Here is a 144179-nt window from a genome sequence, read left to right as displayed (position 1 = left end):
CAAAAACCCAAACTTCACATTAAAAGTAAGTTCAGTTTTGGCATCAATAGATGGAAAATTTATTGTGGTTTTTCATGATTAGATGTGTTGTACCAAAATCTTCACAGTGAACAAAGGGGTGGTGTGAACAGGCCCAGATTTTTCTGAAGCGTGTATTCTTGGATAACATCAACTCAACATATTAATGATCCCATTTGACATTTTGGTTATAATGAGATTGCCAATAAAACATGACAATTTGAGAAACAACAGATACTATTTTATTAATATTTTAAAGTTTATTGGCATTAACATTTTTTCTCATTGTTAGTGGACTTATAAGCTAGTATGAAAACCTGTTAGGCAGAATATTCTAAGGCCAGATGTTTCATATCTAGTAATCATACTGAATATGTATTCACAAAGTCATATACACTGCATATGTTTACCAAGTCCTGCACAAGGATGTCCAGATGAGTATTATTTATATGAGTGTAAAACTAGGAGCTATCACATGTCTATCAAAAATAAATGAATAGGTTTGAAACATAGTTCAGAGATCATGTTCATAGTTCAGAACATGCCTTGCATGTTCAAAGCCCTGAGTTCATTACTTGGCATTTTATGGTTCCCCAGTCATTGATGGCTATAGCCCTGGAGACCATCAAGCATCATTGGGGTGGTCCCAGTGGCTCCCAGCTCTGTACAGCTGGTCATACAGAATCCTTCCATTAAATTATTCAGCCTTGTAAGCCAAATATCACTGAGAATGACCCACAGTACCTGAAGCACAGTTTAGGGAGCCAAAAATAAAAATGAATAAGCTATAAAATATTCATATTATATAATGCTGTAGATGGAGTGGTCTAAGTTTGTTATTCTCTAATTGTAGGTCATTATCTTACTAATTTGGGCTATTTTCATTTGTCATAATATTTCTGTCTAGCTCCCTCACTTAAGTAACTTATATTAGTTAAACGATGGGTTGGACTGCATTGTAGAGACTCAAAATAACTGATCTACACTGCTTGGGTATTTGCATTTGGGTGCCAGTCCCAATGCATAAAAACTGGCATAGTTTATCTGTTCATCAAGAACCCAGCCTGCTGTTCTGTTATGCCTTCTTGAGGATGTTTCCTTTATCCACATCAAATGTATAAATAATATAGACAAAGAGGAGAGAGAGAAGGAAATGAGAGGTTTATTCCCTTTTAGTATCTAATTTTAAACTGTGAATATGATTGCTGTTCTTGTTTCTTATGCCAAAGTTTAGTTGTGTGACCAAGTTTGGTTACAAGTGAGAGCAAATCTTGATTCATTTAAAATGGCACTATTGCATGCATGAGAATATAACCATAAATCTTTCCATCACAAATCCAGGTTGCATTGAATCTCTCATTCAGATTGACTTCACAAGATGGATTGTGCTATTTGTATGAGGCACTGTGGTAGGTAGAGTTCAAGATAGACTCAGATAAGTGTACCGCAAATATAGGTTATGTTATATTGCAGCAGTAGATGACTATTTTATATAGTTGTAGGTAGATATGTGATACAGTCTTTCTAAAAACTGAAAATAAGGGGGGACCTGAAAATAAGAATTTGATTTTAGGACTGACCGAAGAGCAAAAGCTAGTAGGGATAGGAAGAAAATGTTAGCATGTGTCTAAGAGTATTAAAGAGTCTATTATTATGTGAAGCCTTTCAGCCTTTGAGGAAGCTGCCAGTGAAAGATGAAAGAAAATTGTATCAGAAACTGGAGAATAGGAGTTTTTTTTTTTTTTGGTCCTGTCATGGAGATAGCTTAGCAACACTATCAGCTGTTGCAGTAATGTAGACAGTAAAAAAAAAAAAAATGTAGCCAATGAACTGAGTGAATTAGCTAAGAGTATTTTAAACAGAAAGTCGAAGAGACTAGGTCTCCCAGACAGGGCTGAAAGGCAATAGAGCCAACTTTTAAAGCATAAGATGATGGGTTCTACCCAGGTAAGTTCCCTACATGCATCTTATTTTGAATGTCTGACCCCCGGAACAGTGTGTAATTCTCAGTGCATTTTAGCCAGGTAAGGGTAAGCACCAGAACCAGAGTGTGAACCCCTAACAAGCTTTGCAAATAAAAATGCAAGCCCTGTAGTTAGTAGTCAGTAGTCAAAAGAGTGATCAACAGCAAGCATGACAAACAGAGTGTACATAGAATAATAGCACATTATGATCCCTGGGCAACAACCAATTATGTGGTTGCAGGTGAAGTACCTCATCCAAGTACACAGTCACCTGTGTGTGACCACCAGTCATGACAACAGTGGCAAAGGAACAAATAGGAAGTTAAAGATGCTGCTTGTTGTAAAGTGTACAGGAAGAAGGTATCTTAATTGAACGATTAGTCAATAAATCAAACAAAAAGGGTCTCCTTTGTATTAGAAGTCCCCAAATTCTGTAAATAGTGAACTGTCCAAAATTAAAAACTGATTCCAAAAAGAGACTCAATTCAAGCCCTATCATGAAAATTTATCTAAGGGGGCAACTGCAAATGACAGTTCATTCCTTTGTTAGGACTTTGGAATAAAACTTTCAGAAGTTTAAGAGTGGGCCCGGAGAGAAAGCACAGTGGCGTTTGCCTTGCAAGCAGCGGATCCAGGACCAAAGGTGGTTGGTTCGAATCCCGGTGTCCCATATGGTCCCCCGTGCCTGCCAGGAGCTATTTCTAAGCAGACAGCCAGGAGTGACCCCTGAGCACCGCAGGGCGTGGCCCAAAAACCAAAAAAAAAAAAAAAAAAAGAAGAAGTTTAAGAGTGTAATCCTTCATATTAGAGGCCCAAACAAATAAACCAAATAAAGATCATCAACATCTATAGCATGTTAAAATCATGTTAAAATCTGATGAATTCCAGCTTTGAGCAAAGGGCAGAGAAGCCAAACACCCTTGATTGAAAAGTAACTCTGTTTGGTAATAACTAGGGAAAAAATCAGCAAAAGTCAAGAAAATAAGAAAATAGGAACAGACCACATTTGAGTCATAGCAAAGCCTTCTGATTTGATTTCTTATGAAATGGAAAACATTTGTTCTATTTTGTTAGTGGGATAACATGATTCATTGTGTCATTAACACATCTGAACAAGATCATTTTGACCAGTGTATTGCTGAAGTAAAGATGGAAGCTGGGAAATAGTTTGAGAGGTATTGCAATAACTGAACTGAGAAATGATGGTTTCCTAGGACAGCACAAGGGCGGAAGAGGTGGTGAGAAATGACCAGTTTCTAGAGATGTTTTTTAACATATAATGAATCAGATGTTAAAAGTAGGATAAAAAGAAGAAGATTGGGTATAAGTTATAGGGACAGAGAAAAGTCAAGAATGATGTGTTTAGCCTTGGTGATTAGAAGGATGGAATTGCCAGCAACAAGTTGGACCATTTCTGCTCTGACACTAAGGTGTAGTGACATGAGCTCACTTTGGACACATTAAGTTTTTAAAGTCTACTAGAGTGAGCAGAGTGATAACAGAGCTTCATTCAAGGCAGTTTACTCTTAGACATGACATGACACCAGATCACTGCTTGGTATAATTTCTATAAAAATAAAATAAGAGTTAGGGAGATAACTCATTAGGTTGTAGCATGAGTTTTACAAGAAGGTAGCCTGGGGCTGCTCTCCAGAACTGCATGGCACTGAGCACCACTGGAAGCCATGAGTAAACACCAAACACCATCAGGTGTGAGTTAAAAAAGAAAATTAAAACGAAAAATTAGTATTTAAAAACCAATTAGATGAGTTTAGGTGATAGATTACAAAGTAGCATACTTTATGGGACCAGTGGCACAGTGGTAGGGCATTTGTCTTGGATGGGCTAACCTAGGATAGACTCAATTCGATCCCTCGATGTCCCAAATGGTCCCCCAAATGGAGTGATTTCTGAGCTCATGGACAGGAGTAACCCCTGAGCGTCACTGGGTGTGGCCCAAACAAAACAAAACAAACAAGAATTAAAAAAAAGTAGTTGGGGCTGGAGAGATAGCATGGAGGTAAGGTATTTGCCTTGCATGCAGAAGGTCAGTTGTTCGAATCCCGGTTGTTCAAATCCCGGCATTCCATATTGGTCTCCCAAGCCTGCCAGGAGCGATTTCTGAGCATTGAGCCAGGAGTAACCCCTGAGCACTGCCAGGTGTGACCCAAAAACCAAAAACCAAAAAAAAAAGGAAAAAAAAAAAGCATGCTTTGCATATGAAAGGCTCTGTCACTGTGTGGTCCCCCAAACACTAGCAAGAGCCATCACTGAGCACAGAACTAAGAGTAGCCCCTGGGCCTCACTGGGTATAACCCACAGATAAAAATAAGTAAATGTGGGGGCTACAGCAATAGCACAGCAGGTAACATTTGCCTTGTACAGGGCAGAACTAGGTTTGATCTTTGGCATCCTATATGAAACACTGAACCTGCCAGGAGTGATTCTTGAGCACTCCTGAGTGTGCCAGGCGTGGCCCAAAAACCAGGGAAAAAAGGTAAGTGATTAAATAACACTGGTGAAAAAGATTCCTCCGTTTCTCTTGCCAGTTGTCAGAAAACACTCTATCTTAAATCTCCTTACAAACTCCTTCACTCTGCAAATAGCTTCTCAGAGAGTGTTTACAATCCTTTGCAGACCAAGGCAAGGAAAGAGTAAACAATATTTTTTTAACCAAAAAGAAAACAGTCCTTGTAAGCAAAAGAAAGTGTCAACAACTTCCAAGGTCTCTGTAGCAGTCTACAGCTTCCAAAGGGCCCACCCATATGTAGGTTTACAACTTGTTTCACCCTAAATAAAGTTGATTTCCAGGCTCTTTGTCAAAGAGACTCCCAGAGGCAATACTAGTTCTAGATAAGCTCTCCTGCCCGGTGGTGGTCCTTAAAAAAATTGCAGTTTTAAAGGGTTCTACTCTCTCACTTCACAAGGTTGAGGTTGAAAGCATCCCCAAAGACACATGTTTCACCCTCATCAGCTTGATTTGGTTTATTTCTTCCATCGACTCCCCTCCCCACCTCCAGACTTGGTTTCCCCAGGAGTTGGATTACAGCAAGTGGAGCCCCACATGCCCTACCCGCTGTGCTATCCCTCTGACCCCTATGCTGAGTATTCTTTAAAATCACACCACGTAGCTTTAGACTCACCAAAGTTTGGGTCCCATCCAAAGTTCACATTTAATTAGTTTGGGCAGAGGCAGCTTGAAATGCTTGCCAGCGCTTCTACAGCTGTCTCAGCCTGTGAAACAGCACAGTAAGTGATGAACATTACTGTGACTGGCACCATTTCAGCATCTTTAGGAGTAACTCTTTTGAGGGAATTGGGGGGAGGGACAGCATTGGGCCATACCCACTATGCTTAGGGTTTACTTTGGGCCCTGTAAGCAGGAATCATTCCTGTTGGGTTCAGGGGATCTTAAAAGTTGCTATGTCTATAACCTATAGGTCAGTTGCATTTAAAGCAAGCACCTTACTTGCTATTCTCCTGCCCTAGGAGTAGCTTTTATTTGCTTTTTGTCTAGAAAATTACTAAAGAGAAGTCACTAGGATCTAGTTAGATAACACAGAGATTAAAATGTTTGCCTTTCATGCAGTATCCTGTTTCAATAACCAGAACTGTTAGGTTCTAGAGTTAAGGTGACCACCAATTGGTATGGCAAAACACACCTCATACCTACTGGTCAGGGCCTTCTCCCAGAGGAGATGACCTTGCCCAAGGTCACAAGTCAGATTATATAGGGAGGGAATGTAGGGAGGTTCTAGTTTCTGATGATCTTTAAAATGATTGACTGTTGTTTAGGTACCTTCCTACTTGTCCTTTCCAGAAGGCTACCTGGTATGGCCAGGTAGTTCAGGTGGTGTTAATGGAAACTTGGGCTTGAGAAAGAGAAGCCTAACATGTGGTGCCTTACAAAATGGCATCCCTTCTTGGTCAGAACCCAAGAAAAGCCTAAAATGTGATCCTTACTAAATGGCATCTCTCCTTAGTTCAGAATTCAGGGCCCCACAGAGCCACTTGGTCCCTTGAGTTCTGCCAAGAATGACTCCTGAGCACTACTAAGTGTAGCTCTCTCCCATCTCCCAAAAGGACCCTAAGGGGCCGGAGAGATAGCATGGAGGTAAGGCGTTTGCCTTTCATGCAGGAGGTCATCGGTTCAAATCCCAGCGCCCCATATGGTCCCCTGTGCCTGCCAGGAGCAATTTCTGAGCCTGGAGCCAGAAATAACCCCTGAGCACTTCCAGGTGTGACCCAAAAACCACACACACACAAAAAAAGACCCTAAAATAGTTACAACTCAAAATAAAAAAATAATCACTAAATTTTAAAAGAATGACATCTTAGGAAAAAAAGAAGTCTTGAACATAAATGTCAATTTCGTGTAGTAGGTCATTTCTCAGAACATGAGGCTAAAAGACAAGGCTGTATGAAAAGAGCACAGCAATGGGGCCTTTCTGTAATTTATGATAGTCTCTCTAACACAGTGTAGTGGAGTAGACAGAAGAATTATCAGCTGGTGTGTGAGGGAGAGATAATAAAATATGCATAAAGAATGTACTAGAATATAAGCTATGGTTGTGAATTTAATACCTGAGCCTTTTCTGGAAGATATGGAAAGGTAATGATATAAAAATGGTTTATTTATGTAAGAAGTTTTAAATTTCCTAGATGGTCTATTCAGAACTCCTGCACACATGGCTGATGTGGTGAATGTTTGGTTCTATTTGACTCCCATGCAGCTGACCCTGAAAGAACACATCGATCATTTGAGAAAAAAACATAGTAGCCAGATGGGCCCATGGCACAGCCTTGATGAAAGAAAAGTATTTTGAAGAGAAAACTCACATCACCATAAGTCCTTTTCATTCTCAATAAACCATCAGAGTCAGAATGTAGAAGGAAGGAATGCAAGGTTAGAAAAGAACTGTTTGGGCCCGGAGAGATAGCACAGCGGTGTTTGCCTTGCAAGCAGCCGATCCAGGACCAAAGGTGGTTGGTTCGAATCCCGGTGTCCCATATGGTCCCCCGTGCCTGCCAGGAGCTATTTCTGAGCAGACAGCCAGTAGTGACACCTGAGCATCGACGGGTGTGGCCCAAAAACCAAAAAAAAAAAAAAGAAAAGAAAAGAACTGTTTGTCAGTATTGGACAAAGATTTGAAGGCTCAATTTAAGCTCAACATGCCAACAGAGTTTGTTTTAAAACTTCACATATTCGTGCAGAATCTGGTCATTGAAACAAATTTGACGGGGCCGGGAAGGTGGCGCTGGAGATAAGGTGTCTGCCTTGTAAGCGCTACCAAGGAACGGACCGCGGTTCTATCCCCTGGCGTCCCATATGGTCCCCCCAAGCCAGGGGCGATTTCTGAGCACATAGCCAGGAGTAACCCCTGAGCGTCAAATGGGTGTGGCCCAAAAACCAAAAAAAAAACAAAAACAAAAAAAAAAAAAAACAAAAAAAAAAAAAACAAATTTGACATGTTTTTTTATTTCCCAATTGTGTTTGTCAGTAATGCTGTCTTTTTTCTTTTTAGGTGAAAGTCTGTGGATGATCATATTGTTATTCCTGGTCAGGATGTATGTGACCCCCCAAAAAATGAAACTCTGGTTTATGAGATGTCAAGGGTGAGTTTCAAACCCACAAAGAAAATAATGAAGCAATCATATGTACTCTGTTATAAATGGTAATAGGTGAAGTAGTTCTGGGGAACCATGAATAGTCTTAATTTGAACCAGATATTTAATTCTGGCCAAGATGCTCAGCTATGCTCTAAACATATGACTGACAGAGGCATTTAAACAGAGGTATTGATAAACAAGTAAGCTACCCATATTTTCTTTTCTCAAAGCTGTATGATCTAGTTAATTACCCAACTTCTATGGACAGGAGTTTCCTTAAAATTTCCTACCTATTTTCTCTTATGTGATTTTTATGGCCAAATGTGATATCTCCATGCGGGAAATTATAATGTTTTTATAATTATTATTTAACAAGTTAACAATATAATTTGCATCTGCAAATAGTATTATAGCATGCATTAAAGAGATGATAATATTTTTACAGATCCTATAAGCATTTTCTACAGGGAGATTCAGAGGTTAAAAAGAAATCTTATATTTATCACATTATTTAGACTACCAAAACCCATGAAGAACTTCATTTTCTCAATTTAAAAGATTAAGCAAGTGGCTCCAAATTATCATAATTGACAAGTTTGCACACACCTGGTCCCAAAAGATCCCAGGATCATCAGTTCTCAAGAAATAAAAATTGGGGTCCCGGAGAGATAGCACAACGGTGTTTGCCTTGCAAGCAGCCATTCCAGGACCTAAGGTGGTTGGTTCGAATCCCGGTGTCCCATATGGTCCCCTGTGCCTGCCAGGAGCTATTTCTGAGCAGACAGCCAGGAGTAACCCCTGAGCACCGCTGGGTGTGGCCCAAAAAACAAAAAAAAAAAAAAAATTGATAAGAGGCCAAAACTCTCATCCAAGACAAATTCTTATTATTTAGAATGGATCTTGTGTTTGAGACCAGGTGATAACTTGGGGGTCAGTCATTCCCCCAGACTGATTCCCAGAAATAAGGAACAGATGATGTAAGTGGAGAGATGTGTGTGGGTGAAGTGAAATCTTTCTGTGTTATACAACCAATAACCTTTCTCTCTTGGCACAGTGCTGTCTGGTTGAGCTGGCAAACAGAGACATACACTGTAGACAGAAGCACAAGGTTGACCATCCCCAAGGACTAATTTTTGTGTGGCATTTTCTGTGCTTTGTATATCTTGTGTGGAATTTGAGGAAGTTACTGGTCAAGGATAGGAGATGGAGATGGTCCAGCTAGTTTGCAACAAATCAGCTTATGACTGTCCTTTGGCTGTGTTTAATACTTTCCTATATGAGTATAGGGTATGGAATAAGGTCTGAAGGACATGTCTTGCATGTATGAGGCTTCAGGTTCAATCTCCAGCACAGCACACTTACTCCAACCCTATTAGATTGTAGCCTGTTTGCTTCCAGCACTTGTGGCCTGAGCAGTAACACACCTCTAGGTCTGACACTGAACTTTCAAGCCTGTGTAGCCAGGCTAAGTATCACCAAGCAAGGCCTTCAGGTACTGCCTGATAAATCTGCTACACACACACACACACACACACACGCGCGCACACACACACACACAAAACACACATACATACACACACTCACATGCCACACGTAAAGTTTCTTTTGTTATTAATACATTGGAGTGTATGTTATAGGCACAAAACTCTATTGTTCCTAAGCACTGTATTTTCTAAAAATACAGCTTCTTTTTACATAACCACAATATGCTCATAAAAAATCAAGGAATTAACAGCAATGCTAAAAAAAACCCACTTATTTCACTTATCCAATAATAACCTTTTCTAATAAACTAACAAACAACACAACACACACATTCCCACAAACTTTTCCCCTTTTTCCCATTTTGTTTCATGATCCAGAAGAGCTGTCCTGTCTCTGATTGCCCTCAAACTGGAAATGTTCCCATTTTCTCCTGGTCTCTAATGCCCTTGACATTTTCTGCAGAGTACACACACCAGTAACTGCAGTTCTTTGCAAATGTTTTGTCTGATGTTTCCTTACGATTCAAGTAGTTATACATTTTTTTGCATTAATACCACAGCAAAGATACTGTTTTTTTTGTGCCTTATATTGGGAAACATTAGTGTTTCTTTTTGACACCATCATCAATACTAGCTACTATCACTTGTTTAAAATGGTGCCTGCTGGGTTTTTCCACTATATAGTTAATGAATAATTAATAAGCAGTATATGTGCAATTTGTGGATAGCTACTTTGAGGCTATGTAAATAGTCTAGTCCTCATCAAACTTTTATCCACTGATTTTAGCTTTTAGCATGATGTTCTATGCCTGCATCGTTTATTATTGCACAACAGTCATTTTTAACTCTTCTATCCCTTTGACCTATTATCAAGTGTTCTGCTTTGCAGAAGAGCTTTTCTCAGATCAGCTCTTCAAGGTTCTGCATTCCTATAATTAGGTGCAAGTTCATGGTTTCTACAGAGAGAGAATTGGGTGTGTTCTCTAGGCAGTTTTATATAGCAAGACACAGCTGTTTAGTAGGGAGCTTGAACATGGATCATTTTAGTCTGTTTTCATAAGTTGATCAGTGTTGGGTCCTGGGCACAGGTTCTTGAGGTCTCGAAATATGGAGCCATGTTGTGGGTTTGTACCATTCCTGAAATACTTGGTTTGTCCTGGGAGTGTGAGTTGAAGCAGCCAAGGGAGGATATCAACTGAGTGGGGTAGAGGGTATATAGCATTCTTTACCATAGCTGCTCACATTCCAAACCTCTCCTTCTAGCTGCACCTTGGTATTCTCCTACAGTCACACTTCAGTGACCTGCAGCAGCACCAACATTATCAGTACCCCTTAACTAACTGTGTTTGTCTGGGACTGGGGCTGGAGCTATAGAGCAGTGGTAGAACGTTTGACTTGCACACAGCTGACCCAGAACAGACAACGGTTCAATCTCCAGCATCCCATATGGTCCCCCAAGCCAGGAGCGATTTCTGAGCGCATAGCCAAGAGTAACCCCTGAGCATCAATGGGTGTGGCCCCAAAACAAAACAAAACAAACAAACAGAAAAACTGTGTTTTTCTAGCTCAGGGATCCTCAAACTACAATCCACAGGCCACATGCAGTCTGCCAAGGACATTTATCCAGCCTGCCAGGTGTTTTTGTCACTGCTACCTGACCTGCTTAACAGCCGACTCATCCTGGGCCCAGAGTGTGCATGTGTGGGATGTGCACCACATTCTCCGACTTCCTTCCTCTCTCTCTCTGTCTCTCGACTCCTCCTCTCAGTCTCGGGCAAAGGTCCTCAAACTATGGTCACTATTGTTAATAGTTTGTAGTTTTTTATTTAACTATAGTATGGCCCTTCAACTGTCTGAAGGACACTGAACTGGCCCCTTGTTTAAAAAAGTTTGAGGACCCCTGATCTAGCTTATTCACTCAAGCTCTTTCTCCTATCTCACAGGTCTTTCATATAGACACAAAGTCAGCCTGCTTTTTTCCTTAGAAGTATTCAACAGTCACTTGAATTCAAGTGCTCAAGGATTTTCTGTTTCTTAGGAGTCTATATTCAAGGTCCTCTTGCTGTTTGTCCTAAGTCAAGGACTCATTCCTGTCCTTGACTCCCAAAATGTGCAGTTATTCATGCAGAAGCTTAACTATGAGTACTATAGGAGAAAAGCCTGACATTTAATTTTTTCCAGCTTTATTTGAGGCACTGCAGTTTACAATAGTTAATAATAGAGTTTCATGCTTAAATATTCTAGTACCATACCCTCCAATAAAGTGTCTGCTTTCCTCCACCAACATCCAAAGGTCCCCATCTATCTATTGTAACTCCCACTCTTACTCCCTATTCCCTTACTCCCTTACTCTCTTATCCTACTCTCTACTCCCTTGGTACATCAGGTTTTGTTGCTTTGAGCCATTGTTTGTTTGTTTTTTTACCCTTATTATGTTGCTTTACAGTCCACATATGTGAGAGATAATTCTGTATCTGTCCCTCTCCTTCTGACTGACTTTACTTATCACAATACATTCTAGTTTTGACCACATAACTGCAAGGTGCAAGATTTCATCATTTTTTATGACTGAGTAGTATTGCATTGTGTTTATATAGCATAACTTCACTTTAGTTGGGGGAACACCTGGCAGTGCTCAGAGCTTACTCCTGGCTCTATGCTCAGGAATCAATCCTACTGTGCTCAAAGATCTATATGAGATGTTGGGATCAATCCTGTGCTGGTCGCATGCAAGACTAGTGACTTATTCACTACTTATCCCTACTACAGAGTGTTTATTCACTCATCTGTCTTGGTCTAAACACTTTTTATCAAAATCCTGATGGTTTTATCAAGAGCTAATATTTTCCCTATTTTTGATTTTTTTCTGAGTTCAAAGAATCAGCTGCTTTGGGTAAAAAAATAAGCAGTTTGTCAATCATGAGCTTTAGGACAGTGGTAGACATGCCAAAATGCCTAAACAGAATGCATAAAACTTCATATGCATTTCCTCTATTTTTGTCTTTAAACTACTAATGATCCCTATTTTATGTTAAATCTATAATTTAAATATTATATTATTGTTTTGTTTGGTTTTTGGACAGACCTTTTTGACACAAGTCAGAAATCATACCTAGCAGGTCAGAGAGTACTATATGTGGTCCTAGAAATCAAACCTGGGTCAGCCACATGCAAGGCAATCGCCCTACCCAATGATTATCACTCTAATACTCAGTAACTTAAATCTCTTACTTTAAAGTTATCACTTTTTAACCCCCCAGTTTAATGTTTCCCCCTTTCCATCCCCCTTTTTCTTACAATGGTGAGATTGTATGAAATTGATTGCAATGCTCACACACTTGGTTGCTGAGCTGTTGGAGATCATTTATTTGATTGTGGTACTTGTTCAGGTTTAGTTGTATTCACTCACACTTTGGTTGCAGGGCTCACTTTATCATTGGCTCTTAGATTTTGGGGATTGTAGAGTTTTCCAGAGGTCATACACCTGATTACAGTGTACAAATATGTAGTGGCTTAATGGGGCTGCACATTTATATTACAGTGTTCTCCTAGACTGAAGATCACACTCAATTTTGTTTCTCTTCGGATAGCAAAAGCAGAGTCACAGTACTGCCCTTGGATATGTGAGAGTAGTGCTAGGGATAGAACATGGAGGCTGTATGGGTATATTTTGCAAGGGTGGTAGTTTTTAATTGAGCTATCTCTGGGACCCCCAAAATTATTGCATTTTTAAACAAAGATCTTTCCCTTTCCTCTTTTGAATTTATTTATGTTAACAAGGAATTATATGTTGACTTAATTTAATGGGAATAAGTCAATGGAACTGTGATTTCTTTTTGTTTGTTTTGTTTTTGGACCACATGAAGTGGTATGCAGGGATTACTCCTGGTTCTGCACTTGGGGATTACTCCTGGAGATACATGGTGTACCATATATGTTTCTGAGGATAGAACACAGGCCAGCAGTGAGCAATCAAGTGCCTTACCAACTATCCTATTGCTCTGGGCCAAGACTGTGATTTTTTTTTTTTTTTTGGTTTTTGGTTTTTGGGTCACACCTGCAAGCGCTCAAGGGTTATTCCTGGCCCTATGCTCAGAAATCGCTCCTGGCAAGCTTGGGAACCATATGAGATGCCAGGATGTCTTTTTGCATGCAAGGCAAACACTCCACCTTTTTGCTAGCTCTCCGGCCCCAAGATTATGACTTTTGGGGGGGAGGGGCACACCCGTTTGATGCTCAGGGGTTACTCCTGGCTATGCGCTCAGAAATTGCTCCTGGCTTATGGAGACCATATGGGACGCTGGGGGACTGAACCACGGTCCGTCCTACGCTAGCGCTTGCAAGGCAGACACCTTACCTCTAACGCCACCTCTCCAGCCCCAAGACTATGACTTTTTGATTGTCATTTTTGTCCAATGGAAGCTCTGCATACCATTTTCTTTCTCTTTTTTTGGATGCTGCTCATCATTCTTTGAATGCTTTCTTGCTTTGTAGTAAAACAAGATGCTCAAAGCTGTGGAAACAAATGAAAAGAAAGCTTATCTTAAATGGAGCCTGAAGAGCCAAAGGGGAGCTTCCCCAAAATCACCCTAATATCAAACGCAGACAAAAACAACACAAAAAAGGAAAATTATAGACCCATATTCTTGATGAACACAGATGCAAAGATCCTAAACAAAATACTAGCAAACCGCTGCAACAATGCATCAAGAAGGTTATATACATATGACCAAACAGGATTCATTATAGGGATGAAAGGATGGTTTAACATAGGCAATTCAATCAACATACTATACCATATTAATAAAAGAAAAAATAATGTGATCATATCAGTAGATACTGAGAAAGCATTTGACAAGGTCCAGCATCGTTTATGATAAAGGAAAAACCTCAGTAAGTTGGAAATTGAGAAAGCAAGAAATACAAAGTGGAGCAAGTAAAGCCTCTTCAACAAGTGGTGCTAGAAAAACAGGTCAGCTACATACAAAAAAATGAACTCAGACATCTTAGTAACATCAAGCACAAAGATTCAAATAAAAATGGACTAAAGACCTTGATATTAGACCTGAAACCATAAGGTACTTAGAGGAAAACGTAGGCAAAGCACTCCATATTTATTGAAGCTAAAGGATTCATCAAGGATGAAACACCACTGGCCAAGCTAGTAGAAGCAAAGGTAAACAAATGGGACAACATTAAACTGAAAAAATTCTTGATATTCAACACGATACCTTGAAGGAAATAGTGTCTACTAGAATACAAAGACTACCCAAAGAATACTAGAAACTTGTCACCCAATACCCATCAGCTAATGGGTTACTATCTAAGACATACAAGAACTAATTGAAACATTACCAAAAAAAAATAATTTAATCTCATCCAAAAATGGGAAGAAAGGAGCAGACATTTCCTCAAAGAAAAAATACAGATGGCCAAAAGGCACATAAAAAATGTTCATCATCACTGATCACCAGGAAGATGCAATTCAAAACAACAATGGGTATTATCTCATACCACAGAGACTAGCACACATCACAGAAAACAAGAAGAACCAGTGCTGGCATGAATGTGGGGAGAAAGAGACTCTCATTCACTGCTAGTGGGAATGCACACTGGTCCAGCCTCGTAGGAAAACAATATAGACACTCCTCAAAAAAGCTAAATTGAACTTCCATATGATTCATCAATACCACTCCTAGATGTGAAAATATCCCACACGCCATATTTTCACCCTGGCAAGGGTGAAGTAGATCTGGAGCAATTGCCACCACAGAAAATAATCCAAACCAGGCTGAAAGTGAAACACGTGTAGTCTAGCAATCTTCTGTCTCATGTTAAAAGGGAATTGCCATGAGAATTGTAATTTTTATTGAGTACCAACATCACCCCAGGTGGGGGAGTAAGGACAAATTATTCAGACTATCCTGAGCCAGTCCTATCCACATTTTCTTGAGACATGTAAGAAAATCTTTATTTTGGGGTAAAACCAAGTTGTAAACAAACAGATACAAAGGAACCAGAGATGATTTTTGTTTTGGGTAAAACCAAGTTGTAAACAAAAAAATAAAAAGAAACCAGGCATGATCTTTCTTTTGGGTAAAACAAAGTTGTAAACAAACAGATACAAAGGAACCAGAGATGATTTTTGTTTTAGGTAAAACAAAGTTGTAAACAAACAGATAAAAAGAAACCAGGCATGATCTTTGTTTTGGGTGAAATAAAGTATAATCTAACATTCACGGATATAATACAGGAATACAAAAACACAATACAAAAATGCTCTCTGCACTCCTAAGTTCAGTACAGCACTATTTACAATAGTCTGAATCTGGAAACAACCCTGGTTCTCAACAGCAGATGAAAGGTTAAAGAAATGGTGCATCTATACAATGGAATACTATGCAGCCATTAGAAAACATGAAGTATGGGGCCGGGACAGTGGCGCATCAGTAGGGCACTTGCCCTGCATGAAGCTGATCTAGGACAGACTGCATTCAATCCCCCTGAGTCCCATGTGGTCCCCCAAGCCAGGAGCAATTTCTGAGCATTGCTGGGAGTGGCCCAAAAACCAAAAAGAAGAAACATGAAGTAATGAAATTTTCTTATACATGGATGGACATAGAGACTATTATGCTGAGTGAAATGAACCAGAGGGAATGGGATAAAACATAGAATTATCTCACTCATTTGTGGGATGTAAGAAAAACAAGAAATAGTAAGGTAATAATACTCAGAGACAATAGAGACAAAGGTAGGCAATCTAGCCCAAGGTAGAAAGCTTGCCACAAAGAATGGTTAAGTGAATAAAGTGAACATTGTGATTTATAGAGAATAGAGATGTGATTAGGACCATAATAGCTGGAACTGATTACTCTGGACAATAATTTGGTACTGAAAGTGAAGAAACTAACAGACAAGGAACTCCTCCATTAACAAGAGTGCAAACCACAGTGTGTGTCTGTGTGTGTCTGTGTGTGTGTGTGCGTGTGTGTGTGTGTGTGTGTGTGTGAGAGAGAGAGAGAGAAAGAGACAGAGACAGAGACAGACAGAGAGAGAGAGAGAGAGAGAGAGAGAGAGAGAGAGAGAGAGAGAGAGAGAGAGAGAGAGAGAGAAGCAGCAATTTTTCTGACCTAGAATAAGGCAGAAGTGGAAGTGAAAAAGAGACATTGTGGCAGGCACTGGTGAAGGATGGTGTACATTGTATAACTGAAACCCAACAATTAACAATTTCGTAACCACGGTGCTTAAAAAACGTTAAAAAAAAAAAGGTGGGGGGGACCTTCCATATTCTGTTTCTGACCATGGGTCACCCACTGCACAGAAGTTTCTTCCTTACACATCCACCTTGCCCAGTAATAGCACAAACGATGAAAAACACTGAAACTGAGTCCATTAGAAACATTTACGATCCAAATTCTCACTTTTCTCTAGGGTGCTTTCCCTTTACAAAATGAACCAATTTTCTCCTAGATATTGTAAAAAACAAAAACAAACAAACAAACAAAAAACAAAAAACACCACCAACAACAAACCAACAAACTGTCTTCTTTGTGTTGTTTGTTGTTTTGTTTTTAGGCCACAGCTGGAGGTGCTCAGATTTACTCCTGGCTGTGTGCTCAGAAGTTACTCCTGGCAGGCTCAGTGGACCATAAGGGATGGCAGAGATTGAACTCAGGTTGGCTGTGTGCAAGGCAAACGTCCTTCCCACTATGCTATTGTTCAGCCCATCTTTGTCTTTTTTAATTTGTTTATGCATCACCACAGCTTGCACCGTCTGTATTACAAATTCTCCTATTCCCCCAAGTATACTTAGTTTGGTATTAAACCAACTATTTGCTAAACTTTTGTGCTTTGTTTGTTTGTTTTGGGGGCCACATATGGTGACGCTCAGGGGTTGCTCCTGGCTATGTGCTCAGAAATCGCTCCTGGCTTGGGGGACCATATGGGACCCCAGGGATCAAACCGCCGTCTGTCCTGGGTCAGCTGCGTGCAAGGGTCAAAAGCCCTACAGCTGCGCCATTACTCCAACCCCTATTTGCTAAACTTTTTTTTTTGGGGGGGGGGCACACCCGGCGGTGCTCAGGGGTTACTCCTGGCTGTCTGCTCAGAAATAGCTCCTGGCAGGCACGGGGGACCATATGGGGATTCGAACCATCCAACTTTGGTTCTGGATCGGCTGCTTGCAAGGCAAACGCCGCTGTGCTATTCTCTGGGCCCTATTTGCTAAACTTTTAAGGCTCAAAAATCTTACCTTGTGTCTATACTGCTTTATCCATAGAATTACCATCCATTTGTCTATGGAAACAGGAGAGAAGTAACAGGTGAAAAATTTAAGAACGTTTGATATGCTAGTTTGAAGCTGGAGGGGCAATGTATAAAAAAACCCCAAAAAGCATTATGTAGGGGCCGGGCGGTGGCGCTAAAGGTAAGGTGCCTGCCTTGCCTGCGCTAGCCTTGGACAGACCGCGGTTCGATCCCCCGGTGTCCCATATGGTCCCCCAAGCCAGGAGCAACTTCTGAGCACATAGCCAGGAGTAACCCCTGAGCGTTACCGGGTGTGGCCCAAAAACCAAAAAAAAAAAAAAAAAGCATTATGTTAGTTGAATGGCACCAAATCAGAGAATAACATCAGGCCCAGGGAAAACCAAGCTCCTCAGTCCTGCCTCTACAAGGTACTACATTTTGGCAATTATTTAAATTAAGCAGATTATTTTCCAGAGGCTCCAGGTAAACACCTGATGGACAGGGTCTTATTGGACCTTGAGCATAAAATTTTCTACAGAATATCCTGTGCTTTTTAATCATAGACTTTTAACTAGCAAATGTGCATTGCCAATTAAGACACCTATTTAGCAAAACTCATCTATGATTAGTGATAATTTGTTACAACAGACATGACCCCACTGCAGATTGACATGATGAGTACCCACTGCCCTAGACATTCTGTACACAGTGAACCTCAATGACTGCAATGACCCCTCAATACTCAATTCATACTTTACCATCTACAGTGGGCCTCTGACATGCTTCTGCCCCTCAACTACAGGGGACATATAATTAATTATTGGCATCACAATAGAACCTAAATCTTTAAAAAGAGGGTTTAGGGCCAGAAAGTTAGTACAATACATTAGATACTTGTCTTGCAACCAACTTACACTGGTTCAATACCTAGCATGTTTTCGATCCCTTGAGTTCTGGCAGGAGTGATACCTGAGCACTGATCTATATGTAAATCTTAAGCATAGTTGAGCATGGTCCGTAAACTAAAAATACAAAACAAAACAAATACGCAATATAATAGGTATATAGGCTGGAGTGTATGCTTTGCATGCAAAATATCCTGGTTTGATTCTTGGCTCCACTTGTTTCACCAGCACTCAGAACAATCAATCCCTCAGCACAACTAGGAATAATTCCCAAGCATTATTGGGTGTGGTGCCAAACCGAAGGTAATAATAATAACATTATTATTGTAGGAAGGTATCACTTCCTACCCTAATGGTGTTATTGCTATCATCCTAAACTAGCACTTTACAGAAGGTCATTGGATTCTCCCTTCTATCAGTTGCTTTGAAATTGTTTTAGATAAAGTATCAGACTAGTTCAGATTATATTTCTATCATCTACCTAGTAAGTGCAGAAGAACCACCACCATAAACTTAAAAATAAAATTTTATTTTGCCTAAGATTCTCCTTCCAATATGATAGCCTCTCCCAGTTTTGAGATTTCATTGTTACATATAGCCCAAGTGTAGTAGGGGTCTCAAACTCAATTTACCTGCAGGCCGCAGGAGGCAAAGTTGGGGTGATCCTTGAGTGCAAAGTCAGTAGTAAGCCTTGAACATTAGGGGGTGTGACCCAAACAACTAAAACAAAACAAAACAAAACAAAAAAGATTCCTCTAGGGCAGGGCCACAAAATGTTGTATGGAGGGCATTTGCGGCCCACGGGCCGTGAGTTTGAGACCCCTGAAAAGGAAAAAACACTCACCACCACTTTGGTGAGTTTCTTTACTTCTCACACATAATCTTTCCCTTCTGGCACTGAGATCACCACAGGTATATGAATGTGGTTCTCACACACCCAATAATTTTTCTAATGCCAACTGGTGTCCTACACCTTAACTTCATTTGGATACTCTCTATCTGTAACAAGTTAAAGTCAAGGGATCAATTCTAAAGCACTACACTGCTTCCCACTTCAAATGCCAATAGCAAGACAACACAGGTTGTTACCTGTATTAAAGACCAACTGACTGTAAAATGTTGGGATACCATGGCATCCTCCACTGTTTTATTTTGCTAAATTGTTTTAATAGAATTCAGAAAAAAATACTTATACTTACTAGTTTATTATAAATGATACTATCAAGCACACAGATGAGCAGTCATCCTCAGAGGTATAGGGTGAGTTCTGGAAGAGATCTGACCTTTGACCTTTGGGATGAGCCATCCTTTCTGCACACAGATATATTTAGCAACCTGGACATTCCTGAAATCTTGTTCAAGAACATTTATAGAATATTCAAGAACATTCAATAACATTTGCTTCTGTATTTTATGTTTTAATCTTAATCTACAGCCTTTTGCCTTTCCTTAGAGAGTTCCTTTGAAATACATCTGAGTGGGGCCAGGAAGGTGGCGCTAGAGGTAAGGTGTCTGCCTTGCAAGCGCTAGCATAGGACAGACCATGGTTCGATCCCCCGGTGTCCCATATGGTCCCCCCAAGCCAGGGGCGATTTCTGAGCGCATAGCCAGGAGTAACCCCTGAGTGACAAATGGGTGTGGCCTAAAAATAAAAAGGAAATACATCTGAGTGTGTGCTAATTTGGTGCTAATTAAGATTGTCCCCTTTGAGAGGCTTCAGAGGGCCCATTGGCCCCACCCATATCTTCTCTCTTTTCTTTTGTAAACTTCACTAACAAAAGCCCCTCCTATCATTTGGAAATTTCTAGAGTTTTAGAAGCTTGGTGTCAGAGACTGGGACCAAGCAAATATATCTACTATTCTATTACAGTTTGGAACATATAGTTCACACATTACTCCTACTTTGGGACAAAGAGCAAAGAAAAGACTTAATTTGGGAAAATGTAAAACATAATCAATTTTAATTATAATAGGCAGGTAGTACATTGAACTTGCTTTGCTGTCTGGTTGAATAAGACTTCCTTTTACAACTATAGAGTTGGCTGAGAGACAGAGCAAAGTAATTATATATTCACCTCAGTTTTTCAATAAAGGCAGAAAGCACTTTCCATTTCAAATTTGTTTTGTTTTGTACCACATGTGGGTTAATTAGATAAAACCATAGCATGTGCCAGATTCAATCAGCCTGAAAATAATCAGAAAACTGGGTTTGGCATTGTTTATACTGTTTGGGCTCAGAGAGACAAAAGCACAAAATGTAAATTGGCTTCAGAAAATAACGTACAGGTATTGGTGCCAACCTTTCCTTCAAGGGATTATTTCTCATTGGCACGTGAGCAGTAGATGTTGCCTTCGGTGACCATTGGACAAATTCATATAATGTAGCCAGCTATTTTCCCTGATTTGACAGTGGATACTCAAATGAACAGCATTTATTTTACTGCCTTTGACGTAGACCCAAAACAGTTTGCCAGCTATTGGCAGTCAATGAAACTGAAAGTGAATGCTGAAGTTAAAAAAAAAAAAGTAACTCTTAGGTTTATTTTTTATGGACTTCTTTTAGATTCTTTTCTTGGTTTTTAAATCTCCTATGGGGTAAGAAATAAAGTCCTCCAACCCCATCTCTGTTTTATTTTGTTGTCTTAGGTAGTTTAGACAAACATCCTTAAAGGGAGGAAGGTGGAACATTTCACTCTTGCCCTACTTTAAATTCTAAACAGGGATAAGCATTTTAGCAAAAATCTAAAGTATTTTAGAATGAGAAATACTCTTTTAAAAAATCGTCTGAGGGGACCGGAGAGATTGCACAGTGGTGTTTGCCTTGCAAGCAGCCTATCGGGGACCGAAGGTGGTTGGTTCGAATCCCAGCGTCCCATGTGGTCCCCGTGCCTGCCAGGAGCTATTTCTGAGCAGGTAGCCTGAGCACCACCGAGTGTGGCCTCCCCCACACACACAAAAAAAAAGTCATCTGAGGAGCCAGAATGGTGGCACAAGCAATAAGGCGCCTGCCTTGCACACGCTAGCTTAGGAGGCACAATGGTTCAATCCCCTAGGCGTCCCATATGGTCCCCAAGCCAGGAGCCATTTCTGAGCACATAGCCAAGGGTAACTCCCAGTATGGCTGAAACCCCCCCCCGCAAAAAAGTCATCTGATTAAGATAAAATAAAAATTAGCATTCCCCCCACACCTTTTTGTGCTGTATAAATTATCCAGCATCTGTATACTGGGAATAGGATTATACTTTGCTCTACTATTTTTTTTTTTTTTGTTAGTATCAAATATTGGACTACGGTTCTCCAAATGCAAGCCATGTTCTCTAAAACAAAGTAATATTCTTGGTCTACTTTATATTTTGAAAACATTCTTTATTGGAGGAAAGTGGAGGGGGGCAAGATCAGACAGTGCTCAGGAGCTATTCCTGGCTTTGTGTTCAGAGGTCATTATGCTCATACTCAGGGGACAGAGTGACACTAGAAACTGGACTGGCACTGGCTATATGCCAACACTCACTATTTCACTCATTTTGAAATTTTATTGGTTTCCATATGCTGTTCTCATCTGCTCTCTGCTTCCTCTATCTCTTGGGTTTCTTTTTTTTTATTTGTTTGTTTATTTGTTTGTCCACTTCTTGACATTTTGGGGTTTCTACTAAAGAACATCTGCATATTCTCCTTGATCTTTATCCTTCCCACATGCACAATCTTCAGACTTTCTGATGTCTTTCCCTACTATCTAGCTCACTCCTTTGATCAGAGTAAAATTTTTTGTTGAAAGTACAAAACTGAACTAAAATCTGCTTAAAAATTAGAAAATATATTTTAACAGTTCAATGACATCCAGAAATTGTCTATCTCTATGATTAAATGAGACTGAAGTGATATGTGTCAAATGTTATGCACTACATGTAGTCTTATTGAGTTAAATCCTGACATGAATAAATAAAATTCTTTTAAAGCAGCAACAAAAAGAAAAAATTTAGATAGAAATTGCATATTATGTGACACAAAAATTACTTTGTTTGGGGAGTTTATTTTACTTGATGTATAAAGAGATAGCTTTGTTTCTCCTGTGAGGTTTCTTGGGTAATAAAATCAAGGAAGTTTTCAGGTTGACACAATGAATATGGTTTCTTTCAAATACTAACAGAAACACTGACGCATATCACAACTGGTAGCAAGCCATGCCAGTTTGATCACACCTATAAGATTAAAAATCCTGGGGCCAAAGCGGTGGTGCTAGAGGTAAAGCGTCTGCCTTGCAAGTACTAGCCTAGACCAACCGCAGCTCGATCCCCGGCGTCCAATATGGTCCCCAAGCCAAGAGCGATTTTTGAGCGCATAGCCAGGAGTAACCCCTGAGCATCAAATGGGTGTGGCCAAAAAATCCTTTGGGTTTTTTGTTTGTTTGGTTTGGTTTTGGGGTCACACACAGTGTCAGGCGCTCAGGGGTTACTCCTGGCTCTGTGTTCAGAAATTGCTTATGGCAGGCTCAGGAGACAATATGGGATTCTGGGGATCAAAACCTGGTCTGTCCCAGGTTAGCTGTGTGCAAGGCAAACACCCTACTGCTGTTCTATTGCTCCCACTCCAAAATAAGAATCCTTTGAGAATTATCTAGAGAAGCTCCAAGACAGCTGCAGGTAACCCATTTTACTCTTAGTTGCAATAGACAAAAGAATCGACAGTAAGTATATCAATTGCCTGATTTTGATAGGTATTTTAATCACTATGCCACAGATGTGATATATTAGAAAATGTCCATATTTAGCAGAAACTTACTGAAATATTCAGAGTTAAACAACTTGATACCTTGATTTGATTTAAAATACTTCAACAAAATAAAGGGAGATAGGATTGGCATTGTTTGTGCCTAGATTCAACATCTTGCTCCACAAAAAGGGGGAGAAATGGGAAAATAAATAAACAATTATGTCAGAATCTTTGGGAATTGTAAATTCAGGATTTTAGAGATGTGAATATTCACTATATTATTCTTTCTGCCTCTTAAATAACTTTTTTCATCACAGAATTAAAAGGAAATGAAAAAAAAGGAAATTTTTTCTTTACAACTAAAAGATTAAGAAGGGTGGATAGACTTCAATTGAAGCTTAAGCAATATAATTAAGGATCTAGTTTCTTTTTAATATTGTCATGACTTTTAATCTCATTTTGCTTTCAGAGCAAATTGTTTTTGCTTTATCCTAAGGCCATTTTTTTCTAATGGTGGTGATGCCATAATACCAAGTTTTAAGGACAGTTCCAGTTGATATATTGTCCTACTATAATTATTGATAGCATTATCTATCATTCACAAATGTGACCTGGTTTGGAATGGTAACTTAAATAGTCATGGGAACTCATGGTTGACAAGTAATTGCCTATGCCAGATAGGGCTTTATACTTCTCTCCATGTCTAGCTAAAGAAAAGGTTGCTGTTCTAGAAATATCCCAGATAACTTTCCTGTTCTACGTTGTCCCAGAAGGGTTAAGTGCCCATACATGAGATAGACATCAGGACCAGAATGATGGAATGCATTGAAAGGCTTAGCCTTAGACCAATCAAGGCCTATCCTGGAAGTAAGAAATGAGTCGATCTTTGTTTTTGTTGTTGTTGTTGAGTGGGGTCAAAGGGATTATATGTGGGGAGGAAATGAATAGATAATAAATGAGCAAAACTGACTATACCCATGTATTTTCATCTCCCTACCATTAACCTCATTTAGATGTCACTCTCCTACTTAACTATTGCATGGTGATGATCATAATCATGATGATCTTCATCAGTTTTGGTCTGCTACCTTTACAGCTTACTTAGTGAATGTTTCTCTAGTAAAACTGGACTGAAAGGATGTAAAACTTGGATTCTTGGCTGTTGATGATAACAATAAATGTTTCTCTTATATTTTCCTTTTTCCATAAGGAAGATACATGGAAGATAAAATACACATAGAAGGTAAAATAAAGACTCGGGGTACAAAAGATAGTACAACTGTTAGGGTGCATGCCTAGCATGCTCCTGATCTGATTTGATTCCCTATACTAACTTTATGGGCACCTGGGCATTTCTAGATGTAGCTCTGGAGGCCCTGTGCACCACCTAGGTAGTTTACTTATCCATGGAATTTCATACTTGCACTAAACTGAAGCCTTGTTTGACCAAGCATGATAGGTGAAGCCCTCAGTAATCCTGTGCACTACTTGGGAAAATTCCTCAAATATAGGTTAAAACTTCAATAGGAATGTTTTGTTTGTTTGGGGCAACACCTTGTGATTCACAGGGTCTATTCTTGACTGTGTGCTCGGGGATCATTCCTTGTGATGTTTGGGGTTCATATGTATGTGGTACAGAGGATCAAACTTTGTAGGCTTCTTGCAAAGCAAGTACCTTACCCCGTATACTGTCTATTTTGCCCTCAAAATCTTTTCTTTAGATTTCTAAACACATTGGGGTATTTCTCAGAGGACAATCCACATGGGAATTTATGACCACCCTATAATCTTCCTTTTCTAAAAATATACTGCATGGTTTTATTCCTAAACAAATTCTTCTTGTGAGCTTTCTGGTTAAGATGGTTGTTTAGAATGTGAGTCTGCCATCTTTGTTGGCTTATTGCTAATAGCAGTCTTTCTCTACCTGTCAACTTGTTTTTTGATCGACAGGCTCTGATGAGAGGCAGTGAAACAGAATCTCTGTGATTACACTAGCAAGTAGACCTGATCATGTCACTGCACTCAACATTTATTCATATATCGTATTTACCTATAAGATAACATTTAAATGCCTTTGCTTATTAAATAAAGCTGTTCAATATCTGGCCTTTTTCTGGTTTATCTGTCTACCCTCATCCATTTTCATTCTTTATACTATCAGCTTTAGCAAAACTGAATTACTTGTAATACTGTTTATACACAAAGCTTTCTTGTCTTTTATTCCACAAGCCTGCTGATTCTTATCAATCCAGAAAAATCTGTATTCTTCCCTCTATGGTCAGATTGAGTGTTAGCTTTTCTTACCGTCTTTTTTGGTCTTTTCAGATTCTTTCTCCTATGTGTACTACCTTAAAACCTCTTCTAATCTGAAAGGATAGGGGCTGGTGAGTTAATTGAAAAATCAATAAACTCTTGGACCACATGTTATAGGTCTTTGGTGCTTGGAATGTATATATTTTTCAAGACCAAACCTCTGTTCCCAAAGTTTTATCAGGGAGGGAACTTATGAATGAGCAAAGACAGAAAGAGGAGAAAGAGGAGGAGAGACAGACAGAGACAGATACAGAGAGACAGACCAAGAAAGAGAGAGAAGATGGAGAGAAGGGAAAGAGAGTGAAAAAGGAGGAGGAGAGCAATGCAGAGGGATAGAGGGAGGATGAAGATAAGGAAGAAAGAGAGGTGCAGGGAGAGGGAGGAACATTCTCTGATGCTGCAGCAGAGAATGTTTAGGGTTTTCCCAAACTGTTCAGTGGTGTTTTTACTAGGGTGTAGCAAAGGAAAGAGACTTGAATTCCTATGTCCTCTATAATCATGACATGGCATTTTGCTCTTCTTGGAGCTTCTTTCTGAGGGGATTCACCTATCTCTATGTGATACTTCAGTTTCTGAATCTTTGTGATGCCATCATGCTTTGGACTAATTCAGGACTGGTGACTTGGCAGCTTATTCCAGCCCCATCTTGGTGCTATTTCTTTCTGAAAAATATCATTGCCAGGGCCCCTCCCCATTTATCTGCCCCCAAACTATTTTGAATTTGTTTTAAATGAAGTGAGAACAAGGTAATATTAAACCAAACATGATTTTTAAAGTTCTCTTCCCACTACCACCCAAGAGCCAATTTTTTAAATTGATTATTTTTTATAAATCTTTACAAAAAACTTATTTAATTTTATTTTCAGAAAAGCAACTCTTTCCTCCCACATATACTTATCATTTATCACTATGTGTTAAGGAAAAATTTATGAAAATAAATGTTATAGGATTATAATAGCTCAGATAGGTGATCAGATATAGATGCCTGTTTAGCCTTTCTCCAACCCCACCTAGCTGATCCTCTTGGTCTGGAATTTCACCTTGAGACGTCAACAGCTTGCTGCCCTGGTATCCATTAGCCAACACCTCTCCTAAGAGGAACTCGACATATTTGGGCAAAAGAATGGACTTCTGCTCACCCCCTAAGGTTCTCGCCTTATTTGGAAGAAGACAAGCTCACCTGATTAGACATTGTGTTTGAACCTGGACTAGGGATTGGTGCATTTTACAAGCCCTATATCAGCCCTCCTCCTAAGGTTACTTAAACCTATAAAGACACTTCCCTAAATTGCCTGGGGCCTACTTTTTCAGTCCATATGACATAGCCATGTGCCCCAGCTAGGTGAAATCAATAAACCTGTTTGCTGTTGCATTCTCTGAAGATTCATGGTCTTTAATTGAGGGAGTGGGCTTTCTCGGACCCTAATATATGTAATGTCTAATCAAGTTTTATTATATCAAAGACAAAATAACCACTTGAACATTAAACTCAACCATTGGTGAGGGTGATGAACTAGGAGAAAAAAATGTCTATAAATATACACGTAAGAGAATGAAACTACATAAAGAAAATAGTAATACTTTATTATTTTCTTAGGATTTGGGGCAAAACCTGGCAATGCTCAGGGCTTTGTGCTCAGAGATCAGTTCTGGTGGCGAGTGTGAGCCAAAAATGGTACCAGAGATTGAACCTGGAGTGGCTATATACAAAACAAGCACCTTACCTGCTGCTCTGTCTCTCCAACCCCAGTAGCAATACTTTAAAACTTTTTTTTTTTTTTTTTTTTTTTTTTAGTTTTTGGCTCACACTCAGTGATGCTCAGGGTTTACTCCTGGCTATACGTTCAGAAATTGCTCCTGGCTTGGGGGACCATATGGAAAGCCAAGGATCGCACCAAAGTCCATCCTAGGTTGGAGTGTACAAGGCAGATGCCCTACTGCTTGCACCACCGTTCCAGTTCCACTTTAAAAAAATTTTTTTTGCATCATAGGAGAGGAGGGGGCAATATTTTTATAGCTCTCTTAGTTAGAAAATAAACATCAGATACATTTTCAAGTAAACAAAAATAAAAAAGAAGTTTACAATAATCTGTGTGCCTCCTGTAAATGGAGGAGAAACTCAGTGAGACTAAGGATCACCAACATGGTTTCATTCATCACCTTTTATATGTTTATCTAGAGACAAAGAACTTGGGAGTATCATGAGGTGGTGTAAAGCAAGGAAGGTCCTGATTAAAAGTTGACTTTTTTACTGATGGGAGCTGGGGAGATGAGGTCATCCCACACAATGAGGAAGAGGGCTTTGCTGGGGCATTTCCTTTATACCTGTAAATGTCTCAGGAAGGGAAGATTTGACATGCTTTCAAAGCCCTTCCTCTGAAATAGTCCTATGAAAATGATTATTTGGAAAGGGAAGATTTTGTTTCTCTACTATATCAAGCACCATTCTTCAAACTTTGTAAATATTGAATAATTCATATTCATGGGGAGACTATTATTTTTTCACTTTACTGATGAGGAAACAGGCATAACAAATATCTTTCCTATGAATATTTTTGTTGTTAATTTTAGAGACCAAATTGGTGGCATCTGGGTAGCTCTTGAGGGAAGAACATGTGGTGCCAGGGAACAAATTCAGGGCCTCACACATATAAGACATATATATACTCTACTGTTAAATTCATGGAAGGGGGAGGAGAGAAGTACCAGGTAATCTAGTTAAATGCAATTAGTCCTTTCAATTGGTCCTATAAAATACAACAACTAGGTGTTCGTGCACATTCAGCATTGCTCAAAGTTTATTCCTGCCTCTGTGCTTAGGGATCATTCCTGGTTGGGCTCCAGGGACTGAATTAGTGCTGGAAATTAAACTGGAGTTGGCTATGTTCAAGGCTAAAACCTAAATCTCTGTACTATCTCTCAATTTGTCATTTTAAACTTCATCTACTTGAGAAGTAGCCAGATAGAGAATTGGTCAAAGATAAAAAGGGGGACAAAGATCAGGCAACTGCTTCATTGACCCTTCTGCATAGGGGCAGATGACAGGAAAAGCAACATTTCTCACCCATGTGCATAGGACTGGAATAAAAGAAAAGTCAAAGGGGAAAAATAACCATGGGGCTATGGGCCTTGAAAGGCATCCATGGAGCCCCAGAAACAAATTGAAGCACAGGTGACATTAGACCAGGAACACAGCAGAGGAAAGGACTGTAGGGTTTCAGAGTAGAAGGACGAAACCACACAAATGGAATAAAGTTTTTAACACTTTAATCCATCTGCCAACAAGATTCCCCAGCCTGGCCAGCCAGGGGCCATCCCCTGAAGGAGATGAGCCCCGCCCAAGGTCATGATGAGGATTATATAGGGAAGGGATAAAGGGAGGTTCCAACTTTCTGATGATCCTTAAAACAATTGGCTCTTGTTTAGGGGTATCTTCCTACTACTCCCTTGTCCTTCCCTGATAGGCTACCTGGTACAGCCAGGTAGACTGAGGCGGGGTCTATGAAAATAGGCTCACAACATGTGGTCCTTACAAAATGGTGTTTCTCTCTGCTCAGAACCTAAAGAAGCCTACCATGTAGCTTTTACAAAATGGCGTCCCTTAGAATGTACGAGGGAAATAGAAAGCCTGTAGAGTACAGGCGGGGGTTGGGTGGGGAGGAGGGAGATTTGGGACATTGGTGATGGGAATGTTGCACTGGTGATCGGTGGTGTTCTTTACATGACTGAAACCCAAACACAATCATGTACGTAATAAAGTTGTTTAAACAAAACAAAACAAAACAAAACAAAACAAAACAAAACGGCGTCCCTCCTTATTCAGAATTCAGGTCCCAACAGGACCAGCAATATATATATAGGACAAAGTGAAACTACATTGGACATTAGGGGAACATAGAACTACCTACTTAAACTGTACAATAAAGAAACCTCAATATCATAAACATCTGTAGTTCTACGATTTTACAGATAATATCTCAAGGACCCACAAGTGGCTAAGTCCAATTTAGTGGTAACGATTTCATTTGAACCACTTTCCTAGTCCTGACCAAAAATCTTGTGAACAAGATATAGTTAAGCTTTTTTTAAACTGAGGATGTTTCAAAAATGTATTGCCAGTGTCTGCTTTCTTTTACAAGGTTTATTGAACATAATGTAATCTGTCTCTGAAGTGGCATAAGTAATAAAAATAGGCCAATGAAAATTTAATGTGGCTTCCCTTTTGGGATTCACAAAAAATTGTTCTGCTTTGTTTTCAAAAAAGCCAGACAGGTGAGTTTAACTGTCACCTATGGGGGAGATAAAGGACTTAACTGCTCTTTAAAGGATGCTCAGGCATTTTGTTTTTGCCTGTGAGGGTGACTTTAGCAAATAAGTGACTAGTTACTTTGTTTTTTAATAAATTTATTTAGGTAAAGGGAGGAGAGAGATAGACAGACAGACAGACAGACAGACAGACGGACAGAGGTAGAGATTGACAAAGGCAGTGACTAAGATCCATAAAGAAAAAGGGAAAGATATCACAAACTAGCAATGGAGTATGCCAATATGAACAGATTTTATGGAAGATTTTTCTTGAAACTCAATACTGAGTAAGACACAGTTGTCCAAGGGAGTAGTGGAGCAGGGATTGCTGTATAAATTCTCATCAAAAGTCACCAAAAAAAAAAGAAGTAATCCATGTTGAGAAGTGGGAAAACACTTTATTTCACCAGCACACCCAACTGAGCTCATGCTCCAAAGACTGGACCTAAACAAAGGTGAAAGTTCTTATTTTTTTCTTTTTTTTTGAGGGGGGGGGGGCACATCCGATGGATGCTCAGGGGTTACTCCTGGCTAAGCGCTCAGAAATTGCCCCTGGCTTGGGGGGGAACCATATGGGACGCCGGGGGATCAAACCGCGGTCCTTCCTTGGCTAGCACTTGCAAGACCTTACCTTTAGCGCCACCTCTCCGGCCCCAAAAGTTCTGTTTTATAGTATATCTGGTGCACAAAGGGGACATTTGCAGGAAGCTGGTGAGAAAGTACAGAAGCATCAATTCTTTGGTTTTTGTTTTGTTTTGTTTTGTTTTTGTTTTTTTGAGCCATACCCAGTGGCACTCAGGGGGTTACTCCTGGCTCTGTGGTTGGAAATTATTCCTGGCTCAGGAAACCATATGGAATGCTGGGGATCAAATCCGTGTCCATCCTGTGTTAGCTGTGTACAAGGCAAACACCCTACCATTGTACTACCACTCTTGCCCCACAGAAGCATAAATTCTTAAGCATTTTGTTATGCAGAACAGGATCTAGACCCCTTAAGGATCTGAGTACATTTGGCATACATTCTCAAATTACCAAAGTTACAATGCAAGTGTATGCCCATCTCAAGGACGTCCCAAATGTATTCCACAGTTATGTCCTGTTGCCTAGACTCAGCTGCCCTTTGGCAGCTCCTGCTTTCTGTTATTACTCAGCTAGAAGTTAGCTTTTGTAAATGTGGACATGGGTCTATTTTCCTCATCTAGGTGACATTTGTACGTTGCCAACATTGTGCTCAATAGGTTGTGTTCTTAGCAGAGGCCCAACCCTGCTGAACCTGCTTTCCCTCCCCTACTCTCCCCTGCTTGATTCTGGTTTCTCCTTTCTCCCCCTTTTCTGATCTCTGCTCTAGGAAGAAATTTTTCTTCCTAGTTCTTTACAGGGACAGCAGATATTTCCATATTTTTTTACTGTAATAGTCTATTTTATCTTTTTATATTGTATTAAATGTTTTTAATAATATCTTTTTAAGCACTATGATTACAAACATATTTGTAGTTGGGTTTCAGTCATAAAAAGTACTACATTTTTAACTCTGAGTCAGAATGTTGGACAAATATTGACTTCCAGGTAAGGAGAGATATGGTGATTGTTAAGAGTATACATCATTCAGGGACACAAGATCTGGGGAAATAAATAAGCACATATATTGGAATTGATATTTCTTTTGTCTTTGTCCAGTTTTATTTGCATTACTGTTCAATGTATGTGTATACATGAAGGTACTTTTTCTATGAATTTTTTTTTTGGCCACATCCGTTTGATGCTCCTGGCTAAGCGCTCAGAAATTGCCCCTGGCTTGGGGGGACCATATGGGACACCGGGGTATCGAGCCTTGGTCCCGATCTTTCCTTGGCTAGCACTTGCAAGGCAGACACCTTACCTCTAGCGCCACCTCGCTGGCCCCTAGTTTATTATTTTGATTTTTGGGCCACATATAGGAAATAGACAGGATTTAGTTACTCTCAGTTCTGTGCTCAGGCTTTGCTCCTGGCAGGGCTCAGGCAACCTTATAAGGTTCCAAGGCTCAAACCTGGGTCATCCAGCAAGTGCACATCTCTCTGGTCCTTTACCATATATTATTTACTTAAATTATGAGTTTTGCATCATGTGAGTGCCAAACCTGTGGACCAGACTTTATTAAGAAAAAGTTAAATAAAGTTTTATAAGTAATAAAGTGGAGAAAACCACTCTTTCATTTCATTGTTCCCTGAAGATTTTATTGGGGGTGGCTTTGATGAGGCTGTAGGCAGATGGGAGAAAGCTGACAGCTGATTGGTCCTGCTAAAGTGCTCCCATGTGAAAAGCTGTTTCTGGGCCTGTGATAAGTCCTAAACTTGTGATAAGTCCTAAAATTATCCCAGAGGGATAAATCTTACCATACTAATGCAGTTGAAGTTGCTCCATGGTCAACTCAGTAGGTGAACGCATAGTCTCTGAGAAGGATTTTCAGGTCCATAGCTGAAGTCAGGTTGATACAATCAAGAGCTCCTGGAAGGGTCCCAAGCTGACCATTAACTGATGTAGCACTTCCTTAAAATTCTTCACTGGCATCTGCAAGGTTGGGCTTAATCAGTTACTAAGAAGTCCAGATAGCTATAACTTGCTCATTCCTTTGTGTCTCTCTCTAGAGCACTGATAAAAGGCTCTAATTTACATTATCTCTCAGTGGGTGTCAGTGCTCTCTTCCTACTAGATTATAAATAACTCCAGGCCTTAAGCTCTTAGGCTTGCTAATAACATGAACTAAATGACTAAGTTAATAGACCCTCAAAACTTTTAAATTAAGACACCAAGAAAAAAAAATTCTCCTTGTAAGTCCTTGTAAGCAGCTTTTGCAATGGGTACAAAGGGCAAAAGAGCAGCCAAGTTGGTACAGTGGGTCATGAAAACAAGATCTGAGTTTCATTTGTTAGTTCATTTGGACTCCCCAAGGGGTACAAGCTAAGAATCAAAATTAAAACATGTGTCTTTATCTAAGTCAAAGAAAATCATCTGAGCAGAGTGACATTTACATGCCTTTCAACTTCCTTCTTGATGATTTCATTTTAAGGATGGAGAAGGTTAATCCACTTCTATTGCTTATGGGGCTGAAAAGTCTGTTAGATGTGAGTCTGGCATTTTCAGGCTTTATAATCGGGTTCACTTGGACAGGTCTCAGAGAGGAACGCCTTCAGACCTTAGGACTTAAAAACAAACAAACAAACAAAAACTGATTCTCCTAGCAATCTGCAGAAACAGGCCAAGTTCAGCCTTAGGGTTTAGGACAACCTTAGAGTTTAGGCCAAGTTCCAAGAGGTCCCATTGTTACCTTAGGGGCTTAAAAGTGAGATAAAAGCAAAATAACTTTCTTGAGCTGTCAGCAGAGAAACCCGGCCTCTGATAGACAACAAGTAGTGAGTGGTTCTTGTTGGCAGTCCCCGCCCTCCCCACCCCTGCGGCAGCAAACTGGGATACATTCGCGAAAGTCCCGGCCTGAACTATTTTGTCCAGGCGGCGCCCCGTAGGTCGCGGCGCGGCGCATCTGGTCTCTTTGGGCCACATTGCCATGGCTGCCAGTGGCGGCGTCGCTCCCACCTCCGCCGAGGGGCTGCGTTATGCGGAGTATGCGCCTCACTCGACCCGACGTTCCGACGCGGATATCGATCGTGGTCTGGTGAGTCCAGCCGGCGACTCCAGGCCCTCTTGGATCCCTTCCATGCCTGGGCTGGGCCTGGATGCCCCCGGATCCTGGCCGCCTGTGTCTCTACTCTGTTTCCACTCCGAATCCTGGGCGAGTCTTTCTGCGTTGCTCATTGGTTCCATGGAAAGGGGGCTCCCTGCTAGGCCAGACTGAAGGGTTCCTGACACTTCAAGGAGCTTACATTCTAATCTGGGGGAGACACAGACCATTGCAAAGTGCCACAGGGTGCAATCTGGGAGACCCCAGTTCAGACTAGCGGGGTTCCCTTTAAAGTCATGTGAGGCAGTTTTAGTGATGGTCAAAACCTGAAGATCTCAGTAAACTGGCGGGGAATAATGACCCCAAGTGATGGAATCGGACTTCATTGTAGATCTGGGGAGAAATCTTGAGTAGATACATAGTGCCTGCTGTGCACTATCTATTTTTTAAGCTTCCGATAGTCATTACAAAAGTAATTTAAACTAGCAAGTTTGTTTTTAGCAGTGCATTTTATTTATTTAGTGCTAGTATTTCACTATGCAATCGATATAGATAGCTTATTTTTTCCCCTTCTACTGAGCCATTAAAACTTGTTGTGTAGTTAAGTTTTTTTTTTAGTGAATCAGCGGGAGAAACAGTTAAAATTTTGTTGATGTTTGAGTTTCTTTTGTTTTTAAATATCTTTAAGCACCATAATTACAAACTTGTTTGTAGTTGGGTTTTAGTTATCAAAAAGAACACCCCCTCTTCAACAGTGCAACATTTCTACCACCAATGCTCTCCAACTCCCTCCTCCTTAACCCCTTGCCTGTATTCCAGAGAGGCATTCTATTTCTCTCACTCCCATTGTCATGATAGTTGTTAATGTCGTTATTTCTCTAACTAGATTCACCACTCTTTGTGGTAAGCTTCATATTGTGGGCTGATCCTTCCAGCCCTCATCTCTATTGTCTCTTTGTATTATTACAATAACGTCTCTTACTTTTCATAAAACCCATAAACGATTGATATATTCTGTGTCTATAACCTCCCTCTAACTTATTTCACTCAGCATAATAGTCTCCATGTCCATCCAGGTACAGGAAAATTTTATGACTTCATTTTCCAATGTGTCAATGTACCACAGTTTCTTTAGCCACTCATCTGTTGGGCATCTGGGTTGTTTCCAGATTCTGGCTATTGTAAATAGTGCTGCAATGAATATAAGTGTGCAGAAGACATTATTTATTGTATTGTGTTTTTGTGTTCCTAGGGTATATCCCTAGGAGTGGTATAGCGGGATCATTTTTGAGGAATGTCCATATTGTTTTCCACAAAGGCTGGACTAAACAGCATTCCCACCAGCAGTGAATGAGAGTTCCTTTCTCCCCACATCCCCATTAACACCGATTATTCTTGTTCTTTATGATGTGTGACAATCTTTGTGGCGTGAGATGGTAATTTATTGATGTTTTGATTTGCATCTCTCTTATGAATAATGATGTGGAGCATTTTTTCATGTGTCTTTTGGCCATTAGTATTCTTCTTTGAGAAATTGTCTGTTCATTTATTCTTCCAATTTTTTATGGGGTTAGTTTCAGTCATACCATGTTTTAACACCCATCCCTTACCAGTGTTCATTTCTCACCACCAATATCTGCCATTTTTCCTCCAGTGTCTCCCATCTTGCCCTCCTCAATGTCAGATTCAGTCTGTCTGTTTCTCTGTCCCTCCTCCTACCTCCTTCCCTCCCCTTTTTCCTTTTAGATCCCATTCGCAATACTGTTACTGAAAGTTGCAATACTGTATCATGCATATCACATAACTTGCAGCGTCTAGTTCTTGTCCAGAATGATCATTTCCACCTATTATTGGCATAGTGGTGCCTCCTTTGTCCTAACTGCTCTCTTCTGCTCCATTTCAGAGGTCTTTTGGTATTATTCTCATGCCATTTTTTTTAATCCCATAAATGAATGTGATCGTTTTGTTTGACCTTTTCAGACTCATTTTACTCATCATGATGCTCTCTGTCTATCCATGTATAAGCAAATTTCATGACTTTATTTTCCAAACAATTACATAGTATTTTAATGCATAGATGTATCATAGTTACTTTATCCACTCATCTGTTCTTGAGCACTTGGGTTATTTCCATATTCTAGCTATTGTGAATAATAGTGTTACGATGAACATAGGAATGTAGAGGGATTTTCTGCATTGTTTTTGGGCTCCTAGTGTATATTCCTAGCAGTGGGTTTGCTGGATCATGTAACAGCTCAATTTCTAGTTTTTTGAGGAATGTCCATATTGTTTCTCCAAAAGGCTGGACCAGTAGACTTTCCCATCAGCATTGAATGAGATCTCTTTCTCTAGGCATCCAAACCAGCACTGGATTTCTTGTTCTTTGTGATGTGTGACAGTCTCTGGTGTGAGATATAATATCTCATTGTTGTTTTGATTTGTATCTCCCTGATGATTTATGATGTAGAACATTTTTTCATGTGTCTTTTAGCCACCTGTGTTTCTTCTCTCAGGAAGTTTCTGTACATCTCTTCTCCCCATTTTTTTTTTGATGGGGTTAGATGTTCTTTTCTTGTTAAACTCTACTAGAGCCATAATATTATTAGCTATTAACCCCTTATCAGATTGGTATTGGGTGAATAATTTTCCCATTCCATGGGCTGTCTTGTATCCTGGTACAGAAGCTTTTTAATTTAGTATAGTCCCATTTATTTATCTTTGCTTCTATTTGTTTTGGTAGTTGTATTTCTTCTTTAAAGAAGCCTTTAGCTTCAATGCCATGGAGAGTTCTATGTTTTTCCTCTATGTACTGTGTACTGTATCATTTCAGGTCTGATATCATGGTCTTTAACCAATTTTGATTTGACTTTTGTGCATGGTGTTAGAAAGAGGTCTTTTTTTTGGGGGGGGGGCGTATTTTGGAGGGGTGTGGGTCACATCTGGCAGCACTCAGGGTTTCTCCTGGCTCTGCACTCAGAAATCACTCCTGGCAGGCTGGGGGAATCATATGGGATGCAGGGATTCGAACCACCATCCTTCTGCGTCTAAGGCAAATGCCCTACCTCTGTGCTATCTTTCCGGCCCCGGTCTGAGTTCTTTTTATTTTTATTTATTTTATTTATACACACATGTATATATATATATATATTATATTATATTTAGTTGAGGCTGTTTTTATTCCAATTCCATGCTATTTTAATTACTATCACTTTTTAGTAGTTTGAAGTTGGGTAAAGTGATCACTTCCATTTTCTAATGACTGCTTTGGCTATTTATGGAGGGTTATTGTTCTATATGAATTTCAGGATTGTTTGACCTATTTCTTTGTAAAATATAATGAGAATTCTTGTAGGGATTGCAGTAAGTATGTACAGGGCTTTGGAGTGTATTGCCATTTTAATGATGTTAATTCTTCCAATCCATGAACGGAGATGTGTTTCCATTTCCTTGTATCATCTTTTATTTCTCTTAGTTGTATTTTGTAGTTTTCTTTTCTTTGTATAGATCTTTCACCTCTTTAGTTATTTTGATTCCAAGGTACTTGTTTTTCTGAGCCATAATTGTGAGTGGGATTAAAGATACATTTTTCTTTTTTTTTTTTTTCATTATTTGTTAAAGGAAAAGTCATGGACTTTTGTATATTAGCCTACTATTTTACTATGAAAATCTATTCTAGAAGCTTTTCTTAGAGTCTTCAGGATTTTCTAAATGTAATATCATGTCTATCATGTCATTTGCAAATAATGAGAGCTTGACATCTTCCTTTTCTATCTGGATGCCCTTGCCTAAATTGCTATCGCAAGTGTTTCCAAATACTATATGGAATAGAAGTGTACTTGTGCAACAGATTCTTGGTTACTTGCATCCTTATTTTCATTTGTGTCCTGGAATCTTTTGATTTCTGTTTTAGACTCACTGGTTATTTAGTAATTAGCTATTTCATTTTCAGGTATTTGCATAATTTCTCTGTTTCTTGTTGTGCTATTTTCAGTGCATCATGGTCTGATAAGATAGTTTATATTATTTCTATCTTCTTGACTTTGTAGAAGTATATTTTGTGTCCCAGCATGTCGTCATCTATTCTGGTGAATGCCCCATATGCACTAGAGAAGAATGTATCTTTGACTTTTTTTTTTTTTTTTTGGTTTTTGGGCCACACCCGGCGGTGCTCAGGGGTTACTCCTGGCTGTCTGCTCAGAAATAGCTCCTGGCAGGCACAGGGGACCATATGGGACACCGGGATTCGAACCAACCACCTTTAGTCCTATATCAGCTGCTTGCAAGACAAACGCTGCTGTGCTATCTCTCCAGGCCCTTCTGCAGTAAATTTGATGCTACTTCTGCCTGCAGTGATAAATAGCATGACTTCATATGGACAACACTTTCAGTCATACTCTTTGTTTTCTAGCCAGACACTGTCTTCTGACATTTCTTATGTGGACTGACATTTACAGTGTTTTTCTTAGTTTCCTAATAGTAGAGACTGTATATTTACTTCTAGTAAGGGCTCACTTTATTGGCACTCAATTTGATATATTTCTGGAACAGTTAGATGGCTTTCCTGGAAAGGTTTCAGAAGCTAAATGTGCTTTTTATTCAGTGTACATTTCTTGAGTACTTTTAGATGCTGGGTGCCATTGCAGTACCTTGGTGAGCAACAGGTTAAGTTTAAAGTTGCAGACTCATTTTGGAGCTTTTACTATCTCTGACTCATTCTTTATCATAGTCTTTTGTGGAAGGGCCTTTTTTTCCCCCTTAAGATATAAGCTCAGGGCCCGGAGAGATAGCACAGCGGTGTTTGCCTTGCAAACAGCCGATCCAGGACTTAAGGTGGTTGGTTCGAATCCCGGTGTCCCATATGATCCCCAGTGCCTGCCAGGAGCTATTTCTGAGCAGACAGCCAGGAGTAACCCCTGAGCACCGACAGGTGTGGCCCAAAAACCAAAAAAAAAAAAAAAAAAAAGATATAAGCTCAGAGAGATGGCTCAAAGGGGTGAAGTACATACTTTTTATGCAGGAAGACTTGGTCTCATTAGTGTTTCAAGAGTAAGCCTTGTGCCTCTGAACATAAAGCCAGAAATAACCATGAGCATTGCAGGTATATTCACCCCACCAGGGAACAAAAGAAATAAGAAATAAAACACACTCAGAAAGTGGCATATGACTTACCATAGTTCATTCACTTAATTGATGGCAGACCTAGGATTCCAAAGTCCTGTACTCTTTCTATGTAACTTGCTGACTACCTAGAAATAAGGTTTCCTGAATGGTGTGGTCTAGTCTATCAGATCTATAAGAGGTAGAAGGAATCACTTTATGGAGCATGGTAAAAATATCTCAATACTGGCTGATTTGCCAATCATTTGGACAATCTGTATTTTGAAAAGCAGAATAAATATTGACATTTTTACATTTATCTGTAGGTTTATTTGGAGAATGAATAACCCCCAAGATATTAAGAGACTTTATTAGACATATGAAGACTAAAGTGTAATCAGAACCTTACAAAGTGACTCAGTAGTACAGCACTTGGTTTTTGAGTTATTGGGTCCCAAGTTTAATTTTCAGTACTGCCCTACAGCATTGATTGGTGAGTGTGTTTTATTAGCACTGCCATTATATGTCATAATTGTGCCCCAAAATTAAGTGTTATGAATATCATCACTAAGTGTGCTGCTACCAAACATCTTATAGCAATACAACAAAAATAAAGAAGGTTGGGGGGAAAGTCCCATTTTGCACTGTGCCCACAGTGCCCTTTTTGTAACAGCAACATCTACTCTCAAACATAAATTTAAAAAAAAACCATAAAAAGCAAAATAAGTATTTTAGTAGGAAGTAACATGTCTCTACTATACTAGCTTGATAGATAGGAAATTTAAATATTTTAAAGTAATATACAAGTTAATCATATTCATGAATGTCTTGAGTTCATGTTTAAACAAGCAAATTGTTGTTGAGCAGGTGAAATAGCATTTAGGGAATGCTATAATGTATAAGGTACCATGACTGTATTTTCCTATTTCTTATAATTTTATGAATCTTTTAATCATTTTACATATAAGAAAATGGAAGAACATAGAGATTAATTAGCTATTTCAAGGTCAACCAGTTTTGACCTCCAACACCCTTGGCTTTTTTTTTTAAACAAAATTGTTTTGTTAAAAAAATGAGAGTAGAGATCACTTCTTAAAGTAAAATAAAAGATTTCTGATTATGCACCATATTTTCTCTCATTCAGCTAGCATTCTTTTAGTTGTAGCCTGTGTTTCTTTTGCCATATAGAAACTCTTTAATTTGATGTAGTCCCATTAGTTTATTGTTTTGTTGCTTTTACCAGTGGCATCAGATCATTGAAGATACCTTTGGGTTACAAATCTCAGAGTTTTCTGGATATATGTTCCTCAGTATACTTTATAGTTTCTGGTTGGATCTCTAGATGTTTGATCCACTTTGAATTGACTTTTGTATAATGTGTGAGATATAGATCAAGTTTTAATTTTTTTACATGTAGTTATCCAATTTCCCAGCACCATTTGTTGAAGAGGCTATCTTTATTCGATGTTCATAGCTTCTTTGTCAAAAATTAACTGTCCATGCATTTGGGGTTTTGTTCTTGGGTATTTGATTCTGATCTATTGATTGGAGAGCCAAATCTATTCCAGTAATAGGCAGTTTTGGTCATTATAGCTTTATAATACAGTTCCAACTTAGGTAATGAGATTTTTTTCTCATTTTTCAGCATAAAATTAATTGGCTATTCATGGTAGCTTCTGATTTCATGCAAACTTTATTATTGACTTTCTATGTCCTTGAAGAATGTTGTCTGAATTTGGATATGGATTACATTATAAGATAGACTTTTTTTTTGGGTCACACCCGGCGTTGCTCAGGGGTTACCCCTGGTTGTCTACTCAGAAATAGCTCCTGGCAGGCACTGGGGACCATATGGGACACCGGGATTCAAACCAACCACCTTTGGTCCTGGATCAGCTGCTTGCAAGGCAAACGCCTCTGTGCTATCTCTCCGGGCCCAAGATAGACATTTTAACAATACTGATTATTTCAATCCATGAACATGGAATATTAATTTCTGAAGCGTTTCTCTCTAAGTGATTTAAAGTTGTCATGGTACAGGTCTCCCATGTCTTTTGTTGATTCCTAGACACTTTGTGTTTTGGATACAATTTAAAATGGGATAAACTTCTCTTCTGATCTCTTTTTTTTTTGTCTATAAGAGTGCAACCAATATTTGAATATTGATTTTGTAGCTGGCAGCTTTTTGTTTCGGTTTATTGTTTCTAGGAGCATTTTTTGGTGTACCTTTTAGGATATTTTACATATATATTATTATGTATCTACAAATAGTGATAATTTGACTAATTCTTTTCAAGTTTTGATCTCTTGGATTTCTCTTGCTTGATAAAATTTTTATATCAAATATAAATACTTTTTATTGATAATAAATAATTTGTATAAAAGACTAGTATCATATATCTAGAATTTTGTTCTTACTTATTACATCTTTCAAAGCAGTTAATTAAAAATGGAAAATTTCCAGAAAGAGATGGCAATGAATAAATGAATCAAAGGGAGAGGTGTGACTGACTTATATGTGTAAGGGAATAGGGAGTTTTTTTTGAAAATAGAGTGAAGTAGTTTAGATTTTGCCTATATATATATCCTTTTCAGTTTGGGGGTCCCACCCAGGACTTCTCTTGCTCCAGCACTTGTGCTTCATCACCATGTTGTGTTTGAGATGGAATTGGTCCTCTGGCATGCAAAGCATGCACTCCAACACATTTAACTATATTCTTGCCCAAAGGAGTTTAGAACCCTTAATTCAGTAAATAACTGAACTAAAAAGTAATTCAGCAAAAGAAAACAGAATAATAATATGATAAAGGGTACCCATTGGGCTAAAAAAATCGAACTAAAGCTACTCCATGAATTTGAAAGTGCTATGCTTAAGGCTAGTGAGTGAATTAAATAGTAGTGATGAACAAGTTAAAGAAATTAACTCCTGGGCCAGAGAGATGGCTTAGAGGGCTGCTGGAGGTTTTGACTCCATTATACTCTCCCTCACTCTTTTATGGTTCCTCAGTACTAACCACTGGATTCCCAGAACCTTGGAGAGCCAAAAAGCTTTTTTGTTTGTATTTACCGCACCTGGCAGTTCTCAGGGGTTATTTCTGGCTCTACACTAAGGGATTACTTCTGGTATTGCTTAGGGGTCATAAGCCACTGATAGGGATCAAACCTACTTGAGCCACGTGACATGCAAGGCACATGCCTTTTCCCACTCACTGTATTGTCTCTTGGACCTCAATGTTTTTTAATTTTATTTTATTAAAATTATAAAAAAAATATAAATTTTTTAATTGAATCACCATGAAATACACAGTTACATGATTGAGTTTCGGTCATATAATGGTCAACACCCTTCACAGTTGCACATTTCCTATCACCTATGCCCCCAGTTTTTCTCCTGCCCTCCCCCACCCTTCCCCTTTGCTTATCTCTGTGGCAGAACTTTTTCATCTCTCATTCTCTTTCTCTTTCTCTTTTTTTTTTTATTTTGGTTTTTGGGCCACACCCGTTTGACGCTCAGGGGTTACTCCTGGCTATGTGCTCAGAAATCGCCCCTGGCTTGGGGGAACCATATGGGACGCCGGGGGATCGAACCGCGGTCCTTCCTTGGCTAGCGCTTGCAAGGCAGACACCTTACCTCCAGCGCCACCTACCCGGCCCCGTCTTTCTCTTTCTCTCTCCCTCCCTCCCTCCCTCCCCCTCTCCCCCGTTTTATTTTAGACACTGTGGCTTGCACTGTCGATACTGAAGGGGTATCATGCATACCACTTTATCTACTTTCAGCACCCAGTTTTTGTCCAGAGTGATCATTTCCAGCTATCATTGCCATAGTGGCCCCTTCTCTGCACTTCCCTGCTATCTGTTGCAAGCTTTCTTGTATGGACTGGTTCTCCTGCATACATCTACTATGCAACTGTTAGGAAAAAGCAGTTATGAAATTTGCTTTGCGTATACATGGATGGATATATAAAGTATTATGCTGAACAAAATGAGTCAGAAGGAGAGGATGGACATAGAATGATCACACTTGTTTATATCTTGAGCAGATATATCTGAAATGTTAATCAAGAGAAAAAGTCTCATAAATTTCACTAGGGAATGTGATATGTCCTACTTCTAGATAAGCATAGAAAGTATTTTCCCAGTGTTGAAGTGATGTTTCAGTATCAATTAACTTAGTTTTCTAATTAGAGTTTTACTTTGATACTCTTGCCACTGTATGTTCTGGCTACTTAAGCTTACTATTATTTAATAAATTTTTAAATTTAGTTAAGGAACTGTGATTTACAAAGTTATCGAGAGCTGAGTTGTACTCATAATATTTCAACACTAATCCCACCATCAGTGTTAATTCTCATCACCAGTGACCCCAAACTCTGTATCATTCCACCCTTCCACGTCCCACTCTCCCCTCTCCCTGCTCCTGCCACTGGCACATTACAAAGTTTGGTACTTACATCTTAGATCTCATAATTTCAGTGTTGAGTTTGTGCTTTGGATTTATAACTATACCACTCCCTCATATAACCAATATAACCAGTGCCAAGACCCTTGTTCCCCCATTACTTCTCTTTTTTTCCCTTCTCATTGATTTATTTTCTTCTCTATCCTGCTCTTCCCTAAGCTCTGGGGCCAAGGGTGTTATAGACATTCATCTTTCTTTCATTACATTTTTCTCATCCAGTTATTCTTTATACCACAGATAAATGTGATCATCCCATGTTTGGTCTTTCTTTTTCTGGCTTACTTATTCTATATGGTATCTTTTAGTTCCAGCCTGGTTGCTGCAAAGTGCATGATTTCACCATTCCTTCAGCTACATAGTTTTCCATTGTGTATATGTACCACTTCTTCATAATCCATTCATCTATCATTGGACATCTTAGATTATTTCCATTCATCTCTTAGTAAATGTACTAAGTGCAACAATTAATAATGGTGTGCATATATCCTTAAGGTTATTATTTTGAGACATTTACATATCATTAGGTAGAAGGCAAGCTTACGTTTGATAAATTTTCTGGTCTGTTTATTTTCAGGTAATTAACTAGTCTAATCTGTATTTAAGATTTTCTGTAGATGTTCAACATTCTCTAAGCCCTAGTTTCTGTGTGGGTTGTATCTTCATATGGGTTGTATAGTTGAATGTGGAGATTATGAAACATATTAAAATATGTTTTGAAAAAATTTCTTTATGATTTATTATCATTAAATATTTTGTATGATTATCTATTTTATATACCACTATATCCAGGAATAAAACAGCAAAGCAGGACCCTAAGAGGGTCAACTCAGGCTTGGGCACCTGTGACTCAGGTGTCTGACCTCCTTTACTCAGAGCCAGCAGTTTCCCTTATATAAAAAGGAAATGCTTATATGAGACAGTATCAGGGAGGGACCAGCTCTTGGGAATTGTAAGAGAAAGTGCAAGTTTGTAATTGGCAGACACTGTTAAATATCTCTTAAAATGATCTTTAATCCTTTCTTCTGTACTGCTACTTACTGCCTACCAGCCTTGAGCTATTAAATCTAAGATATAAAAATGGAATATTCCTTTATCAAGTTAAATCTCGTGTTAAAGAAAGGTCTTTACAATTTTTGTAAAACTCCAATGACTATGTTAAACGTTTATATGCACTTAGAAAAGTTTTTAGTATATTTGGGTTCTGAATTGTTCCATCCTTAAACTGAATGATCGTGCTAACACTAGTGAAATCTGTGCTCTAGATCAGTGATTCTTAAATTTCCACTCAAAAACTCTTTTGCCTGAGAAATTTTTGTTCAGCCCAGGTATATAAAATAGGTGCACAAATCAAACATTTACTGATAACAAACCATACATTGACTTTAAAAATAAAAATTTTATAGCTGCTATCCCCAATTGTCATAAGACCCTGTATGTGGCCACAATCCACAGTTTTAGAAACTAGCTATTAGATTATTCTCAGCATATGAAGGTAATCTGCTTGTATTTATACATAGCTGTGAGTCTTACCTCTAATGTTTCGGCAATGGGGTAGTAACATGAAGTCACCATGAGAAAGAGTTTTTCACCTTGTACCTTGGCTTATAGTAAATTTTATCTGTCACAATATTACTTAAAATCTGGGTTTAGGAATGAAATTATCTTTTGTGCCAATTTTTGAGTATCATTGGCAATTAATATTACCAGCACCTTATTTTTCTCAAAGAAGGTTTCTAGCTAAAAAACAGAATAAGCTCTAAAACTAAATAAGTTTATTGAGCAATAAAATAAAAGCAAGGGAGTATGTGTTTTATTTTGGGATTATGACTCAGAGTGTAACTTGTGAAGTCATTTTACTAAAGTTCTTTCTCTAGTGAAATTCTTTGTAGGAAGTGTCATATTAATTGTTAAAAATGTGTTTAAATAATGAATAATAAATGATTCAGGGTTATATGAAAGAACATTTTCTAGTCTAGAAATGTCAGAAAAACGATAGTTTTTTAGAGCACGATGCCAAGTTTGTATTTATCCATTATTTATCTATTTTACTGTATGGCAAATATGCATTTATCTATTACTTACTTCAAAGAATTGACATGTATGATGTGGTGGTATGTACTAGCAAGTCTAATTTGTCAGTAGGTCTGTAGGCTGAAACTTTTTGACAGGAGTTGGTTTTAAGATACTATTAGATATAGCAAGGATTTAAATTTCAGTATTTAAAAAAATTTGGTAGAGAATGGAGATGTCCTCATTTGACCTTAAATAAGAATTTTGTTTGATAGTTGTTTGGATTTTGGTTTATTGCACTTTGTTTTTATTTTGTCCCTTTATATTTCACTACCTGCAGTTTAAAATAAATCAAGTGCTTTTAAAGTGGAACAAATATAGCTGTAGTTGCTTTTGCTTTTTCTGTTTTGCTTAATCGAGGTTTTCCAGGAGAATTAGTGCTATGAGAGAAGTTTGGTGTATTTGTTTCTGGCAAAGGGACTATGACAGTAGGGGGCAGGTAGATTAATGTGGTTTGATCCAATTTAGATATGAAAATCTCTGAAATTCATGTCAGTTTGAAGAATTTAGGAAAGATAATTATAAAAATGTTCTCCCTAATGTCATTTTGTGATGTCTGACACTTTTTTCTTCAATATAAATTGCCCTCCCCTCCTCCTTTTGTTCTGCTTGTATAATACTGATTCTAAATTCTGCTGATTTGCCAGAAGTCTTTCTTGTTTCTCTTTTTTTCCTCTCTTTCACTTGCTGTTGTTTAAATTCAAAGAGCTTTCTTTGTAGAAAGTGAACCAAATAATAAGGCAGCATAAAACTCTTGAGTTCAGCAGAAAGTGATTTGCTTGTGATTAACCCTTGAGAATTGTCACTGCAAGATAACAAAGAATGTTCTTTGAGTCAACCTGCTCATTCTTTTTTTTTATTAGTGGATGAGATCCTTTTCCATCCAGGTATTAGCAGTTCACATACTGCTTTGTTTGGGTTTAATTATCATACTCATCATGGCATAATTTTAGAAAAAGAACTTGGAAGTAGAACTTCTGACATCCTTTCTCTATCTCCCCACCCAGCTCTCTTACAGTCTATTCTCTTAGCAAAAAAGCAGCTCTGTTCTTCCATGTTAAGTGAATAATTTTGACACCTTCTCCAGCTTTATTAAGATTTTAATTGGCAAGTAAAAAATGTATATATTTAAAGTATACAGTGTGAATTTTATATACATCTTGAAATTATTACCAGTCAGGCTAATTAACTTACTCATCACCTCAGTTAGTGTGTGTGTGTGTGTGTGTGTGTGTGTGTGTGTGTGTGTGTGTGTGTGTGTGTGTAAGAGAGAGATCAAGAGATAGTGTGCAAGTGTGGTGAGTTTATTTAAGTTATTCTTTTGAAAGTGAAAGTTACAACCTTAGTTCTATATATAACCATGAAATGATATGAATGCCAAAATAACAATATAAATAAAAATGTATTGAATAATAGAATAGATCTACTCTTTTTTTTTTTTTTTTTTTTTTTTTTTTTTTTTTTTTTTTTTTAGCTACACGGTGATGCTCAGGGGTTACTCCTGGCTATGCGCTCAGAAGTTGCTCCTGGCTTGGGGGACCATATGAGATGCAGGGTGATCGAACCTCGGTCCGTCCAAGGCTAGCACAGGCAAGGCAGGCACCTTACCTCTAGCACCACCGCCCGGCCCCAGAATAGATCTACTATTTTAGAAAATGTCAAATATCAAAAATAAGTTTTCATCCACTAAAACTTATCTGATAACTAAGTTTGACCAAAATTACCTTAGTCCTACCTCTTGGCCCCACACAATACCATTCTGTCTTTGCTTCCATGACTTTAGTGTTTTTAGATTTCACATATAAATAAGATTATATACAGCTAGTGTGTGTGACTTTTTTTGTTTGTTTGTTTTGGGCCATGCCCAGTGGTGCTCATAGGTGACTCCTGGCTCTGCACTCAGAAATCACCCCTGGCAGGCTCAGGGGACCATATTGGATGCTGGGAAATCAATCCTTGTTGGCTATGTGCAAGGCAATGCCCTACCTACTGAGCTATTGCTCCAGCCCTCTACATTTTATTTTATCCATTTATGTTCACTGTTTGATAATCTCATTCTTTATCTCAGCATATCTTGTTAGTTGTACCTTATTGCTTTTTTCAGTCTCTATCACTAATCACAGGCCCAAGCTACCATCATCTATTTTTTTTTATTTTAATGGTCTCCTAATTCATCTTCATGCCTCTAACTTTGAAATGTCTCAACGTGACAATTAAGGATCATTTTAGATTTGTCTTAGACCTCTGTTTGAAACAATCATGTCTCATATCACTTAGAAAAATGCTAAAGTCCTTGTGTTAATCACAGTTTTCCAACATTACATGCTTCTCATGTTACCTCTCTTCTTGTTGCCTCAGTCTTCAACCCTCCCTTCGCACTTCCTGCTGCATGCACACAAGCCTCTTGGTGTCAGGCATACTTGGCATACCCCAAGGCTACTTGTTACTTTTGCCTACAGTGATTTTATTTTTAAGCAAATGACAGTTTCATTTTCTGCTTTTTTCCCCAGAATTCTTTTAAATAGAAACTTTCCTCCTCACTGTAAATTTGCTACTCTCACCATGCACCACACACATACTGTTTTTCTTGCTTTTTTCTACATGGTATTTTTTTTCATGTATTTTAACATTTATTAACTATTTTTATTTTTATATTGCTTCTTGCTTGACTTTTAGCTTTTTTTTGTTTTGTTTTTGTTGGACTTTTAGCTTTTTCTTTTCCTGATTTGTTTTTGGACCACACCCGGCAGCGTGCAGGGGTTACTTCTGGCTCTATGCTCAGAAATCACTCCTGACAGGCTCAGGGGACCATATGGAACGCCAGGATTTGAACCACTGACCTTCTGCATGAAAGGCAAATGCCTTACCTCCATTCTATCTCTCTGGTCCTGGACTTTTAGGTTTTTAAGGATTGTATTAACCTTTAATATGATGGAGCTCCAAGATTTAGAACTATGGTATATAGTAGACATGCATTGTATATTTATTAAAACCAGCTAATCAGAGGTTTGGGAGATCGCCTCCAAATTGCTAATTGATAAATTATCTAACTCATTAGGAATTTCTTTAGTAAATAAATCATTTTTTTATGTTTTTTCCTTTTGTTTTGTTTTGTTTTGTTTTGTTTTGGGGCCATACCCAATGGTGCTCAGGGGTTATTCCTGGCTCTCACTCAAAAGTGGCTCCTGGCTGGGGGGACCATATGGGATACGAGGGATTGAACCTGGGTCCATCCCAGATTGTCTGCATGCAAGGCAAATACCTTACTGCTTTGTTATCATTCTGGCCCCTTTTTATGTTTTCTTAAATGTTTCATAGGTTATCTTTATTTTACTTTTGTAATAAATTTTCCTGACATAAGACCCATAGCTTCATTTTCTTTCCTGAGACTTTAGTTCACTTTATTTAAAGAAAATGCATCATATAATTGTCATAGTTGGCCATAATACATTTGTTTCCAGATAGTCAAAGCTAAGTTATTGAAGAAAAAAAGAAAAAGGAAGTTTTTTATAAAGAAAAGAAAAAGTACAGTAACAAGCACATTTGTGAAAATTACTGTATCTCCAATAAAGTCATTATTACAGTGTCAGATTTAGTAAGCTCTTGTTAGATTCTGTTAAATTACTGTGTTCCTGTAGGGATGGCAGTATCAAACAAATGAAGTGTCCAGAAATTCAAAGGACTATTATTAAAACTGTGACTCTTAGGGGGTGTGAACTCAGCTGCCAGTCCTTTTAGAAGAAGTAAAGCATGGGAAGGGGGAGGGTCCCACACTTGTTCCAGAAAGCCCTGATGATATTAGTCCCCAAATCGGTGTACCTGAAATTTGGTCATATTGGTATACCCAAAGGGAATCATAAATGATGAGGCAGGGTCATTGGGAAAACAGTGATTCTGGGTGGTAGAAGCACCAGGCATGGCTTGGCAGGGTGGAGGCTTAGCCTGCCCTCTCCTCCCAAGATGGTCAGCTTTTGGCTGTGTTGGCTGGTGTGACCATGATCTTTCACGGCTTGGTTTACATCTCATCTGAGAAAAGATTGAGTCTGTGGAGCTGGCTAGATTCAAACATGGCCATTGTGTTCGTGGGAGTGGTTACAGCTGCCAGGCTTCTCAAAAGAAGGAAGATATGGGAGGAGGGTGCCTGCATTAGCTCCTAACCCCCCTGGTGATATCCTCAAAACTGTGTCTCTGAATTGTAGAGGAGTGATGAGGCAGGACCATTGGAAAAATGGTGATGCAAGGTAATGGAGGCAGCATGTATAGCTTTGGTAGGGCTGAGACTTGTCTTGCCCTCTTCTCTCGAGATGGCCAGTTTTCTGCTGCATGGGCCAATGACTTTCCTGAGACTTTGAGTATCTTTATGTGGTCCAGAGTATTTTGAGTTGTGATTATATTTTAGATCTTTTGGGAGGGGAATTTATGTGCTAAGCACTGTTCAGAGACCTCCAGGAAACACTCCTAGAAGTACTTATATGATCAGTTGGATTGGGAGATTCAGTTCTAGGGCCCTGCAACATGATTTGATTGGGCCCAGTGACACTGGAGGTTCCTAAGGTGGCGCCCAACAGTGCATGGAATGTCATGCCTTTCTTTCTTTCTTTCTTTCTTTCTTTCTTTCTTTCTTTCTTTCTTTCTTTCTTTCTTTCTTTCTTTCTTTCTTTCTTTCTTTCTTTCTTTCTTTCTTTCTTTCTTTCTTTCTTTCTTTCTTCCTTCCTTCCTTCCTTCCTTCCTTCCTTCCTTCCTTCCTTCCTTCCTTCCTTCCTTCCTTCCTTCCTTCCTTCCTTCCTTCCTTCCTTCCTTCCTTCCTTCCTTCCTTCCTTCCTTCCTTCCTTTCTCTCTTTTTCTTTCTTTTTCTTCTTTCTTTCTTTCTTTTTTGTGGTTTTTGGGTCACACCCGGCAGTGCTCAGGGGTTACTCTTGGCTCCATGCTCAGAAATTGCTCCTGGCAGGCACGGGGTCCATATGGGATGCCGGGATTCGAACCGATGACCTTCTGCATGAAAGGCAAATGCCTTACCTCTAAGCTATCTCTCCGGCCCCTGGTTATGCCTTTCTGAGGAACAAACACAGATGTTTTTCTGACTCCTCAGCTTTCTCTTTGTCTTTGTGATAGGGTTATTTTTTTTTAAGACAACAGAAATTTATTTCTTCATAGTTTAGAGGGTTTGTGATAGTTTCTTAATTAAGCTTTCATGCCATCTACTCCATATTTTTCCCATTTTAAATACAGTTTTTGTAACTACCAACACAGTATACAAATAATACAAGCTACAAGAGACCTAGATGGTGGAGAAGCTTTTAAAGATATTTCCACACCATTATACAAAGTTTTTGAAAAAATGTTATGTATCAAGTACTTTGCTAAATTGCAAAATTCAGAGGGAATCACTGTCTTCTGATATCAGAAGCTCACATTTTAAAGGGATTTGAAATACAGAGGTGAACAATTTATTAAATAAGTGCCACATATTATAATAGATAAATCTACTAATGGAATACTGAAGAGTTTTATTTGGATAAGGAAGTAGAAAAAGAAAATTTCACTTATAGATTATCATGTATCTCTTGGGTAATCAGTAGTGATATTTTAGGAAGGTTGAGCAGAGAAGAGCAAAGAAGGAGAAAGTAAAGGTGTGAGAATGAAGAAAAGACTTACCTGAGCTTCTGCCATGTTTGCTCAGTAAGTCTTGTGGATATTAAAGGAGGAAAAACAATTTACATTTATCATCTACTATTCCCTACCTCATATAACACACATGACAGTTTTAGTTCAGATCAGCATACTGGTAAATGCAGACCTTTCTTTTCTATCATGCAATTTCTTTTCATTCTTTCAGCATACATTCTAAATTTCCTAAATCAATAAAATACTAACAGTTCTTTAGCTTCATTAACGTCACTGATGTAGCTTGATGTCTATCTTGCTGCACCACTGGTTTAGGCATTTAACCTGGTAATTACCTAGTTGGTAGAAAATGACTGTCTTTGCAGTACTAACACTATGCCTGATTCACCATTTTGCTTTAAAATGGTCTTTTCAATATCATTTTGTTACTAACAATTTAGTTTTAAAGTATCATTATTTAAAAAAACATTCAAAATAAAATTTGAAGTCTACCTTTGTGCTTGCCACTAGATCAAATATGGTTGTTGCATATATAAAAGAAATAAAATAGATCCTCTTTGCCTAAGGATACCATATTGAAGTTTAAATGTGAAATAGCATGGTGATAAGGTGATAAAGCATATGTGAAATTGTTTTCAACAATGGTAGAGAGGAGATGTTGATGAAATTCTCTGATATTTATATCGTTATGCCAAATGAACCATGGACATTTTGAAATCTCCAGTACGTTTTAGAGGTTATTTTACTTGTAAAAATTGAGGTCAGATATACAGTCAAGTGTTCCATGTGAATTTATTTTCTAAATAAGTATACTCTTCTTGTACTTCTATTTTCTACATTTGCAATTAGTTTCTTTGTCGTAATTGGGTCTTTAACTAGCTGGGGCTAGTTATTGTTTTAGGCCTTTATAAATTTGTGTCTCAGATTATTTTTTTAATATTCTTACTTTGGATTAAAGTTCATCTCCAACAGTCTTAGTATTTCTAGTAAAACTTAATGAGAAGGACCTTTATTACTTCATAGTACTAGGTCTGGTTGTTTAAGATACATGAAACATTATATATATATATATATATATTTTTTTTTTTTTTTTTTCTGGAAGGCACTAGTTAGATATTGTGTATGTAAACATTTCAATGGGATTATTATGTTACTGGCCCTACCCCATCCGGTGATTGTGCCCTGCCCTAGGGTGTGACCTGGCATTCTGCTCCCACCATTGGGAGGTACCTGATCTCACCTTTGGGTGGTACTTGATTCTGGGGGATAAAAGCAAGGGTCTGTGGAAGGCGAGGGGCTTTTTTCCTGGGGCTGATTCAGTGACCTTTTGGCTTCAGCCTCTTCTTGGGAATAAAAGCTGTTTTCTTCAGAAGCCTGACTGCCTGTTAGCTTTCTTCCCGCCGCATTCACCTCAGAACTGCAGGCTGAACAGGGTAACAGACACGTGGTCTGAGCTGAAGGAGAAAGGCCTTACCCTCCATCCCTCCATTAGTCTGCCCCATCAAGGGCAGTGTTGCAACAGTTAGATACTTAGACAGTAAAGGAGACAGAACATAAGACTAATTTCATGCACTAAGTGTGGATGTGAGATCTTTCGGAGATCAGTGGAAACCTTCTTTAGTACTGTGAACAGTGTTCATGTAGGGGCATAGCATGCGGCTTTAACTTTCCCAGGCTGTTTCTTATTTTTTGTCTTTGTGTCATTCCCCCTTCATCCTCTCATTGCTGATAAGACACCCTTGATTGTGGTATCACACATATGGTTTTGGTGTCCACTAGCAGTAACACATTTGGTGCAGTGCTTGTACCTGACTTTCACACGTAAGTGCAACGATCACATATGCTTTAGTTAAGGTGCGCACACATTCTTCTTAATTGCAGTACACCACCAGTCAACACTTTTTGCTGTTGCCTTGGCTCCTGAATTGCTTTCTTCATATGTGAGACAGCATGGATTAGTTCTCTTTGCTATCTTTGACTACTGGTTTTCTTTTCTTTCTTTCTTTCTTTCTTTCTTTCTTTCTTTCTTTCTTTCTTTCTTTCTTTCTTTCTTTCTTTCTTTCTTTCTTTCTTTCTTTCTTTCTTTCTTTCTTTCTTTCTTTCTTTCTTTCTTTCTTTCTTTCTTTCTTTCTTTCTTTCTTTCTTTCTTTCTTTCTTTCTTTCCTTCTTTCCTTCTTTCCTTCTTTCCTTCCTTCTTTCCTTCTTTCCTTCCTTCCTTCTTTCTTTCTTTCTTTCTTTCTTTCTTTCTTTCTTTCTTTCTTTCTTTCTTTCTTTCTTTCTTTCTTTCTTTCTTTCTTTCTTTCCTTCCTTCCTTCCTTCCTTCCTTCCTTCCTTTCTTCTTTCTTTCTCTTTCTTCTTCTTTCCTTTCTTCCTTTCTTCTTCTTTCCTTTCTTCCTTTCTTTCTTTCTTTCTTTCTTTCTTTCTTTCTTTCTTTCTTTCTTTCTTTCTTTCTTTCTTTCTTTCTTTCTTTCTTTTTTGTTTGTTTGTTTTGTTTTTGGGCCACACCCGTTTGACGCTCAGGGGTTACTCCTGGCTATGTGCTCAGAAATCGCCCCTGGCTTGGGGGGACCATATGGGACGCCGGGCGGTCCGTTCCTTGGTAGCGCTTACAAGGCAGACACCTTATCTCTAGCGCCACCTTCCCGGCCCTTCTTTCTTTCTTTCTTTCTTTCTTTCTTTCTTTCTTTCTTTCTTTCTTTCTTTCTTTCTTTCTTTCTTTCTTTCTTTCTTTCTTTCTTTCTTTCTTTCTTTCTTTCTTTCTTTCTTTCTTTCTTTCTCTTTCTTTTCTTCCTTCCCTTCCCTTTTCTTTTCTTTTCTTTTCTTTTCTTTTCTTTTCTTTTCTTTTCTTTTCTTTTCTTTTCATTTTTGGTTCTGGACTCAAACACCAAATTCCGGACCTCACACATGCAAGACAAGTGTTCTGAGCTACCCAGACAGAGAGGCAAGTGGATGAGAATTATGTCCCAGAACCTAGTTGGAGGGAGGTGTGCTTGGAAGAGGAACTACAGCTAAAGAGAGACCACAGCAGGGAATAAATTGTGCTCTGCTTTTCTACTTCCTATTGGGAAAAGGCATTTTCTGTAGTTTTTTTTTTTTTTCCCCTTCACTTGGCTGCATAAGAATAGACCTTGAGTTAGGAAAGCTTCTCAGAATGAGAAATCTTCCCTTCTCTCTGTTGCTTGCCTGGGTCTGTTATGTAAAACCCTCTGTTTTATTTTATTGTTTTGTTATATTGTTATATTGTTTTATTTGGAGGAAGCGGGGGAGGGTGAGAATAAGAAAGAGAGAGTAACTAGTAAGGTGCCCCAGAGAGCATAGGCAAGATCTCCAAAGGCAGAGAGAGTCCTAGTATACATCCCAAAGTGAAAGTATGAAAGCGCCAAAGTATACATCTCAAGAGAGGACATACATGTAACATGTCCTCAGGCAATATGTACCCAGACAACATATATGCCTGACTCCTCTTTTAGACTGGACATTTTCTTTATGCCAGTAAAGCATTATTCTGCCTTGTCCTTGCTTCACTGTGATGGCTTTTTCTTGACAATTTTGCTATCAAGATGTATGAGATAGGCAGAAATTAAAAATTCTTCCTTGGGAATAGAAATTTGAGCATGGTGATCTGTTGTTTTCTTCCTTCCCTTTGTCATACCTAACCATAATCTTGAGGGAGGTGAGGACTGGATATCACCATCCTTAGTACAAAGGGAAGTCAAAAGGACAGAACAAGGCAGAGAAGGATATGGGTGGACAAATAAAGGGTAATCAGCAATGTGCTCAATACTTGTTTATTGAATTAAGTTGTATTACATTTTTATTATTAAACAGAAGTAGCCTAGTATGTTCTTAGGTTAAAGTAGAAAAACAAATTATTACTTAATTTTTTTTTTGACCATCCCTGGTGGTGTTAAGAAGTTATTCTTGGCTCTGCACCCAGGGAATCACACCTGATTGTGCTCAAGGGACCATATTGGATACTGAGATCAAACCTAGGTCAGCGGAGTGCTCTGTACCATCACTCTGGCCCCTAGGGAAAAAAACAGATTAAATGCCTTGAAATAAAATCTGGATTTGGAGAGGGAACTATATTTCAAATACTTGAAATAGTAAAATTGATTGCTAATCTATACAAATGTAAAGTTAGAAAAACTAAGACCAATTTTTTAGATAGTCTTTTTTTTGAGAGAGCGAAGAGAGAAAGAGAGGAGAGTGTGTGGGGGTGGGTGGTAGAAGAGTGAAGTGGAGATAGTCATTTTTAAAACACGTCAGTATAGAGTTAAAGTTCAAAATTAGTTATTTTTAGGGCCTACTTTAAAACCATTTTTGTAAAATTATTTTGTTGAATTTAAGCATTACATTACCTTGTTCGTAACTTTGTTGTAATACTTGAGTATCTTGAGTTTTTATTTTTAGTTCACATTTATGATGTGTACCTGGTTCTAAACCCTTCTGTTAAATTGGTTGAGATACAATTTATCCTCACAACAACTATAGAAAGCTTTTTGTTATTATAAATTTGTGATTGTTTGCATCAGTTGACTGAACAATTCTACAACAACCAGAAAGCTTTGTATTCACACAGTACTATTTCTGTTCTCCTTTGTTTGAGTTATTAGTTGTTTGCCTTAGTTTCTTTAGAAATTGAGAATTCATTATATACTTATTAGCGATTTTGATTTTTTTCAACCTCAAAACATCAAATCCCCCTTTTTTGGTTATATTGTCTATCTTACTAATATTGAAGAATACAATATTCATATTTTTACCCCCTTTTGGTTAGATTGTAATATTAAGTATTTAGCAAAATAAATAAGGCTACACGAAATGAAATTAACATGAAACAAGAGTAACTTTGTTTGACTTGACCCTGTAGAAGCTAAGACTGAACATGAAAAATATGTAGCAGTAGAGGAGATCTAGAAAAAGACCAAAATTAGCCCTCAGTAGGACATCTTTGACCCATACTGTCTTGTTCAGAAATAAGTGATGCTAGAATTAACTGAAAAGAAACTTGAGGATTATTTTGCCTTTCTGGATAGCTAGCTCTAGGCTGTTCTCTCTTCTTTCACGAACTGGATCTTTACCTAATTTTTGAAAGTTGCTGCCTGGATGAGGCCGTTGGCGCGGCCCGGCTCGCACGGGGCGCCGCAGTCGCGCTCGCCCAGGAAGCGGTAGCCCAGGACCACGCCAGGCTGTGCTCAAGGCTTACTCCTGGCTCTGCGTTCAGATTCACTCCTGGTGAGACTTGGGGATTGAATACAGGGATTGAATTTAGGTTGACTACATGCAAGGTCTACATATTTATGCGAACAATCATTTTCAAGCATGAATCTTATCAAGAATAAATTGAGAAATCATCTCATCGATGAGAACCTGGAATCGGATTACTTCTGGCTGTGTGTTCAGAAAACACTACCTGGGCTCCCTGTGTGTGACACCAGGCGGGGAAAATCCGCGAAAGTACACCGGCCCAGTGGGGCTCAGCTGTGAAAGACTGTGAGTGTGACCTGTCTATGTCTGTCTACTGTCCTCTTGCGTGAAACTCTTGCGAGTGGGGCAAAAAGAGCCTCCAGAAACCTCGCTCGCCCAGACGCCATTTTCAGGGAGGGACTTCAGAGCATAAAAACCGGCTAACCTTTGCAAAAGCTGGCTCCCTGTGTGTGACACCAGGCGGGGAAAATCCGCGAAAGTACACCGGCCCAGTGGGGCTCAGCTGTGAAAGACTGTGAGTGTGACCTGTCTATGTCTGTCTACTGTCCTCTTGCGTGAAACTCTTGCGAGTGGGGCAAAAAGCGGCCGTGCACTCTTTCTAAGGAAAGAACTCCATTGCAACAAGAAGGAAAAATCACACTAAGAATGGCGCAATATCACAGAAGCAAACATTTCTCTCTGGACTGTCTTCTCTGTTGCATGCTCGGGCCTAAGATTTGACCCAGTGTGAGGCTTCATCCACGGAGGACTCCCCTCCCTTAGAGGCAAGTCAGCCCATCCAGAAAGGGAGGAGCCAGAGGAGTGTGCTGCCTACATCATATAGACAATGAATACCACCACAACACATAGAAAAACCCACAATACAAGTGTGACAATGGGGAAACAACGCAGGCCAGCATCAGACATAGAGAATAAAGATGACAATTCTGAGGACCAGATAATGACTGAACAACTAATCAACCTCTCAGATAAGGACTTTAGACTAGCAATATGGAAGGTGCTCAACAGACTCCAAGAAACCATGGATCGAGTTGAACAGAACACTAATAAGAACCAAGAAAATATGAAGGCAGAAATGACAAAACTCCAAACTGAAATAACATGTCAACTAACAGGACTGAAAAAGTCAGTAAACGAAGTGAATGACAAAATGGATAAGCTCTGGGACAGGGTATCAGAAGCTGAGAATAGACTTGGTGCTGTGGAAGATGAGATACATAACAATTCCATACAGCAGGAGAGATTGGACAAAAAACTTAAAGCAAATGAGCAGACAATGGAAAAATTAGTCAAAGAATGGGAACAGACGAAAATAGAAGTCTATGATAAGCTCAACAGAAACAACTTAAGAATCATTGGAGTCCCAGAGACCCAGGAAGAAAATTTCCAGGAAGAATCAATGGTCAAGAACATCATTAAAGAGAAACTTCCAGAGCTAAAGAATATATGTGATCAAATCCTGCATGCCCGAAGAGTACCAACCAAAAGAGACCCCAGAAAAACCACCCCAAGACACATCCTAGTCACAATGACAAATCCCACAGATAGAGACAGAATTCTGAAAACAGCAAGATCAAAAGGGGAAATCATGTTCAAGCAAGCTTCCCTGAGATTTACAGCAGACCTGTCACCAGAAACGCTCAAAGCCAGAAAGCAGTGGTGGGATATTGTGACAAGACTGAATGAAATGAATGCTTCACCCAGAATACTATACCCAGCAAAACTCACTTTCCGGTTTGATGGAAGAATACATGGTTTCACAGACAAAAAACAGCTCAGAAACTTCACAGACACAAAACCAGTCTTAAGAGAAAAACTGAAAGACCTAATCTAAGACAAGACTACCCAAAAGACACACCAAATTTTGAAATAAAGATGGCGTTAAATCCCAGGACAATTCTATCTCTCAACGTCAATGGACTAAATGCACCAGTTAAGAGACACAGAGTGGCTAAATGGATCAAAAAACTCAATCCAACCTTCTGCTGCCTACAAGAAACGCACCTGAATAGTCAGAACAAACATAGACTCAAAATAAAAGGCTGGAGAAAAGTTATCCAAGCAAACAACACCCATAAAAAAGCTGGAGTAGCCATACTAATATCAGATAATGCAAACTTTATACTCAGGAAGGTTGTAAGGGACAAAGATGGACATTTTATATTAATCAAGGGGTACATAGAGCAGGAAGAATTCACTCTCCTAAACATATATGCACCGAATGAGGGGCCAGCAAAATATTTAATACAACTGTTGACAAATCTGAAAAATAATATCAACAACAACACAATAATTGTGGGGGACCTTAACACGGCTTTGTCAACACTGGACAGGTCAACCAGACTGAAACCCAACAAGAATATACTAGACCTGAGGAGAGAAATGGAAGAAAGAGGCCTAGTGGATATATATAGGACACTCCATCCCCAGAAACCTGGATACACATTCTTCTACAATGTACATGGGACATTCTCCAGGATAGACTACATGCTGGCACATAAAACATACCTCCATAAGATCAAGAGGATAGAAATTTTGCAGACTACCTTCGCTGACCACAAGGCTCTGAAATTATTTGTGAACTCCAAAGGGACTCAGAAGAAACACTTTAACACCTGGAAGTTAAACAGCCTCATGCTCAATAACCAGTGGGTCCGAGATGAAATCAAGGAGGAAATAAAAAGGTTCCTGGAAACAAATGACAATAAAGACACAAACTCTCAGAACTTATGGGACACAGCAAAAGCAGTACTGAGAGGAAAATTTATAGCTTTGCAAGCACATATCAGGAAGGAAGAAGGAGCTTACCTGAGTAGCTTAATGACACAGCTAATAGAACTAGAAAATGCTCAACAAAAGGACCCAAGAATAGGAAGACAGAAGGAAATAACAAAGCTGAGAGCAGAAATCAATGAAGTGGAAACTCAAAAAACAATCCGAAAGATCAACGAAAGCAGAAGTTGGTTCTTTGAAAAAATAAACAAGATTGATAGACCACTGGCAAACCTAACAAAGAAAGAGAGAGAGAGAAACTTGATAACTCGTATCAGGAATGAAAAAGGAGAGATCACTACTGATATGACAGAGATTCAAAGGGTAATCAGAAACTACTTTGAAAAACTCTATGCCACTAAAAATGAGAACCTGGAAGAAATGGATAAATTCTTGGACTCTTATAATCTTCCACGGTTGAAGGAAGAGGATGTAGCATATCTAAACACCCCCATCACCATTGATGAAATTAAAACAGTAATCAAATGTCTGCCGAAAAACAAAAGCCCAGGTCCAGATGGATTCACTAATGAATTCTATCAAACTTTCGAAGAGGAACTACTGCCAATCTTGGCAAGACTCTTTCATGAAATTGAACAAACAGAAACACTCCCAAATAGCTTTTATGAAGCCAACATCACCTTGATACCTAAACCAGACAGAGACGCTACCAAAAAAGAAAATTACAGACCAATATCACTGATGAATGCAGATGCAAAGATCCTCAACAAAATCCTGGCAAATAGGATTCAATGCCTCGTTAAGAAGATCATCCACTACGATCAAGTAGGTTTCATCCCAGGAATGCAAGGCTGGTTTAACATCCGTAAATCTATCAACATAATACACAACATCAATAACAAGAAAAATAAAAACCACATGATCATATCAATAGATGCAGAGAAAGCATTTGATAAGGTCCAACACCCATTCTTGATCAAAACTCTCAGCAAGATGGGAATGGAGGGAACCTTTCTCAATATAGTGAAGGCCATCTACCACAAGCCAGTGGCAAATATTATCCTCAATGGAGAAAAACTGAAAGCCTTCCCTCTAAATTCTGGCACAAGACAAGGCTGTCCTCTCTCACCACTCCTATTCAACATAGCACTGGAAGTACTTGCTATAGCGATTAGGCAAGAAAAGGATATCAAGGGAATCCAGATAGGAAAGGAAGAAGTCAAGCTCTCACTGTTTGCAGATGACATGATACTCTACTTAGAAAACCCTAAAGACTCTATCAAAAAGCTTCTAGAAACAATAGACTCATATAGCAAGGTGGCAGGCTACAAAATTAACACACAAAAATCAATGGCCTTTCTATATACCAATAGTAATAAGGATGAAATGGACATTAAGAAAACAACCCCATTCACAATAGTACCACACAAACTCAAATATCTTGGAATCAACTTGACTAAATATGTGAAGGACCTATACAAAGAAAACTATAAAACTCTGCTCCAAGAAATAAGAGAGGACACACGGAAATGGAAACACATACCCTGCTCATGGATTGGCAGGATTAACATCATCAAAATGTCAATACTCCCCAAGGCATTATACAGATTTAATGCCATCCCTCTAAAGATACCCATGACATTCTTCAAAGAAGTGGATCAGACACTTTTGAAATTCATTTGGAACAATAAACACCCTCGAATAGCTAAAGCAATCATTGGGAAAAAGAATATGGGAGGAATTACTTTTCCCAACTTTAAACTGTACTACAAAGCAACAGTTATCAAAACAGCATGGTATTGGAATAAGGATAGGTCCTCAGATCAGTGGAATAGGCTTGAATACTCAGAAAATGTTCCCCAGAGATACAACCATCTAATTTTTGATAAAGGAGCAGGAAATCCTAAATGGAGCAGGGAAAGCCTCTTCAACAAGTGGTGTTGGCACAATTGGATAGCCACTTGCAAAAAATTAAACTTAGACCCCCAGCTAACATCATGTACAAAGGTAAAATCCAAATGGATTAAAGACCTCGATATCAGCCCCAAAACCATAAGATATATAGAACAGCACATAGGCAAAACACTCCAGGACATTACAGGCATCTTCAAGGAGGAAACTGCACTCTCCAAGCAAGTGAAAGCAGAGATTAATTAACAGATGGGAATATATTAAGCTGAAAAGCTTCTGCACCTCAAAGGAAATAGTGCCCAGGATACAAGAGCCACCCACTGAGTGGGAGAAACTATTCACCCAATACCCATCAGATAAGGGGCTAATCTCCAAAATATACAAGGCACTGACAGAACTTTACAAGAAAAAAACATCTAACCCCATCAAAAAATGGGGAGAAGAAATGAACAGACACTTTGACAAAGAAGAAATACGCATGGCCAAAAGACACATGAAAAAATGTTCCACATCACTAATCATCAGGGAGATGCAAATCAAAACAACGATGAGATACCACCTCACACCACAGAGAATGGCACACATCACAAAAAATGAGAATAAACAGTGTTGGCGGGGATGTGGAGAGAAAGGAACTCTTATCCACTGCTGGTGGGAATGCTGTCTAGTTCAACCTTTATGGAAAGCGATATGGAGATTCCTCCAAAAACTGGAAATCGAGCTCCCATACGATCCAGCTATACCACTCCTAGGAATATACCCTAGGAACACAAAAATACAATACAAAAACCCCTTCCTTACACCTATATTCATTGCAGCTCTATTTACCATAGCAAGACTCTGGAAACAACCAAGATGCCCTTCAACAGACGAATGGCTAAAGAAACTGTGGTACATATACACAATGGAATATTATGCAGCTGTCAGGAGAGATGAAGTCATGAAATTTTCCTATACATGGATGTACATGGAATCTATTATGCTGAGTGAAATAAATCAGAGAGAGAGAGAAAAACGCAGAATCGTCTCACTCATTTATGGGTTTTAAGAAAAATGAAAGACACCCTTGTAATAATAATTTTCAGACACAAAAGAGAAAAGAGCTGGAAGTTCCAGCTCACCTCAGGAAGCTCACCACAAAGAGTGATGAGTTTAGTTAGAGAAATAACTACATTTTGAACTGTCCTAATATTGAGAATGTATGAGGGAAATGTAGAGCCTGTTTAGGGTACAGGCGGGGGTTGGGTGGGGAGGAGGGAGATTTGGGACTTGGGTGATGGGAATGTTGCACTGGTGATGGGTGGTGTTCCTTTTATGACTGAAACCCAAACACAATCATGTATGTAATCAAGGTGTTTAAATAAAAAAAAAATATGCCTTAAAAAAAAAAAAAAAAAGAGAGAACCTGGAATCGTGCCTAAAATTAAACAAACCTGACATACAAACCTGACTTACTCAAACTATCCAAGAAAATGCAAGGCCAATATTTACCTTATTGTTTGTGACTTTGTCAGTCATTGTCAGGATGTAATTTTCTCTACATTTTAAAGCAAATTATATGGAATTTAACGTTATTGATAAATATTGTTCTAAAGTTTTTGTTTTATTAGTTGTGTTATTTGTATCCTGTGTGGATACTTGCATGTAGAATATTCTCAATAAAAACTTATTGAAACAAAAAAAAAAAAAAAAAAAAAAAGAAAGTTGCTGCCTGGTGGAAAGATTTATTTAGAACTGGAATTAAGGACAAGCATTCTGCATGAATATTCTTCATCTTGTCTTTGAAGAGCTCTAGAATTCTAAGAGACTTGTTAGGTATGGAAACTCAAGGTATGATTTCAAATCACTAGTCCTTAGTTCTCCAATGGGAAACTGCACATTTGGAGCTCCTTTCTACAGTGGCCATTTGTGATCTCTCCTTTCTTTTCTTAAGGCATCTCTTTTGAGTGTGGCTTTGGCTTCCTGATACTTGTTTCTGCTTGCAGAAGGCAGGCAGGATTTTTACTTCAGTACTTTTTAGTGCCAGCCCTCATCATAGGACTTCTCAACCAATGTGAAAATGAACACATTCATTTTATTTTAGTGATATGTATTTTAGTGATATCTTCTAGCTTAAAACAAGCAAACATACAAAAAAAAAAAAAAAAGAAGAAAAAAGAAAACCAACTCTTGCAGGATCTCACAGACTTACTTTTTTTTGTTTTTTTGTTTTTGTTTTTGTTTTGGTTTTTGGTTTTTGGGCCACACCCGGCGTTGCTCGGGGGTTACTCCTGGCTGTCTGCTCAGAAATAGTTCCTGGCAGGCACGGGGGACCATATGGGACACCGGGATTCGAACCAACCACCTTTGGTTCTGGATCAGCTGCTTGCAAGGCAAATGCTGCTGTGCTATCTCTCCGGGCCCCTTTTTTTTTTTTTTTTTTTTTTTTAACATAATTAGGTACGTTTCTTTTTAGTTCTGTTAGCTATCAAAATTTGCTATGGCTGCATGTGCCTGAAAATTGAGATTTTATTTTTTTATCTCTAGTAATAGAGCAGTTCAGGGTTACTAGCATGTAGATCACAGGCTCCTTTTAGTTTATTGTTTCTCTTCTTCATCCAAGATCAGCGCTTCCTATATAATATCTATAGTGCATCCTATAGGAAGGAGGAATGGAAAAGGGCTTTCAGCCCTACCACCTGAAGGACTGTCTGCTTATATCGTATACCCACACTTAGTTAATGTAGCCATACTTTCCTAAGGAAGGCTTGAAATTCATGGCTAACTCAAAGATAAGAATTACTGGGCCATAGAGAATACAGGGGTTCAGGTGTTTATCTGAGTTTGATCTCTGGCACCACATATGGTCCCCTGAACATCACTAGGAATGATCCCTGGGTACAGTATCAGGAGTAAGCCCTTGAGGAACTCCAGGTGTGACCAAAACTAAACCAAAACCAAAACTAAGACCAAGTAAAACAAAAGATAGATCTGATAGAAGAAATGGAGAATGGATATTGAGAATTCATATTGATCTGTGCCATAGAAAAATTTTCTATTGTCATTTAGTTATTTTTCTGACATGATTAAGTAATATACTATGTAGTATATAGACAAATTGAAATATAACCACACTGTGCTGAGGATTGAACCCATGACTGAAGAGATAGTTCAGCAAACTTGAGTATAAGTGTGGATTCAGTTCTCAGCACTGTGTGGTCTTCAAGCATAGGGCAGGAGAAACCACTACAAAAGTGCTAGTAGTAGCCTCCAAGCACTACTTATGTGTGACCCCTATTACAAAACAGAAATAAAGTAAACCTACCAAAACAATAAATTTAGACTCTACATACTTGTCTCTTATTTTAATGTGTACCATATTTTAGAAAGATCTAAATAAGTGTGCTATTACTAATTTTGGATATTTGACTTATTTACTAATTACACATCTCATGTTTTAAATTTATAAATAATACAAATGTCATTTAAACATCTCCAGTATAATAGAGGAAGAAATCTGTGCCTTTTTCTAGAAGATAAATATATTCATTTTAGTATTTAGAACAATTGATAAAAAAACATTTAGCAGCAGGCAATATAAAAAATCTTGGTTGGGGCCGGAGAGATAGCATGGAGGTAAGGCTTTTTTTTTTTTTTTTTTTTTTTTTTTTTGTTTTTTGGGCCACACCCGTTTGACGCTCAGGGGTTACTCCTGGCTATGCGCTCAGAAATCGCCCCTGGCTTGGGGGGACCATATGGGACGCCGGGGGATCGAACCGCGGTCCTTCCTTGGCTAGCGCTTGCAAGGCAGACACCTTACCTCCAGCGCCACCTACCCGGCCCAGCATGGAGGTAAGGCTTTTGCCTTTCATGCCTTTCATTGGTTCGAATCCCGGCTTCTCATATGGTCCTGTCCCCCCACCCCCACCCCCAAACCCGTGCCTGCGAGGAGCAATTTCTGAGCATGGAGCCAGGAGTAATCCCTGAGCACTGCCAGGTATGACCCAAAAACCACAAACTAACAAAAAATTCTTGGTTAAATTGAATTTAAATATATAAAAATAAAATAAAATGTAGAATTGTCCTCGCTGAGAATTAAGTGGCTGGTGTGCAGCTAGCATAATCCTATAGACATTACATGTTTTTGAAACTTAGACTCACAGCAGAGCTTGAAAAGAATGTAGCTTTTAATATAATTATTCTCATAATTTAAGACTGATCTCTGAAAACCCAGTGTGTAATGCTATAGGTGATAATAGTGTTTTCTTTCACAGGCAAGAAGTTTGATAGCTGTTGGACTAGGTGTTGCAACTCTTGCGTTTGCTGGTAAGATACAGGATACAATCAATAAATGTTGCTGGAAATTTTTTCCAGATAACTTTTAGAAGCTGAGTCTTCGCAGTCTGAGACATTTGGTTTTAAGATATTAAGTCTGCCCGCTCTTTGAACATTTATAGTCACTGAACATCTGTCGATGTAGCGGAAATTAGATAAATGTTGTAGTGAAGAAAATAAAAAGCTGGAAAAAACTAGCTCCAATAATAGTTGATCTTCCTGACACTTCTTAAGTTTGAGCGATAATGTACTATAAAATTTTTTTTTAATATGGAACAATATAAGTGATACAGGCTTCCCTTATTCTCTCGCTTACTTTTTCTTGCAGATAAGATGAGACATTTTCCGAGCTGTCAGTTCTTTCTGATGAGCATAGTTGTTTCCTGCAGTGTATTTTTTACTTCATTTTTAGCATATTGGTATAATTTCTTTGATAAGCCCAGGAGATTTTTCTGCTAAAAAGCAGCATTTTTAAAGAAAGAATAGTTATAAAAATTTAACTTTTCCTTCCAGTGATTACCTTCTAGATTTAAATCATAGATCTATTTCCTAATTAAAAACCTGCAGGCATTCCCATGTTGAAAAGAGACTATTTTTTTGTTTGTTTATGGGCCACACCTGATGACGCTCAGGGAGTAACAGGGGTTACTCCTGGCTATGCGCTCAGAAATCTCTCCTGACTTGGGAAACTATATGGGACGCTGGGAATCAAACTGAGGTCCATCCTGGGTCAGCCACATGCAAGGCAAACACCCTACTGCTGTGCTATGTCTCCAGCCCCGAAAAGAGACAATTTTGTTTTAGCATTTGTGCTTCTAAATATCATGACTTGGAGCTTGTTGTTTGTACCCTTTTCTAGGTGAAGGCTACATTCAATGGTGGGCCTAAGAAATTTAGTTAGGTGTGATAGAAAAATGAAAAAAGGTTATGATTTTGTTTTTGTAAAGTATTTATACTTTTGTACTTCTTATTTATAGTTACCTTTACATTAAGAACTTTATATTTTAGACCAGTGGTTTGGATTTTCTAGGTGTGTTTTTGCCATTAGGTCAGTGTCTCCAGGACCAGATATATCTACACATATATCTGAGTGTAGGAATAAAACCCTGAGCTCTAGTGGGTGTGGACCCAAAATAAAAACAAGCACAAACAACAAAAGGTCTCCATCTCATAGTTATCATCAATTAAAGAACCAATGAGAAGACTTTCATATCTAAAAGGATTTCTGAACTTGCCCATAAAGTTAGGAGAATTTCACCATTAGTTTATAGCAGAATCGAAATAGTTGTTTGAGATTTAAATGTAAGATTTATTATTTGAAACTGGAGAAAGATTTTTTGCCAAGGGTTTATTTGTAACTTGAGAAAAATTGGTATATATATTTTGTAAATCTTACTACTATTGCCAATTTCATGTAACTAACTACTGTGTTGGCAAACCTCTGAGTTAGAAAGAGTTAGGAAATAGAATTTAATTCTTGGGGGCCGAGAGATAGCATGAAGGTAGAGCATTTGCTTTGCATGAGGACGGTGGTTTGAATCCCAACATCCCATATGGTCTCCTGAACCTGCCAGGAGTGACTTCTGAGTACAGAGCCAGGAACAACCCTTGAGCACTTCTGGGTGTGAGCCCCCCCAACCCTGCCAAAAAAAAGGAAAAAAAAAAAAGAATTTAATTATTTAATTCTTATACTGCTTGGAACTAAGTCCTCTGGTTTAAGGTTAAACTTCCAAATGTCACTTCTTAAAGCCTTGGATTGCTTTGTTCCCTCCTTCATTGAGACTGCTTGATCAAAGTTTTGAAGAAATTTTGATAAAACATAAAATGTTATATATCTTAAACTATTGAAGAATCACAAGAAAGTTGACACCTCAGAATTGAATGAGTAACTATCATTTAATTTCACTTTATTTAATATTCTCTTTTATCTAAAGACATTTTTTCTTACACTTAATTTGAGGACTTTATATCTCTCCCTTTCTAGCATCCTGTTTTTCACTGTAACATGTTCGCAGGGGAATGAAATAGTATCATTTGCATGTAATTTCAAAATATCTAATTTCAAAAAATCAATTTGCAAATAATGGTCAGGGTTAGAAACTGCATTAAAATGTATGGTATCATATTGTTTTTCTAGCAAAACTTTTGGGAATACAGACACTACTATTAGTAGACACATTTCCAATTAGGATACAAAACAGGGAATTAACCAGACATTTTATTATTGTTCTCTACCACTGAATCCATTTAGCACCTATTTTGCTATTGATTCTTAATTGTTAAGACCTGGAGGATATTTTTTTTATTAGTAGGATGCTTACAGAAAAGGAAAGGACCAAAATAATTGTTTCTAGGAGCATAGTCTCCATAATGAGAAATCGGTAGTAAAAATCTTTGGTAAATATTTTCTGCCTAATTTTTAGCAGTAACTTCTTTTTTTTTGTTTTTTGTTTTTGTTTTTGTTTTTGGGTCACACCCGGCAGCTCTCAGGGGTTACTCCTGGCTCTACACTCAGAAATCGCTCCTGGCAGGCTCAGGAGACCATATGGGATGCTGGGATTCAAACCACCGTCCTTCTGAATGCAAGGCATACAAACGCCTTACCTCCATGCTATGTCTCCGGCCCCAGCAGTTACTTCTTATTGTGCTGTATAGATTATACGCAATATCTGTTTTCTGTATTTCTCAAAGTGAAACATACCCTAGTCCAGAGAGATAGTATAGTAGTTACAGCTTTTGTTTTTATGTTGGTCAGTCTCCAGTACTATATGCACTTTAAGGGGAGATCCCTGAGCACAGAGCCAGGTGTGGCTCAAATCTTTCTGGTCCTGCAAAAATATCTAAGTGAAACATATGCAAGTATTATTTTGAGAAGCAATGAATACTTGTTTTCATTCTTAAATATCTGCACTAGAAGATGGTTTAGCTATAGTTTATTGTGGAATGTTATTTTTTATATCTTATATCACATAAAGCTATTCATTATAAACATAGATAAGCTACTTTTATAGAAAAGTGATAATCTTGAAGTAGAATTAGATTAATTATGGTATTGATATTACAACAAAATTCTCTTATTAAAAATTAAGAAAATATGACTGAAAATTCCAAATAATTATTAAACTATCAGTAATATTTTAAAATCCTTTATTTTTTATTTTATTTTATTTTGCTTTTGGGCTATACCTCGCAGTGCCAGGGGTTACTCTGACTCTGTACTCAGGTATTACTGTTGTGGGTGCTTGGTTGACCATAGTAGATGTCAGAGACTGAACCAAGTTCTGCCACATCCAAGGCAAACTCCCTACCTCTGTACTATCACTTTGACCCTACTTTAAAGTTCCTTGTGAGTTTTGACATTGCTTTTATTCCTTTTATTATTTCAGGTCGCTATGCATTTCAGATTTGGAAACCTCTAGAACAAGTAATCACAGAAACTGCAAAGAAGATTTCAACTTCTGTAAGTTAAAGATATTTTTATTATAAAGCTTATTTACTCTTTGCTTATATAGCATATTTGATAGTAATTTACAAAATGTGTTGTACTTATCAGTGTTTGTAGAAGTATACTGCTCATACATCATCAGGGAGTTTGTCTAATTTATTGACTTAGTTTAAACTTTGGGTAGTCACATTATTTCCTGTTTATTTTATTTACTTAGTTATTTATTGTAGGAATACTTGAACATGCTCAGATATTACTCCTGGTGCTGTATTCAAGAATCAATGTTTCTGGGGTCTGGGCGAGGATTATATGTGATACTGGGGGCTGAATCAGATCTGTTACATGCAGGCAAATGTAATAACTCACTGCACTAGCAGGGGCTATACTACTCACATTCTCTATTATCTAAAGAACATTTTGTCTTATACTTAATTTGACTGCTTTATATTTCCCCCTTTCAAGCATCCTGCTATTCACTGTAACATGTTTGCAGGGGAATGAAATAGTATAATTTGAATGTAATTTCAAAATATCTAATTTCAAACAATCAATTTGCAAATAATGATCAGGATTAGAAATTGAATTAAAATTTATGGTATCCAGGGGCCGGGAAGGTGGCGCTAGAGATAAGGTGTCTGCCTTGTAAGCGCTACCAAGGAACGGACCACAGTTCGATCCCCCGGCGTCCCATATGGTCCCCCCAAGCCAGGGGCGATTTCTGAGCACATAGCCAGGAGTAACCCTTGAGCGTCAAACGGGTGTGGCCCAAAAACCAAAAAAAAAAAAATAAAAAATAAAAATTATGGTATCCTATTGTTTTTCCAGCAAGATTTTTGAGAATAAGACACTACTATTAGTAGACACACTTTCCAATTAGGATACAAAACTGGGAATTAACCAGCCATTTTGATCATGCTCACTTTGATATAATTAATTTTTCTTGTTTAATGTTCATTTATTTAATAATTGTCTACCATATATTAGTCTGCCATGAATTAGGCCTAACTGATATAAAATATTTCTACCCTGATGGAGTTTGCCCAAGAGCTTATTTTATCTTGAAATTTGAAGTTACAACCATTATATTACCTTATTTGAACTTCTCAAACATAAAATTCTAAGATCTCAACTCTGAAATTCTGTTGGACTTAGACATATCGGGATTATATCTGCTCTGCTGAGCTGAATGTAAGTTAAGGAGCCTAAAAAGCTGCAGTGTGATGAGCTGTGCTTTGTGACCACTGCAGACAATGCAAAGATAGGATTGACTTATAGCAATTTGAGAATGAATTACTTATTTTAGCAAACACATTATAGTCTTGAGAAGCTTAATTATCCATGACCAATAGCCACACTTGAGGTCATTGGTCAATTATACATCAGCAAAGGATGACATATTGACAAATAATTAAACTTAGGTTCAGAAGAATTGCAGGTAATTTTGCAGACCTGTAAGTGTATGTCTGTGATTAGAGGAAACATGTGTTTATTTCATATGTTTTGGAATTTATGTTTCATTTGGTTAAATTATTGATAGCTCTTTAGTATTCATCTAATAAATATTCATTAGCTACCTCTGCATTGCTATTTTGTCAAGTGTGGGCTTTTATCCTTTAGAAGTATACATTTTCGGGGCCGGAGAGATAGCATGGAGGTAAGGCGTTTGCCTTTCATGCAGGAGGTCATCGGTTCGAATCCCGGCGCCCCATATGGTCCCCTGTGCCTGCCAGGAGCAATTTCTGAGCCTGGAGCCAGGAATAACCCCTGAGCACTGCCAGGTGTGACCCAAAAACCAAAAAAAAAAAAAAAAAAAAAAAAAGAAGTATACATTTTCATGGAGATAGGAAACTAACAAGTGAACAATTATGTTTAATTGTTTATCTTATTTTAAGAATTTAAGTTAAGAACAACGGTAGAGAGGAGACTATATGAGATTGTCCAGGGAAAATCGATTTTAGAAGATAAGAAAGTAGGCTGCACAAATAGCTGATGAAAATTTTACACATTGTGAAGACAATACGTGCCCTGAGGTGCAAGTGAGCTCAGCAGTGAGAGTTAACTGCAATGACTGTACAGGGATATGTTCTGTCTTAAGGAAGTAGTGGTACTTTGGGCCCAGAGCACATTGGACCCAATTTGATGATAAAAAGTCAGATTTTATTGTACACTTTGGAAAGTTCTGAGCATGAGTCAGTGTGTTTTCCAGGTGATGACTATGTCAGTTGTAGCTAGTACATAGTAGAATGAGCCAAAGTAGCAGTTATGAAAGTGGTGAAGAAGGTATTGAGATACACCAGGTAATAGATGATAAGGACTTGAGATAGAGTAATAGGAGTGGAAATACTGGATATTTCTTTAAATAATTCCTTATAATAATTCCTTATATCATTCATTTTGGAGAGGGTTTGTTGGTTTTATTTTGGGAGGGGGCACACCCAGCAGTGGATAGGGGATATTCCTGCCTTTCTACTCTGGAATTTCTCCCGGTGGGCTCAGGGGAACCATGTGGGATGCCATGATTGAACCTGGTTCAACCTCGTGCAAGGCAAACACCCTACCCATTGTACTAACACTCAAAATCTCATCCTTCCATATTTTAATAAATAAAAATTCAGAAATCCTTTTCTTTTGTGGTAATCTTTAGTAAAATAATTTATATCATAAATTGAAGAGCTACATTATTTAACATTGTAAAGGAAGTAAGAGCAAGAGAATCAGATCACTTTTGCTGCTCTGTGGAGGCTTGTAGATAAGGAATTTTGTAGATAAGGAATTAGCCTTGTAAGGTGAACCTGGCAGCTACATTTCTTAAGGAGAAGAAAATGATGCATTTTTCTCCTTTTCCTCCCTCTGTGAGCTTTAAGTTAAGAAATTTAGCTTTCGAAAAAATATGTCCTCCTTTTTACAAAATACTACTCTTGCGATTTGCAGTGAAACATCTTAGAGTTCCTTTATCATAATTATACCTTGGTGAAGCACTGAGTTTTTAAACAGTTCTTTAAATCTTTAAATATTAAATATTAATCATTCTAGGGGAAGAGAGAAATGAAAGTGTCTCCTGGCACTCCCAATTTCAAAAAGTCAGACTTTATAAACAGTATTTAAAGTGATTTGATTGTGTAAATATGATTCTGGATGAAATCAAATAGAGTTACCAACGTAGGAACTGTAATCATGTTCTGTCGCACAAAGGAGAATATTCAAGACACTAGTTCTGGAGGGTTCTCTTTATTTTTCCTTAAATTTTATATGCTTCTTTCTACATTTGAACATCATCTTTTTTTAAATAAATTTATTTTTAATTATGAGAAAAAGATGCAAAGAAAGAGGAAAAGGTAAAGTTACAGTGGAAGGACAATCACCCATAAACAGAATTCTTAGAAGAAAACCCCTTGCTGATACCTTAATTTTGAACTTTCAGCCATAGAACATTAAGAAAAATAAAATAGACAATTACTTTGTCCCTCAAGTCCCCAGATTATAGTACATTGTAACATTTCTTAGCAGTACACAAAGCAATCTAAGGCCATAGAATTTATGTAACTCCTTAAACATTGAAGGTATACTATTTTCTTACATTTTCTTGCCCATGCATATTAGTTTAAGTTAATCACAAAAGTTTAAGTGTTATATTTTTTTAAGGATTAGAGTCAAAGGAGCATTGTATAAATGGTGTTGAGTTCAGCTATTGTTTGCATAGGCCCACCAAAATATGAGGGACACGGAAAGAAAAAGCCTTGGCCTAAATACAAGGAGACCCTACTCCTGAAGTTTCCTTGACCAACTCTTGCTCCAGGCAAACTAGTTTGTCCAATCCAAGTCATTGTCTGTAGTACCAATACACTTTCATTTTTTACAGTCTCTGTTGTTAGTATCATGTTTCTGGAATCTGCATATCCTAAATTGAAGTCAGGATGGTGTAGAGCATCCTCTAGTTTCACCTCACAATAAAAGGGCAATGCAGAGAGCCCTGTCCTGTAAGCGGGTCCTTGTTGTCAAGTCTTCTTAGTGTTGAGGGAAGTCTCTTTTGAGCAGGTCAATGTCAGAGCATCGGTAAGGTCTTCCCTGGTAGAGGATTGCTTCCAGATGATGTTATAAATGACCTTGGATGTTTCGTAGTTAGCTTTCCTGGTTCAGTGGTGAAAGGAGAATGCCCATTCTTCTGAGGCCTGTGCCAGGTCATTATGTCAATTGAACATCATCTTAGCCTTAAATCTCATTATGTTTTCTTTATAATTCTCACACAACCCCCCCTTTTGTTGATTAGTGGTACTTAGAATAGTGTTTTTTTTTTCAAACTAGTATCTTTACATAACTGTTATAAGTATCCTTTTCCCTGTCATTCTCAATTCCAAAATATGATTTGCCAGCATTTCCCCCCTTTTTCCTTCTCTTGGAACCTACTACTAAATAAATAGTATGAGGTATTTCAAACTCATGGCTCTCTCTCTTAACCTCTAGAGGCTATCAGCTCATCTGTTATTAGCCACTTTTGCAAATCCACCTTGACAAGATTCTCCTTACTACCTTCAGCTCTTAATTTGTCTTTGACCTTCTTTTTCATACAGGCAGTGGTTAATTTTCAGCTCAACCCATCAGAAGCACTTGTATTTTTCTCTTCCTTACATTTGGATTCTGCATTCCTCACTCCTGGGCCTTCTAGATTTCTTGAACTGATTCTTCTTTTTTTTTTTTTTTTTTTTTTTGGTTTTTGGGCCACACCCGGTGATGCTCAGGGGTTACTTCTGACTATGCGCTCAGAAGTCGCTCCTGGCTTGGGGGACCATATGGGATGCCGGGGGATCGAACCGCAGTCCGTCCAAGGTTAGCGCAGGCAAGGCAGGCACCTTACCTCTAGCGCCACCGCCCGGCCCCTTGGGTTGTTTTTTTTTTTTTTGGTTGAACTGATTCTTCTTATGGCTTTAAACAACCTCATATATGATTCCTTCTATTTCAAATTTAATATATCACACATCAGTTTCCAGGTATCTGTTATATACAACAACCTACCAATTATTCCTTATCTAAGTTTTTTTTTTTTTTGGGCCACACCCATTTGACGCTCAGGGGTTACTCCTGGCTATGTGCTCAGAAATCGCCCCTGGCTTGGGGGGGACCATATGGGACGCCAGGGGATTGAACCTCGGTCCTTGGTCCTTCCTTGGCTAGCGCTTGCAAGGCAGACACCTTACCTCCAGCGCCACCTACCCGGCCCCAATTCCTTATCTAAGTTTTTAAGTGGAAGTTTATTTAAAGGTTAGTTCAGAAATCTTGAAGTCATTTGCCATTTAAATTAATCTGGAAAACAGACTGAAGAGACAGCTTTTTGTGGGTTGGGGAATGTTCTTAGAATCAGACTTCAGAAGAAGTGAAGAAAAGAAGGAAAGATAGAAAGACAATTTGGACCATAGTGCAGTTTTAACTATGGCCTCAGTAATCTACCTGGGGAGCTCTGAAGCTTGAATAGAGAAACAAGAAATCTAGGAACTGAAACTTCTAGAACCATAGTGTTCATAACACTAGTGACAACCATTTATTATGAGACTGTCTGGAAAGGGATCAAGTACATGTGACTTTCTTCTGTCAAGGCAGTTCCTGTTATCTAATTGCAGTGTGCCTAGAGTCTAGGAGTAAGTGTTTCTCTCTAAGTGGGGGTCTGTGTTACATTTCTACCACTACATTTTATTTATTTGTTTGTTTGTTTGTTTATTTAGTTTTTTAGGTCACACCTGGCAGCGCTCAGGGGCTACTCTTGGCTCTGCGCTCAGAAATCACTCCTAACAGGCTTGAGGAACCATAGGTGATGCCGGGAATTGAATTGGGTTCCACCCTTTGTTGGCTGTGTGCAAGGCAAATATGCTTTCTTTTTGGCCTCACTCTTCCTCAGGTCCTATGTCCAAAAAGGTTTCTATTGTTTAAAAGGCTCTCCATAATCTGGCCCATTATCTTGCTAATGCTGTTTTCTCCTGGCTTATAGTTCTCCAGCCTTGTAAGACTTATCTATCTAGTTTCTCATTGCCTTGTGGTCCAGACATTATCTGTCCAGATGTTCTTCCCACTTTGTCAGTTCTTTGTTAGCTAGTCTTGTAGGTCATATAGATGTCTATTGTATGTGTATGTGAGAGCATTAACAGAAAATCTTAAAGGGTTATCTAATGAAAAAATTACTGCAGAGCTTAAGAATAAAATGTTCAACCTTTTTGTTTCTACCAGTTTTATTCCTTTGGTCATAGTTATGGTACAGTGTAGAAAATTAATATATTTGAAGGTAAAAAATGTTAATATTTAAATTTTTTCTTTTTGGTCATTGTATCTTGTAAAATATCATGTTTTAATATTTAATACTTCCCCCTATGGGGCACCCCTCCACCATTTTCAAGCTGCCTTTGAATAAAAGACATTTCTCTTACTGCAGCTATGTGATGAGATTGAGGTCATGCCATCTTATACGTGGAACTAATTATTTTTTCTTTTCTTTGCAGAGCCTTTCATCTTACTATAAAGGAGGATTTGAACAGAAAATGAGTCGGCGAGAAGCTAGTCTTATTTTGGGCATAAGGTAGGTATTCTGCATAAATATTATTTTGATCTATTTCCTACTTTGCCTTAAAAAGTGAAAAAAATGTCACGATATACTTACCTTATATTTTAGATTATTAATAGAAAATAGAGGAGAAAATTGAAATTATAACATTTTAAAATCTCAAATCTAAAGATCTGTTACTTCTAAAAAATAAAAGTTGTTTTGTGTCTTTATTCTATAACCAAAAGCTATTATATATATTTTGTGTGTGTGGTTTTTGGGTCACACCCAGCAGTGCTCAGGGGAAACTCCTGGCTTCATGCTCAGAAATTGCTCCTGGAGGCACGGGGGACCATATGGGAAGCCAGATTCAAACTGATGACCTTCTGCATGAAAGGCAAATGCCTTACCTCCATGCTATCTCTCTGGCCCAGCTATTATATTTTAATACTACAATTTCAAAGCAGTTATCAAAATATCTCATTTTGACAATGGATTCTTCTTAGATCTAATTATCTTGTATGAGTTATCTTTTATATTAAGGGTCTGCTTTACAGTTCTTTTCTAGTTTCAGTATTTGATATATAATATTTTATTATATTTGTTTTATACTATCTATTTCTTATCTAACTCTACATAGTAGAAATGTATGTATTACCTTTTTGTTATCTTTTTGATAATTTATTACCTACTATTTTTGTTTGTTTGTTTGTTTGTTTTTTGGGTCATACCTGGCAGCACTCAGGGGTTCCTTCTGGCTCTGGGCTCAAAAATCGTTCCTGGCAGGCTCAGGGGACCATATGGGATGCTGCTGGGATTTGAAACACCGTTCTGCATGCAAGGCAAACACCCTATCTTCATGCTATCTCTCTAACCCAATTTATTACTTATGATTAAGACTATCTCCCCTGTCAAATTTACCAATAGTGTTTTTATTGCTGTTCACTAAAATTGAGTAGGGGCTGATTATCTTCTTTTTGTTTTTGTTTTTGTTTTTGTTTTTTGGGCCACACCCATTTGATGCTCAGGGGTAACTCCTGGCTAAGCACTCAGAAATTGCCCCTGGCTTGGGGGACCATATGGGACGCCAGGGATCGAACCCTGGTCTTTCCTTGGCTAGCACTTGCAAGGCTGACCTCACTGGCCCCTGATTATCTTCTTAATCAACATAACAAAGATATTTGATGGCATTTTTTTAAATTCAATGAGACATGTAGACATTTAAAAAAAATTAATCATTTTTATTGAGATTCTGGGATTGGCAGTACTATTAGTAAAGCTTTTTGTGCATACATCATTCTAGCAGTCAACTGATCATCACAGTCTGCGTCCCTCCACCATTGTCCCAAGGACCCCTTTAAACATCTTCCATCTCTCCCACCATGTAAGCTTAGTTGATAGAATCTTCAGTTTCAGTGCTTTGACCATTTGTGATTTTGTTACTGTTTCTTTTTTATTACTCATGTGTGAGAAATCTCTATTTTTGTGTAGAGGTGTGACACACACCTTTAGCTTAGTTGAGCTTAGTGAGTTTCTCTGAGGCTTCCCTGTTTGTTTTCCAGTGTTCCTGCTAAGCTGAGGGCGAGTCTTTATAACTAGGCCTGCTAGGAATCTCTTTGAGTTGCTTTTTATCTTCTCTGCTCATCTTCAGTCAGTAACAGGAAGTATAATTGAGTACTATGGAATTTGCTAAGCAGATCTGTATTCAGCTGCACACTTCAGGAGATATAGTGCTGTGCCTGTTAATATGACGGAGGTCATTTGTAGAAGCTGCTGGGACCTAGCCAAAGGGAAGGACCTGCCTTTTTTTTTTTTTTTTTTTTTTGGTTTTTGGGCCACACCCGGCGATGCTCAGGGGTTACTCCTGACTGTCTGCTCAGAAATAGCTCCTGGCAGGCACGGGGGACCATATGGGACACCGGGATTCGAACCAACCACCTTTGGTCCTGGATCGGCTGCTTGCAAGGCAAAGCCCGCTGTGCTATCTCTCCGGGCCCAGGACCTGCCTTTTATGGGGCCTGTGATTATGACAATTTTTTAATCTTTTCTGGATTAGCAGACTCTTAAGGTCCAACAGGTAATTATTTCTGTTATTACAAGAAAAAGAGAAAGAAGTAGAAATATGAAACTGGGGAAACAGCTTAATTTAGCTTTTATACTTTAATTAAATGTCACAAGAAACGAGATGTCCTGTAGAATACAAAAAAGAAAAATTATTTTAAGTATGGGAACCCAGTTAGAAAGCAAACTATATTCCCAACTTTCCCTGCTTTTGTGCTTTTTCCAAATGACATTGCTACTTGATAAAATTCCCTTACTACAAAATCTCTTTTAGTCTTAATATGTGAGTAAGGAGCACTTGGTAGGTCAAACATGGTGGGTTGTGTGTGTGTGTGTGTTTTTTTTAGATATTTCTTATTATCATCATAATATTATCCAAATCTTTCCTATTAGGACAGGTGTTGACTTAAAAATACATGGATAGAAATTTTTCACATTGGTAACTGCAAAATTTGACAAGAAAAATGTAATGGTTAAAGCATAGACTTTGATACCAAATAAATTTGGATGAATTCCAACTTTGCCACCTAGCTATAAGATCTTTTTATCGTGCCCAGAGAGATAGAACAGCGGGCTTTGCCTTGCAAGCAGCCGATCCAGGACCAAAGGTGGTTGGTTCGAATCCCAGTGTCCCATATGGTCCCCCGTGCCTGCCAGGAGCTTTTTCTGAACAGACAGCCAGGAGTAACCCCTGAGCACCACCGGGTGTGACCCAAAAACAAAACAAAACAAAATAAATAAAAAAATCTTTTTATCAATTGTAAAATAGAAATAGGGCTAATTTTATTGCACAGAAATTCTTTTTTTGGAATATTACTAAAGAGGTAGACAGAATAAGACCCCATTTCCCAAAAGATGTATGCATTTTGAATCTGCTGAATTTGTATAAAGCTATTTCAGTAGGAAATTAAATAATTCAATTATCAACTTGTGCACCACAAAAAAAGTTTTTTTTCTAGGGATGATTTTTATTGAAAGTTTAGAGGAATGGGAGAAGAAAGAGAGAGATACATGTTCAAGAGAGAACACAGATTTTCCAGAGGGGAAGAAAGACTAGGGGGTGGTTTTTGATTACAGCCATGTATTTGTGTGTCTGTCATAGCAGTGCTGAGTCAAGGAACAATGTAGTACAGGGTCTGAATTTGGAACTCCTACAAGCAAAGCATCTGTTTAGCCTATTAAACTCTCTCTTTAGCCCCTACACATATGAAATTCTTAATATTCAACATGGTACTCAATACTCAAATATTAGAAAGGCATTAATTTTTTTAGAAGAGGGAATTGGTGTACACCTAGTAGGATGGGGATCTATTTCCAAGTCTGTGCTCAGAGGTTGCTTTTGTTTGTACTTGGGGAATAGAACTCCTTCTCCTGCTCCTCATATCAAAGCAGGAGCTTCATCCACTAAGCTTTCTCTCCTCTAAACAGAATGTTCTTATTTTGATTTTGTCACAGAATCACTACCACATGCTCTTGTTCATGTTATTTTTATAGCCTTTTGCACTTCAGTTCCTTTGCTTTTGAACTGATATGATTAATCTTACTTTTGTTGGAATAATATCAAGTAATATAATGATTCCTTCTATAACATAATTTGATGATTCACAAATAATAAATGCTGAATTGGTGGTGATTCCCCTTCTGTTATGCATCAGGAATGCAGAATCTAAAAATATACTCAAATTACATTATATGAAAGGTTACACTTCTTTATTTTCATCTAACCCTTTATGTCAGATCATTGATTTTGATAAGTTTCTTAAAGATGTGATTATATTCTTGTGGTTTCATTTTCTATGATCATTGAATCTACATTACGTAACAAGCAGATAAAGATAAAATTGAAACTATTGATAACATATAGGAAGTGCACGGTACTACTAGATTATGTTATATTTTTGTACATGTTACATAAAGCCTGAAATATCTTTTTTGTGTGTGTGTGTGGTCACACCCGGCAGTGCTCAGGGGTTATTCCTGGCTCCAGGCTCAGAAATTGCTCCTGGCAGGCATGGGGGACCATATGGGGCGCCGGGATTAAAACCGATGACCTCCTGCATGAAAGGCAAATGCCCTACCTCCATGCTATCTCTCCGGCCCCTGAAATATCTTTTTTAATTAAATTTTTTATTTAAGCTCCATGATTACGAACATGATTTTTTTTTTTGGGAGGGGGACACATCCGTTTGATGCTCAGGGGTTACTCCTGGCTTTGTGCTCAGAAATTGCCCCTGGCTTGGGGAGACCATATGGGATGCCCAATGGATCGAACCAAGGTCCGTCCTAGGCTAGCGCTTGCAAGGCAGACGCCTTACCTCTAGCGCCACCTCTCCAGTCCCTACAAACATTATAGTTGGGTTTCAGTCACAAACAGAACACCCCTTCATCAGTGCAACATTCCCACCCCCAATGGCCCCCCTCCTTCCCATCCTTTGCCTATATTCGAGACAGGCATTCTATCTACTACAGTTATTTTTTTTAAGTTCAGTAAGCTGTTTTTCTTTCTTTCTTTCGTAAAGGATAAGTGTTAAACAAAAATACATTAGGGGGCGGGAGAGATAGCATGGAGGTATCTGCCTTACCCGCACTAGCCTAGGACGGACCTTGGTTCAATCTCATAGCGTCCCATTTGGTCTCCCAAGCCAGGAGCGATTTCTGAGCTCATAGCCAAGAGTAACCCCTGAACGTCACCGGGTGTGGCCCAAAACAAAACAAAAAATAATTATATTGATTTGTGGACTTTGGGGGATGTTTATTCTGTAGCTCGGAGCATTTAAAAATTTTTTTAACTTTTTTGTTTGCTTGTTTACAATACTGTTAATAAAAGTTTCTTATGAATATAATTCCAACACCACACTCACCATAAGTATACCCAACTCCCTCTCCTCTTCCAAGGAACCCACCTCCCTCTCAACCCTCAATTCACTTGCATTGTCAATTTCTCTTTTTATATTGCCTTTGGATCTTTTTTTTTTTTTTTTGAGTCATACCCAGCAGTGCTCAGGGGTTACTCTTAGCTCTACACCCAAAAATCTCTCCTGGCAGGCTCGGGGGACCAAATAGGACATATGGGATGCTGGGATTTGAACTACCGTCCTTCTGCATACAAGGCAAACGCCCTACCTCCATGTTGGCTCTCCGGACCCTGCCTTTGGATCTTTGTTGCTCCCTTGCTGGGTATCTTTAAGTCCCACATATGAGACTCTGTCTATATCATTCTATATCTGTTCCTTTCATTCTGACTGACTTCTCTCAGCATGATATCCTCTAGTTCTACCTGTGTTCCAAATTACATGATTTTGTTCTTTCTTAGAGTACATAATATTCTATTGTGTATATTTAACAATTTCTTTTTTTTTTCTTTTTGCCTTTTTTGGGGGAGGGCACCCTGTGATGATCAGGGGTTACTTCTGGCTATTTGCTCAGAAATCGCTCCTGGCTCTGGGGACCATATGAAATCGAACCAAGGTTGGTCCTGGATCAGCAGTGTGTAAGGCAAATGCCATACTGCTGTGCTATCGCTCCAGCACCATATCACTTCTTTTTTTTTCTTTTCTTTTTTATAATTTTTTTATTTAAACACCATGATTACAAACATAATTACAGTTGGGTTTCAGTCATAACAAGAACACCCCCCTTCACCCTTGCAACCTTCCCATCACCAGTGCCCCCATCTCTTCCCTCTCCACCCCCCACCTGTATTCAAGATAGGCTTTCTACATCCGTCATTCACTGACATTGTTATGATAGTTCTCAGTGTAGTTATTTCTCTAATTGCACTCAACACTCTTTGTGGTGAGTTTCATATCTTGAGCCGGTCCTTCCGGCCCTCATCTCTGGGAATTATTTCAATGCCTCTAATTTTTCTTAAAACTCATACATGAGTGAGACTATTCTGTGTGTCTCTCCTGACTAATTTCACTCAGCACAATAGATTCCATGTACATCCATGTATAGGAAAATTTCATGACTTCATCTCTCCTGATGGCTGCATAATATTCCATTGTGTATATGTACCACAGTTTCTTTAGCCATTCATCTGTTGAAGGTCATCTTGGTTGTTTCCAGAATCTGGCTATTGTAAAAAGTGCTGCGATGAATATAGGTGTGAGGAAGGGATTTTTGTTTTGGATTTTTGTGTTCCTAGGGTATATTCTTAGAAGTAGTTTTGCTGGGTCAAATGGGAGCTCAAGTTCTAGTTTTTTGAGGAATCTCCATATTGTTTTCCATAAAGGCTGGACTAGAAGGCATTCCCACCAGCAGTGAATGAGAGTTCCTTTCTCCCCACATCCCCCCAGCACTGATTGTCTTGTTCTTTGTGATGTGTGCCGGTCTCTATGGTGATATAACAACTTCTTAATCTGTTCATCCATATTTGTGCATTTGGGTTGGTTTCATATCTTTGCTATTGAAATAAGCATAGCAATAAACATTGATGTGCATCTATCCTTTTAATTGTATTTGTGTTTTGGTGATAAATGTCAAGAAGTGGATCATATTAGGAGTACAATTCCTGGTTTTTTGTTTTTTGGGTTTTGGGCCACACCCGTTTGACGCTCAGGGGTTACTCCTGGCTATGCGCTCAGAAATCGCCCCTGGCTTGGGGGGACTATATGGGACACCGGGATTGAACCGCGGTCCGTCCTAAGCTAGTGCTTGCAAGGCAGACACCTTACCTCTAGCGCAACCTTCAGGGCCCCAATTCCTGTTTTTTTGAGAAATCTTCATATTACTTTTCAGGTTGAATTAGACAATATGACATTCACACTAACAATGGAGGAAGATTCCTTTCTTACCACAACCTTGATGATACTATTTGCAGATTTTGTAATATATGCCATTCTCACAAGCATGGCAGAATGGTATCTCATTGTTTTGATTTGCATCTCTCTAATTATGACTGATAATGAGCACTTTTTTATATGTGTATTGGCCATCTTTGTTTCTTGGGGGAAGTATCAGTCACCTCACCACCTCACCTCACCTCACCATTATGGATAATGCCACTGAATTAATATTTTTCAGTTAATTTTTTTGTTGATAAGTTTAGTGGGTACTTTATAGATCTTGGATATCAGCATTTTTATCAGAACTATTGTATGCAAATATTTTTCCCCTTTCATTAGAGTATCTTTTTTTTGGGGGGGGTCACACCCAGCAGCGCTCAGGGGTTACTCCTGGCTCTACGCTCAGAAATCGCTCCTGGCAGGCTCAGGGGACCATATGGGATGCCAGGATTCAAACCACTGTCCTTCTGCATGCAAGGCAAACGCCTTACCTTCATGCTATCTCTCTGGCCCAGTAGAGTATCTTTTCATAAAACCTGAATTATTTTTGCTGTGCAGAAGCTTTTGAATTTGATGATTCACATTTGTTTACTTTTGTTTTTATTGTCATTAGTGGCACAGGTTATTGAACTCATGATAGAACAAAACAATGTTCTACCATTGAGCTATATTCCCTTCATAACTTTTAAATATATAAAATATTATTATTAAATTACTCATTATTCTGTTCCCCTCATCTACCAATTTCTCTAGTATCACCTTCAGTTTATTCTCTGTTTCTGAGTTTGGCTTTTTTAGAATTCATATCTAGGAGGTGTTATACACCACTTGTCTTTTGTAACTTATTTCCCTTAGTTAAAGCTCTCAAGTGTTGCAAGTCAGCCCCTGAAGCGGTTGACTGATGGAGGGATGGAGGATGAGGTCTTTCCCCTCCAGCTCGGAGCACGCGTCTGCCACCTTGTCTAGCGAATGGTTCTGAGATGAAACGGCGGGTAAACAGCTCGCAGACAGTCAGGCTTGTGGAAATATTAGCTTTATTCAGTGGACAAGACTGAAGTCCAAAGACTCAGCATAAGTTCCAACCAAAAGCCTCTTGCCTTCCACAGACCCTTGATTTTATCCTCCAAAATGAGGTACTACCCAATGGTGGGATCAGATACCACCCAATGGTGGAAGCAGAATCAGTACCACCCTAGGGTGGGGGCAGAATGCCAGGTCACACTTAGGGTAGGGCACAATCACCAATCAGGGTAGGGTCAGTAACATAATAATCCCCTAAAATATTTACATACACAACAATTACCCCATTTGTTTTTAGTAGACAAACAATATAGTCTACAATTATTAAAGGAAAAACTAATCAATAATAAAAGAGGGCTATTTGCATAAGCGCATCACAGGAAAATGTAAAAAAAAAAAACTTCTAACCTAAACACACTCAAGGTCTTTCCATGTTGTTGCAAAATGGCTGGCTTCCTTAAGACAGTAAAATACGGGGCCGGGCGGTGGCGCTAAAGGTAAGGTGCCTGCCTTGCCTGTGCTAGCCTTGGACGGACTGCGGTTCGATCCCCCGGTGTCCCATATGGTCCCCCAAGCCAGGAGCAACTTCTGAGCACATAGCCAGGAGTAACCCCTGAGCGTTACCGGGTGTGGCCCAAAAACAAGACAGTAAAATACTTGAGTGTGGGGGCCGGGAAGGTGGCGCTAGAGATAAGGTGCCTGCCTTGTAAGCCCTAGCCAAGGAACGGACCGCGGTTCGATCCCCCGGCGTCCCATATGGTCCCCCAAGCCAGGGGCAATTTCTGAGCACTTAGCCAGGAGTAACCCCTGAGCGTCAAACGGGTGTGGCCCAAAAAACAAAAAAAAAAAAATACTTGAGTGTGTGTGAATATGTATATCTCTTATTCTTTATTCTTTCATCTGCCATTGAATCCTTAGGCTGTTACCGTGTTTGATTATTATAAATAATGCTGCAGTGTACATAAGGGTACAGATATCTCTTTGATTTTATTTTCATATACCCATGAGTGGAATTGGTGAATCATATGAAGTTCCATTTTTCCATTTTTTAAAAAATTTTTTTTAATTTTTTTATTTTTGATTATGAGAACAATGATGCAAAGAGGACAAGGTAAAGTTACAGTGAAAGAACAATCGCCCATAAACAGAGTTCTCAGAAGAAATCCCCTTGCTGATGCCTAAATATTGAATTTACAGTCAAAAAAACATTAAGAAAAATAAGGCAGAACTCATGTACAATTACTTTGTCCACAAGTCCCCAGATTGTAGTACATTATAATATTTCTTAGCAGTACACAAAGCAACCTAAAGCCATGAGATTTATGTGACTCCTTAACTTTGAAGGCATCAAAAGTTTAAGAGGTTTTTTTTTAAGGGTTAGTCAAAAGGGCACAGTAAAAACGGTGTTAGAGTGGCAAATATTGTTTGCATAGGCCCACCAAAATATGGGGATCATAGAAAGGAATAGCTTTGGTCTAAATACAAGGAGACCACTACCCCTGAAGTTTCCTGGCATAAGACCAACTCTAGGCTCCAGGCAAACTAGATTATTCAATCCAAGTCATTGTCTGTAGTGCCAATACAGTTTTATTTTTCATGCAGTCCAATTGTTGGCATCAGGTTTCTGTATTAAAGATCCTGGAATCTGCACATCCTACATTGAAGTCAGCCTGGTGTGGAGCATCCTCTAGTTTCACCTCACAATTAAGGGGCAATACAGCAAGCCCTGTCCAGTAAGCAGGTCATTATTCTTGTTAAGTCTTCTCAGTGTTAAGGGAAGTCTCTTTTGAGTAGATCGATGTCAGAGCAGCTGTAAGGTCTTCCCTGGTAGAGGATTGCTTCCAGGTGATGTTATAGACAACCTTGGATGTTTTGTAGATGTCTTCTCTAGATCAGGGGTGAATGGAGAATGCCCATTCTTCTGAGGCCTGTGCCAGGTCTTTATGTCAATGTTCAGGGTGTAAGGTCTTATTGCACTACAAGATTTGTGTGTTTCCATCTCTATTAGATAAGAACTTATTGGTATGTATAGTATTTTCCCATTTTAGTGTGCCTAAGCAAACAAGAAATAAAGCCACATGGTGTTATCAGAGTATATGGGGGCGTAAGAACACGTCTAACAATACCCATGACTTGGTTCAAATATAAGCATTAAACTGAGGGATTCTTTCACACCAAATTCCATATTGAGCAGTTCACAAAGAGAAGATAAAAAAAGGGAGGGGGGATCGTCACTGTATAGGAAAATATTCAGCAAAAGTTATAGCCATCAAAGAAAACACCCATAAAATGTTAAAAAGACATACGTGTCCTTTTTATGCCTTTTGGAATAGTTGGGTAGGTGTTAACTCCAGGGCACCACTTTGGTCTGTGACTTAGGACTCTACAGTACTTAAGTTAGAAAGGGTAAATGAAGAGTAATGATGATAGGGATTAAGGAAGTTAAAGAGAAAAAAGATCTTTTGTAGGGGTGTGCAGAAGGGCAGAGTACAAAATAGACATCCTGCATACATAAAAACATAATTCAATGATAGTGAGTACTATTCATGTATCTTGTGCGCTGATTTTGAAAATACAGACTGGAAAGAAATTACCAGTGACTTCAAGAAGCTGGGAGGCCAGAAGTTCAGAGCCCCACCCAGACCCTCTTTAAGGAGCCAAATGGATAATGGGGGAAAGCCTAGGGTACCTTCAAGCTCCGCAAGGGGCCCAACTCACCGGCTTGCCCAGGCATGTGGCCCAGGGAAGCCCTGGAGATCTGGAGCAAGGCGGTAGAGGGGTGCTGGGGTTACCCAAGATTATATCGTTGAGAAACCTCCATACTTTTTACTATTAGGCTGCACAAACATTCTCAGTAGTTTAGTGTTAGTAGATTAGTGTTCAAGAGTTCCCTTTCTCAGTAGCTAATTAACACTATTTTTGGCTTTTTTTTTTTTTTTTTTTTTTTTTTTTTTATTTTTTGGGTCACACCCGGCAGTGCTCAGGGGTTACTCCTGGCTGTCTGCTCAGAAATAGCTCCTGGCAGACATGGGGGACCATATGGGACACCGGGATTCGAACCAACCACCTTTGGTCCTGGATTGGCTGCTTGCAAGGCAAACGCCGCTGTGCTATCTCTCCGGGCCCTATTTTTGGCTTTTTGATGATAATCTTTTTTTTTTTTTTTTTTTTAACCTACAGTACCCAGTATTCCCAGGCAGTCTCCCATCCAAGTACTAACTGGTCCAACCCTGCTTAGCTTTTAACAAGCCATATAGTGAATGTTAAGGCCTAAAGATAATGGTACTTTTTAGGTCCTAAAATGGCAGAGACCACTGAAATCACCCCAGTGCACCTATCCCCTGTACTAGCTCTCTAACCCTTCAAGAAACAAAAGATATATTTATCTTGTTTGTTTATTTTGGGGCCACACCTGGCTGTGCTCAGTGCCTATTCCTGGCTAGGCAGTTCCAGGATCACTCCTGGCAGGGATCAGGGATCAGTGTTATGCTGCAAATATCCAGCCCAAGTCAGCTGTGTGTAAGTACCTGACCCACTGTACATCATCTCAAACCCAACTCAAGACTTATTACCTTATTTATAAGAGAAAATCTTATATGCTTATCCAGCACTTGGATAATGCCTTTTAACATGTGTGGTGATTTGTTATTTAACCCTAGATTAGAAGTAGCTGATAATTGGAAAAGAACAGACCCAGGCTGGGAAAACTGGTAAAAATGAGGATGTGAATCGATTGTTTCTTATTTTTCTATGAGAAAATTGATAACATAGTAGTTAAATGTTTTTCAAAGGTTATGTAACCCTATTTTTTGGGGGGCCACATCCAGTGACGCTCAGGAATTACTCCTGGTTATGCGCTCAGAAGTCGCTCCTGGCTTGGGGGACCATATGGGACGCTGGGGGGATTGAACCGCGGTCCGTCCTAGGCTAGTGCTGGCAAGGTGGACACCTTACCTCTAGCGCCACTGCGCCAGCCCCATGCAACCCTATTTTGCAGAGCTGGAACATCTTAATAACTCTGGATTCCTAGTACCTATCACTTATTCTTACTAACTATATAATTGTTGCCCAAAATAATTTGAAACATAAAGTATCAGGTGTTTAGTATAATTCACAGACTTACTGCCCACCCTCATATTATTTAAATTGTTTGTTTGTTTGTTTGTTTGTTTTTGGTTTTTGGGTCACACCTGGCAGCGCTCAGGGATTACTCCTGACTCCATGCTCAGAAATCGCCCCTGGCAGGTACAGGGGACCATATGGGATGCCTGTATTCAAATCACCATTCTTCTGCATGAAAGGCAAATGCCTTACCTCCATGCTATCTCTCCGGCCCCAAATTTTTAAAGTTGATTGAGAATAAGGGCTGGCATTACAAAGGACCAAAGAAAAATATAAGTAAGGACTCAGAGCCATAGTACTGTGGGACAGGACATTTGTCTTGCACATGACAAAGCAGGGTTCAATCTCTGGCATCCTATATGGTCCTCTGAGTGCAGAGCCAAGATCAAGTCCTGAGTATTGTTGGGTGCAACCCTCCAAACAAAAATGAAAATACGAGGCCGGCGAGGTGGCGCTAGAGGTAAGGTGTCTGCCTTGCAAGCGCTAGCCAAGGAAAGGACCATGGTTTGATCCCCCGGCGTCCCATATGGTTCCTCCAAGCCAGGGGCAATTTCTGAGCGCATAGCCAGGAATAACCCCTGAGCATCAAACGGGTGTGGCCCCCCCCCAAAAAAAAACAAAAAACAAAACAAAAAAAAAACAAAAAATGAAAATACAAATAGTATTTGTTAGATAGGAAGTGAAGAGAGTAGGGCTAGATGATCAAGATCACTTGTTAGTCTTAATTTGCATTCTCTGTTGGATAGTCCCCCAAATCCCTTTTTTCATCGTGTGTAACCAATCACAAACAAGTAAATGGAGATGTAATACATAGAAGCTCATGTTACTGTGAAGATAGTTGCTATTATACTTGGAGTTGGTTCTAAAACTACAAGTAGTTGAGGGACTACAGCTATTTTTATTGATTCCATTAAAGAGTCAACCCTTGGATACAGCCATCTCTATGAATTCCTATAATGTACCTCTCTCTCTCTCTTTGTCTCTTTCTCTTTCTCTCTCATTCACTCTCTTTACACACATGTATCTATAAAGTGATTCAACACTTAAAATATCTGGTATCCATAAAAACCTGAAGCTACTCAGATTCCCTGCAATGTATTGAATCATGTTTTATTTTGATGTTTGGTGAAATTAAAGGGGCAAGCTGTAATTTCATATTTATCCACAAGAGGGTGAAATGCTCATTAGTTTTTAATTTCTTGAAATCTTATAAGCTGCTAATTTATAAATTTATACTATTATAAGCACTTACTTTTTTTTTTCTACAGCCCATCTGCTAGCAAGGCCAAGATTAGAACAGCTCACAAGAGAATCATGATTTTAAATCATCCAGATAAAGGTAGATAAAATTTCTCTTTCTCATATGTTATCTGAGTATGCCCTGATTTATTTCAGTCTATAAGTGATAGATGGTTGAAATAGAAACTTATATGCCACATGGATTGTGATTTTCTTAAAAATAAATGAGTGTTTAGATTGAAGTTCAATGATTTACAGAAATAGTGGATGTATTTTACCAGCTTTTAAGAATTTAGGTAATCTAATTTTTTTTAATAATTATATCTAGCATTCTATGACACCTTGAACTTTTTAAAATATACTTTTCTGTTTTGGTTTTACTTCTTTCATATGTAATTGAAACTTAGGACATTTTTGGGCCTTTTTAGTCATTCACTTTTGTTTTTTTCCAGCAGTCATTTTATTTCTGAATAGCATTCATATAGTTTCTTTTTTTTTTTTTTTTTTTTTTGGTTTTTGGGCCACACCCTGTGACGCTCAGGGGTTACTCCTGGCTATGCGCTCAGAAGTTGCTCCTGGCTTCTTGGGGGACCATATGGGACGCCGGGGGATCGAACCGCGGTCCGTCCTAGGCTAGCGCAGGCAAGGCAGGCAGGCACCTTACCTCCAGCGCCACCGCCCGGCCCCCTCATATAGTTTCTTATCATTATAATTTTGCATTATCAAACCAGCAATTTTTTTATTTAAACAAATTTATTACATACATGATTGTGTTTGGGTTTCAGTCACGTAAAGAACACCAGGTAATCTAATTTTTATAGGTATTGTCATACTTAGGTACTGACTTATATATAAATTTATAGTCACTCTTTGTAACTCCTAGCATTTTGACTGAAGAAGAAAACATGATTTACGGGATCCTTACATAAACTCATAAGGGCATCCTGAATTATATTTGGTTTATCATGGGGGGGGGGTCGTCACACCCAGCAGTGTTCAGGGCTTATTCTTGGCTCTGTGCTCAGAAGTCACTCCTGACAGACCCAGGGGACCATATGGGATGCCGGGATTTGAACTGGGATCCATCCTGTGTTGGCCACATGCAAGGCAAACGCCTTACCTCTGTGCTATCCCTCCAGCCCCCTATATTTGGTTTATCTTAAACACAAAAGAAAAGTTTTAGAATATACCTTTTATATCTCTTAAGTATATTATGTCACAGAAAATTCTAAATTTCCTTTATCCTGTATGGGTCTTAGATTGGACCACTTGTTTTTAACTGACCAGGTTGTTAATGTAAATTTATCTTACAGAAAGACAATTATTATAACTTTAACTACACTACAGCTGCTTGAAAGAGAAAGCCCATATGTTCATTACTGTCTCTTTTCTAAAATAACAGATGGTAGAAAGTTGCGTTGTATTTTAAAAGTCAAGGGGTAGGGGTGGAGAGTGAAGAGTTTTTCGATTCTTATATAGTATGTTTTTTTATTTTGAAAAACAAAAACTAATTTTGGATTCTCATTCATCCTAAACACAAAAATAGTATATGCTTTCCCTGCTTCTTTCTCACTTAGTTACTATGAAAATTTTTTTCACTAAACATCTCGTGTGTGTGTGTGTGTGTGTGTGTGTGTGTGTGTGTGTGTGTGTGATTTGCTGTTCATTAGTTTGAATAAATAAAAAAATGAACTTTGAAAAAGCTTTTGCTTAAAAAATCTAAACAGCTTCAACAGTTACTGAAAGAGCCACTCAACTAATTTTCTTTGCATTTCGGGCTTTCAGAGTAATTGACTCAGAAGAAATGTGTTTAAGTGCCTCCTTGAAGCCTCTGTCTTCAAAACATCCTTTGTCCCTTACAGGTCAAGTAAATGCCCTTCTCAGATTGATTGCAGTAGGTTCTAGCACTTGTCTTTCAGATGATTGACAAGTCGTTGATCACGCTTACTGGCAGGAAAGCAAGCTCTAAATTTATCTAAGAGAAATAAGTATTTTTAGATAACTTTAGTATGTAAGAGAAAACATTTGATAAATGAAGAGACATTAATACTTTAAATACTTTCTTGCTTTATTCTGAGTTTATAAATTTATATAAATATGGTATTCTTAACTGCCTCTACTGTGTTTACTAATATCTTGTATTGCTTATCCTTTGTGTGAAGGATTGCTTGAATTGCTTACATGGTCCTTTGTATGAAGCAGTATATGAGGGAATGGGTCTGGAAGCAGGTAGATACAGTTTTTTTCCTGCCTTTTAGCTATCTGTGTTGCTTTAATCTCCCCTAACTTGATCCATTTTATTGCCTATAAAAAATTGTCATATGATAAAAAAGATACTGGCTTTATGTACCTATTCAATTAATGAATGCTGTTCCTTGTATTTCTCTGTAATTCACATTTTTACCCTAAGAAAGATGCTTTTAATCCTGTTTTATCACATGCCCGCTTTAGAATATGTTAATATAGGTTGGAGAGATAGTACAGCAAGTCTTGCTTTGCATGCAATTGATCCAGGTTCTCTTCCCAGCACTGCATGTGGTGATTTCTGAGAAACCACCACAGTAGATCCCTGAGCATGGACTCAGAGTAAGCCAGGCCTGGCTCCAAAACGAATCAAAAGAATGTGTTACTGGCAATTGTGAGCATTAGAAAACAACAACATGTAATTGTTCATTTATCCCAAACTTAAAAACACTTGGAGTTTCAGAGAGTTCATAGACTTCATAAAACCTACCTCATATCAAAAAATTCCTCCTGTAAATTATGTGACACTATTGACACTACTGAGAGAAAAATTTGTTATGGATTTGGCAGATGATAACTGTTAAGACTAAAAATGGTTACTTGTAAAGAGAAATCAATTTTTTAATGAAAAGAAGATAACAGATTTTAAACAAATATCTCATTGTTTTTTGAAGTAAATCAGGAACATTTTGGAGTCAGGAGTATTTTAGTATGAGAAACCTCCTTTTTAAATACTTTATACTTGTCCAGGTCACCATTTAGTATTATAGATGGTTGCAAAAAGTTAAGTTCTTTATTAAATGCTCTTGAAATTCATAAATGTTCTTTTTATTCTAGTCTATCAGCACAGTCCTATATCCTCTTAGTTTCGCTATCTGTTGTTGGTAAATTAAAGAAAGAACTTCAAACGTGTGATCAACTATAATTTGTTACACATTTCATTATCAGATTATGCAAAGGAAGTGACACCAGAAAATTAGGTGTGAGAAATGGCTGAAAATTAACTTTTTGTATCCAGTTTTTAAATGAGCATTCAGATATGTTTTTAGTAAAAAGTAAAAGTTTGCTATTTTAATTTAGTGAGATGAAACATGAATGCTGTAAGAAATTTGAGGTCTTTGATCTCATTCTTTCAGACTAATAACTTCTAAGAATATGCTTTTTTAATTGCTGTAGGAGAGGTAAGTTAAGAAATTAGTGGTTTATAATACACATGAATATAGAAAGGAGGATAGATGAGGTAAATTTGAAAAATCTATAGAATTTCAGAGGATTTTTTTTATAGACTATTTAGTCCTGTGATGCCTAAATTGTATTTCAGGACATATTGTGTTACCTGTATGCACTAAAAATTGAACTCAAAAGTAGGTCTGCATAAACTTTTACAGCAATTTGACACTTGCAGTGACACAAAATATATGCTGTTTATAAAAGTATACCACCACAGGTCCAGAGCCAGAGTTCAGCAGATAGGGTACTTGCCTTGCATGCTGCCAACCCAGGATTGATGATCCCTGGCATCCCAACTGGTCCCCTGAGCCCAGAGCTAGGAATATTCCCTGAACATCACCAAGAGTGACCCCAAACCAAAACAAAGTATATCTTATAACATTGGAATTTTTTCCCTTTTGGGAGGTAGGGTGGGTAGGGATTTGGGCCACCTGGTGGTATGTTCAGGGCACCATTTGTGGTGTAAGGGGTTAAACCTGGGTTGGCTACATGCAAGGAAAGTATTTTATCCACTTTACTGTCTCTCCAATCCACTCTGCAGGTTTGCTTTTGGGCAGGTGCTGATTTTGTTCTTTATTTATTTATTTTGAGGGCGTTTTGGTTCTGTTTTGTTTCAGTGGTGGGGAGGAATCTGGATTTCAAGTGGTGCTCAGGTTCTGTAGTTCAATGGGGGATTGAACTAGGGTCACCCACATACAGGGCAGGACATGTGACTTAACCCCTGTACCATCTCTCTTGTCCCTTAAATGTAAAAAAAAAAATGGAATACACACACACACACACACACACACACACTTATAGTTTTAGTGCCTAATCTCCTCAGCAGTGCTCTCAAGAGGACCATATTTAGTCTCAGAGATCCAACTCTGAGTTTGTGCAAAGGCAGTTTTACCCACTGTACTATTATTACAGCCATAAAATCTTTTTTTAAGTGCTTCTTAACCAGTTTGTGATCTAACAGCATTAATCAATGCCAACTTTTTCTTTTTATAATACAGTTGAATTTTTTATTCACAGTAGCAAAGTTGCTCATGATGGAGTTTTAGTCAAACAATGCACAACACCCTTCATCAGTGTACATTTCCCACCACCAGTGTCCCATTTTTCTTTCCATCTTCCCCCTGCCTGTCTCTGGGACAGACATTTTTTCTTTTTCTCTTCTCTTTCTTTCTCTATCTCTTCTCTCTCTATCTCCTCTCTCTTTCACTACTCCTCTACCCTCCCCTCTCTTTTTCCTTTAGACACTGGTTTGCAATATTGTTGCTGAAGGGATATCATGCTTATCACTTTGTCTCCTTTCAGCACCTGTTCTTGTCTAGAGCGATCATTTCTGACTATCATTTTCATAAGTGGTCCCTTTTCTGCCTTAACTGCACGGTTGGTCCTCATTTCTATTGCCTTTGGATATTATTACTATAGTATCATATTTCTTATATCGCACATCTAAGTGTGATCATTCTATGTCTATCTTTTTCCCTCTGACTTATTTTGCTCAACATAATACTCTCCATATCCACCCATGTATAAGCAAATTTCATCACTTAATTTTTCTTTTAACAATTGGTAGTATTCCAAAGTGTAGATGTATCGCAGTTTCTTTAGCCACTCATCTATTCTTGGGCACTGGGTTGTTTCCAGATTCTGGCTATTGTGAATAGTGTTGTGATGAACATAGAATGGCAGAGGACTTTTTTACATTGTGTTTTTGAGCTCCTAGGGTATATTCCTATAAGTGGCATTGCTGCCTCATAAGGCAGCTTAGTGTTTTGAGGAATATCCATATTTTTCAAACAGGCTGGACCAGTTGACATTCCCACCAGCAGTGAAAGAGAATCTCTTTCATCCTGCATCCACACTAGCACAGGTTCTTGTTCTTTGTGATGTGTACCAATCACTGTAATGTGAGATGATATTTCATTGTTTTGATTTGCATCTTCCTGATGATATATGATGTGGAACATTTTTTCATGTGCCAACTCTTCATTCAGACTATTTCTACTCCATCCTTGGGAAAATGACTTGTTAAATTACCCTGAAAGATTTATAATTGGGGCTGGAGAGAATACAAGTGGTTGTGCATTTGTATTGCTCATTGCCTGAGTTTGATCCCCGACATCCCTTTTGGTCCCCTGAGCACCATGAGGAGTGGTTCCTGGTCACAGAGCCAAGAATAAGCTATGAGCACAGATGTGTGGCCCAAACGAAACTATTTTTAGCAATTGAGATCTCCTGCTTTGTAAGTATTGGTAAGGAACTTTGGTTATAAGAAAGTTTCTCTTTGCATTTAACTGAAATCCTCCTGTCTTTAGCCAACAGATTCTCATTCTTTTTCCATTATGCCCTAATAAGCATATAGTACACTCACTCTTCTTTAATAGTATCTGAAATACAAATTAAATTAACTATTTGGATTAAAAACAAATCAAAGTAATTATACTGTTGAGTGAGTTTGCCCTAATTACTTTTATAGAAGATACAGCCAAATTTGACATGATGCCTGGTAAGAATATATTGCAATTTATTTTGACATATCACATTTAAAATACATTTTATAAACATTTACAAAAGGAAAGATAATGAGCCCTCCAAAATAAACATGGATTTACTAAGAAAAGCTGAAGCCCAATTAATTATATTTTCTGTTTTGATAAATATACCAGACATTTATTTGTTTCTAAAGATTAATCAGTCTTTTACCCTTATTTTAATATTTCTATTCAATCTAAGTTTTTTAATTTGTTTTAAGGAGTTCTTGATAAAATTATCATTTAAATTTTATTAGACATAAATTTTCCTTAATAAACAGTAAGATCTTTAAAGTAAAGTGACTTATTTATAAACAGGGCTGACAATACTCTCTGTAGTGATTTTCCTCATTGAATGGATAAGAATAAAGATAAAAGAATACATGTAAGTAAAATAATAATATAAATTAATATTTAATATAATGCTAAAAATTTTAAAGACTTATTTAGATTATTATAAAATGATCTATAACTATTCAGAGTGTTTTTTCAACTTCTACCATGTGCCATGTATTGTGCTAAGTACTGGAATTTTAATCTATAAAGTAAAAGAGAAGTAAAAATACAGTAATATGGCTTGAGACACAGAATATAGAACTACTGGGGAGGCCTTTCTCAGGAAACTTAAAAGATGAAAAGAATTCCTTTGTTTGTTTGTTTGTTTTTGTTTTTTGGTTTTTGTGTCACACCCAGCGGTGCTCAGGGGTGACTCCTGGCTGTCTGCTCAGAAATAGCTCCTGGCAGGCTCGGGGGACCATATGGGACACTGGGATTTGAACCAACCACCTTTGGTCCTGGATCGGCTGCTTGCAAGGCAAACGCCGCTGTGCTATCTCTCCGGGCCCTCCTTTAATTTATTGAGGCTTTTTTTTTTTTTTATGGTCTAGCATATAGACTTTTGTGAAATATGTTCCACTGACAGGAATGTTTATTCTGTTGCTGAATGATGTGTTCTGTAGATGTCCATAAGGTGTTGTTTTAAAGTATTGTTTACAGCTTTTATTTCTTATCAATTTTATATCTAGTTGTTCCGTTCACAGTTCATTGGTAGCAGTAATATGTTAACTTTCATAGTTGAAAATTTTATTCCTGTTTGTTTTTGTTTCATACATTTTGTTGTTCTGTTGTTAGCTATGTTAAAGTTTATGGTCATGTCTTACTGGATTGACCCTTCTGACATTTAAAAAATACTTTCGTTCCATTTTTCAGAAAACAATTCTACCTCTTTTATTTTCAATTTTCATTATGTACTATTAATAGCAGTTTCAGACTTACAGTGTTCCCATGCCATACTCACCACCAGAGGATCAGTGTCTTTCACCAGTCTCGGCCACTCCCCTGCCCTACTCCCTTAGCAAACAGCTCTGTAGGCTGACTTTCAGGATTTGTTTTCATTGACAATTTGTTACCTTTACTATATTCTCTTTTTATTCCTCATATGAGAGACATCATTCTATAGTTTCCCTTATCCACTAACATATTTGACTCAGCATGATACCCTCTAGTTCCATATGGTAGCAAATTGTGTGATTTCATTTTTTACAGCTGAGTAGAATTCCATTATATTACATACCACAATTTCTTCACACATATCTGTTATTGAGTTGCTTCCAAATCTTGGCTTTTGTGAATAGTTCTGTAATGAATATAAGAGTGCAAATAACTTATTGAAATATTTTTCTGAGGCGTTTGGATTAAATCTCAAGAAGTGGAATTGGTATGTCAAATGGAAACTCCTTCCTTAGTGTTTCTATGACCTCTCTACTGTTTTTCAGAGAGGCTGAACCAGACAACATTTCCACCAATAGTGTATAAAGGTTTCCTTTTCCCTACACCTGTACATGTGACATCACTGGTGTCAGGTGATATCTAATTGTTGTTTTGATTTACACTTTACAGATTATTGATGGAGAGGACTTGTTCATATATCTGTTGTCTTTCTATATATTTTCTTTGACGAATTACATAGTTAGCTCTTCCCATTTTTGGAGTGGTTTGTTGTTAAGTTTTGCAAATATTTCTAATAACATAAATATTAGCACTTTGCCATATGTGTGATGAGTGATTATTTTCTCCCTGTCTCTGAAGGTCTTTGTATTCTACTTCTCACTTCTTTTGCAGTGCAGAAGCATCTTAGTTTTCAACCAGTGTTACAGCCACAGCCAAATGCTAGGCAAGTGCCTTAACCTTTGCACTGCTTCTCTAACCCAGAGGCTTCTTTCTTACTTTGACATAGAACCATTTATTTATTTATTTTTTGTTTCTATTTGATTGGCCAATTTATTTAGTCATTTAATTATAATGTATTTTTGGTGTGTATCTCAGTTTATTTTGCTGTGGATCTGGGTGTCTGACTTCTTTCTAAAATTGGAAAGTTCTTAGCTATTATTTTTTCAAATAAGAAATGTATAGATTTGATCTCTTCCTGGAATTCTGTGGCACAACTTTTGCTCATTATGGTGCCGTTTCATATAGCTCTTACATTATTTTCATTGATTTTAATTTTCCCCTTTTGTCTTCATTTTTCCCCTTTATTTGTTGGAAGGTTTCCAGTATTTTGCGTTACAGTTTATTAATTTGACTTACCTTCATTCTGCTGTTGTATTTTTTTAGATTAATTGCTATATGCCTTAAATCTGTGATTTTCTTTTGGGCTTTTCTCAGACAATTTCTGTGTGTTCTTTGTCTTCCCCTTTGTGATGTTTGGTACTCCACAGGGAAAATGGAGGGGCTAGGCATGGTCAGGTGTTTGTGTTTGTGAGAGGACCTGGGCCATGACCAGTGCTTCAAGGTGAGCAGAGCCCAGCAGTTAGTCACTGTGTTGCTGAGGTCTTGCAGACCAAAACCGAGGCTGGGAATCTGTGTTAGGTGAGCTGGAGAGGAAATGTCGTCTTCAATCTCCATTGGTGAAGGAGTCCAACCCTAGGATGAGCTGCCAAGGGAACACAGCAATGAGTGGTGCCCTTTGGCTAACTGACTGTTCTTTGGGCATATGTTCTGACTGTAGATGTGACTTGCTGTAGTCCGATAAGGACTGATGGGCTAAATCTGTTTTGCTGGCTAGAGAAGACATTCTTGACAGTTATCTCAGCTCCTGGCTAGATCACCTATTTGCTAGCATTGAATTGGAACTCACCCTAGAGAGTTGCCTTCATTGTTCATTATTGTGGAGAGTGAGATCCAACCTGGCAATCACCAGTGATAGTATCACCAAGGTTATGTTAAGAGTGTGACTCTGGCAACTCTAACCCTATTGTCTCCCATTTCAGTGTTAGGGTCAAGAATAGAATATGTTCCAGTGTAGTTTGTAGAATTGGTAGTGTTGAAAATTTGTGGTGTTTTTTTGGTACTATTTTTTAATAGAATCACCATGAGATACACACTTAAAAAGTTGTTCAGGATTGAGCTTTAGTTATACAATGTCCAGCACCCATCCCTTCACATTTCTTAACACCAGTTTCCCTCCTACTCTTACCCCCTTCATCCTCTCCACCTATATTGCAGACATTTTTCCTCCTCCCTCCTCTCTCTCCCTCACCTTCCTCCCTCTCTGTTTTTCTCATCCTTTTAGGCACTGTAATTTGCAATATTGTTTCTGAAGGGTTATCATTCATAATCCATTACTCTTTAGAGTGTTGAGTATTTGGTACAGTCTCTCACACCAACTGTTTCCCAGGATACAGTTTCAAACCTTAGAGATCTCCTTTCAGTTTAAACTGTTGCCCCACAGTGGCTTTTCTTCTTGGTGAAGGTGCCTCTCTGTGTCTTTCAACTGCCTGGATATTATCATTTTTGTCCCTTGCTTAATATCCTTGTTCACCAAGGTTTCAGGTTAATTTCTGTATAGATTAGCCCAGGTTTTGTTGTAGATTTTATGTAATTTAGGATAATGTAAACACTGGTTCTCTGCATCTGGCCATCTTGACCTTACCGTGTGTGTGTGTGTGTGTGTGTGTGTGTGTGTGTGTGTGTGTGAGTGTGTGTGTGTGTGTGTTGTTTAATTATAGTGCTTACACCAGGCTCACTGGAGCAGATTACTGGGGAAGCCTCATGTTAATGTCAATTTTTTATCAGCCACCACATGAGTGTAACATTTTCCTTTAAGAAATGTGGGTGGTTTTTAAGACCTTATATCAGCAGATGGCAATACTTCTTATATCTTACAAATATGGAATCGAGATATTTATATATTTTAATGAGAATTTAGGAATCTAGAAAAATCATCATAAATTCTGCCCATGACCCAAGGATAAAAAATAACTTGTCTTCGTCCTTAAATTGGTGTGCTAATTAGAAAACTCAGAGTAGTAAATTATAGCAAATGTTGAGACAAGTACTAATTGCGAATTTGCTTACTTTTTCCTTTGGTTAAGAATTTACCCAGATGGTTTGTATTTATTTGTTTTCAAGCACTCCTAATGCAGTTGTTTGCCTATTTATTATGTTTCTTCAGTGTGTTTGTTTTTATGAAGTTGTTTTTTGATGCAAGAAAATAATAGAATAGGGGGTCAGAGCAATAGTACAGCAGATAAGGCACTTACTTTATATGCAACCAACTCAGATTCAGTCTTCTGCATCCTATATGGTCCTCTGAGCTCATTAGGAGTGATTCCTGAAATTCATACCCTGAGCATGGTCAGGTGTGGCCCCAAACAAAAAATTTTTAAAAGCAAATAACAATATTCTAACCCTAGTTTCTTCCTCTTTATCAAAAATGTACACTTAGTGTTCTATCTACTTGGAGTTTTGTTGAAAAAACTATATAGAGATAGCTAAAGTGTGATTGTTCTTCAAGTTTTTATATAATGAATACATAGTCATATGCTCTAAGAAAAATGACAAAGAATGGCTTTATTTTTCCCAAGGAGGAGATTGTTGATTGGGATTGGTGACCTAAAGTCGAAAGGGTTTTAAAAACAATCACATATTTAATATGGCAGGAATCCAATAGGCAGTAAATCCTGTAAACAAAATAAAAAGCATTTTGTTGTAGTGGTTATTAAGAATGCCCATTCAGGAGCCAACCTATTGGGAATTATGGAATATTTCACTTGATATTAAGTCTGTCATGTTGACTAAGTTACTAAAAAAATTTTGTGATTCAGTTCCTTTATATAATGAAAAGAATTGGAGGTAAGGTTAAGATGGGACCCTGAGGGGCCGGAGAGATAGCATGGAGATAGGGCATTTGCCTCGCATGCAGGAGGATGGTGGTTCGAATCCCGGCGTCCCATATGGTCCCTGAGCCTGCCAGGAGCGATTTCTGAGCACAGAGCCAGGAGTAACCCCTGAGTGCTGCTGGGTATGACCAAAAAAAAAAAAAAAAAAAAAAAACGATGGGACCCTGAGAAGGGTCCCCAGTAAATTGTACCAGTTTCAAAATGCAACAGACACAGAAGTGATCAAAAGATTCTGCATATGGCCCTACAGAAAAGTATACAGGAGAGATTGGCAGATAGTTCTTGCAGGGCTTTTTCATGATAAGTATAACTTGCATGTCAGTATTGAGATAGGTCTTAAGAGGACAGAGCAGTACAAGGAAAAGACTGAAAATTCACCTACAGCTTTAGATATCTCTACCCACAAAAGGCATGAGCAGGAGGCAGGTCTGAAGCTGGCATTTGTATATGCAACCTCAGATGGGGTGGCAGCCAACCAGTTCTGTAGATTTAGGTGACAGGAAGATAGCCTCTACTGTCACCAGGTGAAGTCAAGATCATGCCCTCCCCAAAACACTTCTGCACTCTGACTGGCATTTACTTAGTTTCAGAGAGGAATTGGAACTGAGAAATAAGAAGGGCTGGTTCTGGAGTGCCAGCTGCCCAAATGGAAGGACTGAAGCAATAGGGAGAGGGAGAGACATCAGGAGCTATAAAAGCAGAGAGGCAGCACTGATTTGTACTACAAAGTCTCAGCAGTGGTTGGAGGCAACACAAACAGCACCATAGGCTCTGTGGGGAATTGATGAATGTGAACCTGAAGTTATTACCAAAGCCTGCATAAAAGCAGGCTTACCTAGCCCTCACAGCACAATAGACACAAGATAGAAGTGGAGCATACGATGGGAGAAAGACATAGACTGAAATGGTCTCCAAGCACCCAGGAGCTATATACACTCAGATAAAGGCTTTAAAATGACTGTGGTGAGTTTGTTCAAAGGAATGATTCCTGAGCGCTGCCGAGTGTGACCAAAAACCAAAATAAAACAAAACCTTTTTTTTTTTTTAAAGAGACAACAAAAAGAAGATAGAAGGCTTCTTCTCTTTTCCTGATTTTAACTTATACTATAAAGCTGTATTGAAAACTGATACTGGAGAAAAGGCAGATTAACAGAATAGAGTCTGAATTGAATTGAGAGCCCAGAGACAAATACTCAGATATATGAATACTTAATCTTTGACAAATAAGCCAGGTTCATTAGGTGAAGCAGGAGAAATAGCCTCTTCAGCAAGTGTCTCTATGTGGTTGGAACTAGAGGATGTCATGATGAGTCAAGTCACTCAGGAGAGGGACGGGCCAATGAGATAATACAGCTTGCAGGCAGCTTGCTTGGCATATAGCTGACCTGGGTTTGATCCCTAGCACTCCATGTGGTCCCAGAACCTGCCAGAAATGATCCCTGAGTTCAGAGCCAGAAATAACCCCTGATCACTGCCAAGTGTGACCCACCTCCACTCCTTACCTACCCAAAAAGGAAAGAGCAACAGATACAGAATGATCTTTGTCAAATGTATGGTGTAAAGAAGCATCACATGGGAAATAAAAAAACATCAAAAGTAACAGAATATTGCTTTAGGACTAGTCTACAGAACCGAGCCTAACATAGTGGGGGGACAGTGTATTGTGGGAGAAACCCAAGACAATGATGGAGAGAAATGGACACTGTTGTGGGAATGTTATATGTGTGAAACCTTATCACTGACAATATTATAAATCATGCTTGCTAAAAGTTTTAAAAAGCAGAAAGAAATAAAAAAATTAAAAAGCAGAAAGAAAGAAAAAATTTTAGTAATTTTTACCCCTTCCCCATCCTACAAAGTTAAGCACAGTATCACCTAATTTTTAATACAATAGATTAGCTCTTCCTGGTCTTGAACTTTATGCAGAATTGTTTTGTATAGCTTTCCATATTTACCTCTGTATGTGATATATACCGTATTTTCTGGCCTATAAAACGACCCCCTAATTTTGCAGTTAAAACATAGGTTTAGGCCTATATTCCATGTATTAGACAGAATGTTCCTGTGCTGCAACTGTATGTACCACAGTGAGCCGATCACAACAAGCAAAGTTTCAGAGGTTCTACTGTAATAGACTTCCTCTCTGACTCTGGCCAATCTGAGCAGGCTTTTTACAGTGTAGATTCGCGTCCAGAACCTTGCAGTGATTGGTCCCTTATCATAGGCACCTTTTCTGGCAATTCCCTGTGGCGTCAGTTAATCTCCCCTACTACATGAACCAAACAACACCCCATCCTCGGACCCTAGCACTGAACCACCAACACGGTTAGCTGGGTTTTGCCAGAAGTGGTCCCCAGATCTCCTGAGTACTGTTTGGGAGTCCCCAAGAAAGAGATTTGGAAACTCTGCGGCCTGATTTTTTCGTTTAGTGGCATTTTGAAACATTTTTCGGGATATACTCGGCGTATAAGACAACCCCCGTTTTCGGTTGACTCTTTTTTTTTTGTTTCAAAAGTCGTCTTATACGCCTGAAAATACAGTACATATGGCAGTGAATGCAGTCGTGGTGAATTATTTGTACTACTGTGCAGTATTTCCTGATATGAATGGTTTTAACGGTTTTTTATAATTTTTTATTTTGTTAGGTTCTTTTTTCTTAAAACTTGAAAACATATATTTGGGTATTTAAAAAAGGAGTCTTTTATACTGCAAATGTCTTCACTTTGTGGTTAGTTTCTATATATTCTTAATGTCATAAGCAAAGATTATTAATTTATAACTAAAGTTTAGTTTTATTATAATTTATTCTTTTTTGGGTTTTGTTTTTTTTGTTTTTTGTTTTTTGGGGGCCACACCCGGTGGTGCTCAGGGTTTATTCCTGGCTATCTGCTCAGAAATAGCTCCTGGCAGGCATGGGGGACCATATGGGACACCAGGATTCGAACCAACCACCTTTGGTCCTGGATCTGCTGCTTGCAAGGCAAACGCCGCTGTGCTATCTCTCTCGGGCCCATAATTTATTCTTTATAACTATTGCTTTCTTGATATTTTGCATAGGGGATTTTTGCCTTTCATAAGGTCATGTTGATAATTTCTGGAACCTCTATTATGTAATTGTATCTTGAGTAAACAGGAATTGATTTATATATGTTATATTATATGGAATTTCATTTATTTAAATATCCATATATTCTGGCTTTTTTATTGAAAGAGCCTATGTAAAGGGTCACTTTGCTATAACTCATGTAACCAAGTATTTAAAGAAATAAATACTAATATAAAACTACCTTATGCATGTTATTTAGACTGATTTAATGAGCTATTATTTTGTTTTTGTGCCTGTTCTCTTAGTTTTATTTGGGTGGGCCTCATTAAACAATTGTACTGTTTTTTGTTTGTTTTGTTTTGTTTTCAGTTTGATTTTCTTTGCGAAAGTTTCACAATAAAACTATCCTGGCTAGGCATTTTATTTATGAGAAGGTTTTTAATTACAGGTTTAGTTTTTCAAACAGATAGCATTGTTTTGATTTGCTCTTTATTCTTGTATTAATTTCAGTATATTGAATATTTCCTAGAAATTATTTCATCTAAATTTTAAATATTTTGCTATGGAGTTGATTTTTTCAGAGAACTTGAATGTTAATTTGTATTGTTTTATGCATGAGTTATTTGATAAGTACTTAGATTAATTTGCAAACATTGGGATCACTTCAATATGATCTAGAGTAATTCTATTATAGACAAGATACACTATATCAGAGCTTTTTAAAAGGTTATGGAGAATTTGTCATCTCTTAGTCATGGTGGACTGGTGACTTTTCTGAAATAAGCAAAAATGAAATTACTGTAAAATAAAACTAAAGATTTCTAAAGATTTTGAAGATCCAAGCCCCAAGTAATTTTTTTGGTTAAAATTTACAAATACACATTACTATTCTATGAGATGACATTTATCTATCTGTCTCTCTGTCTGTCTCTGTCTCTCTGTCTATCTATCTAATGGCTTGAGCCTCATCCATGATACTCAGGGCTTATTCTTGGCTCTGTGTTCAGAGATTACTTGTATGAACTTGAGGGACCATATGGACTATGATTGAAGCTGGGTTAGCCACATGCAAAGCAAGTACCCTACCTGCTGTACTGTCATTCTGGTCGAAGATGACTTATATTTTCTACAATGATGTCCCTTGCTAACAGCAGTTAATAAAGAGATTAGCAAGAAAAAGGCACTTCCCTCATATCTGCATTCTGTGTCATGAGCTGTCCCTCTCTTGAAGCCTACTCTCTTGAAGATAATATAGGAGTTGTAGTTTTAGGTTTAGAAACTTTTCAGTTTTAGGATATTATAAGAGTGAAATGGAAGCCAATACAAAAATTTTAACACATCCATAAATTAAAAGTTCATTATCTCGGCCCAGAGAGATAGCACAGCAGCGTTTGCCTTGCAAGCAGCCGATCCAGGACCAAAGGTGGTTGGTTTGAATCCCGGTGGTGTCCCACATGGTCCCCTGTGTCTGCCAAGAGCTATTTCTGAGCAACCAGCCAGGAGTAACCCCTGAGCACCGCCGGGTGTGGCCCAAAAAAAAAAAAAAAAAGTTCATTATCTCAAATAGGCTGATTAATAACTCAGCACTGTTCTAAATAAAATGCTGTTACTTTATTTGGGGGCCGGAGAGATAGCATGGAAGTAAGGTGTTTGCGTTTCATACAGAAGGACGGTGGTTTGAATCCCTGTGTCTTCCAGGGGCAATTTCTGAGCATAGAGCCAGGAGTAACCCCTGAGCACTGTCAGTTGTGACCCCCCCCCAAAAAAATGTCAATTTATTTGTTTTTTATGGGCCACAACCAGTAGTGTTCAGGCACCACTCCTGGCTCTGCACTCAGGATCACCCCTGAGGAACCCTGGGGACCATATAGGGTGCCAGGAATGTGGCTTTGTGCAAGACAAACTTCCTACCTGCTGTACTATTGCTTTGGCCCATTATTTATATCTTTAACATTGTCATTAATAAATAAAATATAAGACTTTTGAACTTCTGTTTTTTTTTATTTTTTTTTTAAGTAAACTTCTCAAACCTCTAGAGAGAACTTATTTTTTTTGCAATGTATTGTATATAATAATATATTGTATATACATTGTATTCCATTATTGAATAACAATATTTATTTTTCTTAACACCACCCATCACCAGTGCAACATTCCCATCACCAATGTCCCAAGTCTCCCTCCTCCCCACCCGACCCCCGCCTGTACTCTAAACAGGTTCTCAATTTCCCTCATACATTCTCATTATTAGGACAGTTCAAAATGTAGTTATTTATCCAACTAAACTCATCACTCTTTGTGATGAGCTTCCTGAGGTGAGCTGGAACTTCCAGCTCTTTTCTCTTTTGTGTCTGAAAGTTATTATTGCAAGAATGTCTTTCATTTTTCTTAAAACCCATAAATGTGTGAGACCATTCTGCATTTTTCTCTCTCTCTCTGACTTATTTCACTCAGCATAATAGATTCCGTGTACATCCATGTATAGGAAAATTTCATGACTTCATCTCTCCTGACAGCTGCATAATATTCCATTGTGTATATGTACCACAGTTTCTTTAGCCATTCGTCTGTTGAAGGGCATCTTGGTTGTTTCCAGAGTCTTGCTATGGTAAATAGAGCTGCAATGAATATAGGTGTAAGGAAGGGGTTTTTGTATTGTATTTTTGTGTTCCTAGGGTATATTCCTAGGAGTGGTATAGCTGGATCATATGGGAGCTCGATTTCCAGTTTTTGGAGGAATCTCCATATCGCTTTCCATAAAGGTTGAACTAGACGGCATTCCCACCAGCAGTGGATAAGAGTTCCTTTCTCCCCACATCCCCGCCAACACTGTTTATTCTCATTCTTTGTGATGTGTGCCATTCTCTGTGGTGTGAGGTGGTATCTCATCGTTGTTTTGATTTGCATCTCCCTGATGATTAGTGATGTGGAGCACTTTTTCATGTGTCTTTTGGCCATCTGTATTTCTTCTTTGTCAAAGTGTCTGTTCATTTCTTCTCCCCATTTTTTGATGGGATTAGATGTTTTTTTCTTGTAAAGTTCTGTCAGTGCCTTGTATATTTTGGAGATTAGCCCCTTATCTGATGGGTATTGGGTGAATAGTTTCTCCCATTCAGTGGGTGGCTCTTGTATCTTGGGCACTATTTCCTTTGAGGTGCAGAAGCTTCTCAGCTTAATATATTCCCATCTGTTAATTTCTGCTTTCACTTGCTTGGAGAGTGCAGTTTCTTCCTTGAAGATGCCTTTAGCCTCAATGTCCTGGAGTGTTTTACCTACGTATTGTTCTATATATCTTATGGTTTTGGGGCTGATATCGAGGTCTTTAATCCATTTGGATTTTACCTTCGTACATGATGTTAGCTGGGGGTCTAAGTTCAATTTTTTGCAAGTGGCTACCCAGTTGTGCCAACACCACTTGTTGAAGAGGCTTTCTTTGTTCCATTTAGGATTTTTTGCTCCTTTATCAAAAATTAGGTGATTGTATGTCTGGGGAACATTCTCTGAGTATTCAAGCTTATTCCACTGATCTGAGGGCCTGTCCTTATTCCAATACCATGCTGTTTTGATAACTATTGCTTTGTAGTAAAGTTTAAAGTTGGGGAAAGTAATTCCTCCCATATTCTTTTTCCCAATGATTGCTTTAGCTATTCGAGGGTGTTTATTGTTCCAAATAAATTTCAAAAGTGCCTGGTCCACTTCTTTGAAGAATGTCATGGGTATCTTTAGGGGGATCGCATTAAATCTGTACAGTGCTTTGGGGAGTATTGCCATTTTAATGATGTTAATCCTGCCAATCCATGAGCAGGGTATGTGCTTCCATTTCCGCGTGTCCTCTCTTATTTCTTGGAGCAGAGTTTTATAGTTTTCCTTGTATAGGTCCTTCACATTTTTAGTCAAGTTGATTCCAAGATATTTGAGTTTGTGTGACACTATAGTGAATGGAGTTGTTTTCTTAATGTCCATTTCTTCCTTATTAGTATTGGTGTATAGAAAGGCCATTGATTTTTGTGTGTTAATTTTGTAGCCTGCCACCTTGCTATATGAGTCTATTGTTTCTAGAAGCTTTTTGGTAGAGTCTTTGGGGTTTTCTAAGTAGAGTATCATGTCATCTGCAAACAGTGAGAGCTTGACTTCTTCCTTTCCTATCTGGATTCCCTTGATATCCTTTTCTTGCCTAATCGCTATAGCGAGTACTTCCAGTGCTATGTTGAATAGGAGTGGTGAGAGAGGACAGCCTTGTCTTGTGCCAGAATTTAGAGGAAAGGCTTTCAGTTTTTCTCCATTGAGGACAATATTTGCCTCTGGCTTGTGGTAGATGGCCTTAACTATATTGAGAAAGGTTCCTTCCATTCCCATCTTGCTGAGAGTTTTGATCAAGAATGGGTGTTAGACCTTGTCAAATGCTTTTTCTGCGTCGATTGATATGATCATGTGATTTTTATTTTTCTTGCTGTTGATGTTGTGTATTATGTTGATAGATTTACGGATGTTAAACCAGCCTTGCATTCCTGGAATGAAACCTACTTGATCGTAGTGGATGATCTTCTTAATGAGGCATTGAATCCTATTTGCCAGGATTTTGTTGAAGATCTTTGCATCTGCATTCATCAGCGATATTGGTCTGTAATTTTCTTTTTTCGTAGCATCTCTGTCTGGTTTAGGTATCAAGGTAATGTTGGCTTCATAAAAGCTATTTGGAAGTTTTCCTGTTTTTTCAATTTCATGAAAGAGTCTTGCCAGGATTGGTAGTAGTTCCTCTTGAAAGGTTTGAAAGAATTCATTAGTAAATCCATCTGGGCCTGGGCTTTTGTTTTTGGGCAGACATTTGATTACTTTCTTAATTTCCTCAATAGTAATGGGTGTGTTTAGATATGCTACATCCTCTTCATTCAATCGTGGAAGATTATAAGATTCCAAAAATTTATCCATTTCTTCCAGGTTTTCATTTTTAGTGGCATAGAGTTTCTCAAAGTAGTTTCTGATTACCCTTTGAATCTCTACCATATCAGTAGTGATCTCTCCTTTTTCATTCCTAATACGAGTTATCAAGTTTCTCTCTCTTTCTTTCTTTGTTAGTTTTGCCAGTGGTCTATCAATCTTGTTTATTTTTTCAAAGAACCAACTTCTGCTTTCGTTGATCTTTTGGATGGTTTTTCTGGTTTCCACTTCATTGATTTCTGCTCTCAGCTTTGTTATTTCCTTCTGCCTCCCTATTTTTGGATCCTTTTGTTGAGCACTTTCTAATTCTATGAGCTGCATCATTAAGCTATTCAGGTATGCCCCTTCTTCTTTCCTGATGTGTGCTTGCAAAGCTATAAATTTTCCTCTCAGTACTGCTTTTGCTGTGTCCCATAGGTTCTGATAATTTGTGTCTCCATTGTCATTTGTTTTCAGGAAGGTTTTGATTTCCTCTTTGATTTCATCTCGGACCCACTGATTATTCAGTATGAGGCTATTTAACTTCCAGGTGTTAAAATTTTTCTTCTGTGTCCCTTTGTAGTTTATATATAATTTCAGGGCTTTGTGGTCAGCAAAGGCAGCCTGCAAAATTTTTATCCTCTTGATATTATGGAGGTATGTTTTGTGTGCTAACATGTAGTCTATCCTAGAGAATGTCCCATGTACATTAGAGAAAAATGTGTATCCAGGCTTCTGGGGGTGGAGTGTCCTGTATATATCTACTAGGCCTCTTTCTTCCATTTCTCTCCTCAGGTCTAGTATATTCTTGTTGGGTTTCAGTCTGGTTGACCTGTCTAGTGTTGACAATGCCGTATTGAGGTCTCCCACAATTATTATGTTGTTATTGATATTATTTTTCAGATTTGTCAACAGTTGTATTAAATATTTTGCTGGCCCCTCATTTGGTGCATATATGTTTAGGAGGGTGATTTCTTCCTGCTGTACATATCCCTTGATTAATACAAAATGTCCATCTTTGTCCCTTACAACTTTCCTAAGTATAAAGTTTGCATCATCTGATATTAATATGGCCACTCCTGCTTTTTTTTGGGTGTTGTTTGCTTGGATGATTTTCCTCTAGCCTTTTATTTTGAGTCTATGTTTGTTCTGACTATTCAGGTGCGTTTCTTGTAGGCAGCAGAAGGTTGGATTGAGTTTTTTGATCCATTTAGCCACTCTGTGTCTCTTAACTGGTGCATTTAGTCCATTGACATTGAGAGAAAGAATTGTCCTGGGAGTTAATGCCATCTTTATATTAAAGTTTGGTGTGTCTGTTGGTAAGCCTTGTCTTAAAGTATGCCGTTCAGTTTTTCTTTTAAGAATGGTTTTGAGTCTGTGAAGTTTTTGAGCTGTTGTTTGTCTGTGAAACTATGTATTGTTCCTTCAAACCTGAAAGTGAGTTTTGCTGGGTGCAGTATTCTAGGCGAAGCATTTATTTCATTGAGTTTTGTCACTATGTCCCACCACTGCCTTGTGGCCTTGAGTGTTTCTGGTGACAGGTCTGCAGTAAATCTCAAGGATGTTCCCTTGAATGTAATTTCTCTTTTCGATCTTGCTGCTTTCAGAATTCTGTCTCTATCTATGGGATTCGTCATTGTGACTAGGATGTGTCTTGGGGTGTTTTTTCTGGGGTCTCTTTTAGTTGGCACTCTTCGGGCATGCAGGATTTGATCACATGTATTCATTATCTCTGGTAGTTTCTCTTTAATGATGTTCTTGACTGTTGATTCTTCCTGGAGATTTTCTTCCTGAGTCTCTGGGACTCCAATGATTCTTACGTTGTTTCTGTTGAGCTTATCATAGACTTCTATTTTCATCTGTTCCCATTCTTTGAGTAATTTTTCCATTGTTTGATCATTTGCTTTGAGGCTTTTTTCCAATTTCTTCTGCTGTATGTAATTGTTATGTATCTCATCTTCCAGTGTACTGATTCTATCCTCAGCTGCTGTTAACCTGTGGGAAATCTCAAACATGTTTTTCTTCAATTCATCTACTGAGTTTCTCAGACCTGTTATTTGATCTGAAATTTCTGTTTGGAGTTTTCTCATTTCTATCTTCATATTCCCTGATTCTTTTTAGTTTTCTCTTCTATACTTTGTTTGAGTTCTTTGAACATGTTCCATATTGCAACTCTAAACTCCTTATCTGAGAGACTGACTAGGTGGTTGGTCATGTTCAAGTCATCAGAGTTGCCATCTTCATTCTCTATGTTTGGCACTGGCCCGTGTTGTTTCCCCATTGTCACACTAGTACTGCGTGTTTTTCTACGTGTTGTGATTGTATTCATCGGCTAAATGCTGTGCACCGTCGCGAAGGGGAGCGGAGCAACCGTGCTCCTCTGGCTTCTCCCTTTCTGGGCGTGTCGACTCACCTCCACGGAAGGCTCACAGGAAGGCAGGCTGGCAGATGGGCCGCACCCAGGATGAAATCAGGCCAAAAATGCAGGACAGCAGAGTAGAGAGGCAGAAGTGTGCTGGTATCTGAGATCCAGCGAAGTTCAGTGGCTCCTCCCTTTCTGGGCGTGTCCACTCTCCTCCACGGAAGGCTCACAGGAAGGCAGACTCCCCGGAAAGCTCACAGGAAGGCAGGCTGGCTGATGAGCCGCACCAAGGGTGAAATCAGGCCGAAAATGCAGGACAGCAGAGTAGAGAGGCAGAAGGGTGCTGGCATCTGAGATCCAGCGAAGTTCAGTGGCTCCTCCCTTTCTGGGCGTGTCGACTCACCTCCACGGAAGGCTCACGGGAAGGCAGACTTCCCGGAAAGTTCACAGGAAGGCAGGCTGGCTGATGAGCCGCACCAAGGGTGAAATCAGGCCGAAAATGCAGGACAGCAGAGTAGAGAGGCAGAAGGGTGCTGGCATCTGAGATCCAGCGAAGTTCAGTGGCTCCTCCCTTTCTGGGCGTGTCGACTCACCTCCACGGAAGGCTCACGGGAAGGCAGACTCCCCGGAAAGCTCACCGAACTTCTGGTTTTTAACATTTTTCTTGAACTACTAATTGAGCATATTATGGCTAATGAAATAGAAAACATCAATTAAAGGTTGTGTTTGACTTATGTCAATATTGTAAGATTAATATATTTCTATTTATATATTCAAGAATATGATATTTTTCCTAAATGTTTATAAGCTACTAAGATCTGATAAATATATGTCAAGGTCGCAAAGCCAAGTAAAACTTCCTCCATCATTGCCCTTTTCTGCTTTATACAATATCATGCTTGTTGATTTATTCCCTGCTTTCTCTTTCTTTATAATGTTAGATGGTATTGATACCAGTAAAATGCCTAAATAAAGTAGGACAGTTCACACTAATGCTATCGAGATTTGTTGTTGTTGTTGTTGTAAGCTTCCAAGGTCTTGGTATTTTCAGCAGCTATAAATGTTTGGTAACTCAAGTGGAGAACACAAATCAAAAACAGAAATCGGTAAACTGTAATATGATGGTTAGTTTGAACACTAAGCAATGAAAGCATTTAGGACTGAAAGTTAGAAGGTATGTGAGCTTAAAGAGTTTTAATGTGATGATAAAAGAGTCATACTTTTATATGTCAATTGATAGTGATTGATTTATAAAGATTCTGAATTGAGAATTCACTAACATTTTCTTCTTGGTGGTCGCATAGAAGGAATTTGTTAAAAAGAACTCTTAGGAAAATATGACAAATTTTATTTTAGAACATAGTGAATTTAGACTGCTCTCTATAAGTGTTCTTAAGAGGATCATTTCAGAGTCAAGGAACATCTTTCACATCTTCATTATCATTTATTTGTTGATTCATCAACATTAGTAAATATGGCTTTAAGGCAAGTACATAGCTGTGCTTTCTAGAATGATGAGTTTTTATTTATTTGCCAAAATATAGAGCTGGAAAGGCTGACAGATTCCTTCTATTGCTTTACTCCTTTAGAGAGATATCCATTGGAACTGGATAGTACGTAGGCAGGACCTTGCACTTGGCCAACCCAAGTTCAATCCCTGGCATTTTATATGGTCCCATGAGCTTATCAGGAGTGATTTTTTTAACGCAGAGCCAGTAATAAACTCTGAGCACTGCCAGGTGTGACCCACCCCCACAAATGTAAAGAAAGATATCACATTTCAAAAATAAATATTTTTCTTTTAAAATAAGTTTAGAAGAAATTTATTAAGTAAGATTAAATAAGTAAATGGGAGCAGTGGCACTATGGTAAGGTCTGCCTTGCAAGTGCTAGCCTAGGATGGACTGCGGTTTGATCCCCTGGCATCTTATATGGTCCCCCAAGCCAGGAGCGATTTCTGAGCGGATAGCCAGGAATAACCCCTGAGTGTTACCAGGTGTGCCTCCCACAAGAAAATGATTAAGTAAAATAAAAGTTTATTTAAATAAAATTAATTTAAAATTTAATTTAACCTGAATTCAATTTCAGAAAATTCTTTAGTTAAATATTTCAATATCAGTGTCTTGCAAATGAAATGTTTGGGTATTTTTCAAATTATCTTTCATCATAGCTTACTTTTATTTTCTTTTTTAGTGGTTCTCTTTGATTGTTGGGTATCTGTAGTGCTTCACTAAGCAATTTTAGTGGAACAATTTTCTTTTTTGTTTTGTTTTGTTTTGGTTTTGGTTTTTGGGCCACACCCAGCTATGCTCAGGGGTTACTCCTGGCTGTCTGCTCAGAAATAGTTCCTGGCAGGCACGGGGGACCATATGGGACACAGGGATTCGAACCAACCACCTTTGGTCCTGGATTGGCTGCTTGCAAGGCAAACGCCGCTGTGCTATCTCTCCGGGCCCAGTGGAACAATTTTTAATTTCAGCCGTTTTGATACTTAGTCAGCTTATAAAATAATTCTTCAGAGGATGGATATGTGAGGAAATGCCAGAGAATTATAATTGGATGTTTTCTATATTTGTCAATAGTGAAGTGCATTTTAATCCAGTTATTTTTCTTTGTCTTCTCAGGTGGATCTCCTTACTTAGCAACCAAAATAAATGAAGCAAAAGACTTATTAGAATCAACTACCAAACACTGATCCATGCTCATGGACTGTTAAAATGGGTAAATTGAAGAAGTCCTGCAAATGGAACTATACCACACCTTCATAATTTTCATGGACTGGCCATTTCTTCTGTTTCATGATTAAACTATATGATAATAAATGATCAATAACTGTCTTTGGATTATTTTAAAGTAGGGTCTCAAACTCAATTTACCTGGGGGCCGCAGGAGGCAAAGTCGGGGTGATCCTTGAGTGCAAAGTCAGTAGTAAGCCTTGAACATTGGGGGGTGTGACCCAAACAACTAAAACAAAACAAAACAAAAAAAGATTCCTCTAGGGCAGGGCCACAAAATGTTGTACGGAGGGCTGCAAACGGCCCTCGGGCCTCGAGTTTGAGACCCCTTTAAAGGAACTCTTAAAATTACTGATCTTTTGCCTTTTTTTTTTTTAACCTTTCTCTAACAGACATACATTCCAAAGTTTTTGTTTTTCTGTAGTCTTGAATACCCTTCTTCTTACAGAGATGTGCCAAAATATGGCTATCAGCAATATGATTGGAAGTTGTGAGTAATGAGTGGACTTTTTCTCTCTACTCATATTTATGCCCATGAAGGAATTTCACAATCTGCCTCTGCAGAGTACTTTAAATGTCTTGAAATGAAATTCACTGCTACCTCCTGGGAAAATATGAGAACCTTAAGAGGAAAGGCTGGAAAGAGTTAGGAGAACTCTGAGGTGTTTTTATTTTATCAGACATATATTTTATTATATATTCAATTCTTCTGATATATGTCTAACTCAGTTGTTTATTCTACAGCTATTATTGATCACTTCTAATATATATGGTGATATAGTCGCATGTGTGGGACCTTGTTCATGCATCTGTCTGAAAGGAATCTTTATTGTTTTTGTTTTGTTTTGTTTTGGGGGCACATCCTGCCATACCCAGCTTTACTATTGGCTCTGTGCTCAGAAATTACTCTTGGCAGGCTCAGGGGACCAAAGGGAGTGCTGGAGATTAAACCAGATCAGCTGCATGCAAGTCAAATGCCCTACCTGCTGTGCTATTGCTCCAGTCTCAAAAGAAATCTTTAGAAGACGGCATGAACACTATAGGAGACTTAGAAACAATAGATGTGCTAAATAAGTTTAAAAGAAGAAAAAAAAAAATTCTTTTTTTTTTTTTGGTTTTGGAGCCACACCCGGCGTTGCTCAGGGGTTACTCCTGGCTGTCTGCTCAGAAATAGCTCCTGGCAGGCATGGGGGACCACATGGGACACCAGGATTCGAACCAACCACCTTTGGTCCTGGATCGGCTGCTTGCAAGGCAAACGCCACTGTGCTTTCTCTCTGGGCCCAAGAAAAAATATTTTAAGCAGAGTTTCAGGGTGCACTTCATTAAATCCATGATCTAAAGCTGGGTTTTAAGTAAGGGGTTTGATATTGTTTTTCCTGAAATGAGTTAGAATTAGAAGAAATAGAATGTATTAATTAGTGTATTATAGTGCAGTTTCTCAAAAGCAAGGTTCAACTCCAGCTCTTGAGTGGCCAGCCCTATGATTTACATGCATTGAGTTATTAAAACAGCTCCCAATCATTATCTTCAAAGGTGAGAAAATAATTTCAGGTACTAAGTACCAGTGTTATTTTCCAATATCCCTTTACAAGTCTTGCTTTCACAATTGGTAGGCTGAACTACTGTATTTTATCTATCTAAAAACTTAATATTCTAGCTGTATCTTTCCAATTGTGACATTCAGAAATTTTTAGTGTTTGCAATATTGACATAAAAAGGTGAAAATTTCCTTTCTGTGAAAGCTCTCCTGTTTGTTTTGGATGGCTAGCAACATCTCTTCTCATACTATAATCAGCATTTCTTCAGTTCTGCCAGCCAAAAATGCCTGTCTAGTCATTGTCAAATGTCCTTAGGGAAGAAGACACAATACCTTCTGGGTCAGAGAATCACTGCTGTGTATGTTTAGTATTTCTTTTTCCCTTTTGCTACATAAAGTAATGGCTTGACATAAATTGATTAAACCTTAGAGCCAGTAAAATAGTTTTTGTTCTAACATACCCTTGTATGCCCTAATAATTCCTTTTCTTTCTCCCTCCCACTTCCTTCCAACCTTCCTTCCTCTTCCATCATTCTTTTTCTTTCCTTCTTTCTCTTTTTCTCTTCTTTTCTTTTTTAATATAAACTAATCTTTCTTTTTTTTGTTTGTTTGTTTCTTTTTTTTTTCTTTCTCTCTTTTCAGTTTTTAATTTTTTCCGGTGTATTGTTATTCTGATACCTTGGATACCCTCTTAATCCCCACATCACCACATGCTCTTCCCTTGGGAGTAGTTCAAGGCCAAGCTAGAATGTATTTCTCCTTTTCTGGTGATTCCAGCAAAGGTGACATTATGAGTCATCAGCTTTCTGAAAGTCAGGATCCTATCTGTCTTGTTCACTGCTATATTAACACCCAATAAATATTCATTGAATGAGTGAATTCCCATGGCAGTTTATCACTCCTGGTATTTAGAACTTGGTATTTTGAACAGCATCCCACAATGCTCTTAAAGGATAAGAACCTCTAGATCAAAAACTTTGCATCGTTTTTTTTTTTTTTTTCACTATGGATAGTTCCACTTAATGACATTGTAAAGTTGTAAGCACTAAGAAATACTTTCTGAAAATATGCTTCAAATATGTTGTTTCTTGTTTGGAAGTTACACAAAGCAATATCAGGGCAACCTCAGGAGATGTCTTTTAATTGACATCAGGTTATCTAATCTGTAGAGAAGCTGAGTTTTCAGCATTTGCTTAGAATTATGTGCCTTGTTTTTAAATGCTGTTCTACATGATCTTGGGATCTTGGGATCTGGAAGTCTGCATTGTCTAATATGTAAAGTAGAAAAATAGTAATTTTAAAAAATAAAAGTGACATAGGGAATACAGAAGCAAATAGTGTTTATTCACGTAGCAAACACTAAAATTTAAAAGTTTCTCAGACAATGTTTCCCAGACATACAATCACCTAATCTTTGACAAAGGAGCAAGAAATCCTAAGTGGAGCAGGGAAAACCTCTTCAACAAGTGGTCCTGGCAGAACTGGTTAACCACTTGCAAAAAAGCGAACATAGACCCCCAGTTAACATCATGTACAAAGGTAAAAATCCAAATGGATTAAAGACCTAGATATCAGACCTGATACCATAAGGTCTATAGAACAGCACGTAGGTAAAACACTCCATGACATTGAGACTAAAGGCATCTTCAAGGAGGAAACTGCACTTTCCAAACAAGTGGAAGCAGAGATAAACAGATGGGAATACATTAAGCTGAGAAGCTTCTGCACCTCAAAAGAAATAGTGCCCAGGATATAAAATTTAAAAGTATTGCTCTTTCATTGTATCACAACAATCTGCCATTATTCCTTCAATTAAGTTTAAGGCATATCCCAGTGACTATTTACTTTACTCTTTAAATCTACTGTTTAATAGCACATGATAAGGATTACCTCTTTTTTTGCCTGGCATCAAAAGAACTGGAAGAGCCACTCTCATGGCTGGTAAATTGGTACTATTGACTAGAAGATTGACTAGGACTGTCACCTGGGCTTCTCAGACTGCTGGAGTGACATCACATGGTGGTAGGTGTGTTGTAAGTGAAAAATTTTTGATAGCTTTCTGCCAGGTCTGCTCAAGCAGCCAATGAAAAACTCATGGACATTCTAGCCTTGCAGTTGATCACAGTGAAATTCTAGCCTTGCAGTTGATCACAGTGAATCCCTTATCAATCACTGTTGTCATCAGTTGAACTCATCAGTCTAGCTTCATAGGCCCTCAAATTCTTTTTTTGTTTGTTTTGTTTTGTTTTGGAGATCACACCTGGCAGCGCTTAGGAGTTACTGCTGGCTCTGCCTCAGAAATCACTTCTGGCAGGTTTAGGGGACCATGTGGATGCAGGGATTCAAATCACGGTCTGTGCTGGATCTGCAAGTGTAAGGCAAATGCCCTACTGCTATGCTCTCTCTCCGGCCCCAACCCTCAGTCTTGAACTGCACAACACTCCATAATTTTAATTCTGATTTCCCAGTTGGAATATACCAAGTTAGGTGTGAAAATGTCATAGACACCACATAGCCTCAATAAACAAAATCAACTGCATAGCATTCAACTGGCAATACTGACAGTTTCCACAAATTTCCTTTAATGAGGGTTTTTTTTTTCTGTAATTCCATCACCATTTAGTTGTGCCAAGTAATATATATATATATATTTGTGGTGGTTTTGGGGTCACACCCAGCAGTGCTCAGAAATTGCTCCTGGCACAGGGGACCATATGGGACACCGGAATTAGAACCAATGACCTTCTGCATGAAAGGCAAACGTCTTACCTCCATGCTATCTCTCCGGCCCCTGCACCAAGTAATATTAAATAAATTATTTAATCTGCCAAGAGGCAGGCTTTGGAGAGATTAGGAAAATGATGACCTGGGTGGAGTGAATGTCACATTATTGATGGGATTGGTGTTGGAAAATGGAATGCCAAAAATAGCTATTATGAATAACTGTAAACCATAGTGTCTAAAATAAATTTAATTAAAGGAAAGAAAATTGTTTAAGAGACAGGAAATGGGAATTTAACCTTCATAAAGACAAAGAGGATGGAAAGGACCTTAAAAGAATTAGTGTGCTTCTTTTGTAGTAGCATAGCAGGGGTGTGATTTTTTTAAACTCTTACTCAAATCACTTAGAGTATTGCTTTTAGGATTTTTGTTTGTTTCTTCAGAAATGTTGAATGTATTAATAACCAGAAGAGTTTCAGGTAATACCACTGCAGTTTTAGGTAGATAATAATTTAGTAGTTATTCTTTGAATGATAAGTGTATTTAGTAAAGTGGGTATCAATATCCATTCTCAGTACCTTATCTATAAAAGCAATGCTTAGTTAAATGGGTACATAAATAGATTGCTTTATATATCTCTGGCCTTATATATTCTACTTAATTAAATTCTTTGCTTATATTGTAGTTTATTTTTACATGCATTCTGAAAGATCAAGACCTTTTAAAAATTAAAGTTACTTCCCAGATTCTAGAGAGATTGTAAGTTAAATGGGCAGATAATACAGGGTAATACAAAATGCAATTTAGACAGCAGTTGATGGTACCAATCTCTCTAGCATTTTTGTATCAAAAATTGAAGTTTGGAATAAGGGAGGTACCAAGACCAAATAGGTGTAAGACCACTAAGTAGTAAGCTAGGCACAGAGGAGACCACTTATTCTAGCAGCCCCAGGGGTAAGGGAAGAGGATATGGGAAGAATGGGAACGGAGGTGGAGGGAGGACAATTTGGTGATGGGAATTCCCCTGATTTTATGTTAATATGTATCTAAAATATTGTTGTCAATGATATGTAAGCCACTATGATTAAAATAAAAATTATATTTAATAAAAAATTGAAGTTTGGTTTTAAAAATATACTGTTTGTGATATTATTTTACTTTAAAATCACTGCCTTTGTTTTTAAATACATTTTAGATATATGGCAAATATTGAGCACCTACTGTTTTACAAAATAAAGATGTGTTTGTTTTTAAAATATATAGTATGTTCAAACTAAATAGAAAAAACATTCTTAGCTTTATTTACCTAGTATTTTGAATGAACAAGAAATACCAAATATTGTATTTCTGGTGTGCATATGACTTACCCAAAAGTCATTAAAATTAATATATAATATCAAAGTATAAAATTCCTTAGTTTAATGGAAAACATTAAACATATAAAAGAACTTTTATGGTGTCTATTCAATGCATTTAGCAATGAACTTTAGGTAGTTTAATGACATTTGTGAGAGATGATGGATCAAGCAGGAATTTAATGTCAAAAATACAGAATAGTTCGGACTCAGTTCAGCCAGGATGATTTACTAAGGCTGGAGTATATATTGGAACCATGCTACCCATAAACACTCTGCATCTCACCTAGCAGTCACCTCCTGGATTTGATGGTAATGAGCAAATGTGTCAGTATTACCCTGCCTTCCTAATGGGACAACAGCCCTAAGCACATATCCTAATGCTAGGTCAGCGTCATTTACGTGTTAGGTATGTTCCATGAGGCATAAGTCAAGTGTTTATTTATTATAGAGTTAGACACATTAAGAAATTAGAATTTTTCTTAGGTAAAATTCATTAGCTATAAAAGTTGAGATGGTTCTCTGAAATTTTTATGGTTTTTATTTTTAAGACAGAATCTCAGTGATCTGGATCATTGCCCACTGGTGAAATTGCTGGGCATGGTAGACAAAGGAAATGTTCCTTCTAATGATTTTTATGAGTTGAGAGTAGCTATTGTTCCCAGCTGAGTGCTCTGATTTCCTTTTTTTATTGTTGGTGAACAAAATAATTTATAAAAAGCTTTTTATTTTTATTAAAAACTCTGCTCACTTGACATACAAGTTCATTAAATACTGTTCATTTCTTTTCCTTTCGTAGGGACCATACCATTTCCTATGCTCTAACTACTACTAGTGCCTTGGTAGCACTGGTCAACATTTTATGCTTGCAAAGTCTGAGAGACAGACAGAGACTGAGAGAAAGAGAGTGAGAACTGGTGAACATTTTATGCTTTAATACTGTGAGCATAAGAGAGAATAGACTAGACTTGAGTGCTTTGATTTCAAATGAGTTCAAACATCATAACTCAGGTGAGATGTTTCCCACAAAGTCAAGTTATACCTCAACTTAAAGGGGGAAAATAATCTCTAGGAACTGAAATCAGTAGTGGGAAACCTAATTTGGTTTTGGCACAAGAACAATCACCTTGAGATTGCAGTCTTGGCTCTTTGATGGTTGTGACCTTAGGTCGTGAAGTATCAGTGTCACTTGGCAGCAATATCACCTTGATATATTGATTTATTATTGACATCTATATTGCTAATAACTGAGAAATCAGTATTAGATAATTTTCATAAGTCCACAAAAGCTGTTAGTAATAACACTGTCTAAATCTTTTGTGGTACCTTATTATTCACACTGACACTTGGGTGCCTTCTCACCTACATTTTGACTGCCTCGTTGCCTTAACTTGCTACCTACATGATCTTATTCTTCATGGCACCCATATAAGTTAAGTCTTGTTCCTATTTTACATATTAAGAAATAATCACTCAGGGTCCAGAAGATAGCAAAAGTGGTGGAGTACATACTTACCATATGTTAGACCATGCACACATGTCTGGTGACCTCAAACTTAACTGGGGGGTACCTATCAATTAAAAACAAGTTTTCAAGATTTTTTTTGTTGTTAGAAAAATTTTTTTCAAGAATTTTAAAGGAAGCAAATAATTGCTATGGGGAAGTTAAGAACTTTTCAAGATTATAACTAGTAGACTATGATATCTAGACTCCAGATCCAGTTTGATTGGAACACAATCTCCATATTGTACTAATTTGCTGGCCTTGCACACAGTTGAGCTAAATATGATCTCACCATCACAAATGGTCAATCCACTGAGTCTGCTAAGAATGATCCCTGAGCACAGAGCCAAGAGAAAGCTAGCAGATCTGGGTGTGACTCAACAACAAAAATCTATATAGTACAAGTGGAATACATGGAAACCATAGAATGAAGACCCTTGCATAGTTCTTTGTTCTTTTTTTTTTTTTTCTTTTTGGTTTTTGGGCCACACCTGACAGTGCTCAGGGCTTACTCCTGGCTGTCTGCTCAGAAATAGCTCCTGGCAGGCACGGGGGACCATATGGGACACCGGAATTCAAACCAACCACCTTAGGTCCTGGATCGGCTGCTTGCAAGGCAAACGCCGCTGTGCTATTTCTCCGGGCCCATAGTTCTTTGTTCTAATGGTTCTGACATAGATTGTGAAATGGGTTTTCTGAAGGTAGTATTACTTGACATTCGGAAAAAGAACTAACCAATGGTTTTAATCCTTCCCTGGAAATCTGTGATGTGCCTCCAATTACATATAACAAAAATCGTGTTGTAAAGTGTAGCAGCTAGGGTTTCTCTCACTTAAAGCAGTCATGGAGGAAACTTCCATCAGATTTTTATTTGAAGTATTCATGGACAAGAGCTTTCAAGGAGAACATCTAGACTAGAGTAATTCAAAGGGCAGCTCATGAAAGTGAGGCAGCAGACCTTGGGAGAGGAAGAAATTGCTCGGTATATTAAAGATGAGAATGAGAAGGATGAATTTATTAAAAGGAGCAGAGAGGCAGTTGGAAAAAACAGTTACAAACTGATACAACTGAAACAAGCCTTATAGCATTTGAAAGGGAATTGCAGTGCTTTAATAGAACTTCCAGAAATTATTTTCTTATGTACCCAATTGTGAAACGGCTATTTGTTAATGCCATACTTTTAGGCCAGGTGCCAGATTTTTTTTTATATTTTGCATGGTTAAGGGCTATTGAATATGACTCATAAAACTTGTCATGAATCTAATAAAAATGTGTCCTTGAGTTGATCGTGACTCACTCTGCTTTCAGCTGCTCTAATCAAATGGCAAAAAGTTTTTCTCATGACCAAAGCATTCACAATAGACAAGTGAGGTCTTGAACATTAGAAGCATCTATTTTAATGAAAAATGTATCCCAATGTGATTCTCTATTTATTTACTCTTAGATTGTTATTTATTGTTGGTGTCCTTTGTTCTTTCCATCTACAAATGTGGATCATCAAGTGTTTATATTTTGGTCTTTATGACTCAGAAGTAGAAGGATGAAAGTATCTAATGTTTGTCATCTGGTATTGAGATGTCAGACTATATTTGCATTGTCTGTGCTTGATCTGCACTGTGGCACTGTGCTGCAGAAAAAGTAGTGTGTACATACAGAAACGCAGTCTTCCCTAATTAATCTCTGATCTCATTTATCCTTTTTTCCTCAACTCTTGTAAATGAGGTATTGGAATGTATTCTCTTGCAGCAGAATACAGTCTATCTTATTTTGTATCTATTTTATCTTATTTTGTTCCCATTTATATATCATATACTTACTGCAGCTCCTTCTCTACAGTGCTAAATAGTATTTTTAAAATATACAATATGTGAAAATATGGAAATGAAACATGCCTACTTACATGTATGCTAGTGTATTTATTTTTCTTTGAATTGTGAAGGATAAATTAAGATACTTTAATTTTCATCATATAGCTAAAATTAAAGCAGTCTTTGCAAAATCGGATTTATTTTCTATTATACAACTGTTGAAGAAAAAAAACACTAACCCCTTGAGTGATGTAACTGCAACATATCATCTCTCAGACAGCCACTTTTTATATTCCTTTGTCCCTATATTTCATGAAAGACTTGGCTCAGTTGTCTCTCAGGACACAGTATTGATTGGTTTACTTTTAAAGTCATCTATCAGTAACTAACATCACAGATGTGGATTATCTTAGAAGGAGTTAATGAAACTTGGATTTTGATGTCTTATACCAAAATAAATAAGGGTTAAATAGAAATCACCCAAAATACTTTAAAAATTGATTTTTGTATTTATCTTATAGTTCAAATACCAAAGAAAAGTACTGAGTATCTTGGTTTATTTACTCACTTCTTGCCTTGGGTTTCTTCATAGCAGTTTTACACCTGCAGCATATTTGACTGTATAAAGAGCTCTAAATATAGGCATTGGTAATAGAAATGCTGACACAACTGAACTGTCACCCCAGAATATATTATTGAATATGTCTGGATCACACATACTATATAAGTGAAGAGGGAGACTGCTCATTTTCCAAATTCTGACAGGAGAAAGATGTACCCACCTTTCTTCCTATTACCTTTTAATCATTTTCCCTTACCTCTTCTACATTTGAACATGTTCATGTACACAGACCTTACCTATGAAGTGGTTATATCTCAGCAACCTTCCCTACCAAGGCCACTTAGACTGTCAGTGAGCACAGGGATATCATGGTCACTTTAAATGTTTTGGCAGGGATTCATGTCATTTGTGATCTGTTTTCAAATCAGCAGAGGAAGGAAGACTGACAGTGTTGGGTTAACATAGCATAAAGAGTCTGTCACCATAAAATACAACCTTGGATTTTGTTTTGTCAGGGGAGGAATATATCTTTTCACAGCAGTCTGGTGAATTAAGAACAATATATAGCATCACACAGTGAACGAGTTATATTTGACTCTGTTGATGGGATTTATGTATGGAACATCAATTTGCTGTGCAGGCATAATTGAGAACATATTACTGCGATATGAAAACTGCCAGAGTATGTATGGTGTGTGGGATGTTAAATTTGAAGAAATGTAATGAAGGGGAAAATCAGAGAAACTCTGGAAATGTTCAGCTGATGAAATTATTAATTTGAATTTGAAGTTCTAAATGTAAGAGAAGCAACTATTTTGTCTGTAAACAGACAAAAGTGAATACAATCTTTCTTGAAGATTGAGTTTTTGAATAGAACAAAAAAGCCTCGAGCAGTTCTTTGGGTCTGAGTATCACCCTGTTTGTTGCCATAGCTCCTTCCCTCTGGGTTCTTGAGTGAAGGGACTACTCCTAACATGCCAAGAGGCCACTTGCACATCTTCATGTCTAGGGAAATTGCAGCTCCCCAAAAACCTGACCTTTACTTCTGGGAAAAGAACAGTCTGGTTCTCAAGTTTGTCACAAGTCTACACTGACTGGAACTCTTGAGCCCTGAATATCTAGTCAGTGGCAGTCAGCGTGAAATCAGTAATAATTGTCAACATGTTGGTGCTTCATTGGCTAGTGGTGAGTTTACCATGTTATCAGTTTACTTTAGGGAATCATTGATCAAAAGGTGGTTAAAGATTTTCCATTTAGGTAATAGCAAGGGTTTCAGATGTCTAGATTCAGTGTCGAAATGTTTGGTGATTGATTCTGCTCAGTTTATATATTTTGTGTCACTGACCTATTCCCACAATTACTATTTTCTTGTTCCTATGGCCTCTTAGCTTACGACAGTGCTTTGAGTTTGTCTGTCTGAGAGTTATAAATCCATTAAGGCTGTAAACATTTTTTTTTTTTGTTTTCTGTTTTGTTTTGTTTTTGGGCCACACCCGGTGATGCTCAGGGGTTACTCCTGGCTATGCACTCAGAAGTTGCTCCTGGCTTGGGGGACCATATGGGATGCCGGGGAATCGAACTGCGGTCCATTGAAGGCTAGCGCAGGCAAGGCAGGCACCTTACCTCTAGCGCCACTGCCCGGCCCCACATTTTTTTATTTTTTAAGTATTTTTTTCCTCTGCCGGGGAAGGGTTTCACATCCACTGTTGCTTGGGAGCCATGGTGCTGGGGATTGAAAGCAGGACTCACACACAGGCATGTGTGACACTACATGTGGTATATTCTCTTAGCCCTCTTCTCCAAAATATTCACCTCTCGTGTCCTCTCGTGTTCTTGAAATTTTCCCATCAGTTACTTAATACCTGTATCAGCTTTTGAGGTGCTCATAATATTTTGTTGCTGGACTTTGATTCCTGAAGAACCAGAGGTGAGCTTTGGGTTTCCAGCTTAGCCCCCACTTGCCTAGCCTTGTTTTCTCCTAGAATACCACCTACTGCCTACTGACAGACTGGGATGATGAGACTAATGAGAAAGAAATGGGAAATAACAGTAAGAAATTATTGAATGTTTCAGATTCCTTGAAAGGAAGGGTTTGTTCAAGGAATTAGTAATATTTTTAATAGGAAAAGCAGCATTTTCATCCAAGAACCATACTGCATTCATCATCACCAGAATGCTGAACCATTCTCATGTATTAATGGAACATATGCCTCACCCCCAGCTCAGGCTTTGAAGTTGATATTTTGTTATTTCCTGCTTCTAGGCATTCAGTCTTGATTCCATTTTGCTGGTATCTTGGAGACCCCCTATTTGTTTAATCTGTCTTGAGGAATACTGTTATTTTTAAATTTCTTTCTGGGTATGAGTTCACCCAGTAGTTTTTAATCCCTTTACACCTGTGAACTAGCAGAATTAGGAGATGTAGCCAGAAAACTGCCAAAGCAGGACCAAAAAGCATAAATATATAATAGTATTTTATGTGTTTGTTTTAAAATTTAATATAAAATGATAATTCTTTATTCATTTAAAATAACCAGAAACTGAGCAATAAACAAAATGCAAGTAATTAAACTTTAGAAAAGGCAGTATTCAATCCAGGTTAGTGAGTTTAAGTTGGAAGCTTTCGTTTTCCTGAAATATTTGACCACCATGGAGCTCCAATGGTGGTTCAGAGGATGAAGGTCTTTATTTAAATACATTTGGGATCTGTTTCCTTCCTTCCTCCCTCCCTCCCTCCCTCCCTCCCTCCCTCCCTCCCTCCCTCCCTCCTTCCTTCCTTCCTTCCTTCCTTCCTTCCTTCCTTCCTTCCTTCCTTCCTTCCTTCCTTCCTTCCTTCCTTCCTTCCTTCCTTCCTTCCTTCCTTCCTTCCTTCCTTCCAGCAACAAGAACTTTTGCATGTATCAGTAGGAAATTTATGCAGACCAGTGGTTGCAAATCATGGAGCACATATTAAATTACATCTAGAATGTTCATGCTGCAAACTTACCACACTAATGGACTTAATGTTTTTCTTTGCTGCTTAGCCTATTACTTCTGACTGTACTATGAAGCCAATTAATGTTTTTCATAGCCAGGTGCAGAGCTGCCAGGAACCAGCTGTAAGGGACTCATACTGCTCTAATGGGATCTGCATATGTTCCGCTTTCTATGAAGACATTTGTCACTGGACATGGAGTCAACTTGGGTCTTGCTCTCCGCCCACTCCATTAAGTAGACACACCTACTTATAGTTCTAGTTTGATACATTTTCAGAGGAGAATGGTGCCTAATATTTTTCTTCCTTGTGTTTGAATGTATATGGATGCCTCTTGAGAAACTATTCACCCATTCAAAGTACTTTGGAGAGCTGGGGAGCAACATGTTATTATGGTCATTACGTGATTATTAAAGCATTTTTCTAATAATACTGTCTGTTCTTAATTATCCAATAAAGAATGATTGGTTTTGTGTTTTCTTTTAAAATTTTTTCTGGCATTTTTTTTCTCTAACAGAACATAATTACTCTCCTGGAATTTTAAGGACCGAAGACTTGGGCTCTGATCACAAAGTTCTGCTTCTGAAATGGGACTCTGGACAGGACATCTCTGCTTGAATCACTTGGATTATACTCTCTTAGCGATTCTCTTGCGGAATCACATAGAAATAACTCCTGACTTACTTCCTGTTCACACAGTGATCTGTTGTAGTTGTGTGTCCTCGTTTTTTCTTTCCTGACCCATAAGGTGGATATAACAACATGGACCTTAGAGGAGAGTTGTTTGGAAGACAGAAGAATTTAAGAGATTTGCTTTTCTTTTTTTTTTTTTTTTTGGTTTTTGGGCCACACCCGGTGACGCTCAGGGGTTACTCCTGGCTATGCGCTCAGAAGTCGCTCCTGGCTTGGGGGACCATATGGGACGCCGGGGGATCGAACCGCGGTCCGTCCTAGGCTAGCGCAGGCAAGGCAGGCACCTTACCTCCAGCGCCACCGCCCGGCCCCGAGATTTGCTTTTCTAAAAACATTTCCTATATTTTTGATTTTTAATTTCAGGTACTATATCCATATGAAAACTTAATATGAATAGGCAGTGATGGATGAGAATTTACCAATAATCACAGCATGAACCTTTTCTTCTAGGACCCCTTCTAATATAGCTTAAACTAGGAAATATTAAGTATACTAATACAATTGTTACAAATGGCTCTACATTCCATTTGTTTTTAGCTACTTCACAATGATAATCTTTAGGCTTGCTATTAGAATGTGATAGTTAATAAACTATAAGGCTCATGTATTACTATTATAGTTTTTTGTTTTGTAAAAACTATTTAAAACTAGTTTATTTTCTTTGTAATTTTATTGTGCACATTTATACAATTATTCTGAAAAATGAGCCAGAGGCTTGTAGCACAAAAATAGTTTAAGCAACTCCCATATAGGGGATTGGAGAGATTGTACAGAGGTTAAGACACAGGCCTTAAGCCTTGAATCGTGTATCCATCCCTGGCTCTTCATGGTCTTCTGAAGATCACTGGATGCAGCCCTGGAGGTGCCCAGACACTACCAGTATGGGTGGGATCATTCCCAACACTGTAGGGCCCATGAAGCACTTTATTCTGGTCCTCACATTGAACCATTTGGGAGGGGAAGAGAGGAAAGAAGAGAATAGAGAGGAGATGGGAAATGTGATGTTAAAGGAAAGAGGAGAGGAGAGATGGGGAGGGGAGAAGAGAGAAAAGGTCTCTTCTGGCCTTGCAAGTTGTCATGATGATTGAACAAAAGAATCAAGTATGTTTGACATTTAGCATAGCTATGCCCCATGCCCTCCTTAATATCATTCATCCCAAACCTAGAATGAAGGATTCTGCAGCTTTTTCTGTGCTCAGTCTGAATACACTCTCTAATTAACTTTCTCTGCAGGCATTTCCCTGGCTACTGCTAGTCTTACTGAAAAGGAGATATTGCTAATAGTACTTGCTCAATGTCAGAGATAAAGTAATCTGTGTGGTGTGGAATCACACAGGTGGTCAGTATGAAAGCTGGGGTTATGCCTTCACACTGCCATATATACTCACACATTCAGAGGCTCCTGCATTTTTCTGATTGTAATGGGGATATCCACCAGATTACTGAGCACTTTTCTCTCCATTCTTATATTTACTGAGAATATCCTTTGTGCCTGGCTCTGTGCTACTTGGTAAAATATGAGCTCTGCACACAAGTTCTTTGACATCTGAGAGAACAGAAGCAAAACCTCTAACTTAGTGGGGACAAAAATAGATATAGTAGGGGCCGGAGAGATAGCATGGAGGTAAGGCGTTTGCCTTTCATGCAGAAGGTCATCGGTTAGAATCCCGGCGTCCCATATGGTTCCCCGTGCCTGCCAGGAGCAATTTCTGAGCATGGAGCCAGGAGTAACCCCTGAGCACTGCCGGGTGTGACCCAAAAGCCACAAAAAAAAAAATAGATATAGTAAATGATGGTCCCTGAGCAATGGCACCCAGTATACAATTTATGAAGGTTCATGTTCTGTGTCAACTTGATTAGGTTACTCCAACCCAGATATTTAATGAAATTAAATTATACTAGGGAGTGTGTTTTCAACTGAGTCTAATATTTAAACATACTGAGTAGAAGCAGACTGTCCTTAGCTAATGAAAGAAATTCACTAATTTCTCAAGCAAAAAGAAATTTCAGATCTGAACTGTCACATAGTTTTATCCCTGGGTCTCCAGCTGGATGGGATCTATTAGATTTTGTATTTATGAGCATCATACTGAAGTGAGCTTGTTACATAAAATTAAAATGCTTTCTATCTACATATATGTCCATTAATTTCTCTGAAGAACCCTAGTAATGCAAAGTTCAAGTGAAACAGGATGGCCAACTAATATTCCCCATTTTATGTCCCCTCACAACTGAGCATCTACTACAAAGTACCTTGAAGTCTGGGGATATATCAACATATTTTAAGGGACCTTAAGTGACTCTTTTACCTCAACAGCAGGGAACAAGAATCTAGACCTGGGACCGGAGAGATAGCATGGAGGTAAGACGTTTGCCTTTCATGCAGAAGGTCATCGGTTTGAATCCCGGCGTCCCATATGGTCCCCCGTGCCTGCCAGGAGCAATTTCTGAGCATGGAGCCAGGAATAACCCCTGAGCACTGCCGGGTGTGACCCAAAAGCCACACCAAAAAAAAAAAAAGAATCTAGACCTGGAAGCCAGCTAGGGACCCTGAAATGAAAGGAGGTCCAGCTCTAGCTGCTCTTAGTGACAAACCCTGTAGAACATTGATTTACACACCCCCAAGGGTGGACAGGTTTTGTGAAGTCATAAGCATACCCACAGGAGAAAAATTAGTAAATATAAGTCAGAAACTCTTTGACTGATGGTTTCTTCTAGACTGGAAATTGAGAGCATGTGAACGAGGGCTTAGCCTCCCATCTGTATAAGGTGCTCCCAAGATGTTCTTTCATCCACACAGACCACTGAGCTGTGAGTTGTGTAACTTGAGTCAAGTTATGTAACTTGAATGAGAAAAGGGCCAGGACTCAAAACAATGAATGAAAGGATTATAATCCTATTAGTTGTGTTACCAAAAAGTGACCCACAGTGTCAATTTCTAGGACACCTCTTAACCCACAACTGACTGTAAAGCATTCTAAAAGTGCTCTAGACTCTACCACACACACCACCAATTCAATGCCACATCCCATTTTCCTCAGATCCCAATAGAAAGAGTAATCTTCCACAGATGGTTAGGAAACACACTAAATGGTTATCTTATTCCATATATCTAGAGAGACAACATGGAAGTTTGAAGAGATTACTGCTCTTTTTCTTGCAGCATTATTAACTACAACCAAGACATGGAAACAACCTAATTGTTCATCACAGATAAACAGATAAACAAAGATGTGGGATACTTATATATTCCTTAGTAATAGTTTCCCCTGCATCAATAATTAAGATCACCCATGATATAAAAATGTTATTTTGAGAGGCAACATTCATATAAGTTTATTACAGTCTATGGCTATGACATTTTTTGTTATTTTTCCCTCTTCCTGAACTTTATCAATTTTGTCATAGGTGTGTATATATTTAAAACTCATTGTATGTAGGTAGCTATATGGTCAGGCATTTACTGGGGAGTTTGAAACTGAATTCCCATCGTGCAGTGCAGTGAAATCATGCTTCAGCTTTACTCCTGCCATTTGTGACAACATGGATGGGCTTTGGCATTATGCTACATAAATTAAACAGAATTTGGCCACAAGAGGAGCCCAACCCTTTGGACTTTGAGCCCCAAAAGAGTTTCTCAGTATCAGGCAGCTCCTATCACCTCCTTCATCCTACTGGCAGCCCATGAGGAAGGCCACCACACCAACAGATCATTAGCTCTCTCAAGAGAGTGTTTGGAACATCCCATGTTAATCCTGACCCAGACTTGGGCTTTACCCAGGACTGGGCCTCAAGCCATGCTTGTTGCTAAAGTGCTATTTAACCCCTCTATTTGCTTTGCTTTGCTGGTACCTCTTGCCCATGAAACAGCTGAAGGCTGCCAGCCTACAACCCCAGCGATTGCATCTATTGCTTGTTTCCTTATCTCACTACATCTTTTCCTTCTATCAGATGAGGAAATGAAACTGGTCAGCCCCCATTTGCTCTGCAGAAATCTACTTTGGCTGCTAAATCTCCCAAAGAGGGTAGATTTATTTGTCTGTTTTTTTCTATTCCACCCACTTCCCCTCCCAACCTAGAGAATAAGCCCTTTCAGAGCTGCCCACAATTAGCTGAAAGGCCTGAACTGTCTGCCAAGCTCACCTGTCAAGGGGATGGGGGCCAAATGGGGCACCTGGGACTTGAGCAGGCAGTATCAGTACAGAGTGTCTTAATTTAGCTTTGGAGTCTCTTTCCTCTCTGCCCTACCTTGAAAATAAATGGAAGGTAGGAACTCAAGACACAGAAAACCATTCAGGATCCTGCATGTTTTCCATTTAGGAGGAAAAACCAAACAGTAAAAGTTGCTATGATTTTGCTCTTGCTGCCTTGGAAGCTGCCAAGGTTCTTCCTTGCCTTGTCCTTCCAGTGAATAAGTGTCATCCTCCCCATTCATCAGAGGCCTGACACTTCAGGAGTTTACTAGCACCATCCTCTACTTCTGCCCACCTCACCTAGACACCTGCTGGCTCTGCCTTATACAATCCTTGCGCTAGAACACATTGAAATAATCTGTTGGCAAGTTATGGGTTCATATTACCAGACCTCCTCCTCCTCCACCACCACCTCCTCCTCCTCCTCCTCCTCCATCTTCTTCTTCTTCTTCTCTTCTTCTTCTTCTTCTCCTCCTCCTCTTCCTCCTCCTCCCCTCCTCCTCCTCCTCCCCCTCCCCCTCCCCCCCCTCCCCTCCCCCTCCCCCTCCCCCTCCCCCTCCCCCTCCCCCTCCCCCTCCTCCTCCTCCTCCTCCTCCTCCTCCTCCTCCTCCTCCTCCTCCTCCTCCTCCTCCTCCTCCTCCTCCTTCTTCTTCTTCTTCTTCTTCTTCTTCTTCTTCTTCTTCTTCTTCTTCTTCTTCTTCTTCTTCTTCTTCTTCTTTTATTTTTTGATGTGCTTCCAAAGAGAGGTAAGGTAGATTGCAAATAGACACAAAATAATACACTTACTTTAAAGGAGGTGAAACAATCAGGGAGAGGAAAATTAGGATTCGTAAGGGAAATATTAGCATAAAATGTAGAGCATGGAGTCCTCTCAGGTGAAGGGAGGCATGACCTTGATTTGTAGGGAACTAAACCAGACAGTGGGAACCAGATAATAGCTTGATTCATGGAGCTCAGACAATTGTAGTGGCCTATAATGAACTTTCCTACATTATACATAAAAAAGAACTCTGCAAAGGGTCATGAAAAAGATTCTCAACAATATTTTTAGAACCTACCTATGCATCTATAGGACTGTGTCCATGAGCCTATGGCACCATGTCGAAGTGTACTTGGGAAAACCAGTTTGCCAGAACTGGCTGTACAGGGAATTTGGCTGCATAGTCTCTGTTAAGTGGCTATTATAAGTACTTGTTCTTTTCATCCCTGAGCACCTATTCTGATTTTCTGGTTTCATGGAATTCCCTGGGCTAAGGTAAGGTAGATCCTGTCCTCCAGAAGCTGCCAGTGGCAGCTATTTGCTTTGCCAGCCTTTTCTATGAATAGAAAGTGGGCAGATGATCCAAGCACCACTCATCTGCCCCAGAAATATGGTGACACAGATTCTGGTGGTGACTCAATGAGGGATGAGCTCTGCAAGGCAGTTACTGGCAACCAGTGAGCTCGGTGGCATTTAGTGAACCATGTTAACACAATCAGGAATGTGGATTGTGGCCTTTCCACTTAGCTCAAGAGACTGTCTTGGCTACAGCCCCTGAAGCTGGTACTTTGCCTTCCTGTTGATCCTATGTGCCTGTTAACTTCCTTGTAATGAGTTCATTTTCTGCTTAAATCAGCCTGAGTTTGTTCCAGTTACTTACAGAAAAGAACCTGCCTAATGCACAAAGCTCTAATGCACTGTCTTACCACCTCCACCCTGCACAGGGAAAAAAGTCAAACTGCTGTGAAAATCAGAGCTGCAGAAGGATGAAAGGAAAGCCAGTTCTGCCCACAAATACTCTCTGGAGTCACAAAGAGGGGCTTGTAGCTATGCAGCACTGGCCCAAATAAAAGGAGACTGTCCCATGCTGGCACCCCTGGAACCTCAAAGCTTAGAAATACATGGCACAATACAGTAGCCAGCAGCCACATGTGGCTTTTGAAACATGAATTTTAATTAGTTAAAATTCAATTAAAGTAAATTTCTCAGGGGCATTAGTTTCATATTATATCAAGTATTCATTGAAAGTGTTTCAGTGGCACCTGATGGCTACCATTTGTTACAGCAAAGCTATAGAATATTTCTGTCATTTTTGGAAATTCTGCTGATCAACATGGGCCTAGAGCTTTGAAATTCCTGGCTCTGTAGCAGGTTAACTGCTTGGTTTTGATGGTGCCACTATATCTCGAAGTGCCAAGGTGGTGAGGCAGCAATTCTGTGCTAGTGGGGATGAAATGTGTCCCAGCAGAGAGGGAACACAGGGTGTGCCCATAAGAAATGGAAGAGTTTGGGAGTGCTCACTTATTCCCTGGCATCTTCATCTTGTATTTTATTTCCTATACTGCTTGCTGTTAAAAAGCAACCTTGAATTTTTTCCTTGTCATCATTTCTCATTGCATGAGTTGATGACTAGTTTCTCATGTAGTATAGGCTAGTTTAGGGTGTGTAGAGACCTGTGGCAAAACGGTGTTAGCTTGGTTCCTTGGAAGGACATAATGAACAGTTGCTGAGCTTATGTTGATTTAAAGCAGATCTCAAGAACCTGACATGGTTTCTTTTCTTTTCTTTTCTTTTTTTTTTTTTTTTTTTGGTTTTTGGGTCACACCCGACTGCGCTCAGGGATTACTCCTGGCTCTATGCTCAGAAATCGCTCCTGGCGCAGGCTCAGGGATGCCAGGATTCGAACCAATGACCTTCAGCGTGCAAGGCAAACACCTAACCTTTATGCTATCTTTCTGGCCCCGACATGGGTTATTTTCATTCAATCTGAGACATCATCATCATAACATTATTAGATGATGGTATATTATGAACACAGGTGGCATAGAGTATGGGTTTATTACAACTAGTGTTTTCTGCTGTTTGTTTTTCACTTCAGAAGCCACATCTATTGGTTCTCAGGGCTCTGTGTTCAGGGATCATTCCTGGCAGAGATCAGTGTACCATACATGGTTCTGGGAATTGATTCTTGAGGTCAGGAACAAGTATATTACTCGCTGTATTATCTCTTTGGTTCTGGCTTATTATGACTGAAATTATGCAAAAAGTAGATTATGCGTAAAGATATGTGAAATTATTGAAAATTTATTTCAATTCCTAAATACTGATATATACATATCAGTATTAAGAAACTGGTGTATATATGTATATTTGTACATATATATCAGTATTAAGAATATATTCATGGGGCCTGAGAGATAGCATGGAGGTAAGGCATTTGCCTTGCATGCAGGATGGTGGTTCAAATCCTGGCATCCCATATGGTACCCCCGAGCCTGCCAGGAGCGATTTTTGAGCATAGAGCCAGGAGTAACTCCTGAGCACTGCCAGCTGTGTGCCCCCCCCCCAAAGAATATATTCAGGGGTCGGAGAGATAGCACAGAAGTAGTGCATTTGGCTTGTATGCAGCCAATTCAGGATGAACTGTGGTTTGAATCCCAGCATCCCATATGGTTCCCCATGCATGACAGGAGCTATTTCTGAGTGCAGAGCCAGGAATAACCCCTGAGCATCGCCTAGTATGGCCCAACCCCCCCCAAAAAAAACAAGAATATATTCAAATAGGGCTGAGTAATGTTTCAAGTGGTAGAGCACAAGTCTAGGTCTGATCCCATGTACTGTGTAGCCCCTCTGATCATTGCCAGCACAGCCCTGTCTCATAGCAAAAAATAGGACAAATAAGAGAATATAGTCAGACAGATGTGACTCTAATTGTGAAGTGGGAGGAGAAATATTTCTTCCTCTCTGGGTTATAGAAGCAGTAAATGAGATAATGTACAAAAAGTGTTCAGGACAATCCTTGGCACATAATAATGCTAAGAATCAGCGAGTAATTCTTTGTACATTAAAACCTGTGGCATAATAAAAATGATGAGAAAATCTTGATGTCTCTGTTGTGTTGTGACTTTGGTTCCTTTCCCTGTGTGGAAGGTTCTGGGAGGATGAGGAGGGGGATCCTAATAGAGCAATTGGCCAGAGTATTACTGCATGTTCCTTACATGCAGACACTGTCTGCCTTCCTGGAGCCTTCTACTTCTTTATATTTGGGGCCACACGAAGTGGTGCTCAGGGATCACTCTTAGTGGGGTTGCAGAGACCATATGTCATGCCGGGCCTGCTGTGTGCAAGGCAACTACTTTAACTGCTGTGCTATCTATTTTGTGCTCTTGATTTAACCTATAGGTGTTCAGAGGAATTTATAAAAAGCATTCTAAGACTGTCATCTTCATAAATAATGTGTCCTTTGTAGCAGTTCTATGCATAGGCAAAACATTCTTCCTTTTCTTTTTGTTTCCTTGGTGGTTTGTTGTTTTGTGGGAGTGTGTGATATATGAAAATATTTCTGTAAGATTATTCTTTGCCTGTTGTCCCAACTTGACCTTCCAGGTTGGGGGCGCTGTTGAAAGCTGAATAAATAGTTTGGGGGCGAGATGTTCAGGGTCTTTTGCCAGAGTTTGCTGACTGGCTCGAGGTGTGCTTTGGAGCTAGCAGTAGGCTGACAAAGGACTCTCTTTGCCCAACCTTGTACCCCTTAACCCTCCTGTCCATGTGGATTATTTGCTGTGGATAAATATCACCAAGTTCTCCCCCCAAAAGGGACAAGGGGATGGGAATCAATTTCTTATTCTGGGAGATCTTTGAGGATACACAAACAACCAACAAAGGAGTAAATGGTACCCCACAAATGGGGCAACAGGGGTGTGATGTTGTTGAATTAATTAAATTAATAGGAGTCCTTGATGATGCTAGAGTGGATGGTGGATGGATAGTGAGGCCTTTCTCAGCCAGGCCAGGTGCCTGCACCTTTTTTGGCCTGGCCGGTCTGAGGGTTCAGCAAATGATCCACAATCAGTTAGTACAAGTCAGGAGACATGAAGACATGTCAGGAGACATGAAGCTTTATTATAAGGCCCTAGCCACCATGTGTGGCTTCTAAGCTAATCTTTGAAGCAGTCTCCTTCAGCTGTCCTGCATCTATCCTGTCTCTGTCATCTCTCCATGCTGCTGCTTCCTGCTGAGGCTCTGTCGCTGAATCTCTTTCTCTCATCCCTCTCTCTGGCCCCTCTAATTAACAACCACAGACCCCTCCTAGGAGTGGGTGGGCCTGGCCATCAGATAAGATTAGCATTTGGCCTGGGAAGGGGTAACAGGGTGATGTTTTTGTTTTACTGTTTTGGGGTCATACAGTGACCTGCAGTATTCAAGGGTTATTCCTGGCTCTGTGCTCAGGAATTACCTCTGACAGTGCTCATATACAGTCAGGGGATCAAACCAGGATCTCGTTTTCTTTCTAAAGTTGCCCTCACTCCTCCCTTCTGTTTGAATTCTGCAGTTACCAACTGAGTGACTTCTGAAAGTAGAGCTGTCTCCATTCTCTCCCCAATACCAACTCTCTCCTCTCTCTTTTCTCTCTTTCTTTCTCCTCTTCTTCTCTCCCCCCCTCTCTCCCCTTCCTCTTCCCCACTCTCTCTCCCTCTCACTCTCCACACTTTGACTCTTTGTATCTCTTGAATCTTGGTTCCTGGTTGGCTGTCATGCAGACAATTGTTGGTGGAGCATGAAGTGAAGAGACATATCAGAGAATCAATCTTTCTTCCTGAAGCATGAAATGAAATGCATATTCCTTCTTATTTTTTTTGGAGCTCAGGGCTTACTCCTGATTCTGCCATTCATTCTTGGTGAAGTTTGGGTAAACATATGAGGTGCCTGTGATCAAATTCTGGTTGGTTGCCTGGCTGGGAAACACACTATCTCTCCACAGCCCTGTGTTTCCCTTCTTAGAATATTTTCAAAAGAGAAGAAACTGAATAATAGATTCCTGCCTGGAAAAACTGAGAATTGAGGAAGCCAGATAGTGCTACATAAAGAATATTCTTTCACATGTTTCAAAACAAAATTTTTTATTTTAATGAACTTTATAGGTATATAAATAAAGGGTATTTTAAATTGAATCTGGCCCTTTATATGACCCATCATGATCTATTTTTGATAAATTGTTCCTCTTTTATAATCTCAGGATAATTTTGTTATAGTTGCATAGGTAGTTTTGTTAGGCACTATTATCCCTATTATCTATCCCCTCTACTTCTCACAAATTTAACCTAATTAAATGTAGGATTAAATCCCCACAACAAGAATTGTGGTTGCACACTTGGTGTAGGTGTGTCAGAATCCAGAATCAAGCTCGAGACCTCATACATACAAGGCAGGTGATCTCCCCTGGAGCCACATCTTGGAGCCCCATCATCTCTGTTCTTCAGAGGGGAATATGAAACTTGAAGAGACCAGTGACTTCCACCAGTCATAGTTAATTTCATTACTCCACGACTCAGTTCACTTATCTCCAAGGAATTCTAAACCTCCTTTGTCAGTGCTAGGGCTCTGTGTTCACTACCATGACTTCCATACAACTCAGAGCCCACTAGCCTACGAAGATCCATGTGGCTTTGAGGCTACAAGAGGTCCTCAATAGTTCAGGGTGGACAGCACTGGCATGTGTCCAGGCTGCACATTGGTCACTGAGAGAGAGCAAATCATATCTCTCCTGCAAGTCGCCACAGAAACTCAGAGCAGAGCAGCAGTGCTAAGGCAGAAACCTAGTGACTGCAGGAGTGCTTGGATAATTTTTTGGGAATAAATTACTCCAGCACTTGATTTTCAATAAAAGTCTAAAACTTAATTTCTGTTATGATACTGGATAAACAAAATGTATAATCTACAGATTGGCCTAGCTCATCCAAATTTTATCTGATTTCTCCATGTAAGTAATTGGGAGAGAAATGGCAGAGATCTTTTGGAGTATTGGAAATGGCAGAGACCTTTTGGAGTATTATCTTATTTGGAATATTACCTTATTTGAATGGTGAATATTTTAAAGACAAGAGTATGAATGGTATAAATACAGGCAAGCTTGAAGGTGGAGTAGCTCCCCTGTACAATCAGAAATGCAAATGTTTAAAGCTGCTCAACAATTTTCCCTTGCAGCTGTCCATTTTATCTCTTGCAAAACTAGTAATGATACAAGCAGTTGATTATGGTTTACAATAGCAATAAACCTCTCACAATTGGTTGTTTCCAAAATAAATAGCCATTCTGTTAAATGTTAAATAACAAGTCATAAACTGCTGAAAACATCCAATTTTGGGGGGATTATTGCCTGAATAAATTTCAGTAGCAACACAGATCATTAAGCTGTGAATGCCACTGATCAAATCATTGGAGAAAATTATAATCGATCAACTAATCCATCAAGAACTCATACTTTACAAACCATATCATAATAAGTTTAATATATTTGGTTCATCTTTCCCACTGTTGGTTACATACAGCTCTAATCTTGCTCAGATCCTTATATACTTTCTCAAAGATTAAAATTTACCTAGCCTGGTTGTTAAATTGGCCTATTCTAGGAGGATGCAGTTTCACTCAGCTGCATTCTAAAAGCAACACACTTAAATCCTACAGTACTTAAATTGATAAAACACAGACCTGTCCATTAAGTTAAACATTTGAGTCAAAGCTCAATATTTTCAAACAGCAGCTCTAATAGGATGCTGTTCTCCAAAGAGAAGCCAACTTCATGAGAGTGATTGACAGAAGTTTCCCCACCATAGCAACCAGGATTCTCTCTCTGGAATAACAACATTAACCTTTCTCATAACCTGGTTTTCATTCTTAGGCATGAAAGGAAGTTATATGCATCTTGTCTGATCCTTTTTTTTTTATTTTTGAGTGAATAGTAAGCACTTAGATAAAAATAGGACAAGATGCAGGGAAACAATTAATTTGTAGTTCTTCCTAAAAAAAATACATTACAATGTTCCTTTTAGGCATCACAGTTAAAGGACAGAAATGGTTGCTTTCTCTTCTGAGAACAGGGTGATGATATGACAAAGAGATTTCTATTCATCTGCTGCCTCTGCAAAAGCCTATTACATTGATTTGCTTTGTGCTATTGTGGGGACTAGACTAAAGCATTCCCCCCCTCCCAGCTTTTATTCCTGTTTTATTCTTTAACCTCCTAACCTCATAATTCCTCATACATGCACACACACGTCCTACACACCCCTTAGCTGTGCTCAGGTATAGAGTAATGAATGGTCTGTGGAAAATGCATATTATGTCTGGGGGAAAATGCACATCCTGTCATCTTCTTAAAAAAATTGCAAACTGGATCCCAAATTATTTCCCTACTGCACACATACCAACTTATCTAGTGTTCTGTGAAAACCATAAAATTCTTAATGTCATTGAAGCATCACACCAGCTTCTTGATAACAGGCTGTGTTCATGCTCTGGACCTGACTTCTCAATGCCTGTCTCTGTGTGAAAAGTGAGGCAGTCAAGTCACAAGAAAAGTCCCTGGTGGGGAATGATGGGCTCAGAGCCCAGTTAAGCAACCACCGAGTCATGGCCCCATCTCTTATGCCATCACAATGCTTTCTATTGGAAACAATTGGAACACCATCTTTCTTAAGACATGTGTCTCCATAATAATCTTAAAATTTTAAGACTCTAGTTGTATCTGAGGAGCTTCCACAAAGGGAAAAGGCCATGTGGAGAAGGCACAAGGTAGTATCTGCATAGCCAAAGGATTAAAGGAGCATAGATCTAAAAGAACAAAACTCTATGGGTCCTGAGAGGCAGAGGGTACTTCTAGCACACTCTCACTAATTTAATCTCTGACATAGTTTGGGAATATGCAAACAAAGTAGAATAAAGTCACAGAAACTGGGGCTGGAATGATAGTATAGCACCTAGCAATATGGCCAACCCAGTTCAAACCCTGGAATCCATGTGGTCCTCTCAAGCCTACCAGAAGTGATCCCTGAGTACAGAGACAGGACTAAGCTCCGAGTATCACCAAGTCTGGCCCCAAAACAAACAAAACAAACAAATATCAATAAATATAGTCACAGAAATGGATTTCACAAAATATTCTGTGCTAATTTGGAGAGTAGAACAAACTCATTAAGATCCCAATTGTACTGGACACAAATGAAGGTCTTCTCTGACCCCTTTGTGTAGATTCTTTCCAAAGATACTCCCTATCCCACTCTCCTCACCATGAGTACTGCTGCCTTTGACAAGCTCTTGAACTGCCTGTACTCTAAGTTAAGGCCCTGAGCCTCACAACTGTACCTACTCCTTCCAAGGTGTCCTCTGCTCCAAAATGTGGGTGCTACAGCAGAATCAGGGCTATAGGATATAGTTTGGTGTGTGGTTTCTGGGGGAACCAGAATTCCCAAAGGAAATAGCATCATCTCCCTGGGAGTATTCCTGGAATAAAATAATAAGCTAGAGAACCTATTCTTCCTTCCCTCAGGTATGATTTCTCTTGGGCAGCATTCTATAGCAGTTTCTTCTGTTGTACCTAGGAACAGGAAAGGACAAAAGGGTAAGCTTAGGGAGCCCAGAGAGTGGAATGCGAGAATGGAATTTCTTGAGTTGGGGCCTGATAGCATAAACACCCAGGTCATAGCCATCCTGACTTTCATCTGCCTTTGTCTTGACATCAAGATTAGAGGGTCCCCAGATATAGAGTCTGGCCAGCATTTGGGCCTAATGAAATTAAACAGTGCTGGCTCACCTCCCTAGTTAGAAAGGCTTATGGCAAGAACAGGTCCTCTTTGTGGAATTTCCCTCTTGGGACCATCCCTTCCCATTCCATAGGCACTTCCTTGATTGCTTGCTGACTTATTTTCCTAATGCATCTGCTTGGGTCTATCAGGCCATTTTTATTTTATCTCTTGCTTCCAATCTTCAGCAGCCAGACTTACCAAGGTAACACTCTAGCTCAGGGCATGCACCTGCTGAGCAGTCTTTTGCCACTCACTGAGCAATATCCAGGGCAGTCCCATAATATTACCTGGGTCCTAACTTCCTTGCCTTTTTATCCCCTTTATTTCTCACCCTAACTTCTGCAGGCTTGCGGTTCCCAAATAAAATTGCTGTACAATCCTTGCCTCAGGCTCTGTATGGGAGAACACAGCTGAGAAAAACACTCAGGTCTGTGGTGATTTTCTCTAAGCAGCATTTTAGGCAAAGGATGAGAAGCATGGCCCTCCTCTTTGAGTTAGCTAATACGTTTCCCTTCATTTGCTAAATGACTCCCGACTTTACAGCCTCCCCTGAAAGCTGCCAGTTTCCTGAAGGCTAAGATTTAAGAAATAGTGTAATGTTACTGCTTTAAAATTCAGCTAAGGTTGAACTAGGAGAAAATTAAGGCTCCATGCATCCAAAGTATTTGCAGTTTTCTCTTATAACAGAAAACAAATTTATGTATTAAAAAAAAAAGTCAGAATGGGGCAGGGAATTGGCTTACAGGGCTAGAAAACATGCTTTGCAGGTGAGACTTCTGGGATCACCCCTACCACCACTTGCCCTCCACTCCCCCGGGGCACCACCAGAAGTGACCCTGAGAACCAAATGTGCTTCAAAAATTAACTCAAATTAAAACCAATCCCAGTCTAACCAACAACAAAAGCAATAGCAATACTGCAAAACCATAAGTCACAAATTGACAGTGTCACAAATCTGGGGAGACTTTATACCTGCCTTAAAACACACTGATGTGGAGAAAATATGGGGTACAGCCTTACCTTGCAGACCACTGACCATGCTTCCATCCATGGCACTGCATGTGGTCCCCTAAGCATTGCCAGGAGTGATCCTTGAGCATTGCTGGGTGTGACCCAACCTCCCACCCAAACAAACAAACAAACAAACCCACACAGAGGCGACCCTGCCCTTCATAAGCTTACAGAAGCAGCTGTGCCCCCCTCTCCACTCAGTGCCCTGCTTAGGAAGCCTGGGGAAACCTCTGTCTCCTGAACACTCTTCATTATTTACTGGACTTGTTGTTTTATTCATGGCCAGTCATCCTGTGATCTCTGTCTTGTGGCACCTGAGTGGGACTGGATGGCTGTAGTTGGTGCTAATGAGGCCAGAGTTTGGATTCGATCCCCAGGGGGCCACTTAACTTCTCTCTGCTCTAAGGCCAGAGGCTGCACCCACTATAACTACTCTGAGTGAAGCTTATGCTTTGCATGTTGGGCCAAGGACACTGGGAGGGGGTCCACGCCACTCCTCCCGCATCTACTGGAGAAATAGCTACTCCCCATGGTGTCTTCACCCTCTCCAAAGGCCAGCATTGCCTGGTTTTCTCCCAAATTATTGTCTAAGCTGTGTGTGCGCAAGTGTTTAGAATTTACTGTTTTCATTCAATCAGCAAAGATCTTTACGGAACTCCAGGCCGGAGGGTGGGGCGTGGGGGCGGGAGGAGGGCAGGAAAGACTATGCTGCACTTATGCTTCCATTGCCTGGGGAACTCATTCTTTGTTTACTTTTCATTTGGGGGCCAGCTCCTAGTACTCAGTGGTTAGTTCAGCCCAAGGAGTTGAACATTTTTATTGGAGTCACGCACATTCTTGTGCATCCTGTTTCAGCATCTCTTAATGCAGTCGTCTGGTAGTAGTGACCTTAGCAATTTACTGTTTTCACTGTTCTCCTACTTGCAGTTCTGTGCTTGGGGATAGCCTATGACTTGCAGGGCTCCCCCAAGCTCTGATAGTAGCCACTACCCCTGGTAGTGATCTTAAGGGGACCAGGGTAGGAACTCAGTCTTCCCACAAGTAAAGCATGTGTTGCAGCCATCTTCCTGGCTTAATCATTCATAGAACACACCTCTTGGGCCAGGGGAAGCTGCTCTGCAAGCATCATAAAACAAGGTAAGTAGAGTAGCAGGATTCTTGCATTGTTTCAAAGTATATCATCAAAGCCTATTTATTTATGTATTCACGAAACAAGTATTTATCTATTGACTATTATCTTTTATTCCCCGGGGCACCAGTGAAACATAGATGCTTTTTAAGTATGTTTTTTTTTAAATCTTACTTTGGCTGAAGAGACAATAGAGGGGAGCTGGGCTTCATGAGGCCTAGTCTACTTCTCCCTTCTATCACTTATGGAATAGCTGGTCCTCCCTGGGAGTCTCTGGGTGTGAGTAAAGTGTGAGCAAAGGACTAAAACTGTGGGAGGAATTCAACATTCTTTGTGTTTGTTTTGGCACCATCAAATCCGGGTCAGCCACATGCAAGGCAAGTGCTATACTGGCTGTACTCCAGCCCAAAGAATTGAACATCTTTATTGGAGTCACGCACATTCTTGTGCATCCTCTTTCAGCATCCCTTAATTCAGTCTTCTGCTAGTAGTGACCTTAGCAATTTACTGTTTTCACTGTTCTCCTACTTGCAGTTCTGTGCTTGGGGATAGCCTATGACTTGCAGGGCTCCCCGAAGCTCTGAGTTCTCTCAGGTTGCAGACTTCTGCTGCAGGGGCATGAGGCAGCAGCAATCTCCCCTGTTCTCCCAGGCTCTCTGGTCTTATCTTTGTGACTAGGGACAGCTCCTAGCAGTGGCATCTTCTCTTTGCTGACTTATACCTCTGTAAAGACTATTCTCTCAAACCCCATTCCTGCTGTCTTGGGGAACTTAGGAAAATAGAACAAAATTGGCAGTATTAAAATGATAGAATGATTAATGGGGAGGGCATTTGCCTGTATCAGCTGACCTGGGTTTAATTTTGAGCACCACCGATAGTTCTCCCACAACCCTTCATGAGTGATCCTTATGAGCAGAACTAAAAGTAAACTCTCTGAGCATTGCCAGGTGTGACCAAAAAAAAAAAAAAAAAAAAAAAAGAAAGAAAGAAAAAGAAAAACAAACCAACAAATAAAAGAGCAAAACTGGCTCTGTGCCAGCATCTAGGTATGTACACAAGTATTCAAGATCTCACTCTTTTTGTATTCAAGGTCTCATTGTTTTCCATGGGTCCTATGCTGATTTGTCTGTTTTACATAAGCCAAAAGACTAATTCCAGTTCTGGACTCCCAAATCACATTATTAGGTACTTAGCCTTGATCAGGTCAAAGTTCTAATTATGCTTAGTGTGGGATAAAAGCCTAATCTATCAAACAAAATCACACAAAGGGATAAGGTAAGCCTTGAATTCAGTAGATTCCTAACACATATGGTTCCCTAAGTATCTCTGGGAGCAACCCCCCACATTTCCAGGTATGACAATAACTGTAATAATAATAAAAATTCCTGGGACTGGAGAGATAGCATGACAGTAAGGCATTTGCCTTTCATGCAGAAGGTCATTGGTTCGAATCCCGGCATCCCATATGGTCCCCCGTGCCTGCCAGGAGCGATTTCTGAGCGTGGAGCCAGGAATAACCCCTGAGCACTCCTAGTGTGACCCAAAAACCATAATAATAATAATAATAATAAAAATAAAAAAATTCCTGTTCTACTAGAGTTTACACTGCCGCAGTACACTGACCAGTGAGTGAGACAGACAATAAATATGAAAATTTCATTAAAAAAATGTATGTTGGGAGCCAGGGAGATAGTTCAGAGGGTTGAGGCACCTACTTGGCACAGAAAGCCCTAGTGGCTCCTGTACTGCACAGTCCCTGACCACTGCCTGGTACAACTTGGGGGCGGGGGGGGGGGTGTTCAAACATTAGTAGGTCCAAAGAGAACCTCAAATACTCCAGGCCTGAAATTCTGAGCTGAATATCACTAGGAATGTTTCTGTTTGCTCAGACTGCTGAGCAAAGCTTTGCTGAGCAAAGCTGGGGAGGTTCCCCCTCCCAATATATGTTTGTTATCTAGTTATAATTGTCAAGAAATCAAAGCAAAGATAGCACAGTGAGGAGGTTCTGGATCCAGGCTTGTTCTCCAGCACCCCATATGGTCCTCTGAGCACTGTCAGGAGTAATTCCTGAGTGTAAAGCCAGGAACTGCTGAACATTGCCAAATGTGGCCTATAAAGCAATGAATAAATAAATAAAGTAGAGAAGAACAGAGATTACAGGGAGGATAATGCCACTAGCAAGTAGGTGATCACTGCGATCCTCACCCAAAGCAGCACAGTGAGGAACCGAAGAGGAGCCACAAGAGCCCAGGGGATCATAGAAAGGAGAATATCACAGGCAGAGGTAGGGGTCACACAGAGTGGATGTATGGACAGGTTTCAGGAGCAGCAAGGAGGCGGTGGGCTGGAGCAGAGAACTGCTGGGAAACACAGGGAGACAGCGAGAAGGAAGTGGCCTGAGAAGAGCTTATAAATCCTGTTGAAAGAATCAGGAAAGGTTTCCTCAAAGGTGTGTCTTGATCTCTGTGTCTTTGTCTTTGCAGCCTGCAATGTTCAGGCATTCATCCCACCAGGCCACATCAAAGAAGCTACGGCTAGACCTCCCAGCAATCGCGGAGAGACAATGGGAATAGCAAGGTGCACCGCCAGACTGGACCATTGGGCAGAATCAGCCCTGGCTCCCCCATTGTACCTCATCTCACTGTGTCCTCCAGGCATACACGCACTTACAAGCCTGGAGGTCTGTGAGGCCCATGGTGGAGCCCATGCAGTGACAGGGATGATGTGAGCCACCCACCAGGCAGCTTTCAGCTGAGAACAGATGCAGAAGAGGATGTACTGAGCGACTTCTAAGCCTCTTGGGTCCTGTGAGAGTGAGAGCTTGCAACTGGGACATAGCATGGGAGATAGCATGGGAGATAGAGGGCCAAAGCAGGGGGAAGCAGGCACACCTGGAGTTAGAGGCAGGAACAGGTTTCTTGGGATAGGGGGTTATTTGGGAGGGTTCTGTGGAGAATATTTGGACGAGGTGGGCAAATGTTAGGGAGCTTTGTAGGGCTGGGAAGATGCACCCCCTCAAGCAGGAACAAGAGCACACTTTGAGGCCAGTTGCTAAAGGAGG

At 38.9% G+C, this 144179-nt stretch overlaps 1 protein-coding gene across 1 annotated transcript; it reads left to right on the top strand.

Annotated features, from left to right (window-relative positions):
* The first annotated feature begins 33045 nt into the window (after positions 1-33045).
* Positions 33046-112169, top strand: DNAJC15 (DnaJ heat shock protein family (Hsp40) member C15). Its single transcript, XM_049778862.1, has 6 exons — positions 33046-33205; positions 64571-64622; positions 68018-68091; positions 74559-74635; positions 87858-87928; positions 111957-112169. Exons 1-6 carry the CDS (start codon positions 33098-33100, stop codon positions 112025-112027), a joined length of 453 nt encoding a protein of 150 aa, XP_049634819.1. The 5' UTR covers positions 33046-33097; the 3' UTR covers positions 112028-112169.
* The last annotated feature ends 32010 nt before the right edge of the window (positions 112170-144179 follow it).

Source organism: Suncus etruscus, chromosome 8 (assembly GCF_024139225.1).
Source record: "Suncus etruscus isolate mSunEtr1 chromosome 8, mSunEtr1.pri.cur, whole genome shotgun sequence".
Classification (NCBI taxonomy): Eukaryota; Metazoa; Chordata; class Mammalia; order Eulipotyphla; family Soricidae; genus Suncus; species Suncus etruscus.
This window is presented reverse-complemented; position numbering and strand designations above follow the sequence as displayed.

Excerpts from the sequence above, each read along its gene's own strand:
- DNAJC15 (XM_049778862.1), top strand. The coding sequence starts at position 33,098 with ATGGCTGCCAGTGGCGGCGTCGCTCCCACCTCCGCCGAGGGGCTGCGT. Across the intron at positions 33,206-64,570 it reads CGGATATCGATCGTGGTCTG|GCAAGAAGTTTGATAGCTGT; the intron begins GTGAGTCCAGCC and ends TTTCTTTCACAG. Across the intron at positions 64,623-68,017 it reads TGCAACTCTTGCGTTTGCTG|GTCGCTATGCATTTCAGATT; the intron begins GTAAGATACAGG and ends TTATTATTTCAG.